Consider the following 121,277-nt stretch of genomic DNA (forward strand, 5'->3'; position numbering starts at 1 on the left):
CAAGGTGACTTTCCAGGAAACCATATTTCTGGGCATTGTTTAATTTCTAAACTGTAAATTAATTGCTCCTCTACTCTGTTGATGACAGGGGGCAAGTTAAGCATTTGGACTGTCACATCTGTTTCTGGATTTCCTGTCACTGTGTGACAGTCAGGAGTTACCTGGCCGCTTACAATTTCCATTCCAGATGTTCCTGAAATGCCTCCACACCATCTGAACCCTTCTCAGCCACTGCTGCCACAAAGCATTCTTGACACTCACCCACATTTCTTTTCAAACTCAAAATATTTAACTGTTTACTTTTTATCTTCCTCCATGACACAGCAAGATGCTGTTTGAAATGCAGCAAGGAGAAATTTAGTCCCTCCTGGAAAATCAGTGTGTGAGGAGAGGTGGGAACAGTCTCCCCTTTCTGAATTCAGTTGCTTACCCACTGCTCTTCAGCAGCCCTCAGCCTTTCCCAACCAACCTCTGTGGACCAGGTCATGCAGGATTCACAAGGCAGCAGGAGCAGAACCCATCACCTCCCACTGAAGCCTCAAAGTCCTCACCTCTTGCTCTTCACCCACTGTGGGTCATGGACACCCAGGTTTCTGCTTTTCCAGAAACACTGCATTTCCCTGCAAAATTCCATAGGCTTAATGCAGACAACTCTCAGCTTTCCCACCAGATGGAGTCCAGGGAAAAACAGAAACCCCAGTGGTACTGCACAGGGAAAGGAAGAGAAATTCCCATCTCCTGGAATAGATGTAGGGCTGCAAGCATGGGGCATTGTACTTTGAGCATGGCCCCTCCTGAATGCAAGTAACAGGGACATCCCTCTGCACCTCGCGTGCTATGTTGTGGTCTTCATGGAAAAGCAGGGCTGGCAGAGCTCTCAGAAGGTGACCAATCCTCTTGCCCACCACCTTGTGGAGATGTTTTGTTTGGGACCACGTTACTGAGCTGCCTAGCTGGCAGGGACTCTGCCTGGTGGATGCTAGCAGATCTGTGTCAGGGGTTAGCACAGGGAGATCAAAAGAAGCAAGAAAGCAACTGGACTGCTTACTGCTGTGCCTTTTGCATCTCAGAAGCTTTTATGCCTCAGCTGCAGGCTCCCCAAGACGTCAGATTGGAGCCAGGCTCACACAGAGGGGTGCATGCTGCAGGGTCAGGCTCTGCATGGCACTGGGGCCTCCTCTCACACTCCAGTTTGCCAAGCTGCCTTCTGCAAATGTCTCTGCTCTGGTCTGTGGGCCCAACACCAGCAGGCAGCTGCTGCCAAACCCATGTCCTGTCATCACACATGTAGGAACTCATGACCTCTTTCCCACAGAGACAGTCCCTGTCTGTGTGTCCATGTGTCCAAGCCATGCAGCTGCTGCCACAGAAATGCTGCCCATCCTCACCACAACCAGGCACAACATACCCCACCAGCCTCACCAGGAAAGCACAGCACCCTACAACCGCTGTGGGCCTGGCCACGAACACATAACCTTTGAGCTCAGACATTTATTTGCTCTCTGATGGAAGCCACACGCCACGCAGGGCTGTATCCTCCTGCCCTGCTGGCATCCACCAGGGCACCGCTTGCCACTCAGCAGCATCCTCAGGGACCACAGGTGCCACCAGGACAGCAGGCAGGACCAGGGGCTGCAAGCTGCTCCAGTAGCTTGAAGGGATTGCAGATCTTCTCCTGGAGAACAGAGAACAACCCAGGGCAGGATCAGGCCAGAGGGAAACAAGAGGCACCCTGGGAAAGTGGCATTTTCCCATAACTGTGCTCTTTGCCAGCAGGACAGCCCAAGCAGATTCTCCACAGCTAGCACTGGAGTAGCCCCGGTCACTCCAGCAGTTTTTTGTGATGTGAGCAGGAAGCCAAGAACTTCTCTGGGGCTTCGGCCCTGCTTTTATCTGAGAAATGCCTCCTGCTTGGATAGGGACCCAAGAACATGTCCCCCTCCCCAAGTACAAGGCTGTGTTTCAGGGACACACAGCTGCAGGGTGTTATCTTCCTTGCCTCTTCTGGCCCATGTACAGCCTAAAGGGCCCACCAAAGAGAGGAAGAGACAGGCTTCCAGCAGATAGAGGCACTTTGTGCTGCAGGATCAGGGCTGGCAGCTGGTAGCTAGGGTCAAGCTCCTATCAGTAGGTGGGAGGGCAATGAGCAGAAATGAGTCATAGGGATGGGCCTTCACCTCCCTGGAGAAGCCTGTCCCCAAATGTTTCACCAGGGAAAGGATGTTTCCCCCTGGTAGATATTGGGCAGGTCTAGCTGTCAGCCTCAGCAGCCCCCACAGACATATTGTGGAAGCAAGGGGCTCTCGTACCTGGTGGTTCAAGCAGACCCCTGCTTTGGAAGGCTCCAATCCCTGCTGTGGAGCAGTTGCCCAAACTCAGGCACCAGGTACCACCTCTGGTGCCCCATGAGTTCCTGCCTAGCCCAGAAGGACTCAGGTCTCTTGGTCCTATGACACAGCCCCACTGATGCCCCAGTGTAACTCTGATGCCACAGGACAGCCATGTTCCCATCCCCAAACCCAGCTGCGAGGCTGCCTGCTACCAACCTTCACTCCCTTGCAACAGCAGCCTTGCAGTGCAGTAGTGTTGGCTTGGACCAGGAACTCCTTTGCAAACCTGGAGCTCTGCAGGATCATGGCCATCTCAGCATCCACATCCACCGCTTCTCCTTTCTGGGAGCAAAGGGACTGTGGTTCAGGGTGCATGTGGCCCAGGAGACACTAGCCACCCAGACAGATGGGAGTGATAGCAAGGACACAGCCTGGCCCAAAAGCTCGAGAAACACTCACAATGGCCTAACATCTGCCTTTTAACCCTCCTGTGAAACCACCGTGGATATCCTGGTCATGCCTTCAACCCAATGCAATGCATGGGTCTGGATCCTTTTCTCACCCCTTTTGCACCTTTCCCTGGTGTATACAGCCCTTTTGCTCTCACCCACCATGCCCTCTACCAAAGCTTAGCCCCAAAATCATAGAGCTTCAGCAGCTTTACCCCACCCCCACAGACCAGGACTGCTTGGCATCTTGGGGGACGCCAGTGTGCCTCCCCACACCTTGAAGGTGAAGTTGGCGTCAAACACCAGCTCTCGTTCGTGCCCCACGATTCCACCACTGTAGGTGACCTGGCTCGGCCCAGCCTGGCTGCCATCTGGCACCTTAAACAGGCGGAAGGTTGCAGAGACAAAGCGGCAATCTCCTTTGGGAAAGAGGTTGGTGTCTTGGGTACCAAGTGCCTGGGCTGGGACCCTGCAGAGCCTGGGATCCCAGCACAGCTCCCCACAGCTGACCAGCGCCAAGAGTCCTTAATCAGACCCTCACCAACAATGTTCTCCAGCTCCTTGCAGCCAATGGTGACAGGGCTGGCAGAGACCAGGCATGGGGTTTTGAACCCCACCTCCTTGGCAATGCTGTACAGGTCTTCCCAGTATAAGGCTCCTGCTAGGCACTCCCCTAGCACAAGACCATGGGTAGAAGTGATGAAGACAAAAGTCTAGTCCCATCCATCCCACACCACCCCCTCCCTGGAGCACTACGCACCCCACAGCACCCTGTGCTTCCAGATGGTCTCACTCAGGTGCTGGCTGGCGTAGACATCACTGAAGTACATCTCTCCCCCAGGCTGGAATGCAGCAAGGAGTGAAAGGAAACCCCAAGAAGCAATGGGACAAAACAGGCAGGGAGAATTGGGTACCCCCCCCGATGCTACCCTGTTTGGGATCCTCTGCACAGGTGCCCTCCCCTGGCTCAATCCTGCATCCCTACCTTGCTGGATCCTATTTGCTGCATTCCAGTGGCACCTCAACAGCAGGTTCGCCCCAACTCTGCTCTGTTCCTGCCACAGGAACCAGGCTCAGCATTACCTTTAGCACACGGTAGGCTTCATGCAGCACAGTCCTCTTGTCAGGGGTGAGGTTGATCACGCAGTTGGAGCTGGGGAGGAGACCAAGACTCGTTTGCACCCTCTTGTGTGCTTAGCACCACTGGCTCTTACATGTCACATCACTTCATGCAGGATTTGGAGACACCAATTTGACCATGAAAAGGGCAGCTCCAGCCCAGACTCTGCCTTGAGATGCTCCCTTTCCTAACAGGTGCTCCCAGTGAGATGCAGACACAGACCCCATCCCAAGGCCCTGAGGAGCAGCAGCAGAGGGGGTAGCAGTGCCCTGTGCAGTACCTACATGATAATATCATAGCTCTCATCAGCCAGCCCAGCGTCACCCAGCTTCTCTATGTAGCCCTGGAGGAACTCCACATTTGGCTTTTGGTAGCCAAATTTGTCCATGTGGTAGGAAATGTGCTTCTTTGCAAGCTCAGCCTGGGAGCAGGAAGGCAGTGACAGTGGGTTGATGCTGGGGGGAAAGAGGGGAATCCCTGGCTACGTGTGTACCTGGTCCTTCGTCATGTCTATCCCTGTGACATGGCCTTGCTCCCCAACCAGCTGGCTCAGCAGGTAGCAGTCTCTGCCACTGCCACTGCCCAGGTCCAGGATCCGGCATGACTCCAGGGACTCAGGGATCACCAGACCACAGCCATAGTACCTGGAAGGATGCTGAGCTGGGCAGAAGTGTCCCTGCAGTATGGCGGTCCAGGGGGCTGCAGCCCATGGGGAGGCAGCAGCAGAGGGGAGACCTTAGGGTTTACCTGGCTACCACCTCCTCGTGGACATGCTCCAAAGCATCTCTCACCACTTTGGGAAGAGGCCTGGCCAAGGTGACACACGCATTGGTTTTCAGGTCCTCTGACTTCTGCAGCTCTTTGCCATAGTAATCCTGAGATAAGAAGGTCAAAGGTCACCAAACTACAGCAAGGTGTGGCCGAGGTGCTCCCTAGGCACCAAAACGTGGGGACTATGCATTCAGCTTGCACACACTCCAGGTGCCCTCTGCCACTGATGCTCTCATCTGCATCCAGCTGCTAATCAGGCTAACAAGAAGCATCGCATTGTCCCCAGTGCCACTTGCTGCATGCACAGATGTATTTGTGCTGTGGGAAAATTTTAATTGCCGCTTGCAAGAACCCTGTAGTCTACCGGCACCGTTTCTCCAGCGAGAGGTGCCCGGGGAACAAGGATAGGGAAACGCGAAGTTGCTCAGCTCCCCATGCCTGCGGGAAACGGCGGCAGATCAGCCGCCCACACCTGATAGTTTCATCTGCGCCCCGAAACAAAATGCTCTGTGACCGCAGCAGGCACCGCGGCACAGCCTGGGCTCGACCCTCCTGCCCAGCCGCCCCGCCGGCCCCTGCCCGTGCTCCTCACCTGCACCTCCCGATGGATCTGCTCTCGCAGGGGGCCGCCACTGCCACAGGAAAGCGGAGCTGGTGCCGGACACCACATCACCGGCACTGCGCCTGGCCCTCCCGAGAGCCCTGAAGCGTCCTCTATCCCCAAATATAGGAGCACCTTTTGGCCAATTCCCCCTGCTCCCCCCCCCCGGCAGTACCCAGCGAGACCCTCCAAACGTGCAGCGTAGTGGAACGCTGCTAGGGAGACCTGATAATCTTCCCCTCACACCCAGTCCCAGCTCCTCTGAAGAAACGAGCCCCCAGAAAATTCCCTGCAGGGCAAACACACACACCCGCACCCCGCCCCGCTTTGCAGAGAACCCTCCATCCCAAGGGACGCCGGGGAGGCCCCTGGACCCGCAGCAGTAGCCCCACGCCTCGGGGCGCTATGGCGGCCGGATTCTGCCCGGCCTTGGCCACGCTCCGCCCCTACACCCTGCACCGCCCCAATAACCTTGCACCGCCCCGATAACCCTCTACCGCCCCAAAGACCCTGCACCGCCCCGACACTGGTTGCTGCCTGGTCCGCACACCGGGCACAGTGGCCCACAGCTTCCCCACACCCAGAGAAGCTTGCCCTTCTCCGATGAGAGTAACGCTGCCATCACCCACGGTCCGTGCCCATGCCCACTGCCTCTTCGTACCTCCGCACCCCAAAAAACTACACCACTCCGCCTCCTGCCCCAATAGGTCTGCACCCCAGTGGCACAGCCCTCTTCCGGCTTGTCCCAAACGCAGGCAGACCCGAGTTTAATGCCGCGGGTCTGCTCTAGCCACCGCAGATGGGACCTTGGAGGGGACAACCACCTGCAGCACAGAACTGCATCTGCAAAGCCACCCCCCGAGCTGAAGCAGGCTAGCGGACACTTAGAGGACAAAGATCCACTGTCATTAAGTCTCCTCACTCCTCACAAGGACCACCAGCAATGGCATTCAACACCGATTCCACTGCATTTTGGTGGTGGTCAGGGCAGCTTTTATTCTCAGTTGCAGATTCTATAGCAGCTCAGGGGAAACACTCATCCCAAAGCATACCTGCAAAGCTGGGGAACAGGACCCCTCCAAGGCAGAAACACCCCCATGGTCCCTGGGCTAACAGTGGGGGAGCAGGAGTTGTGTTACACCAGATGAAACCCAGACAGGCAGTGGCACTGGAGCAGATGGTGAAATGCAGCAGATGAGAAGGCTCTATAGCACAGGAGCCAAACCCCAGCAGTGCTCTAGCAGGAATGTGACAGGCCAATGCCTGTTTCCAGCCTGCCTTCTCATATCAGCTGATGAAAAGCACACTCAAGCAAACAAGTGCTTCCCATGTGCTCCAAGTGCTCCAGATAAGCAATTTACCAAAAAAAACCTCAGTATTTATACTCTGGGCCGGATGTTGCTCCCCGAGACGTGAGCAGGAGCCTGGTCACTAGTAACCCAACACCAGAGAGTGCAGAACTACACACACCAGCTTGTGATGCTCTCCTGCCTGCTTCCTGGTCAGGCCTTTGGATACCTTCCCAACCAGATACAAGCATACACCACAGCCAAGGCTGCTTCACCAAGAGCTGGAGCAGCAGCCCAGAAAGAGGAATGCAGCTGAAGGCCAAGGGCCATGTAGATGGGTTGTCAAGGGGATGAAATTCCAAAGTCTGGCAGAGTGGAAAACAAGATAACCTCCAAGCAGGATGCTGGCCAAACCATGTCCAGCTGCACCAGTAACAGGGCTGTGTGCCCAGACTCATCTCTTCAGAAATCCTGGGCTGGGACTCACACCTCAGTCTATACTGAAGCACCTCTCTCACCCACCCAGGCACTTACAGCTCCCACTGATTAACATGCCCTAAATTGTACTATGTCTAAATACAGATCAGTGTCACACTGCAGGCACCTGCATTTAGAACCCATGGCTAGACTTTATTTCTTTCATGGGGTGCTGCTGTGGGCTGAGTACCTCACGCTACACGGGAGGGAAGTGGACACAGGAATTGTGGGATGGAGCAAAGTTTCAAGTAAATTTGTTAGGTGCTGGTGAGCAGACAAGCATTGTGGAACAGAGATGTGGATGGAGGCACAGAAGAGGGGGCCACATGTCCAGAAACACAAAATCTGTACATATCCCAGCTGACATTCAGCATCATCCAGACATAGGTCTGAACCTCAGGGTCTGGAAGAAAAAGGACACTTCACTGCCCTCAGTGCCAGTCGAGATGTCCTTGTGCCTTCTTCAGCTATGCTTCATTTCAGCAAGTGACTCAGCTGGTCCTGTAGGTTTGATGACTGCTCAACACTGGGGACCAAGCAAGAAAACATTCACAGTGATATCTGCTCCACATGGGATCCCATGGGATCGGAACAGCTCGGGTGCTGACACTACAGCACCCTGGGGTTCCACAACCCACCTCAGTGTCCCCACAAGGCAGAACTCATTTTGTGCATTCATAAGCAGACAGCTCTACCCTACACCACCCTCAGCTCCTGCCACAAAAACCTCACAAGTTCTATCACATTAATGAAACAAATGGAACCTCTGGTAAAAATCCTCCCTCCTCTCAAATTTCCAGCCCTTCACACTCCTGAAACACTCTCTTGATGGGCAAGATCTGCCAGCTACCAAAACCTTTCCACTCTATTTTCTCCCACCCTACTCCATCACTTTTCCCTTTGCATCAACCTCCACACAACCCCCAGGTCCTCCTGGCATTTCTTCAGCTGACTACTCACTTCTTCTGAATTGCTTCTTGCCTAGATGAGAAAAGGAGACAAAAAGAGCATTAGAAAAACAAAATCTCAGCAACTGGGTTCGTGTTATGTTAAGAAAAGGGACTTGATCAAAAGCTCAGGAAGCAAAACCTTCAGTGTGTTTCCAGATTAAGTTCTGAGAGGACAGCAGCAGCACTGGCTTCTCCCCCTTAGCCTTAGATGTGTCACACACTTTCAGAGGAGACACAGTACAGGAGGCAAAAATCTCAGCTGCCACCCCAAAACAGCCTGAGGTACACAGTGGGGCTGAAAAGGAGCTGGAAGATAACAGCTTTGAGAAGCCAGGCAAGAGGGATCAGTCTGAGTGGGCTTCATGCAAAGTCTTTAAATTGAATGGAAAGGGATTGAGGGATACATTCAGCTCCCTAAAAAGAATGTGGTGTCTCTACTTACTGGTACTGTAGATGAGTAGTTATTATGGCCATTTTCCTTAAACTCTGTGGAGAACAAGACAAAGGATGAATGTCTGATGGGAGCAGCTCATCAGAATGACAGGGCAAACTATGTCAGTGCCCCAGGGAGCTCCTCCAGCATAGCCATCATTGTACCACTGCACTTCCTCCGAAACACCCCCACCTGCATCTGCCAGCACTGGCACATTCCCCTCTTCCCAATGACAGGCACAAAGTGCTTCGTTACAACCTATGGCCCCCCTGAGATTTCTGGTAGAGACTGCACAGCTTAAGGGCTGTAGACTTGGGCTGGACACCAGAAGATCAGCCACACGATTTGGTTTAAGAAGCACTAAATTATTTTGGCCACCAGCCTTGCTGCCTGAACATGTTTCATTTCAGGGCTCCAGTACCATGTCTGAGTATCTGTTCTTAAACCCTCTTCTCTTTCCACTAGAAACACTACTGCTCTAACAGATAGGCAGAGCTTACATCTTCTGAGTGCAAGATGGCATCTTCTTGCATCACCATGTTTCTAGCAGCTTGACCCAGGAGCTAAAAGACAAACGAACAGAGCAGACTGAAAGGCAACAGCTCCGAGTTTGCTGAGACACTCGTGACAGCTACTCAGCAGACCTGCACGCAAAGCTGACGACTCGGGGGGCGGCGGGTGACACGGTGTGCGGCTGGAAGGGAGCACCGCGGTGCCGTGCCCACCCCTCAGAGCACTGGGGTTTGGGAGATCCAGAGGCACCGCTGCAGCCCGTCACTCTGGAGGGGGGAAACGACAGCCTCCCGCTTCCCACCACCTCCCCAGCGCTGCTACAAGCAGCCGGAGCGCGGGGACGCTGGCACCTGCGGCCCAACAGCAGTCCGGCCGTGCCCCGAAAGCCCTGCCACGCCCGCTGCCCGGGCCATGCCGTTGCCGTTCCCGTTCCCCGCCCGAGCTCAGGGCCGCCCCCTCCTCCGGACTACAGCTCCCAGCGTGCCCCGCACCGGCCGCCCGTTCCCGGCGGTCCTGCTCCGCAGCCGGCGGCGCTCGGCCGGGCCGCAGCTCCCCGGCTACGCCGCCCCGCCCAGACGATACCCCCAACAAGCGGGTGGTGACCGGGCCGGGCCAGGTCGCCCACTGTCCCCGGCTTCTTCTCGCCTCGCGGCCGCGCTGCATGCCGGGCCCTGTAGTCGGCCGTCCGGCAGCCCCCGCCGCTCACCTCTGCGCTACGGGAGCCCTTCAGCACCTGCTTGGTGAGGGCGATCACATCGGTGCCGCAGCTCGTCACCTTCTCGGTCAGAAGCCCCTTCACCGAGTGGCCGAAACGCGCCTGGGCGTCCGCTGCGCCCCCCGCCGCCATCTTACCCTGCCTGCGCCCCGCCTCGTCCCGCCGGGCGCCGCTACGGCGAGCGCCGGAGGCCGAAAGACTCGGGAAGGCGCAAGGCCCGTGGCGACTTGGGGCACAAACGTGGAGAGACAGTTTCTGCCTGGCGCCGGCCCCCTCGGGGCTCTTGCTCCCCTGTTACCTCCTCCAGGACACCTCAGGCTCAGATATCACCCCGGGCACAGACATGCCGCACAGACAGCATTGCCCGGGGCTTCCCAGTGCTCACCATCGCTGCCCATCACTACCCAGTGCTGACCAGAACTGATTAGTGCTGACAAAGGCTTTATGGCACTGACCAGTGCTTGCCCAGTTACCGTCCAGGGCTGACCAGTGCTGCCTATGGCTTTTCAGTGCTCACCAGTGCTGATCAGAGCTGCCCAGCACTGCCAAGTGCTGCCCATTGCTGCCCAGCACTAACCAAGGTTGATGATCAGGGCTGATGGGGGCGTCTCATCCTTCCCAGTGTTGTTCCAGGTGGAGAACAGACTTCAACAGCCCACCAGCAGCACTCATGGCACCCCGGGGAGAATGGATGCCCCCCGTACCCTTTCTCATCCTCTACAAGGTTCTGGGGATGGAGCCCTGCGGACAGATCCCATCCTGGGTATCCCCTGGCCCACAGCCCACTGGATGCAGCTCCCTCATGGCCACCCACTGCAGCCATGGCCCAGCTGCCCTCATTCCCTACTGGGTGTCCAGCTGCAGAGCTGGCCATGGGCCCAGTGCTCGGTTTCCCCCTTCCAGTCCCCCCCGATAAGAAGGCAAGCTTGCCTCAGAGTCAAGGTGACAACCCCACAGACAGTATAAAGGCCTCCTGCACTGCCACAGCCCCACAGCCAGCCCCATCATGTTGCTGCTGGGTGCCCTGCTGCTAGCCCTGGCCCTGCTCTGTGCCTGGGGACTGGCACACCAGCGAGCCACCTCAGCGATGGGGATGGGTTCAGGGCGCCCACGGAGCCTGCCAGCCCTGCCTCTGGTGGGGAGCCTGCTGCATCTGACAGGGCACCCCCAGCTCCACCTGCGGCTTTGGCGCCTGCAGGGCCGCTACGGCAGCCTCTACGCCCTCTGGATGGGCTCCCACTATGTGGTGGTGGTCAACAGCTACCAGCATGCCAGGGAGGTGCTGCTGAAGAAGGGGAAGGCTTTCGCTGGACGGCCCCGCACTGTGAGTCAGCAACAGGTTTTGGGGGATCCCCTTCCACTGTGGCATGGGGTGAGGTGGGGGCGCTCCCAAGAAAAGTACCAGCACCCAGCATGATCTGTCTCCTCTGCCCATCCTGTCTGCAGCAAGGCAACGGCAGGGGCAGCCCCTCTCTGCCCTGTTCCCAGGGCAAATCCTACACATCTTCTATCCCTAGGGTGACTGTTCTTCCCTGGGGGCTGGCTGTATCTCAGGGCATGGGGATGTGGGTTCAGGTACCACCAGGCTCCCTGCACCCCCTAAGTTTGCTGGGCACCCCAGGCCCTAACCTTGACATCTGTCCCCAGACTTTTTCTTCGGTTCCTGTGAGGGAGGGAAAGCAAAGCTCATGGCCCACCAGCATTAACCAACAGCCTCATATGCTGTCTCTGGAATGAGATGATCTCCTAGCATCACTGCTCCCCAGTACACAGTCCCTGTGTGGCTGCCCTGCAGGGGGGGGTGACCTCAGTGCTGCCTGTTGCACAGGTGACCACGGACCTACTGTCCCGGGGGGGCAAGGACATCGCCTTTGCCAGCTATGGGCCCCTCTGGAAGTTTCAGCGCAAGCTGGTGCATGCTGCCCTCTCCATGTTCGGGGAGGGCTCGCTTGCCCTGGAGAGAATCAGTAAGTGCCCTCCACCAGGCCACAGGCTCCCTCCCAGCTCTGTCTCCCTCACCTGCTTGACCCAGGCTGGACTATTCTCTTCTCCATTCCCTAATCTCCTGGGAAATGAGGAGAGACTCATTGGCACAGCCCAGCCTCCCCAGCATCCTCTCAGTTTTCCTAGCAGAAGCTCAGGCCCCCTCCTTCCATGCCCAGTACTTTACCACCACCTCTCCCCATGTGTTTTCCACCCCGAGCTTTGATTCCTGTCACTCACTGAGGCACAGAGCCAGCTCCCGGCCCTCCAGGCTCCTTGCTCCACCCAGGAGGAGCCTCAAGCTGCACACAGAGATTTCTCTACTTGTTTCCGCTCTCTCTGCCCCTCCCTAGCACCCAGCATAATTCTTTCTGCCTGTCCCAACTCCTCAGGGCTCAGCGCTGTCTGGGGCATGCTTGCTGCAGGCAGCACACCCTGAGTGAGTGGGGGACTCCTCTTTCCAGCCCTGAGCTGCCCCCTTCATCACCCCCTTGGCATCACCATCACACCCTCACCTGCCTCTCCCCTCCACCCCAGTCTGCCAGGAGGCTGCATCCCTGTGTGAGACACTCAGCGCTGTGCAGGATATGGCCCTGGACATGGCCCCTGAGCTCACACGGGCTGTCACCAACGTGGTCTGCTCCCTCTGCTTCAACTCCTCATACCGGCGTGGGGACCCTGAATTTGAGGCCATGCTGGAGTACAGCCAGGGTATTGTGGATACTGTGGCCAAGGAGAGTTTGGTGGACATCTTCCCTTGGCTCCAGGTGAGCAGGGGCACAGGGACTGCCTGTTCCTCTCACTTCAGATGAGAGGAAGGAGCTGGGATGTGTCCTGTAGGAGCAGGACTTGAGGACCCTGAGGTTAGGAGGGTCTCTGCCCCAGTGTTCCACGAGAGTAGGTACCCTGGTGGGCGTGGAGTGATAGCCTGGAGGTCTGCAGAGGCTGAGCTGGAGTTTCCTGTTGTAATGCAGCTTTTCTCCCCCAGATTTTCCCCAACAAGGACCTGGCCCTTCTGAAGAGATGCCTGAAGATCCGGGACCAGCTGCTCCAGCAAAAGTTCACTGAACACAAGGTGCCAACAGGGCCAGCACAGGGAGATATTCATGAGTGGTGGGGTGTTGGAGGTGGTGTGGAGGGGACTGTACCCAGAACAGCCCAGCTCACATGTGTCTCCTGGTAGGAAGCCTTCAGTGGGGACACTGTGAGGGACCTCATGGATGCCCTTCTGCAAGTAAGGCACAGTGCCAGGAACAGCAGCCCACCAGCACCAGGGCTGGAGCTGACTGACGACCACCTCCTCATGACAGTGGGGGACATCTTTGGTGCTGGTGTGGAGACCACCACGACTGTGCTCAAATGGGCTGTGCTCTACCTGCTCCACTACCCTGAGGTAGGGCTTTGAGGAAAGCAAATGCCAAGAGAGATGTCAGGTTTTGCAGATAAGTAGGATCAGGATGTGGGCATTTTACTTCCGCCTGCACACCCTGCCAGGACATGCTGCTGATGCTGGGTGTACCTCACTGCCATGGGGAGCCCCCATGCACAGGGCACCCCCCTCCTAAGGCTCCAACCCCAGCCCTTGTTCCTCTCCCAGGTCCAGAGGAAGATCCAGGAGGAGATTGACCAGAAGATCGGCCTGGCACGTCACCCCCACCTCAGCGACCGCCCACTGCTGCCCTACCTGGAGGCCACCATCAGTGAAGTGCTGCGTATCCGGCCTGTGTCCCCCCTGCTCATCCCACACGTGTCTTTGGCTGACACCAGGTGAGACCCCACTAGGGGACAGCCTGTACAAGGGCTGAGACTGCAGAAGCCATCTCATTCTGTGTTTGCCTTGCAGCATTGGGGAATACTCCATCCCCAAGGGCGCCAGGGTCATCATCAACCTCTGGTCTGTACACCACGATGAGAAGGAGTGGGACAAGCCTGAGGAGTTCAACCCTGGTGGGTTGGGTGCTCCCTGTCCTCTTTGGGGAACAGGGAACAGCATGGTGGGCACAGCAGGGCTGAGCCCGGGGGAGAGTTGGTGGTGGGAGGTAGAGCTGCTCCCCTACTGTCTGGGGCATTTGCACCATCTTTTTTGCATCTCACAAGGACAGACGTGATGAGCTTGGGCAGGTCTCAGGCAGAAGGAACAATCCCTGCTAATGCCAGCGGTGCCCTTTCCCTTGCAGGCCGCTTCCTGGATGAGCAGGGCCAGCACATCCATTCACCCTCGCCCAGCTACCTGCCCTTTGGAGCAGGGATCCGTGTCTGCCTGGGCGAAGTTCTGGCCAAGATGGAGCTCTTCCTCTTCCTGGCCTGGGTGCTGCAGAGGTTTACGCTTGAGTGCCCCCAAGACCAGCCCCTGCCCTCACTGGAGGGCAAGTTTGGTGTCGTGCTGCAGGTGCAGAAGTTTCAGGTGAAGGCCAGGCTGCGGGACGCCTGGCACTTGGCCTCATGACGGGGACAAGCCCTGGAGCCCAGGCAGTGGTGGAGTGGGAGGGAATGGAACGGGACCATGGAGGCTATGCCCTGCCTGTCCCACAAACGTGGGGCTGTCCAGATAAAGCTGTTCCCAACGCAGCATGGCTCTGGCTATTTTTTGGGCAGGCAACGGAGGGCAGGGAGTGGCAGAAAGGTGCTTGAGGCATATCATGGCCCCACAACTTCATGTGAGCACTGGGCTGAGCTGGGAGGCCACAGCCCCTTCCTCCTCCTGGGGATGGGGAGTGGGGAGCCCATCTGGAGATAACCATGAGCCATGGAGACCAGCCACCAGCATAGCTGCTGGGGGAAGGGCCCACTCCAGCTGAGTAAGAGAGAAAATAAGACCAGGGGGCAGTTTAGGGGCAAGGGATGACCCAGTTGTGCTCAGCAGCTGTGAGCCTGGGTAGGGGACCTGAGCTGGCCCCCGCCTCAGATTCTGCACTGGAACCAGGGAGAACAGGTTGCCCAGAGAACTCATGGATGCTCCCTCCATGGAGGTATTCAAGGCCAGGCTGGATGAGGCCTTGAGCTACCTGGTCTGGTGGAAGGTGTCCTTCCCATGGCAGGTGGGTTGGAAACAGGTGATTGTTAAGGTCCCTTCCAACTCAAACCATTCTATGAATCTATCAACAACTGCAATATGGACTGGGAGCTGAGCCCACCACAGGGTAGAGAGAGCTCCCACAGCCCTAAGGGCCTTCCTCTTCCCCATCTCAGAGCTGCATGTTCCCACTGCTGGGACTGCCTTACCTTGTTCCTCACAGGGAAAAAAGGAAACAGCTTTGAGTTTCGTGCAATTTTAGCTCCCTGTCATCTTCCTCTCCCCCGCTGCTGCCAGCACAGGCAGGCAGCACACATGAGTGCCTGCACGCACAGGTACTTGGCAGCCTGTGTGCGCAAAGCGCAGAGCTGTGTTCATGCTGCTGTTAGCTCCTTGTAGGACTACAGGGCTCTCCAGTTGCATCCCGTGTGCCAGCTGCTGTGCAAAGGCACAGGCAGCCCCAGCTCTGGCTGAAAGCAGGGCCCTCCACTGCCCAGGGACACAGAAGAATGGGACTTGGGGGTGCTGGTGGTTGAGAAGCTCAACATGAGCCACCAGTGTGCACTTGCAGCCCAGAAAGCAAATCACATCCTGGGCTGCACCAAGAGAAGCAGAGCCACCAGGTCGAGGGAGTTGATTCTCCCCCTCTACTCCACTCTGGTTGGACCCCACCTGGAGTCCAGTTCTGGAGCCCCTATTACAAGAAGAATGTGGATGTGCTGGAATGTGTCCACAGAAGGGTCATGAGGATGATCAGAGGGCTGGAGCTCTTCTCCTATGAGGACAGACAGAGAGTTGGTGCTTTTCAGTCTGGAGAAGAGAAGGCTCTGAGGAGACCTTACAGTGGCCTTCCAGTATCTTAAAGGGGCTTACAAGAAAGCTGATGAGGGACTTTTTAGGGTGTCAGGTAATGATAGGGCTAGGGGAAGGGAACAAAAAAAGAAATGGGTAGATTCAGATTGGATGTTAGGAAGAAATTCTTCCCCATGAGGGTGATGAGGCAATGGAACAGGTTGACCAGGGAGGTGGTAAAAGCTCCATCCCTGGAGGTTTTTAAGGCCAGGCTGGATGTGGCTCTAAGCAACCTGATCTAGCGTGAGGTATCCCTGCCCATGGTAGGGGGGTTGGAACTAGATGATCCTTGAGGTCCCTTCCAACCCTGACAATTCTATGATTTTAAGAGTACCCAGAGGCACCTTGTCCCTGTGGGCTGTGCTCAGCTGCAGCCTCCCTAGGCCCAATGTGTGGGCACCATGGAGCTGAGGGCTGCTGACATTCACTGTGCAGCAGGGTGGCATCTCCTGCCTGTATGGTGTCCCCAAGCACTGATGTTCACTGGTTGGATTTTGGCCGTCACTTCCAGCAACGTAACCTTCCCGTAACACGAGGGGCTGTTTGCTTTCGCTGAAAACTACTGTGCCACAGAGGACAGCATGAAATTAGGCTCCTGGTTCTCCATTACTTGACCTTTTAATATTTAACTAAATAGCAACACAGTTATGACTCAGGGCATCTAGAGGGAAAGCAGCCAGGGCAGAAGGGAAAGCCTTGCACAGCCCCAGCATAGTGCAACACCCCCAGCCCTGTATAACCCCACATTCTGCACCTTTTCTATTTCCCCCTGCCCTCTCTCTCATGCTAGCAGGCAGGCAAACTGACATAAAACTTCCCCACCACTAAACTTTCTACCTCTCTGTCACAATGTGTGTTTTCTTTCTAAGTGCCAGCACTTTGCTTACACTCATCCTTCTCATTGGTCAGCATCTTGTGCCAAATGGCTCTCATCAGCCTGCAGTATAGCACAGGAGGGATGAAGGCAGTGTGTTTTTGGCCTGGCACAGAGCCAGGAGCATCTTCCCTGCTCCCAGTCCATTCTTGTGTCAGCTCAGGGTGGAAGGGAGGAGCTGGAAGAACTGCTATGCACATGCCTGTCCCTGGGGCAATCCTTGGGGCACACAGCTGACCTACCAGAAACAGGGCAGAGGGGAGTGATGCCAGCAGAGTCTGAAACTGGGTGGGTGGAGGGGGATAGGGCTCAAAGTGGGTTTGGAGAAAAACAAATGCTCTGGGCTTTGATGGGAAGTGGCATTGCTGCTTTCCCTGCTCTAGATCCTGTCCCAGGCAGCATGTGCTGGCAGAGAGATTCTTTTCCAGTCTCCTGCAGTCACCAGTAGCCACAGCATCTTGCTGACTTCAGGAGCATCAGCCCAGGACCTCCAGCATCTCTGTACCTGGTGGCCAAGGCACTACATTTGTTCTCACAGGGCAGCACCTTGCACATGCACTGCCATCGCCAAGGCACTCCCAGCAAGGTTCGTGCATTCACAGCAAGCATTCAAAATGGGCAGAAATGGGGACTTTGGGACCAGGGATGTTTCTAAGCTGGAGGACACCTCTGGCCACTTGCACAAAGTGCACTCTCTGGCTGGGTTTCCCTATTCGCCAGGGCCAGCACGTGCTGTTCCCAGGCCTGGAGACTAGCCCCATTCTTCAGACCCCATCACACTGAGCCCAGCCCTACTGTGGGTGTCTTGCTTCCTGTCCCAGCCCACCTACTCCCAATCAGCTGACTGGGGGAAAATGCTGTTGCAGAGGGCTTCGGTACCCAGCAGCAGCTGCCTGGCTCCCTGGGAGCTGGTAAACAGCTGCCAGTATGACTGCTTCCCACTCTGGGAACGGGCAGAGGTGCTGATGAATCACCTGGGTGGTGCTTATGACCTGACAGTTGCTCTGGGGCCATGCTCCTGCACTCCAACCCCTGAGCCCAACTGACAGCTTGACGTGGGATACTGGCAGTGAGGTAGCACCACACCCAGCCTATGGCAGTTCCCTGCCTCCTCCCTGAGCCCCCTGCAGAAGTCAGGGTTGCTTGAGATGTAAGACTCTCAAATCAACCACCCTGGATGAGCCCTTTGGCTTCATTCAGACCTGGCACTGGGCAAACTGGAACTCCAAAAACTGGGGGAAGAAGGCAACCATGCCTACAGGAGAGACAGAGGAATTTCAGCCACCAGGTTTCAGGTGGCCAAGCATGGGCAGCAGCTGAAAACGCTGAGGCCTCTGCTGCTGAAATAGTACTGCTGTAATGGCTTGGGTCACATTGGGTCCTTGCCCTCACTCAGGGGCCATGCAAGGTATTTGCACAGGGGGAGCCCAGGACAGAAGTGAGCAATGGCAAAGGGCGTGGAAGGCAAGTTCAGGGGAGTTGGGAACCAGTGACAGTGGAAAGGATGAAGCTTCTTCATTCCTAGCTTTTCCCAGACTGTACTTCAGGTACCCCATGAAGCAGAGGTGCAGCACTAAGGACCCAAGTGCACCAAGAAGAGTAAGCCCAAACCTTCCCAGTGCACAAACTCATTTTTGGGGGGTACAAGTACCCCACAGTGCCCATCTGGCCCAGATGTTACAGCACTCAGCTCTGGAGTCCTTAAGTTTTGAGGGGCTTAGCTTTGCACCAGGCAGCTGACAGCCCGGAGCTCTGCCAGTCTGCTGCAGCTGGGGTGGGAGGAGTGAACAACACTCAAAATACCTTCGGGCTCTGAAGAGGGCATGGCATCAGGCGAGCTGAGTAAGCACAAACCTCAGGACACAGCTGGTCACAAGCCAAAAAGCAAATCAAGAAAAAAGTCAGCAGCCTGTGACCCCCCCCAACCCCGACACAGAGACTGCAGCGCTTGCACCACCCCTGGAATGCTCTGGTGTGGGCACCAGTCCCATCTGATAAAAAGATTATCTGTACTGCAAGGGACAGCACAGAGGAACCAGCTCTGATGAAAAAGGTGACTCATCCTGACCTTCCCACGCTGCCTGCTATGGGATGCTCTGGGCCCAGTCCAGGTTTTTCCTGTAGAAACAAAAGAAGAAAAAATAATAAGGAGGGGGAAACCTCCCCAGAATGTGTTGCTCAGAAAGGGTGACTGAGGGGCAGGAGGCAGCAGGCTGTGGGGAGAGGTGAGAGGAGTTTATTCACCAGAGTGAGACGATGCCTTGGGCTCCCTGCCAAGCTCCACCGGGAGTGGGTCACTGTGGGACGAGCCCAGCCAGGGCATGCAGAGCACAGGATATTTGGCTGTGGGAGCCCAAGCTGCATGGGGCAGGAAGTGAGCACGTCCCAGGCTCTCACTGCTGACGTACATCACAGAATGGTAGAGGTTTTCAAAGGACCTCTGGAGATCATCTAATCCACCCCCCCTGCTAACACAGAACTCCAAGCAGCAAGTGGCACCCAGGTAGCCCAGAGTTCCCATCACTAGGTGGCAGAGCTTTCAGAGAAGCCTTTTGAGTTCGTTTCTGTCCCAGAGGCTTGCTCAGGTTTCCTGCCCTCAGGAAGTTTTTGATGACTGCACCTAATGCGGAAGTTTAACTGCACCTCAGTTTTCTTTAGCCTCGGGTTAGGCAGGTACAAGCGCTGAAAGCCAGCAAGCACCAAGACACTCAATTGCCTCCTCCTCCATCTTCAGCCAACACCCATCCACTGGGTTGTACAAATGTGATGAATATGCTGCAGAAAAATCACATGGGTGCTCCCAGAGGGGAATTTGCATCATCAGAGCTGGAGTCCCTTGGGAACAATGAAGCAGTGCTGAAGTACCCACCAGTCCCAGGAGGCCCTGCTGTGCCTGGAGGGCTCTGTGCCAGAGCTACCACATGACAGAGCCTGTCCCAGGGGACACACCCCAAGCCTGGCAGGAGGTCCAATGGGTCCTTGCCCTCAGAGCCAACTTCAGTGGCTGAAAACATGCTGTGTAAGTGGCATTGCACCATCACGGACTCCAGCAAATTAAGATTTCAAGGACTGGCATCAACACTTAAAGCACATTGTAAAGAAAAACGAGCAGTGGATTGACACTAATTAATTCTCAATTGTGCTGCACTGTTTACAATGCAGTTTTGAACTGAAGTTTTCATGACTCCCATAAATCACTTGTCCCTTATACCTGGAAATGGGTGGGTTTAGTGCTCTGGTGTTAGAGATGCACACTTACCTGTGTCCTCACACCTTCCTTCTGCATTCTACACCCATAGTGTCTGGGAGAAGAGCTCTCTTCGGGCTCTGTTGGCTTTCTACAAAGGGAGAATCAAGGACCTTTTTAAAGCTCCAGAACTGGAGCTCTGGAACTCCTCTGCTTGTTCATGTTTTTCCCCCTGCAGAGGCACCAGCCAGGATGTCTCTAAAGAGCTCACCTGCCCAGTGTCCTGCCCTGCACCTTTCCTCCTCCCCACATCTGCTGCCCCAAGTCCAGGTCTAAAAGCATGAAGCATCAAGGGCCACAGTGATAGCCCTCTTCCTACTCATGCACAGACATTAGTTTTGCCCCATTTGCTCCTTATGGTCTTGAAAAGCCTAAAAAACCTCCAGGAGTCATGAAACGTGCACAACGCTGCTTCTTCTGGACTTTTAAGACTAGAAACATCAGCTCAGCTTACTGGTACTCACCTCTATGTACAGAGTAAAAGTAGGATGGTTCCCTGAGCCTGTAGTAGAATAGCAAGAAAGCAAACAAGGAGATTTTTCTCCTATGCCACCAGATATGTTGGCATAAGGTTTCCCACAGGCACACAGCCATCCCCAGGATTTACAGCAGTAAAACCCCACTCTAAGAACGGATGTGCTTTTTTAGCTTCCTCTGTGGTGCACAGAACAAAGCCAGGTGCTGATACATACAGAATTCCTAGGGGTGGCACTGGGGATCTTTAATTAATTTCTTAAAAGATGTGCATGGTCAGCAAATACAACTGGAAGCCACCAGTCCTCAGGTGGCCTTGGTGCACAGTGAGCCAGCCCAGCGCTGGGGCACACGCAGCCTCCACGTTACTGCTCATGTTCCAGGCATCCAGGAACGAGGCCTTCTGAATCCAAATCGGAGTCCTTGTAAAATGCTTAAGAGCACCATAAGATGCAAACTGAAGAGTCACCTTCATCAGCTGTTCTGATAGAAGAGAAAGGCTGTGATGGGCCAAGGAGTGAGATTCTCCTAAACCTTGTAAGGTAAAAGTGCCCTCCTCAAATACGTGGGTGCAACACTGAAACAAGCACCACTTGCCTTGCTCCACCATCTGTAGCCAGCACAATGCTACACAACCTCCAGCTCAGGAAAAAAAAAAACAAACTACAAACCAAATCCACCAACTAAATCATCTTAATTCATAACCCCACAAAATGATACACATACACATGGGCGAGTTACCAGAAAAGGCATTGTATTTTGGTTTCCACCTTATTTAAAACTGATTTTGGTTTTCAATCAATCAAATCTGAGCATGTCCAAGTTCAGTTTTAAATTATTAATTTCCCCCCTGACTGCATAACAGTAATGATCTGGACAACCATAATTATAAAATGGAGGGGGAGAAAACCCAAGAACAAGAGACATAGTCTGAACTGTGCTCTCCTCCACATGAGCACTCTAGGGAATGTTAGTTTCAGCTCTTTGTTGTTTTTTTTTTTCTTCTTTGTTTGTTTGTTTGTTTTTCCCTTCAGGTTGTTACTAACAAAATCTCTACCGTTTATTAAAGCAAAGCTACAGTAAAATTTTCTTGCAGTCTTACAGCAGGCTTTCCATATTATACCAGTAGGACTTGCATGCATGGATTGCAGTCACACACACACACACACACACACTCACAGACATTATACAGTAGCCAGTTGCCACCATAAAAAAGGAAAGAAAACAACAACAAAAAGAAACCAACCAACCAACCAAACAACAACCCACCCCACCAGACATTAATTTCTTTTAAGTGGTCAACATTAGAATCGCAACAAACTTATGAATAATAAAAAAAACCAAAACAAACAAAAACAAACCAAAACCCACCCGAAAAACCCAAAAGAAACCCAAACCAAAACACCTGCACAGGTCTTCCACATCTACACAGTAAAAGTCATCCCTTTGCAATGGACGGAGCTCTCGTCTCCATTTGTTCAACATGCACGGCTGAAGCTTGAAGGCACACTGGCCAAAGAGAGCCCTGTTCTTTTTTTTTTTATGTCATCTTAACTCAAGTGTGCTGCTCTCAGGGTGCAAAAAAAAAAAAAAAGGGGGGGGGGAGGGAAATAAAATAAAATGAAGGCAAGCCCTTTTGCAGCACACCGGGAAAAGGTCATTCAGAGACCACAGTACTTATAAGGCAGCCCAGCTGCCTGGATTCTACTTCTAACTGTGCTCTTCGAGGCATTGAAGGAATACACTTGTCTTTAAAAATGACAGAGAAAGGCAAATTTCTGCAAACCCTTTCTTTTCAAACTGCTTACAGTAGACTTAACTCCTTCTGGAAGAAACTGGTCCTTCAGTCAACAGCTTCAGGTGGGAAACACCTTACCTGCTGTCTTAAAACACTGAAGGACCAGAGATTATAGGACTGATGTGTTCCGGCATTCATCAGCTTCAGGAAAACTTGACACCAAAAAGGAAAAAAAAAAAAAAAGACCAAAAAAAAAAAAGGACCAAAAAACCCCAAACCAAACCAAAACCAAACAAAAAAAAACCCCCAAACAAACAAACAAACAAAAAAAAAAACACCCTGCAATGAAAAGAAATCCCCAATGCCTCAAGAGCATTATATCAAACCAGAACTCTTGGGCTACTGACTGCTGGCACTGTCAGAAGCTGCTTGCTTCTGGGAAGACACCTGGAGGTTGAAGCCTTACAGTGATTTTGAATCCTCACAGGGTGAGATTTGCTGAGCTTTACTGATTGTGAGATAAAGCAGTGTTTCAGAAAACTAAACCCAACAAACTCGTAATAACCATCACCAAAATCACCATTGGGAAAATTCCATTTGTTAGAAGGTCTTATTGAGAAACATCAGTCCCTGTCCTGCAGAGCAGGACTGACATGATTAACAAAACCCAGAGCGACCTGTCCCCCACAAGCCGAGCCTTTGAGAACTAGTCCCCGAATTACACTGGAGGGGGAGAAAGAAAAACAAACTAAAGAAAGAAGGCTGTATCACCTTTTCCTCCTGTTAAAGTTTTAATCCTCTTATTCCACTTTTATTTCTTTGTATTTTCCCCCAGTTCTCCTTTCCACTCTGCCGCTTTAGCTGGGGGAGTTACTAGTACAAGAGTTTGGAGAGTCCTGCTCGTTTATTGTGTTCAAGAGTACACACACCGGCTGCCGGGGCAGGTGGTGGTGGCTGTGTTCACGGTGCTCCTCTTCCGTGGCATTAAAAAGCCCTTCCTCCTCGTCCCCGTGGGGACGGCCACTGCAGCTGTCACAGAAGTCCAGGGGCCCGTCCAGAGCATCATCGATGAGCCCGTCAAACTCCTTCAGGTCGTCATCGTGATGGCCCCGGTTGCAAACACAGACCTCGATGCCCGAGTCGCCGGTGAAACGGCGCTGCCTTCCCGGCGTCTTGTCCTTCCCGTCGGGAATGGCGCTGCTCTGCTCTAAGCTCTCAGAGCTGTAACCTTTCAGCAGTCCCTCCTTGCACTCTGTATCCTTATCGGGGCCGGCCCTCTCCACGAGCTCGGCTCCTGTGCTGGTGCCGCCGGGCTCAACACTTTGCATTTTGGCAACCGCTCGCTCAGGCAGCGAGGCGGTGGAGGGCTCAGGGTCCCCGAGGCCGGGTGGCCCCCCGGCGTTGTCAGTACTGCTGTTATTGCTGCTGGCTGCTGCCGAGCTGCTCTGTGCTGGCTGCAGGTTTCTCGGTGCGTCTGGGATTGTGCTACTGCTGCCTGCTGGGATGCACTGCTGATGTAAGGCACTGTATGGTGGTGGTGGGGTCGGTGGTCGGTTCACCACTTCCTCATAGGGAGGTAGTAAATAATTTGGCAAAAACCCTAAAATTGGGAAGCAAGCAGAGGTTATTTCATGAACATCTGATCTTGGGAAACAAGTCATTAGTATCAGTATCTCACCTGTCACCTACCAGCTCAATGGGCTTCACAGGGGATGCTAAACCTTGGCCCAAATAAGACTTGGCATGTTTTAGAGAAGCAGCAGTTGTGGCACAGGAAGGCACCATTACAACAGGGGATGGATACAGTTGGGAACAGCAGCGTGGTCTCCTGGCTCTCAAGTCAATGCTGAAAGCTGCCAGAGAATGTGCCCCCCACTGCCTTGTACCCTAGTATAGCCCCCACAAATCACACCAAGGGTAGAGGGAACAGCTCAGGAGATAGCTCACCAGCCCTCTCCAACACTGGCTTTTCAGCTGAGTTGCCACTTTCAAGATCAATATTTTGTCTCAAAAAGCTTTGTGCAAATATGAAGAGACATGAGCAGTTACACAGAACTTAGGCTTTTGGTGGCTCTCGTAGTGCTGGATTCATTTTTTCTGCTGCAGCCAGAATAAACTGGCCACACAGGCAAAAGAGTTTGGTTTATTACTTACAGTCCCTCAAATCCACAGAAGATTTTGTTTATTTCTTAAGAGGCACAAAGTATAGGCAGAATGGAGTAGAAATATTTAAATAGATACTGGAAACATTTAAAGATAGAACTGCAGTTTTCCATGTGAAACTGCATATCCCTAGGGCTGGGGAGAAAAAGGCTGCTGGGGTTATTTCTGAGGTGGCTGCAAGAGTTTCAACAAGAAAAGCAAGTTCATACATGCAATTCAACAGTCCATTACAAGAAACCCAGTCATGGTACCTCCAGTCAAAAGGCTGAGACCTGCTATTCAAGCACAGCATAGCAGGTCACATTGGAGAGCACAAAGCAATTGTGCTTTCCCTGAGCTGTGGGCAACAGCTCCTTTGTGCCAAGCCCTAGGGCTGCTCACAAGCAGCGTGGTCTGGGAGTGGTAGCACAGGGTGGGAGCCTACATGGTCCCTGCTGAGGCAATACTTCCACCCAGACTGTGTGACTGAATTCTATGAAGCTAATTCCCATATCTCAGTCCCATCAACAGCAAGTAAAGGCTGGAAAGGAGGAGTATCTGTAAAGTCCTGAATAAGACCTTTTAGGAATGTTCTGAGAAAAACACCCAGGGAATCCATGCACTCAAGAGAGCTGAATCAAGGGGGAGTGTGAAGGCGCTGTAGCTGGTGTGGTTCAACTCCAGACTGAAGAAGGCTCATAGGCAGCCAGCAGCTGGAATACGCCACCTCCCCTCTACAAGCCAAGGTTAGGCAGCAGAGCTACCCACCACTTCCTATGGTGCCCATCCACTGGTCCCTGCAACACGAGGAACTTGCTGCTGCCCTGCTTCTCCTGACCTCAAGGAAGAACGGTGTGAGAGAGATACCTACGGAAATAAAACGGCAGGGCTGAATAGTTGTGAGCTTCCCGGTAAGCGATCAGGTTGATCTCGTGTTGCCGCTGCTGGGCCTGAAGGCGATGCTTGGTGCGTCGGTGATGGCAAACACAACAGCAGCTGAGGATGATGATGATGGTCCATACCAGCCAGAACCCTGCAGTGGGGTAGAGCAAGCGTTATCCGCAGTGTGAGACACGCATTCAAACCCAGGACGCCCCATGAGAATGACTGGGAAAATCATCAGAAAGCCTGGATCTGAAGCCCACGCTGCTCTACAGGCAGAAAAACACATTGTGCCAGGAGGCCTCGACACAGAATCACAGAAACATTCAGGTTGGAAAAGACCCTCAGGATCACCAAGCCCAACCGAGAACCCTACTCTGCAAGGTTCACCCCTAAACCATGTCCCCAAGCACCACATCCAAAAACATCCAGGGTTGGTGACTCAACCACCTCCCTGGTCAGCCCATTCCAATGCCTGACCACTCTTGCTGTGAAAAATTTTTTCCTAATGTCCAGTCTAAACCTACCAAGCTGTAGCTTGAGGTCATTCCCTGGACCTGTGTGGGTGACTGCTACACTGGCAGCCTTGACAGAATTGGGTAACTCTGTACACACTTGGGTACAACGTGGAGTACGTACAATATGTACAACTCTAGAGGAGAACAACATATGGAGACAGGGCTCAGTTCCCCTTCACCATCGCTCCCACCCCTTGGATATAATCCCTTCTAGCCAAAAATATGAACAGGGCTGTGAATAGCACTGAACTTGTCTCCCACAGCCACTTGGGTTTGAAAATAACAATTAAGACACAAAAGACACTCTGCAGATCGACCACAGAAGAAGAGAAAAACCCCAAGCATTATGTTTGGCTTTTGTTTGTGCTGCTCTTTAATTTCCAGCTCAAATCCTTCATTGTTATGTTTAACAAAACCATACTCTTTTTACATAAATGTCTAAAAATATTTTTTAAACTTTTTTTTTATTCAGTGTCCTAAATTATCCAAAAATTAAACCAGCCCCCACCCCACCACCACAATCAAGAAACCAAACTTTGTGCTCTGTTTGTGGTGACTGCTGGTTTCTGTGCACTGTCATACCATATGCACTCTGCTCCTTAAAAAGGCATTTTGGAGTGAGCACTTCCTGAGTTTTCTCCAAACCCTCCAGCACATGGAGCAATTCCCCTTTTGCACAGATCCCCCTTCACACTTGTAGACAACTAAAAAAAAACGTTTCTGAGCCACACTTCAAAAGAGCTCCACCATTCACTCCAGATTATGCTTTTGTCTTCTGCAGCTACAGCCCACAGCTCTACCTGCCTCAGAGGCACCTGTAATCTATCTTTGTTAAACTCAGTTTTTGCAGCTCGGGATACCAGGAGAGCTCCCCCTCTAGAAACACATAGGCCTGGAAACCACTCCTCAGCAGAGATCACAGCACCTTTTTTCTTCCAAAAGACCTCTGCCAATCTTCATTATTCCAAAACAGACATAATGAAGACTCCTAGTGCTACAGCCCATTTTTAGCCCTGTGAGATCAAACTGCCTTTTCTCCCCATTAAAAACCTCTAGTCCCTCCTTTACAATACCTTGGTGTTCTCAGCATCCTCTGCTGAGTTAGCGATGTCTCCTCTGCTAAGAGCTGGGTGAAGAAAGGTGAACAGTTTAGGAATGTGAAGAATGAGAGCAGTATTGCCCTGGCTTAGGACAAAGTGCAATCAACCCATGTTACCCATCTCAGTCTCACACTGGCCTGTTCGTAGGTGAACTGGATATGCTGCATCAGACCTCTGAGCATTTTGAGCAGGGACTTTCACCTCCCTGTGTCGTAACCCAAATTCTTCCTGTATTTTGGCACTGCAACCTGAAATCTCTCTCTTGAGTTCTGCAAGTGATTTCCCTAATGGACTGGACACTACCCTATATCCAAGCTTACCAAAACCTGCTATCAAATAAAAAAAGTGTTATGTGCTCCACTATCCTTGCTTGGCTGCAGATCAAGGTTCTTAGGTAGCCTGCTCAGCTCTGCCATGAAAGGCAGAGAGAAGACTGTGATCTTTGCTCCAGAGAAGCAAAAGACAAAGCACTCAAGATGCCCTCTGCACTTCCTTCAAAACAAACTGAGAAAGTTCTTCACCATGAGAGTGGTGAGACACTGGAACAGGTTGCCCAGGGAGGTGGTAGAAGCCCCATCCCTGGAGGTTTTTAAGGCCAAACTGGATGCAATTCTCAGCAACCTGATCTAGTGTGAGATGTCCCTGCCCATGACAGAGGAGTTGGAACTGGATGATCCTTGAGGTCCCTTCCAACCTTAACAATTCTATGATTCTATGATACTGAAGTGTCCAACTCAGCCCAAACACTCTCCTGCTTCTAAAAAAGCCTTTTTATGTAAACTAAAAAGCATTGGTCTAGTCCACCCTTTGCTCTGAAGCCAGGCTTTTGCAATCATCCCTGCAGCTCCTCCACTACCAGCACCTTGCCAAGCAAACCCAGTACACACTGGCTATCCCACTGTACAGTGTTTCTTGCTAAGAGAAGGTGCCTTGGCTCTTGCTTGCTGAGGAAGAATGAACACACTCATCGAAACCAGCTCATCAGCACAGTGTGCCCCCACACACTGGAGCAGTTCATCTTCTAAGGACTCCTTATTTTCCAAGAGCAATCCATGATTGTGTGTTCAAAAACAACGGAAAGTTACACCCAGCTATCCAGGGATTTTAGCTACAGTTATGAAAACAGATGCTTTTTAACACATCTGATCATGTCCTTTCCCAAGGACTATAAATGTAATGGTAACAAGCAGCACTTAGTTAGTTAAGAGGGCCTGGAGAACTGCCACTGTTAAGCAATCTCAGCTGCAGCAGCCGAGTTTTTCTGCAGGGGATAAGTGCTCCCACCCAAGCCTGTGTCCAGAGGATGAAAAAAGCATTGCTTTAGAAAACTTCTCTACTCATTCCAAAGAAATCCCTAAGTGCTTTGCAGACAAGCTGATGCACAAGCTCCGAGCAGGGGTCAAAGCCAGCTCAGCCATTCCTGGGAAGACGTGCAGCAGCTCTGTACACAACAGGCAGTAACAACACACAACAGTTTAGGATAATGAATTAATGCTGGATCCTACTGAAACCACAGGTGGCATTTTAAGTAAACAGACCACAGTTTACTGGACTGCAACCTGGCCATGGTGCCAGGAACAACACCTCCTTTCTCACGCAAAGGGTCTATGCAGGCTTGCGACCACAAGTGGATGAGATCTGTTGTTTTTCCTTGGAATTTCCAGAAAAATAACCCACTAATACCATGTTATTGCCTGGTTTCATTAACTGCTAACACTTCCTAGAACTTCTAGGAAATTACTCAACTCCTGACTCAGCATGAGCCCAAGGACTTGCCTGGGTGATCACAGGAGATCAGTAGCATGTGCCCACCACAGCCATTTGCTGACCTGATTTCCAGTGTCCTTTATAACAGCTTTGCCTCCACCTCGTCACACAACAGCACATCTCCACCGCAGGGTCAAAAACCCCTTTCCCCCCCCAGGACACAGAAAGCATAAGATGGGACACCTATAGGTGCTGAGGCACATGAGAGGCTTCTTGGTTGTTGCTTGAGCAGGGCTGCCAGCTCTGAGACAAGGATCTGGTGCAGTTCCAGTTGCAAGCCCAGCGTGGTGCTGGGAGTCCAGGGCCTCCATAAAAGGCCATACAGTATGCCCTAGCCAGAAGTTTGGGCACAGCTGCAATTTTGGCTGCAGCATAGAAAAACTGTAAAAGCCTAGCAAATAGAGTGCACGGTCACTTCTCTGGAACAAAGCTGCACGCAGCAGGCCAAGTGCAACTGCAAATATTATGTCTAAAAGTATGAAGCAAACACTGAAGATGTCCAGGGCTGAGCTGTGCATTTGTGCACCTAGTGATGGCTGGCTTGCAACCAGCAGCAGGGAAGTAAGCTGAGCAGACCACTGGCTCATTTAATGGGAGGGGAAGGAGGGGAATTTCAAATTCACCCAAAGCCAAGAGCGTGGAAGCGTGGAGGATGAGCACAGCAGCCGTACGCACCAACGCCTTGTTTGTGGCAAAGGCAGGTACTGGCTCTGCCTTGTGTTGAAAACAGGAGAGATGTGCAAAGGCAACGTAAGTTTAGCGTTAAAAGGCCTCTAAAAGCCAAGTAAAATTGGGCTTCTGGTTGCCTTTGCAGTCATTAAAAGTTTTCCCTGAATTCTTCAGCGTGTTCCTCCTTACCAAATCAACACAAGCTGGATCCAGCTGCATTGTGTCTAGCGATAGGACAAAGAGGAATGGTTTTAAGGTGAGGGAGAGTAGGTTTAGACTAGATTCTAAGAAATTTTTCACCGTGAAGGTTGTGAGACTCTGGAATGGGTTGCCCAGAAGGGTTGTGGATGCCCCCTCCCTGGAAGTGTTCAAGGCCAGGTTGGATGAGGTCCTGAGCAACCAAGTCTAGTTGAGAGGTGTCTCTGCTCATGGCAGGGAGGTTAGAACAGATCATCTCTAAGGCCCCTTCCAACCTAGGCCATTCTATGATCACTGCAAAAGGAGAAAAGCTTGGGACACACTGCGTATCCTGAGCCAAGAATGCCCTTAATGTCTGATTTGAGAGAAAATTGTTTGCTGCTGCCAACCCGTCAGTGACTGCTGGGAACAAAGGTTCACAGCAACCTGATGACAACATGTCAGGTAGAGAGCAAACAGGGTCCTTGGAAAAACAACCACTGATGGACAGCATCAACAGAAGCAGTGGACCATTTTGGAGCTAGAGGCACCAGGGGCCCATCAGACTTCAAGGCAATTTCAGGCTCACTCTTGGTTTATGGGAAGAGTGAGAAGCTGAAACACTTTTCAGTCCAAAAAAGGCAGAGTCCTGAGAACCACTGCTGTATTTTCTGTCAGATTCCCTGGAGATGCCAGTAGGTGGACAATGATGCCAAAGAGTGAATCAGACACAGCCAAGGACCAGAGTTTTGCTGAGGTTTCCCCAGCAGAGTATCAAAACCTTTCATAACAATACAAAAGGAGTACCAGCCTCTTAGTCAGCATCAGACAGGCTCAGAGCTGAAAGCCCTACATGAGTGCCAAGCTCAGAGGGTCAGAACAGGAGCCACAGAAAGACCCAGGCACACAATTAGCTCCCATGAAAGCCATCTCTCACAGGCAGAGGGAACACAGAAGAAAGAGAAGGCTGCTATCTTTACAGCATCCTTGGGAAAGGGAGCCTCATCACATGGTCATGCACCAGAGGTGTTTTTACCAGCTGTGAAAGCTCACTCCATGCTTAAAGCTCCAAGGAAAACCTCTCCAGAACACTGACCATAGTGTTTTGCTCAAACTTAATAATAAAATAATTTAAGAATAAAAACTCCAAAGTATTCCCTCCTCATGAAAAATGAGGGAGCAATGTTCAGTCTGATGCTGTACTGTTTCTGCTGCCTGGAACATTGCCATCAGCATTCCCTTTGAGAGAAGCTCCTTTTATCCTGTGCAAAATGGAAAACATTTTCTGGAGCGTTCCAAGGGTAGAAACAGAGAAATCTGCCCTCAAGTTCATGGTAAACTTGGACAAATGCCATCACTCTGTTGGCAGGAACCCCCCTAAAAGCAAGCCAAAACATACTGCAAAGTGGGTTTGTGTCTTCCTGACAAGCATCTGGGTAATAGTTTTGGCTCCATGAGAGCTGGTTCTGAACAGAAGGAGAAGTGGGACAATTTCATTGACTAAAAAGAGATGTCCCAAATGGCAGCCTCAGTCAGCTGTGGCTGGAAAAAAAAAAAAAAAAAAATTGTCTTTCACATGGCCAATGCCATCAAAGATACGAGAGAGATTAACTCATACCACAACGTGGATGCACTTGGGTTTAACAGTGTCCTTGGCACAGAGACTGCATTGTCTCCTTCACCTTCAGACATAAGCCTACATGAGCCAACACTGCTGCTCAAGAATGGATCCAGGCCATTGGCTTATGAACATTTTAAGAAAGAAAAACAAGCTGGTGAACGCCATGGTCCTCTTCTGCCTGTCTCTTCCATACCTCCTGCTGCCTCCTCCACCTCCTCTTGTGCCAGCACAAAGTTGTGTGCAACTGTGGTTTGAGGGAATGAGAGCAGGTTGAAACCCATCTGCCAAACACAACAGCAAGAAGGGAAAGACTGTGACTTCCAGTGACAGTTTTATGTCAGTTTAAACCAGTGGAATTGCAGCGCCAGCCTGATCGTGCTGCAGGAAAAAGTTACTGAATGTTGGTAGAGTACAATGGCAAAAGAAAAAAAAAAAAAGACATCTCCAAATCCTGCTCTCTTGCTCCAAGACTGGTAACTCAGACAAAACAAGATGGGCCTTAACTGCAGCTGGCTTCAGTTTTCAGTACAGTTGGAGATTAAATCTTGTGAAGAGTGACTGAGGGAGCTGGGGCTGTTTAGTTTGGAAAAGAGGAGGCTGAGGGGAAACCTCATTGCTCTCTACAACTACCTGAAAGGACATTGTGAGAGGCTGGTGCTGGTCTCTTCTCACAGGTAATTAGTGATAGAACAAGAGGGAATGGCCTCAAGCTGCAACTGGGTAGGTTTAGACTGGACATTAGGAAACATTTTTCCCAGCAAGAGAGGTCAGGCATTGGAATGTGCTGCCCAGGGAGGTGGCTGAGTCACCAACCCTGGATGTGTTTGAAGGTTGTTTGGATGTGGTGCTTGGGGATATGGTTTAGGGGTGAATCTTGCAGAATACAGTTGTTGGTTGGACTTGGTGATCCTGAGGGTCTTTTCCAACCTGAATGATTCTATGATTCTGTGATTCAGTATGCACAGAGAGAAGTTTCAGAAAAATCTTTTACTTATTTTGCAATGAGAGTCAACTTGAAGCACTAAATCTGTAGACAGTTTTTATGCCTCTCTTCTGGGGAAGAAGCCTTTGAAGAGAGATTGTTCCAGTACTCCGGAAGATACGTTTGAAAGTCCAGTCACCATTCCAGATGACTTCCCCTTACCCTTTTATGTGGGTAAAATATATGTCAAACAGTGGTCTAACAGATCAGAGGGGAACATCTCAAGCTGTGCAAGGGGAAGTTTAGGCTTGATCTTAGAAAGAAGTTCTTCACAGAAAGAGAGATTGCCCATTGGAATGGGCTGCCCAGGGAGGTGGTGGGGTTGATGTCCTTGGATGTGTTTAAGAAAAGACTGGATTGAGGTACTTAGTGCTATGATCTAGTTGATCAGTTAGGGTTGGGTGATTGGTTGGACTTGATGATCTTAGAGGTCTCTTCCAATCTGGTTGATTCTGTGATCTAGCTGAGACCACGTCCAGAACATCTGGGAACAAGATCTTGAGAACAGCCTACACTAACAGATCTGCATAACGGGTGGGGACCTGGGCTGGAGGTGCAGAAGGCAGGGAGTGAAACAGCACCAGTGAGCTCTCTTGCCTTTCCTTGCTGTTTTAACACAGAGCAGGTAGAAGCAGGCCACATGGGGCAAAAGTCAGCACCTGCACAGTCACACCATGCAAGACAGCTTGCCTTCTCCTTTGTATTTGTGAATTTTACTGAGCCACACCAAAACAAGCTTAAGATAATTTTGTTGTCTGGATTAGGCTATAAAAAGTACAAGGAAATCAGGAAATAACTTCCTTGGTGACCCTATATCTCGTAAGTTCCTGCATGGTTGTGACACCTCTTTTGTTTGTGCTATACTTTCAGCAAGGCTTTGACAGGGGAGGTGTATCACTGAAGCACCATCTGAGGAGAAACAGCAGCAGCCAAAGGTGAAGTTTGATACATGAGGAAAGAGAAAGCAAGTACAACAGTGGAGAAGGCTGGCTGAAAGGCAAGGAACAGGGCAAATCCCCCTCTGAAAAAAGACATGGTTATACTGAAGGATAACTTGGGGTGAGGAAGGAAGCACAGGACTGATGTAGTTTATGACTGAAGGCTTTGGAGACTGCAGCAGTCTTGGAAGTGAATTCCTATTATAAAGCTGACCTGGAACATGTACGTGGAACAGCAGTTGCTTTAGTTTTAGCAACTAACCAGATCTCTGCCAATTTTTTCTGGCAGCATGCTTTCTGGGGAAAATAGCTGTCTAGAGATTCCAAGGGCAAGCGTGCAGACATGAGCAAAATGTTCAAAATCAGCAAAAACATCAACTGTGCTCCCTGCAAACGGAACATTTTTTTCCTCTGCAACCCTTCTATTAGGGTCCAAGCAGTCAAGATCCTTTGTCTTGTTTTTTCCTTTCAGAAACAGAGGAGCTCAGTATCATTCTTAATGCAGCCAAAATGAAGCAAAATAGGCACATCCAACATCTGAATATCCACTCATTGCTGTTGCTGGTTTGTTGTACAGTACTTAAATGATCCAAGACCAGCTAAGCCCTCTAACTTTGAAATCCTTCTGCACACACTGATCAGCTGCCCATTTCCATGCTCCATGACTCCTGCCTAGAAGCACAGTGTATTCTTCTACCAGCCATACCATGCTAAATACTTTCTACAGCCTTGCTTGTTGCGTTCAGAGCCTCTGGAATCATCTAATTTTATGCTGGCACTCAACAGGCAGGGAGAGACACAGAGATGGATATTAGGAGATATGGATTTGTTTTTCAGTTCACATTATAGACTTAGGAAATCCAGAACATCAAGGTCTTAATTCTCAATCTGCAAAATGTGGGAACAGCATTCCTTGAATACCTCCACTCCTGTACTTGAAATGTGGGGTTTGGGTTTTTTTTTTTTTTTGGAACATATAAGCAAAAAGATATCTATCAGGCCTGGACAAAGTCCAATACTGGAAAACTCCAGCAAATCACAATCACATCATAACAGACCTGAATAAAAACTGCTAGCAATCAAAATCAGTGGCTGCTGCCATTCTCCGAAGATCTCAATCTCCTCCTTGGGGAACATGAGATCTCTGGGGAACCCAAAGAAATTTTTAGGCTAAAATGTTGAACCAGCTCAACCTCTATTCAAACACACACCTTTCCCGATGTGAGGAAATGCAACAGTAAAGTCCCTTCTTCCCTTCTACTCTTTAGGAATCTATTTCAAGCAAATTAAAAGACATACTGCACTTTCCCTGCACCCAAGTAATGTTATTGGCTACCAAGCTCAAGCTAAGAACTAAGACCTTTATATATCCATTAGACTTTTTATATATATAAAAATCTGGATATGGTTTTGTTATTTGGCAACAAGGCACCTTTTTTTAAAGTAAGAGTTGGGTGGGGAATCTGAACCAGGCTGTTATCTAATTTTAAACACAGGCTGTCCACCTGCTTGGCATATCATGTTCTCCATTCCTCCACTCCACCCCTTAACAAAATAATACCTTGATTTTGCATCCTATTCCACTGCCCTCAAGAACTGGTTTACAATTACTGTGACCTTACTTGCTGTCTAGAAATACAGAGATCAGCTGTTTTCAAAGACCAACTTCCCTCGAATTCTTAAATGGGAAAAAGATATTTCTTTTTAATGGGGAAAAGCTCCAAGTGGCCACAAGACAGGATCACGTTTCAGAAGGCAAGTCCAGCAAAGAGAACACAGTTTTCTTATCCATTTCAAACACTGCCTTCCTCAGCTTCTTCACCCCAAAAAGCTATGACAGTAAATAAACCCAGGATTTAATTCAACAGGACCAGCTAGAAAGTCTGTTTTCAGGTACACAAAAGCACTGGTGGCCTGAGAAGGTCTGAAACAGAACTTCTCAAAAGTTGCTTCAGTACATGCATACAATGGTTAAAATCAAAACACAGAACAACTATGAAGCCATACCTAAATGGTATTGCTAAGTTAACTGTTCATTAACCAGAAGTTATTATTAACTTTTAAAAAGCTAATCTATTCCCAAGCTGTTGCTTTCCACACCATCAATTCATGCCCATATTAAGACTATTTACACATACTATCACTGCTATGTACCTTGAAGGTCTTAAGAGTGCCCTACCACACATACCTAGCAAAGAAACTCAACAAGTCCTGAAGCAGCAGATAAATTCTGCAGCTGTGATTGCAAGCGCTTGAATACCACTTTGCATTTAAAGGACATGCTCCTCCTATGCCTCCTCCTCCCCATTCCAGAAACTTTTTTCTGACACTCATAATGGCAAAGCTAGCGTTGAACATATTAGCTAATCTTAAATCAGTGTTGGATGTTTGCCTCAATTTGCAGAAAGCATAGAAGATCTGGTCTCATGTTTGCATTATTCCCCTCATCTCAGTGTGGTACACGATGCTCTCTTCAATGTGGAAGGAACATGAATCTCAGCACACAAACTCATCCCTCCTAAAGAATTATCCACCAGAGTGCCATTAACCTGTTTATTCCATGATCTCAGCCCAACCTGCGTGCTTGCCTCAGAAAGAAGACTGAAATACTCTGCTTCTTTCTAACAAAAACCGGTTTTATCTTCCAAGAACTTCTATGACACAGCCAGGCACTGCCAAGTATCAAAGTCTGTACTACATTCAGACTGCAAAGACAGCTAAAGTAAAATTGTTCCATTAAAATGGCAGGGGGCTATTGTTTGGATTGCATTGTTTCTATGAAACTCAGTTAAGCCTCTCTTTCAAGATGTCCATGGGAGAAACATGGTGACTGCAACAAGCTCCAGTGTGCAGCTGTGCTCCCTCCTGTTGCTCAATTTAGATCCTGCTTGCCACCGAGTCAGTAAGCCCTTGCACACATGGATCTTCCTTTACATTCCCACCCACAGAAATCCAAAACTGGGTCTGACCTTCCCCACCCTGCTTTGTCCATGCATCCCCATATAATCTGAACAAATTCCAACCATCTGTCCTGCCTCTGCTGCCGACTGTTACGATCTGAACCAGGCAGTCCAAAACAGCCATGTAGTCAAGTCATGCCTGTGCCTCAGTCTGCTAGGGTCCTTAGAACTGCCTCCTAGTCCTGAATTCTTTCTTCAACTGTTTGGGGACTTCTGAAAATAAAGCTGGTAAAAAGGTCTGCTGCAATACACTGAAATCCTGCCATTAGTATTGACATAGCCAGGCCCTATAGTCTGATGCACATGTCTTGAAGAAGTCTATTAGAGCGTCCTGTTTACTTTATAGCCACATCCTCCATGCTTCACTGGTTAATTTGAGAAGTAAAAGCATGTTTCTAGATTAAAGGATGAAGTGTCCTGTCCTTGGATCTAAGTTAAATGACAGTCTTTGTCTGAAAATACATTTCCCCACACATGATCTTTGAGAAAATGAAACTGTGATCATAGCAGAGAGATTCAGTAGACAGCACAGTTTCATAAGAGCTGTAAGATACCATTGATACCTCCAACCTCTAATGTGGGGGTACAGTGATCAGAGTTCCACATTTCCAAACTCTGTGAGCACAGATGCCTTCCCAGCCTAGGCTTCTGGCAGTACAACAGCATCTCAACATCTATGTTCAACCCTTTGCGTTCCTCCTCAGGAAAGGAAGACACCATCAGAGCATCTAAAAGTTTGCCTCTAAAATTCAGCATTTCTTGCTTTCCTATCCTTTCAGCCTCTCATTTTTCCATATATCTTTATCAAAATTTTGCTGACCTGCTTTGACCTGCCTGCTGTCATCTAAAGGGGTTTAGCAGGTACAGCCATCCAGCCACTCGCTAGAGTAGCTTTAAATCCCAGATTTCAGGAATGAGGAGATAAGAGAGGTAGTAGTGGGCAATGCACATTCCTCACAGCCCACAGTATTCAGCCACTGTTGTCCCACCAAATCTGCCCAAGATCCTCTCCATCCAAAGAGCTCTGCTCCAAACACTACATGTCCTGAAGAGAATAAATGTCCTGACCCCTGCTCCTTGATAGGACAGCTTAAAAAAGATACATCAGAATTAAACTGCTGTTCTTGCAAAGAACTAAAACAGTAAGACGAAAGTTACTGATTTAATTCTCCACTGGAGTGTGTCAAACTCTAGTGTTGAGTGCATCAGCATTTCTCCCTCAAGCATGGTCTCCTCACTCATACAACGTTACTTTGAGTACGTTCAGCATTGCCCAAATCAGTGACAAAAATCATCAACAGATCTCCATTCATGAATGTGGCAAGATGACCTCGAAAAGCAGGCTGTGCCCTTTGGAACGACCTCATTTCCCTTGCATATCAGGTCCATTCCAGTGAAAGGCAATGGCAATGCATAACAAGGGCTGAATACAAAACTCCACAAGCCAAACCTGTAGTATGGTATGAGAGCCATGCAGATTAGGAAGGGAAGCCATACAAAATGGAAGGACTTACACCAGAGTTCATAGTAGTAGTTGCAACACTGGGATTGTCCACAACAGTGGCCCGTTTCACATATGTAACTTTGATTGTTGACACCCATGCAGGTTTCCTTGTCCTAAAATTAAACAGACACACTTTTAAGATGCTTTGTCAGTATCTTCTGTAAATGCAATCTTTTATTCAATGATCTGCAAGCATTTAAAAAGTCACAGGGGAAGTCTTGGGAAGCTCTAAAATACATAAAGAGGTTAAAACACAGCTAAAGATCACCAAAACCCACAAAGGATCGTTCAAAAGAAAACCCTGTATCTCCAAATCCATGAGTTACATTGCTTTAGCATCTAGTCAGCACACTGCTTTCTCATCATCCCTTTCCTTTTCCATTTACCATGTTTTGGGAGCCGAGCATTCCTTTAAAGACAAGATGTCATTTGCCCCACATTTTACACAATATTCCTGCATTATTTGGGCTGAATGCCAAGTGGAGGAAATGCATTCATAAACAATGTTATAACTTAAGAAAAGACTGCTTGGATTCATTTAGATCTAAATGATAATTACAGCATGTTCCTGTGAGATTCCAATCTAAAATGATTCCTGCATAATTAGCCATGTGCTTTATATAAGATCAGCATTCCTGTAAAACTTCTTCCTGGAATAGTGAAGTAGAACAGGAGCAGAGCCAAATCAGCTGTTCTGTATCACCTAGCAGGTCCTCAGGACACTTAAGACAGAAAAGGACTACAGTGGATGTGAGGTCTCAGTCCCCAACATGGTACACCACAGAAGTCCACGTTTTCCTGACAGTCTGAAAACATAGTGGGGAAAAGGGTTAGGAAGACAGAAGCATTTTACAGGTTGTGCTTTGTGCATCCCCTAACAAGCTTTGGAGCAACCTGGAAGTTAGTAGACACCACAGAATTTCTTAAGAAACAAACAGATCTTAATAAAAAAAATTGATGTTGTAAACAAATCTGTAAAGCCTGACTTTTTTTACTTTCTTTCACTTAAATGTACTATAAGGCAAAGAAAATGTGGGGAGATTTAGACTGAAATGTGTTAAAAGAACTCATAATTTTGTAAGTACCACCTTGCAAAAATCATCCAACCAACCAAAACCAAATAGAAAAGCCCAACAAAACCCAGCCAGCTAAAAAGAACAGCAAGTCCAATAAGCAGGCTACAGGAGGGTACACTGCTGGATCCCAACACTTGCTGAACTCCACTGTTCCTCTACTTTATGTGAGTGCACCACTGCCACACTTCTCTACTAAGTCCCCGCATGCAAAATACAAAGCTCATTTCAAACGATGGACCACCTCACTGGAAAAGTGAAGCAAGGCAGCAGTTTCAAGGCAGAAGCTGTACTAATCCTGTACTAATTTCTTAAGGAGACAGTTTATTTGGGCATCTGAGTGAGCACCAACACTTCCCCACCACACAGCATCCCAGTCAGAACCGCACCTCCCCAACGCTGGGCTTGTGGGACCCTCACCTGACCATCCAATATTACAGCAACAGCACAACTTCTAAAACCAGAACAATCTCCTAGCACCTAAGGTTCAACAGAAAAGAAAACCCCCTGCATTTCTCTCCTAAGTCACAACAACTTTTTATGATCATCTCGGGGCACGATTCAGCAAGCACAACTTAGCACGTGAAACACTGCTCCCCCTCCTTCCACAGGGACCATGATTTCCACACACACAAAAAAAAAGCACCAATGGGCCAACTCCTTGAAACTCAGAGGCAACAGGCTGGTTAGGGTACCTGCCTCCTTTTTCCAGGAAGAAAACAACATTTTGCTGGACAGACCAGTCCAACTGCTTTACTAAAGCAAACATTTTATATTCTTGTCTTGAAGCGCTGCACGCCAACAGCAGGCACATTTTCCTGTAAGGCAAGGAGGTCTTTCCATATCTAATTGCAGTAGCTTTGAGCAACTTTTAGGAGATACTAACAGCATTTTCTGCTTCAGACCTGCTCTTCATTCCAAAAATTGTAACTATAGTCAGTTACACAGGACACACACTCTCTTATCTGTTCTTATTGATTTACACGTTTCCTCATTTTTGCTGGCCTTACAGAGTTAATGTAACTGACCAACAGCATAGATTTTGGCTCTCCTATCAACAGAATTGAGAAATTAAGATGCCATTGCAAAATTGCAATCCTGTTGATGATAATGCACATGCCAGAACGCGACCAGCTGAGGTCTGCCTTTGTGACACATGAAGATCAATGTGACTTGTTGAACCAGCAAATGAATCATGTGGAGCTGGTGAAAGAATAGAGGCCCACAGTTACCATTTCAGGAACGCTTCTGCCCTGCAACACTAATCCACTCTTGACCATCTATGTTTATGCTCCCAATGTTTGTTTCATGCAGTGCTGTCTGCTTCAAAGAGTGGCAATAAGTAACACACTGCTGTCTTTTGGCAGCAGCAACGTAGAACAGCTTCAACATCACTGTATTTTTCCCCACTTAAGAACTTGCAGCAGTCCTGTTTACACAGACTTTTATCACATTATCCTTTTATTTGAACTTCCTGACTCCTTTCTTGCCAACCTCATTGTGTTTGAAATGACCTTTCCACAATGCCATGCTTACATGCAGGAAACAGGTGTATAATGGGATGGGTGTACATGTTAAATAGAAGATCCTCAGCAGCTAGGTTGGTATTCTGCAGGTCATTCCTGCCTGCTTATGGAGGCAAAGTCTCAAGCAACACTGCCTCCCCATTTAGAGTTCAAATCTCGCTTTTCAGAGCTTCTTTACACACTGACCAAAAGAAAGCAGCTTCCTTGCTAATGAGTGTTTGTACCTTTGAATAACCTCACAGTTGGCTTTCAGCTCCCTCAGTTCAGAAAGTCCAGGGTTTTAAAGTCCTTTCAGTGTTGGCCACCAGCCATGCTCCTCCAAGTCCAAGCAGCTCCTCTTGGAGCCTTTCTGCAGCCAGCTGCCAGCCTGGCCACCAATGGGTTTCCGGGACCATGAAGCCGTCAGACTCGGTGCCACGTGTCAGACCCAGAACTGTCACCCGTGTTTCCAAACAGTTTCAAAGAATCAAGGAATAATTTAGTTTGGAAAGGATCCCAGCAGGTCACATGGCCCAGCCCCTGCTCAGAGCATGGCTACCTCCAATGCTAGGTTACTCAACCTAGCACAGGGAAAGATAAAACGTAAAGGCAACAAATCTTTGGAAAAATTCAGATTCCAGCACAAGGAGAGCATTGTTTTGGGACACGTTACAGGTGTCTCCTTTGGATCGAGTGTTTCAGACTCCTTTCCTCTCTCCACGTAAGTCAAGACTCCTTTCTGTGAAAAGCTGAGCCACTGTACAGTTTCTTTCACTTTTCTGCAAGCCAAGGAAGAGGTAATACACTGCCATCAGTATAGGCTACAACAGAGACTGTGCCATTTTTTGTTAGGAAACTTCTGCCTGCCACCAAGCATTCTGATCAGTCTTAGATCTCTAACTAAATCCCAGCCTGTGCTTCTGATACCATCAGAGCTGCATTATTTCTACTTACTTCTCCCATTCATTCTTTATGTCACATGCTGCCAAAGTGTAACTATCAGCATATACCAGCAATGTAATTATCCATAGTCAAAACATCTCCTGGAACATCATCACAAGTATTTGTGCTACAAGAGCACACTATTTTAGTTTACACACCAACAAGCATGAACAAGGCACAAGCCTGAAAGAGTCATTTTATAGGTAAGAAATCTTGATATGGGGTGAAAAAAAAAAATCCCTCACGGAAGCAAAGTTGGAGGACTTGCATCTTATTGCCCTGCCTTTGTTTATAGTTTATGTTGCAATTAGTGTTTGTAATGGTATTTTTTAACGGTTCTTAGCAGCATGAATTTTTTACTGAACTACTACAGAGCCGTCTTACAAAACCAAAGAGGAGTGTTCCTTTCTGAAAGCACTTTCTCCCCCAATAGTCAGTGGCTATCACATTCCAGTGCAGGCTCCCCTGCTGAAGGACATTCTTGTTTTCTTGCTGTCTAGGCAGGCATATCGCTTCCCAACAGCTTTTGTTCAGCCAACTGCAGACACCAGACAGGATTACTCAGCAGCATCCACACTGCTCTGCTCTCAAAGAACATTCAACTCCAATATTCCTGTTTCACAACTAAGAAGCCTGAACATGCCATCCTTATCTCCCACCTGCAAAGCCTAGGAGATTTCCAGCTAATTTCAAGGGACTGGCTTTGTCCTGTAAAGCTGCATGTACTCTAGGCTGTGTGTACATCACTGTCTCCTTGGCATCAACCTAAGAGCTGACAGGGAGCTGAGAAACTCAAATCACTGGATTCCTGATGCACACTCCAAAGCTGGGAGCTTTCAGCAGAATGCTCTGCAGTCTTGGAGTCTGCATTCTCTCTCCATCCAGTTCAATAGAGGCCATTTGTTAAATATGGTGCAGGCTCTTTCTCCTGGAACTAGTTGAGTTGGGAAGAGCTCATCTTGGTGCATCTGAAGAATCTCTTCCTATTTCAGTTGTGGCATTTTGGATTAGTTTTCACTTGTTACAAACTTTACGAAGCAACTTTGTATAATTTTTTTTTTAAAACCAATTTTCTTGCTGATATTTGGCATTTGTGATAAGCCCACAACCATGCTGGAAACTTGACAGCAGCACACTTTTGTTGTTAAGGACGACTTTTACAGTCGGTATGAGAGAACTCAAGGCAGTGTCATAAGTTGTCGCATCTGAAGCTACAGCAAACACTACCTTCAGTGCTGGGGGAAAAAAAAGCCAATTATTTTCTCCACCTCCCAGTTTAGTATTGGACCCTTGCTGGAGGTTTACATGACAAAATAAAGGTCAGAATCTGGGGTATGATCAAGGCAGAGGCGTCTGTAGGTTGCCTGAGTCACTTCTCGCTGCAAAAAAAGGATGGAACCAGACCTCCCTGTCCTACTTTGTAAAGGTGTTCAGTACTAAATGGTGGGGCTTTAATACCTGTAAATCTGTAAGGATTTATTGCATCTGAAGCCAATGTAGGAAATGAAGGGCAATGAGAATGACTCACAGTGGAGCACCATTACAATAAAAGGATAAAAGCACTTCACAATTCTCTACTCTCAAAAATCAGCAGTTAAGCTGGGAACATTGTTGCTGTGTCGAAAAGAAGAAAGATGAAGATGAGGCAAATCCCAGACCAGTGGGGCTATTTTCCAAGCTGAAAATTAATATGTGCGACTGCAGCAACAAACAAACACCACAGCCCACGCTCAGGAGTGCAGAGTTAGCAATGAACTACCTACAAAAGATGATCCCTCAGCTGGCACTGGTCAGGTAGCCAAAACCAGCAATAGCTGATATCACAGATCTAATAAGCATTTTAGCTTTTTGCTGTCTCTTCTTCCCACAGAAATCTGGCCTCTACTACCCTAAATATGAGCACCTTGCATTTATATGGCCTCTGTGTGTCATTTGACCTGCCAGAGCACTTACTCATTCTAACCTTGGTAATTCCCAGGCATCCTGGGAAACACTTTGAAATGTGACTTGCTTTCACTGACAACAGGTTATACACTACTCCTGTCTCCTAGGGTGGCCAGTTTGTTAGACTTCTCTAATGCTGTATGTACCTTTGGTACAGCGTTTCAACTGGAAGAGATGGGGATTAGTAACAGAATGACAGGGGTGAGTAAGAAAGTGAGTAACAGGCTTACAAATAGCAGGACAGTGAAAAGCCCAGCAGCAGGATGAAGAGAGACTGCCAAACTGACATCTGCTGGAGGGCAAGATGCTACTGGTTTTAACAGGGCTGAGGCTCTATCTATGACTGCTCCAGGCATTCTGATTTCACAGCTCTTATAGGGGACTTTGTAATAAGCATCTGTCTAACAATTAAAAAATCCTGACCTAGTTATTTCACTGATCTCATTATTCACAGGCAACAGCCCCTTGCTTTCAGTACCCAGCCACACCCATAACAACAAAGCAGGACAGATAAAAGCAAGTTATACAATCTTACGGAATAAAGCATTAAAAATATGTATTTTGAGTAAGTTACAATCACTATTTGAACCATACATATTCTTTAAGTACCCAGAGTAATAGAATGGAAGTGATTGCCAGTATATTAAAAGTCAGAAACAATCAACAGGAAAAACTGTATTTGATACTCACTACTTATGAACTGCCACTTGGCATTTACTCAAACTCACATCTGCAACAGCTCATGAGAATGCAAACACAAAGCTACCAAAGATGAGCATCTCTGTCAGGAAAGAGACTCAGGTGGTAGCAAGTCAAAATTGCTACTGAAAATATCAGTCTGGAATGCCAAATATTGACACAGGATTTACTACAATTCCTAGTTTGCTGCTTTCCAGTTTCCAATCAAAATTCACCTTAAAAAAAAAATCACCAGATCCTTTCAGAAAAGGACAGTAGATGGGATAGCAGCAAGGACAGACAGAACCCCAGGGAAATCCTGTATTACCAGGACAGCTAAGCACTGATGTCCACCTGGCTGAACGTACACTGAAGTCTCCAGTCATCTCCTAGCCTCGTACATATTACACTTGTTAGTCCTTTGGAACATAAAAGTAAAAATCTACCATCTGAGCAAGTGCCGTGCCTTTGGTAGGTTCAATTTAACAAAAGCACATAAGACTGGTAAAGATAAACCAGCCTTGACTGCTGAGAGCTACTGGAACCTCAGGTGCCAGCCCCTGCCAGCACGACAGGAGACAAATTCCTGTAAGCCTGCCTTACAACAGACAGCTGAGGCCAGGAAATAAATCAAGTCTGGACAATTTTTTCTCATAAGACACCCACTATCAATTTTGGTTTGCTGAATGTGGGGGGGAAAGAAAAAAAAAGTGTTAAGTGCAAACACCCAAATACCTAAAGTATAATAAGTCAGGGCCTCGAAGCTGTCCCAGGCACAATGAAGAGCTTTAAAATGACAATTCTAATCCACAACATTTACTGCTTTGCTAATGCCAGTATCAGGAGATTTATATTTAAATCACCATGATTAATCAGCCACAGCAGATGCATCTTCACCCCCAGCGGATGCAGAATCTCCAAGGTTTTATTAACCTTTATCTCAGAAACAAATTTGTTTGTTGCATCCATTTATCATGGAGAAATACTCCAACAAGCTTTAAAGGAGCACTGTCCCTTCACAGATTGTGGACACTGACACATTTCAGTATGAGCTGGTTTCATTTTTGTTTATCACAGGTTTCACTTTCAGACTCCAAGAACTGCACATTCACATTTTAAGCACCATGTGAAAGCGTTTACCTCTTTCAAGCCTTCCTAGAAGCTTCCCAGCTTTAGTTCCAGCTCTTTCACATAAAAGATAGATGCTTTGAGGAAATTACAGCTTAGAGGAGGCTGTCTTACATTTTGTTGTTTTAAACCACCAGTTTACAACACTGAAAACCTTGAGTAGTTAAAATTAAAACTGAAAAGGTTAGGAACCCAACATTTTAAGCTTTTCATTTTCCCCACACACACACATTTATGCAGTGAACTACATGAATATATTCAAGCTTCCACCTGCAACTTTAAGAAGAAATGCTCATTTCAAACTGAAAGCTGAGATTCTCTGCAACCATGTTTCCTGGGACAGGAGCTTTAAACACCCACATTGCACTGATGTCAGATAGAGCTGATCTAGCTTTTTAGGCATTTAAACATCATCCCCACAGCAATTAAAAAAAAAATCCTAAACCAAACACCCTTTTTTTACCACATGTTCAGCAGTGCATCTGCCATGCTGCCATGACTTACTTCTTTGGGACCCAGTGGAAAGACAAAACCCAAGGGGGAACCAGTTGTTCTGTGCAGTGCAGTAGTGAGCAAAGAGTGCCTGTCTCAGGGAGCTCAGGCTCCCTCCAGAATCATTTTGTCCATGTCACACAGCCCACGAGGAGGGCACCCCATTCAGGATCCCTTTCTTGTGCCTGAGGTGAAGCCCAGGATCAGCACCCCGTGTACTGAATGGGAACAACAGCAGCTAAGGACATCCCAGACAACCAGACAATCAGAGTGCAAACACAAGAGACAATAGACATGGTCAGATGTTCCTGCATTCCTCACACACTTTTAATTAAATACCACCGTTCACTAATAACTCTTTTTTCCCCAGTTTTAGAAGTGGAAAAAGGCATCTCTGAATACTATCTGCATGCAGGACATAATCGCAAATATTTTCATTTTTTAAGTCTAAAATTGATTAAAACTGAGAAGAGCTCAAGCAGCTCCATAAGCAGCTTTTTCCCACTAGATACTTCATCAGTGGATAAAAATAGTCAAGAGCTTTGCTCTTGTGTTCTTGAGGCAACACCTTTCTTCTGCTTCCTGAAAATGCCTCTGTATCAACACCCAACAGTTACAGAGATAAAAAGTACCATCCATCCTACTGAAATGACCAGACATTTGCAGTTTGAACAAATGAAGCCAAACTACACCTAACTTCTGCTTTCAAACCTTATGCAGCACCTCAATTGTCCCCAGTAAATCTCTAAACCAAAAAAAGATTAATTTAGAACAGGAACTTTACGAGACAAGCACACGCATGACACTCCAGCGATCTCAACATCCAAGCCAGCTGTCTCACTGTCTCACCTAAAGCCATTCAGCCTTTGAGCCCAAATTTCCCTCCTTGGTTCAGTTTGAGGGTTTGGGGGAAAACCTCTTTGCCCTGAGTGCTAACAAGTGAACTATTATTATAGCTATTGCATTCAATTACAGAAGGTCATTGTGCTAGAGGTAGTTTCTTATGTAAAACTGTTTTCAGCTGGGGGGGGGGGAAGCTAATTTCACCAAAAACTGAACTGATAAGGAAAAAGAGACAGAACTGTTTACTCAGCAGCACACTCCAGCCCTTTTACCTTCATTTCTAAACAACTGAAAGTAGATAGTTTAAAACATGCTACGGTTAGGTCTTGAATATTGAGTTCCAAATGAGAAACTGAAAGAAGCACTCTGATACAATGCAGTATCTATTTACTGGGGATTACAGATCCCAGCAGTGCTGAGAAGAGTTTACAGCTAGATTCCCCTACAGACTTGCCTCCCAGACCAAAAAAAGGGTTTGCTCTCCCTTAGACTAGGAACACGTAGTTGGCACCTTCTCCAGTGGGGAGCAGCTGGGCAATTGCTACTGTTTCTCATTCCACCCAGCATTACCAGCTATTAAATTATCCTAAGTTTCTCATTCAAGCTCAAACTCTCCCAGAACACCTAAAAAGTCACCAGGCTGGGGGTCACAGCACATTGCCGTTTTCCTCTGACAAAGGTCACCCAGATGAAACATATAAATGCCTCTTAAAAAAACCAAAACAAAACCCAATTTTAACACTCAAAATACTGCCTGCACAAAGATGGTTCGAAGTTTTAAGCCAGTAAAAGCAATTTCATGCTAAGGACTGTGGAAAGTACGCTGAAACTCAACCAAACGAAAATTGCACAGGGGCAGGACACAAAGAGCCACCCTGCCGCAAAGCCTGGAACAACAGTTTCTTTCCTCAGCTTGCAGTTCTGCTCCTTCCTCGCTAATAACACAGGGCTTTCGCACTGCCCTGCGCCCCGATCAAACACCATGGGTGGAGAAAGGGCTGCTTGTACGGTTCCATTTTGGGAAAGTCAGAAATCATCTCCCTGGGAGGGGAGGGAGGAATAAAAGTAAAAGCAATCGGTCACATCCTCCACCTGAGCGAGCAGCTCCCACTGCACCGAAGCCGGTTACCTGTCTGAGACCCAGGAGGAAAGGCATTCTGCAGGCTCATCCTCCGCACCGGCGCATGGGAAGGCAGGAATTTAAAGCCTCACAGCGACCATTTCCTCATCTGCTGTGGGCAGCCTGCTCCTCCGATCCTATTTAAACCAGGGCTTCCTCGGCTGGGAATGCTAAGTAAACAGGGTCCTGGGACACTGCACGCACTCGCTGGCTCCCCCTCCTCCTCCTCCCACTCCCTGTGACATATCTCAGACACAGCCCAGCCGGGGCGTTTGCAAGAGGGAAATGACATCAGGTCGGGCAGTTCTGGGAAGGAAAAAAAAAAAAAAAAAAAAAGGCAGCCCTGAACCTTAAGACAGCTGCTTGGTAACACCAGGCAGCTGGCTGCAAATGGGACCTGCGTGCTGTTGGGCAGCGGTGCCTATGCGGGCCCCTGGCAGGGAGCGGCGGAGGAGCGGCAGCAGCAGTCGCCTCCCTGCGAACTGGCTGTGGCAAGTGGCAGGGAGTCTATTAAAAACGCTGGCAACAGCCGACAGCTCCTCGGCGATGATTAAATCTCACTAAGCAAAAATAGACATTTAGTCTATTTTTTGACGAGAAAGCTAAGTTTGATGCTGCTTGCCGAACAGCACTGCAGCCCTAAGAGCAACCACCACGGTTTCTCTGAGCACCTCCAGATCCTGGGAAACTGGGTAAAGCCTTCACAGATCCAAAGCAGTCCCACACCTCCTTCTGCCTACCACCACAGCTCCATTTTTAATGAGCAACTGTTACAGCACTGTTCGGCTCTCCGTCCCTCCAGATAACAGCCATCCCACTGAAGATATGGTAACAACTCTCCTGATTTCATTAGGAGCAGGGCTGGGCCTCTCCAGCATCAGGCAGGTGATGAGAAGACATTTTAATCCACCCCTCCACAAGGAAAAATACAGCTAGCCCTGACAGAAGGTTTCTTATTCTGCTTGAGCTCATTTCACATTTCCATGCCATAGGGCAATTAAGCCTTATAAACAAATTTATCATCCGGTGTCCAGGATGGCATGACTTGTTTGTCCTCTCCCAAGCAAGGAGTACAGCAAGTTCCACAGCAGTGTAGGAGATGACACTGCAGAAGGTAATCTAAATTTAACTTTCTTTTCTACCTCCACTTTGAAAGTTCAGCAACTTTTTTTTTTCCCCCCTTGCTTCCCTTTAATCAGCAGCTGTCCTCGTCTGTCGGGAAGCGGGGAACACTGGTCAGGAGGAGGGACAACTAGGACACCACTGCCACTCCCACATGCCCCAGTAGCAGCTCCTCGGATATATGACAGAGACCACTCCCCTTGGTTTTGGCATTTTTGGCTTTTGGAGCTCAACACATCAAAATATTTGATGAGGGAGGGAATATAGTTTTCTTTTCCACAGGAAGCTCACTGAATCCCTTTTTTAGTAGCAGTTTTAGCAATAATTCCAGGACTTTAGAAGAGGCAGAAAAAGAAACCACATGTAATTCTTACAAATGATAATTTGCAACAGCAGAGGAGAAAGAAATAGAAAAAGAAAAAAAAAAGGGGGAAAGGAAAAAAAAAAAAAAACAACCCACACCATCAAACTGAACAGAGCCCCCCAACAGCCAGATAGCTTGCAGCAGTGTCAGAAAGAAACCCATTTCCCACATGCCAAAACCTCTCAGTGACCACGGCTGCTGCCTCCTTCCATCCCAACCCAGCCTGGGGCTGTTTCCCAAACGAGAACCCCACTGTGGGTATCCTCTACACCATCACTCTGTGAGACTATACACAAGTATTACTTATTTTTACATCAGCTCCCAGTCACCATATGAACTTGCTGTTTAAGGTAAGCACATCTCTGTTTTTCCTAGGAGAAAAGAAGCACACAAGTAACTTCCTGAAGAATACAAAACATCAGCATTAACCAGCATCAGTCAAGCAGTGGGGTTTTCCAGCCTTTATGCTCTTGGATCAAAGAAAATCTCAACCTTTTCTTTTCCAATTCTACAAAGAAACACCAGTGATACAAAAGGGCAGCTTTCTGTTTTAGTGATCTGTTCTGTGGCCTCATGCTGTCCTTTGAAATATCCGATTTTGGTTGTTGCTATCCAGAGCCCTGGACTAGGCAGATCCCAGGGCTGAGCCAATGTAGCAATTTCTAAATCCCTACTGTCAGAAGGAATCTAACTTTAACCACCTGCCTCTCCCTCAGCAGATACTCAAAAGGCAAAGCATCATTCCAGATCTAAGACAAGTTGTGAAGGACTATCAAAGGCAGTAACTTAGTGGAAAAGCAAAAGCATCCTAATTTACGTGTGAATTTAGCAATCCTAGAAAGATTGACACACACACAAAAAAAGATGGTTTGCAAGCAGGCATTACCACATTTGCTGCAGCAGCCACTCTCTCCTTCAGTCTCTGAGTGACAGTGGCCAGTAACACACTCCACAAACTCTGCTGTAGGTGACTTTTGAATCAAAACGCCCTGAAGGGCACCAAAAAAAAAAAAAAAAGATTAATTAGTTCATACCCTTATAATACTCTAATCAATAGAGCCTTTTCAAAACACCTGAAGTTCTTCTTGTTGCAATTGCTTTGGAGAAGATATTCTAACTGATATAATTTCATCCCCTCTTTTTTTTTTTTAATTCATAAGTTCCTGCCCCAATGCTATGTCTTGTGGCAATGAGTTTTGAAGGCAGTGGTTGTGAACAAATAGTTCCTTTCATCAGGAGTGAATTCACCACCTTCTAATCTGACTTTCATATTATTAGCAGGTGGGAACAGAAGTCCACATCCATCTTTTCACCCATTCATTATTCTGTACCTGTTAGCTACCCTTTTATAAAAAGATATCAATCTTCTCTGTCCTCTTAATGTAAAATCTTTTCCCAAAGCCTTCAACTGCTCATTGTCCATTTCCAAAACTTTCTAATTTTCTGCTGCTCTCTGCTTGGAGGAAACCAGAGCTGAAATGACAATTACTTTAATGAAAGCAAGGCAGTCTCAGCATGGGTCTCACTTTGTATGATTGTGGAGTTTAACATCTACGACAATCTATGACACAAGAGCGTGTCCGTCTGAGATCTAATGAATGGAGCAAACACAAGTTTTTACAGTTTCTCTGCAGATGAGTCTCTTGAGGACTCTGAAAAGTCAGAGGTAATGTCAGGACAGATTATGGGATCTATGTTATTTTGAAAATGTGCTTGTTTAGGCAGCCACCAACCATCCACCATCCTCTTTTGGCATGTCAGTGTGGATCCCAGTATAGTAAGCAAGTTTCTTTTGAAAAAGAGAATAAATACCTCTATGCTTTATTGGTCTGTAGCACTGCACTCCTGAACATGCCATCTGCCCCAAACATTATGTCAAGCAAAGGATGCTGCCTGACATCTTCACAAGCCCAACACACTGTGCCTTGTGACTTCAGATACTAGCATGCAACTGAAGTAGAGGTGGAAGTTCTTTGGGTTATTTTACAAGTGGTTTTCCATGTTAGATGGGAAATGCTTGCTTGGGAGATTTAGTAATCCCAGCAAGATACGATATTCATTTTGATACCCCATCCAGGAGACAGCTTGACCTTCAGAAGATCCACTTACAACAATACAACTTGAGCAAAACTTGAAGCTGAAGCACAAGGCTACTCTCAGTTGCTCCTTTATTAGAGTCCTAGGCAAGGAGAGGTTTTGAGTAGTATATACGGGTGGTGTGCAATACTCCCTCAATTAAAACTTTAATACCATGGTTCTGCAGCTACATATACACACACACACATATATATACACACACACAGACTGACTATAAAGTTGGAACAATTTTATCTAATGACTCTTCCATTTGCCCCAGTACACTCTGTTATTTCCATGTTGGTAACAGGAGCCTTGGCTATCTGTTTTCACTAGTCAGCCCACAGACTCGAGTACTAGAACTTAGACTATGCAAGTCTGTCAGGCACACAAACTGTAAAAGTAGCAACCTGAATGAGGATTACTTCAGCTTTCCTCACCTTGGAGATGGCTCTGGAAATAAAGAGTAAAAAGGGAAAGAAATGTATAGAAAAACATAAAAGCAGATCTCTGTTTATTTAAAATAAGACAACAACTGGGAACAACCAAGTTCTATCCAGCCTGACAGCAACTTGTTTATCATCAAACCCAGCGTAAGGCATTTGGAGATCACTAAATGCTGGAACAATGATACAACACTAAATCTGCCTGGAAACCATTTCTGGCTGGCTACCTTCCCACAAAATCTGCCTGTTTGTCAGTTCCTAAAGAGTGAAGGTCCACTTCCCCACCCTAACATCACCATTACAAGAACACAATATGAGGACCAGGTGTCCTGGATTCATGTAACATGTTGCATTGGTGCCACTTACAAAGGTGGTCTTCAACAGATTCCAGAGAACAAACAGGAACAAGTCAGTCTGTTAATTTCCCAGTACCTACAGGACCTAGAGTATCTACTCTGTCGCTTAGGGAACACGGGATCTAAAACATTTCAGATCCTTTGTGTTTAGAACTGTTGTACTATTTAGGACTGGGGTAAAGTGGGTCCCCCTGTCTGCATACAGTTCAGCTACAAAACAAGGAAACTGAAGTCACTTGCATCTACTGTTTGTTAAAGAGATGCAGGAAGACACCATGCATGGTGGAACTGGCTTGTAAACCAGTCTGCTGGATCAATACATTCTAATGTGCAACGAAGCACAAGGGCTCGCAGTGCTCAGAATCTGTCCTTGGGCAGGTCCCTCTTCCCTGCAGCCTTTCACTTCTGTCAGCTCAGTGGTTTAGAAGTGTAAGAAACTTCTGCAGCTTACTAAGTGAAGATAAGCAAATATAGACAGTGCATTTCAACCTCACTGCTGTCATCTGTCTTTGTCTCCAAGTAACTGGTTAACCAGGTAGGAAGAGACTGCACACTTCAAAACATGCCTGTGTTGCAAGAGAGGCCCAGTAACAATAGCTCATGCTTGGTTCCAGCTGAATCTTGATTGCAATTGAATCCTGGACAGCAATTGTCAGCCAAGTGGACAAGTGCAAATATATGCCACATCCTCCACCTAAAAGCCATGTGTGAGCTCTGAAGCAAAGGCGGGGTCATTGCAGAGGAAGCCACTACCCACTCTGTCACCTGGTATTTCAATGTGAGCCTGTCACCCTCTTCACTTTTCATACATGGGTGAAGAAATACCAAGGGCAAAGCACATTCCTTTGCACTTCTGTACAGCAAGCAATCTCCCTCTCCAAAGCTGCTTTCTGTATTAAGCTATCATAAGGACGGCACTCAAGAAAGGGCAGGGAGCAGACAAAGTGTGGATACAGAAGAGATACCCAAGGGGAGTTCTCTGAAATACCCATTTGAAAGAAGAGACAAGAGAAACCTCATCCAGGCTGTTCCAGGCAGTCCTACCCACTCTGCTGTTTAGCTGATGGGAGAGTGGTGGCAATGAAAAGTCCTACCTTCTTCTCCAAGATCAAAATAGTTTTTGCTAGGTGTAGCTTGAAATTTCCACCCCTCAGTGACGTTATTTCCCACTGCTTTTTAACCCGAGGAGGAAAACGACAGCCACAGTCCCAGCACATTTTTCTTCACAGCAGCAGAGTTGTGGCCAAGCCAATGTAACTATAATGCCAAAGACTATTTGCATCATCTATTTTGTGTGACCACTGTTTCAATACCCAGGCCTGCTATTCAAGCCCAGAGATTCTGCCTTGTTGAGAAGTGATGTTAAATGCTTCAGTGGCGATAGTTTTGGTTTTGCCCCTTCAGCATTCCCAGGTGTTAGACACCAATGTCAGGCCTCAATTTTAGTCTGGAGTGGGCAATGAAGTCACAGGAAAGCCTGCTCATCTTTCTCTGAGCCTGCTGGCAGGGGGGAGAAGGAGGAGGGAGGGGGAAGTACAGCTGTAAAACATTTGACAAAACTGTCTCCATGAGGGCTATGGTGTGTTTGGGGCAGCACAGGGACATTAGCCTGGCTACTTGCTTTCTGGCACTCTTGTTTTCCTTAGGCCCATGTATGCAGACAGGACCTCTGGTAACAGCTCAAGAGCAGATGATCTGCTCCAGACAGGGAAGAAGGCAGAGCCTGCAGACAGTAACAGAATCCCCCAAATGTGGAGTCAAGGCGGTAAGCGTCTGTTCTAGTTTTAGAGTCTTGCACCATGTGGGTACCAAAAATACAGCCTGTGTGTGTCCTTTGGTCACATCATCACAGGAGACAGTATTGTCCCTAAGCTGCTTACCAGCACAACCTTGATGAAGATCTCAGATGCCCTACTCTTAGCAGTGCTATTTGTTTTCTCTCCAAATGACAGCAGCTCACTATTTTTAGTGCTCATCTCATGTCTGCTTGGCATTTCCCTTGGGCCTTACCCTTGTTTCACAGTGTTGGTGCCAGCTCCCACGAAGCGTTTTTTTTTGTGCCAGAGGAGCTGATGCCAAGTCTGTCTGTCTTGATGCCAAAATGGCAGCTGGCTTTACTGCCAATACAGGATTTGCCCAAGCTAACAGCACTAGAGCTGGGGTGACTAGCATGGATTTTAAGATCTTCTTCAGTCTTCTGTTGCCTCTAAATTTTATGGGATAATGCTTTTTGGGGTTCTAGGAGATGAATTTTTCATCAGGGTCTAAGGCAACAGGCAATTATAGAGCAGACAATCTTAACTTAGAGGTCCTTGAAAAGAAGGACACTTACATACATGGAGCAATTATCTGGGATGCTGCACTGACACTGCTAGGTCTAACTATGCAGGACCAAATCTCACTGAAGGTCAGGCAGTGCTTGATCTTTCAACCTGCAAATGTGTTTAAAAAAAAAAAAAAAACACCACCACAAAACCAGAGAACCCACTGAAGATAAGGGTCATTACATGGCATTTCACCACCAAGATATACCTAAAAGAAGTCTGGAGCAGGAGAAGAGGGTCTGGGATAAGCCACATTGCATCACATCACCACAAGCAAGATGACAAAACCCAGGAAAGGTCATGCCCCTTTTGCACTCTCACAAGTACCACTCCATGAAATGCTACTGTGAGATAAAATCCAGTCTCTCAGAGGCAGCACAGGCATGTTGGCTGTGGGGAACACCCACAGAGATGTGAAGTAGATAGCACATGTGCTAGGTAATCACACCTGCAGATGTATGCAATTTGAAGTGGAGGTATCCTTGCAAGTATTGTAGTGTCAAACTCTGCTGCTTTCCTTTATAAACCCAAACCCCACAATTTGTTCACACACAGTGGTGTCCAACGAGCATCCGACTGTGCAAAGATGCTTGGCTCTTTCTTCAGGAATGGTGCAGTTAATGTGACAAGAGGTAGACAATTGGTTAAAATACTTCTCTCATCATAGAAGACTTTGCTGGGGGATCTGTTATGCATATGGCCTTGTCAGATCTTTCTGAAGTTCCTGGTCTTTCCCTAAGCTTAAGTTTACACGTCAAACAAATTCAGAAAAGCCCCCAAACCCCAGCAGTCTTGTTTCTTCAGCACATTTCACATGAAAGAGGTTCTTTTACTGAGTTCCAAGAATGAAGTTTCTGTTTTCAGCAGAGCACCACTTCTATATGGCACATACTCCTTGAGACTAACAGATTTCATGGGAAATCCCTTAGGGGGAAAAATAAAAAAAAAGACATCAGCAGCTGCCTCTTTCTGAGCATCCTGCTGCAGATTATGGTTCAATTATGTTACACAGCAAAGCAATATTACATATGTTATGCTGAGGCAAAGGAATGTCCTTAAACTGTCCTATACATATGGAGCCCCATACACTTTCCTACTATAACCCCTGGAACGGGCCCAGAGGAGGGCCACAAAAATGATCAGGGGGTTGGAGCACCTCTGCTAAGAGGACAGGCTGAAGGAGCTGGGGTTGTTCAGCCTGGAGAAGATGAGGTTCTGGGGAGACCTAATAGCAGTCTTCCAGTACCTGAAGGGGGTCTACAAGAAGGATGGAGTGAGGCTGTTTACAAAGGCCTGCAGTGATAGGACAAGGGCAATGGCTTCAAACTAGAGAAGAGCAGATTTAGATTGGATGTTAGGAACAGGTTCTGTACTATGAGGGTGGTGGAACACTGCAACAGGTTGCCTGGGGAGGTGGTTGGGGCCCCATCCCTGAAGATATTGAAAGTGGGGCTCAAGAGGGCTCTGGGCAGCCTGATCTAGTTGAGGATGCCCCTGCTTACTGCAGAGGGGGTTGGACTAGATGGCCTTCGGAGGTCCCTTCCAACCCAGACTGTTCTATGATTTTGACTTTACACTCCAGGCCCTGCTGTGGCACCTCCATCCCACCGATAGCTGGGTTCTGAACACAAAACACAAACAAATGGTTTAACCCAGTCTTCTTCCTCTCAGAAAATACATGTGGATCATAACACGGTACTCCCAAAATTAAAAGTCTGAATTAACACAATGGGTTGTGTAGTACCTAGAGGTTTACAGAATTTGTGTTATCTAGCAGAAAAATAATGTCCTCTGAACTGCTATAGGTAGGCTGCAGCTCAGAGTTTGTGGCTAAAACTTGGCACAAACATGAGGAAAGGCCTCTCACATGGCATGGTCTAGGTGGCAGAAAGATAGGAAAACTTCTTTTTCAAAATGAAGAGCCCTGAAGATCACATACATACATACATTTTCATGCAGCCAAAGCAACGAAATAAAGGAAGACACAACTACTAAAAAAAGCTCAATACCACAAGCATTTAAGAGATCAGAGCACAACAGTGTTAAAGACTTCACTTTTAAATTACTAGACAAAGCTCCAAGGGAGCTATCAGATCTTAATGTCTATGGTTATAGACTTCTTCAAATAGCAACTTGAGTTTTCTGAAGTGGTTTTTCCTTCATCTTAAACACAAGCTTGCCTTCTCTAACTTGGATTACTATGTTACTTAGGATCTAGACGTACTTGGAAAAAAAACATGAACTCATCTCTATTTTGAAATGAGTAAACAAAAATAAGAAATAAACCAGTATAGGGTATGGTTAAGTGCAGTTTCAAGCTCAGGTTACCCAGCCTGTGAAACACACAGACATATCAAGACCTCAAAGCTGAATCTCTCCTCTGTTGTAGTACTGGTTCTGCTTTGGCCCACAACTTTACCAGGAAGACAAGAAACACTCCCCAAAAGACCACACACTTTGTTGCTCTGCCAGCTGGAGGGGAGAGCTTTTGGGGATTGCCTCAAACAGCACAGCCCTCGGAAAGCACAACCTATATAAAGCAGAGAGCTCACAGATATGTTTCCAGGTACAAATAAAGCTGGTCAATCCAAGCTTACAGGGCAAAAACTTCTCTGCATCCTGCTGCATTTTCCCCCTCTGCAGCTATCTTCCCTAACCGTACTATGGGGAGAGGGCCAGAAAGTTGTTTGAGACATTACAACTGTTGGACTCTAAATACAACTAATTGTTATTCTTTCTACGTCTGGTAGAACTGCCACCGGTTACCCAAATATTTCCTGCTGGGCTGAACTCATCTGGAGGCCACCCTGGGACAGCCAGCAGTTATGTAAAGGAACAGGCAGCTGAGAGGAAGCGATGTCCCGGTGTCATGTTTCACCATCAGCGATGGCATTACGCACTTCGCACTTTGCTTAAGCATTAAAAGCACTGCCGGCACCTGGAATCACAGCCAGCTTCTGTATTTCAGCACTGTACCTGCAGACCAGGTGGCTTTGCCATTCCAAGGGCAGACACCTTCCACACCCCACTGCCTCACTTCACCACCTTTGTGGTATCTGTAGGATTACCCCCTTGGGAATACGGGTAACGTGTGCTCCCCTTGTGTACATAAGCATGCTTTATTTCATACGCTTCAATGAGCAACAATTAAAACTTCATGCCAGCTTTATCTTGGGAAGAAATGTTGATCACCATAACCTGCCTTTATGGGCATTATCTTATCCTAACTGCTGTAATTTCTATTAGTGCTTGTTTTTCTACCGGTAGATAAAGCAAGCACTCCCCTGGCTGTATCATGCTGAAGGAGGACAGGGTGACCCACTCCTTTACCTCTTCCACACATTTCTCTGCAGCAAGTTTGCAGGCTATGGAAAAGAGAGAAGCTCTTCTTTCTCCTTGCTAACACCTGGCTTCCAGACATGCATTAGCTCTAGATCACAGTACCGGGGCCTGGTACCTCCTGCAACCATTGTTTTCTTTCAAGTTCTCCCCCAGCATAAACGGGGGTGTCTGTGTGAAAACAAAATTAATGCATTTCTGTAAGGAAATAAAAACAAATCAAAACCCGGTTGACATCCTACCTTTTTACAGAGTGTAACTGGTGCTAATTAGCAAAACTTTATAAAAAAAAAATTACACCAAACGCCACAACTGTCAGAAACCAGTTATTTTCTTCAAAAGGTGAACAACATAGATGTCATCCTCAGCGCTAAGACAGCTCAAAGTCATGTGTGAATGAAGAAAAACTAAGGCAAGGTAATATATTCAGTTTTTAGACATACTCACTTCTGACACATTATAGGCTCCTACAGTAATACCCCCGAAGCAGGTGGTTTGCAGAGCAGGAATTCTGAACGTTTCCTCTAGAAAACCAGGACCAACCCTCTTGTCTTAGGAAACAAGTGAGAAAATTGCACACCAATTTCATTGCAGAGACCCAGCCTGCACCTTGTAAAATCACCAGGCCATTGAGACATCTTCCAGGTAAAAATACATAAAGAACTTAGGGATGGACAGCAACATTTGTGAGCAGGATTTAATTACAGAGTGGCTATCGGATTGTCCTCCTTTCAGCACTCCTTAACACAGGCTTCAAATGTCAGGGCTGTTCAAAAATACAAGATGCAAACCCAGAGGCACCAGGCTGAGAGGCTTCTCAAGAAACCACCCTGTCAAAGTGCTCTGTGAAACAAATTTGCTGCACCTAAAGCATCAACATTTCTCTAACCTATTCTTAAGGCAACTGTAATCACTGGTGTTCCCACTGAGCATCAATGTTTCTCTAACCTATTCTTAAGGCAACTGCAATCACTTGTGTTCCCGCTGCCTGAACAGGCAGTGTGCTCCTGTGCTCAATGTTCCTAAAAATTAAGATGTCCGTTCTCATTAACATCAATTCAAGCCTTAGCACAAGACAAGGCAGTCATTTCTTCTCCACTGAAAATGAGACAACTGATCACAGTCATCCTCTTAACTTAGCTCACTTGGAAAACTGTCCCATTCCTCTATAAGCTGCTTTCAGAAGCCAAAAGAAGTCTTTTTCATACACTGGAAGGATTAAATCAGTTTCACTGCTCTTCTCGGTCTGCAATTTGAACTCAAAACACGGAATCCAAAAAGATGTGCATCACTTACTAGCATGGAGTATTACAAAATACCTGTAGAGGTCAATTCGATTACTAAATTGTTGAAGATTCAGTGGGGGGGTTTTGCAACAACTGCACTCAGTTGCTGATACATCCCAAAATCCCTGATTTCTTCTATTTAGCTTTCTCCATACAGTAAGTACTCTGCACTTTTCTTTCAGTAAAAGTGAAATAGGTTTCAGACTCTTTCTTCAAGTTGTTCTCTTGTCTTAAAACACACAACTCACCATCTGCATCTCAAGTGCTTTCTCTTTGTCTCTCAAACTGCTGGCACAGAGGCAGAACAAAGCCCTCCATGACTCCAGTCACCACCACAGACTACCCCTTAGCATATATTCCAGTCGCTTAATGAACCCACTTGTATTACTATTTAATCCTGAACACAGATCCCTACTCAGGTTGGGCTATAAAACATCCATTGAATAAACCAAATTAAAATGTTTTTCACCCATGAGGTTGTTACTGATAAGCCCACACTGCTCATTTCCTGTTGCCGTAGAGATGCTTAATAAAGCCTTCAAGGATTTATTCTAGTGCTTTACTAGAGACTGAAACACTTAATTTTCTAACTTTTTCTTACTTATTCTTTTCCTTTAATTCATCCCTTTAACATTTAGTATTCACTCTAATGTGTGTAGAATTACAACCAGGAGTTTGTGTGGTTTATGTTTTTTTCCCCTTCAGAACCATGAGTAGCAAAGCCTTTCAGTCTATCAATTAGTGTTTACTCACTTTCCTCATTAAATTTTAGATCAGTGGTTTTGGGGTTTTGATATCTAACAATGTATTTGCAGAATCTTTTCTTAAGGCTCTGTGTTCCTTGCTAGCTGCAATACAACTCTCAAATCAAAGGTGAACTACACAAATACTAAAATCTTTACTGCCCCTTCAGTTTTAGATGACTGGATTTAGCAGATCGTTTTAACATCAACAAAAAACCCCCAAAATTATACTACATCTCAGGATCCCTTTAAAATGCAAGTCAGACATGAGAAAGAAGAATGTTAATGCTTTTAAAAACATACATCCTGTTTGTGGAAAGAATTCAGCATAAACTGATGGCATGACTTTATCTTTTAGAGAGTCAGCACAGAGCAGACTATTTATTGAAAAATGAGTGACCTTCGAAAGTGTACCCAGACTTTTAGGAAATTCAAGGTGAAGTTTCCATCAAAAAAAGCTAATGCAATCTTCTGTAAATGTAGAAAAGTATGACTCAAATGGAGCTTGTATCTGCCAAAGTGAGCCAGCAGAACCAGTGGTATTCAGTGTGTCCACTATTCAAAGAGACACTTAGGAATGCTTGAAGGACTCCGTTTGGAAACCAGATCAAGGACAGATGTGAATCAAGTAGCTTTGCTGTCAGATCAAGCATGCTGCACAAGGTTTAGTTTTATAATATGCAGTTTTAGCATGCTTGAGTTTTGCAGTTAAAGTCTTTGAGCTATTAGTATGCCTTAAGTTCTGTAGCTCTGAACATCTGAGCCTCTACACTTCTCCTTTCAAAGCAGGCCAGAGGAAATGCAACCCTGTTGCTTCCGCATTAGCATAAAGTACTGCTGTGGAACCATCTTCAACCAGCTTCAGAATTATCCTGAGGGATAACCACACCTAAAAAAAAAGCAAACAAAACAACAAACAAACCCCTCAGCAAATATGGAAAATGCTCCTTCCTAAACTCCCTATTTTTCTCCCCTATCAGAAAGATGCACCAACAGCTCCTAAAGTCTACAAAATGCAACTACCTTGTGTCTGCTACTTACAGTAGCTCTCACCAGATTCTCATTCAGGTCCTCCACTTTCAGCCTCTCATCTGAACAAGCTGGAAGAGAATTGGATGCATAGAAAACCAAAGGATGTCGCTTGTGAGTTGTATCCTCAGGTATGAGAAACACCACTTAAGCCAGGGGTTTGAGAGAGCACCCAGATCTTGCTGTAATGTGATAACTCTGCCACAGCCATCCTGCCAGGTCTGTATTTCACATGTAATAGTGGAATCTGAAATAAGATTTGTTTCTGAAGGACAAGCTGGTGGTTTAGAGGTTTGGTTTTATTTCAGAGTATTGCCCTAGGCTGGCTGACCACACAAGCAAGAAGCACAAGCACACACACTGCTGAGGTACCACTGTGGATGTCAAGCATTCAGGAAAGGCAGCAAATGCTAATGCCAGAACAAAAGACAAGGCCATTTTCACAAGTATAGCAGAATTCCCCCCACAGACCCAGTTTTACATGGATTGTGTCTAGCACAAAACAGCCATTTTTTTCACAGCAGAGACCAATTTACTCTTGGCAAAAAAATTAATTGGTGGGTCAGATCTCCCAGAGACAAGCTGGCATCTTCAAGAAAGGTCAAGAACTTACTGAGAAACAGAAATAAAAGGACTCCTCTCTCTATTAAATATCACAGATTCAGACATTCTGTCATGATCTCAACACTTTTGCCATGTCTTTTCCCAGCACAGTCCAGGACTCAAAAGCATTCCTGAACAGGAATGTTCATATAAATTCTCCAAATAAGAGTCAGACAGATTTTCCAATCTCAATCTATGTCTCAGCAAGCCAGCAAAAATACAAAAATCTGACAACTAAAAGAAAGGGCATTTCTCACTATATTGCCCCCACATATAAACACTCTGACAGCTGCATCAAAATTTGTTTCGTAATAATTTCTTCATGAGACAGTTGATCTTTAGTGATCTAGGAAGTTGTGGATAAACCTCAAGAACTAAGAATGTTTTTAGTGCATATTCTCCTTTCTCCCCAGGGAATACTGCTCTTCAGAGGAATATTAACTTGAACTATGTAAATTATTTTGTGCACTGCTTATAACCTAATGACTCTAAACATAACCTTAAATGCCATTCTGCAAAAAGCTAGCCATGGTCAGCAATTTGAGCAAAAGGAGAATGCTAGAGCCTCTCAGGCTTTCTTCAGCTTTGTTCAAGCAATTTCACATAATATAGTTACCTTATACTGATATCAGCAAAACACTGCTCAGAATCAAGCTGCCATAAAACTCATGGCTGCATTATTAACTAGTAAGATGATTCCAGGGACTTGTGTCAGGAAATGTCTGTTCCCACATACAGCCAAATCTCAAAATCCAACTTCAGCCCTTGATTTGACATTACTTAATGGTTAAAACTAGCATTCTTCTGGAAAAGAGATTTTGAAAGAAATACTCTAATCCTTCACTAAAAGCCAGCCATGAAAAGCATATAGCTCCCACTGGGTACACTTCTTGTAAATCAAGTTACAGTTTTGGAAACTCAGTATGTATTTGCTAATAGGGCCATGAGGATGATCAGAGGGCTGGAACACCTCTCCTATGAGGAGAGACTGAAAGAGTTGGGGCTGTACGGTCTGGAGAGAAGGCTCCGAGGTGACCTTCTTGTGGCCTTCCAGGATCTGAAAGGGGCCTATTAGAAAGCTGCGGAGGGACTTTCCAGGATAACAGGTAGTGATAGGACTAGGGGGAATGGAATAAAGCTGGAAGTGGGGAGATTCAGACTGCATGTAAGGAAGAAGTTCTTCACCATGAGGGTGGTGAGAGCCTGGAATGGGTTGCCCAGGGAAGTGGTTGAGGCCCCATCCCTGGAGGTGTTTAAGGCCAGGCTGGATGTGGCTCTAAGCAACCTGATCTAGCATGAGGTGTGCCTGCCCATGGCAGGGGGGTTGGAACTAGATGATCCTTGAGGTCCCTTCCAACCCTGACTGATTCTATGATTCTAAATGAAAACAAAACATCTGTTATAGTTTCACAATTAGAACCTACAAAGCCAGATGCTGCAGGAGTTAAAAGTTTTCTTTGCAATGTTAAGTTTACCCAGACAGACATCCTGAAGGCTACAAAAAAAAGAATCATTTAAGGAAGAAAGAGTGTTACAATCTGTAAAGTTAATACTGATGTCCAAAATACTCGTGGAAAAATCTAGCTGTCTGCCTGCTTTCCAGAAGCCATTACTTGGTCTCTTCTACCTTTCAGATGAGAAGAGGCCTTTGCAGAATATAAATACAACACTGAAAGCTCCACGTGACTTTCCCATATGTATCTGTTCAAGAGCCAAGTGAGTTCCCCTATCCTGTCTCCACTGTTTGCATATCAAGGCAGCATTTGCCGAGTTTCAAGTAGAGAATTTTGAAGCCAAATTTGTAAAACCAAGAAGATAAATATCCTTTGACCTAGGAGATACACCTCATAAGAAGAATTAAAGTGCAGGGGAGGCAAGACCAAAAACCAGAAAACCCACATTTTGCCACAAATTTACAAGGAACATCACTGTGTCAGGATAGATGATGTGGGAAATGGTGAGAATGCCAACGTGAGGTTCTCTAAGATTTTGAGAGCAGTACATGTAGCCATCCCACTTCTGCACATGTTCTGAGGCAGAAAACACTCACTGAACAAACCAGTAGGACAAGGGAGGTGATTCTCACCCTCTACTATGCTCTCATGAGACACACCTGGGGTACTGCATCCAGTCCTGGTGAATCCAGAATAAGAAAGACATCATAAATCATAGAATGGTCTGGGTTGAAAGGGACCTCCGAAGGTCATCTAGTCCAACCCCCTCTGCAGTAAGCAGGGACATCCTCAACTAGATCAAGCTGCCCAGAGCCTCACTTTGAATATCTCCAGGGATGGGGTCCCAACCACCTCCCAGGTCAACCTGTTCCAGTGTTCCAGCATCTTCATAGTAAAGAGCCTGTTCCTAACATCCAATCTAAATATGCTTTTTTCTAGTTTGAAGTCATTGCCCCTCATCCTATCACTATAGGCCTTTATAAACAGTTTTTCTCCATCCTTCTTGTAGACCCCCTTCAGGTACTGGAAGGCTGTTAGGTCTCCTTGGAGCCTCCTCTTTTCCACTGGTCTTGAACATGGCAGCCCAAGGTAGAGAAGAAAGTCACCTGCCATATAACATTAAGACTGCCATGTTAGACTGAACGCCCCAAAACAGAACTCAGAGATATATTCTTCCCAGAGCATCAAAGTATCTCTTAATCTGAGCTGCACAACATTCATTCCTACTGACCTCACTTTTCCTCTTAGATGAGGAACACACCCATAGTACTGTCTTGATCAATGCAATCACAAAAGGTCCTTCACTGTATGCAACAGTTCAGTGAGGCACATCTGGCAGCATGCAAAGGGACATCTTGAACTGCTCATGTTTGATTTGACTTGTATCAAATCTTCCTAATATCTAAATATTCCTGTGACACCAGGAGTAGAAGAGCCACGGCTGTGGGCTGGTGATATTCTGCAGCATTTTTCCACCTGGCTCAGTCTGTGCCATGAAAATCTAGCACTAAGACTTGTATTAAGACACTGCAAACATACCAGAAGTTTGAAAAGACTGCTCAACTCTCATGAAAGAAGGTGCTCTCTGGTCTTACTTACAGCCCAAAAAGTGAGGGGAAAGAAGTTCTGTCTTTATTCTTTGCAGTCTTGTTCAGCTGTGCTCGACACCAGCATGCCTTCTAACTTTATGGTTACTTCCTGTTGACAAATAGTTCTTCTGCAATCTATGGTCTATTTTCAAAAAGACAGATAACATTTTTTTAGAATTAGCCAAGTTTTTTGAAAGACAGATGATGGCCTATTTATATAACACAGAACTGAGACTCCAAATAACTTCTGGTCCATTCTTAAACTGTACCTGACTTCATGTTTGGCAAAGTCACTGTTTGCTGTTCTTTTATTTTCCATCAGCAGAATAAGGAAGATTTTACCATATCAGAAGTGGAGACAGAGTCATTAATGCTCACAGATAACATCTATTACTTTTCACTATGCATGATATTTGACATGTTTTTTCATGCTAGTGCAGTGTATTAATGTTTTTATATCGTGTATTGAAAACAAGCAGAATTCACAGCTAAGTTCACTAAAAGATCATGTTGCAGAAACTGACATCCCATGATTTAGTTATCTGCTAATAATACAAAGTCATCCCATTTGTGAAAACTAGCAATTGTTGATGCTGACTATATTTTTAGGGCCAGTCTTTAGAGAATTATCAGTAAAAAAAGTGGTACTTTCCTTTTATTATCCCCGTCCTAGATCAAATATATAATTAATAAATATCTTTTTAGCAGTCAAGAGAATTTTCTTTTACTTTTCTACAATACCAATTGAAAGCATAATTCACTCAGTTTTCTGTAAAGGAGGATTTCATTGTTAACCATAGTAAGTAAACACTAGATTTAAATTTTTCCCTTGCAACTTGCCAATGTTGACATGACTCAGCTTCAAAAAAAAAAAAAGGTTTCCTTTGCACTTCAGTAACTTTCCTATTTTAGTCTCCAGAAAAAAAGATGGATGATAATTTAGAAAGATTCCTAGCCACACACTATTTCTGGATGAAATCACACTTACAAGCCAAAAAGCAATCAGAGATTTAAAAATACAGGCAGAAACTGTTCAGTGGTCAGTATTCCTTTGCTAAGCCAGAACTTCACTATTGCCTCTGTAAAGCAAATCAACATTAAAAGAGAGGCAAAAACATGGACTCGGTGCTTCTGACATCCCTGATTGTACCAGAAGAACACTCTAAATAGGAAGTGATGAATAGATTGCCAACAATCTCCGAGATAACCAGCAAAATGGTAGCAGTAAGCAGCATCAGGAAGGAAAATTAATGGTCTCATAATTTCTCCCAAAGTGTCAAGAACTCAGATCTCCACATGACTGAAGACTCTTTACAGAGTATACACATGATACTGAATTTTTTAAACCCACAGGACTGGAATTCTTGACACAAAGTGGTACAGTGATAACTCAGGTTCTACACACAGTTCGTTTTGGTGGGGTTTTTTTCCCTTCATGTCATTAAATACCTTTTTTTCCTGTCTCCACAACTCACAATCCACATTTTGTACCTTCAAATACTGATAAAAGTCACCAGCAATCTCCCACACCACTAGATGTGTGGGAAGCTATGCAACAGCCTTGGGAGTGGGGAAGCCAACTCAAATCCTAATTTCTCAATTCAGGAGCACAAAGAAAGAGAACACTTGTACCAGCTTTCACATCTCTCTTCTTCACATCTCGATGTCTTTGCTAAAAGACTCTAACAATCAGGACACCAGAATTCATACTTCAGCATCTTCAACTTCTTTCCTGAAGGACTCCAGCTATTGATTCCTGATACGCTGCCACGCTGGTCCCTGAAACAAGCCAGAGAGTGCTCAGGAAACATTCAGGAAAATGTTGGAAGTCAAAGGCTGCTTCAGGCAGATCCCAGCACTCAAGAGGTTATCCGCTGATGGCAGGGATTTGCAAAGCTTTCCACTGCCCAACATATCTCAGTGAGATTGCAGGAATCTCCCAAATTTAGAATAACAAATTGACAAGGAAGAACCATGAAGCAGCAAAAGCCCACATGCAGCTGAACCAAAGCATTTCAAGCTTTCAACAGACTGGGGAATGCACAGTTACCGCAAATACAAGATTCTACTCTAAGCTGAAGTTCACACTTATTGACCAGGAACCTGAGATTGGAGCTCAGACTTAGAAGTGAAGCTTTATACAGAGATCCTGATGTGAATGCCAGAAGGAAAAAGAAGAAAAGACCCAACCAGCCAACCAATCATCATTCTTTAGAAGAGCAGCTGCCTGGAAGAATTTGAAAAGTACTTTGTCTAAGTGTTGCCGTTGCCATTCAAAACACTCTCACATTACATTTCCAGTTTCAAAATATCTTGCCCTTCAAAGTCCGTGTCCCCCAATACTTTCTTCAAAGGCTCTTACATCTTAAAAGTCATAGGAAAGCACACCAAAAAATACAACATTTGACTAATGCATAGACTTCTCTGCTAGGTGCATTACATCTTATGGAGCAAACCACACACTCCTCTGGGAAGATGCTACCTTTACTCTTTCTAAAGCATCATGTATGCTGATAAGCATATTCAGATACGAACACAAGTCAAACAGGAATCTTTGTTGTAGAAAAACCTTCTTCTAGTCTTTATTCTCCACTTGAATCCATAATTCTGAATAGCAAATGCTCTGTTTTCACTTGACGCAACTAAACATAAATCCTGATGGAGCACCTTACAAATATAAAAATGCCCATCACAACATTGGACTAGATTTGAACTGGCAACCTAATGATATGACACTTGACAGTTATTTAACTATCTGTGGTCACAAAGATCCCAGGACACTTTGTAAGAAGAAAAAAAAAATAGATAAAATGAAATATTCAGAAATAAACTCTAGATTGGTGCTATTTTAACAGGCAAGAAAATATAAGAAACAGTCTCTCTGAATTCCTACAAGCTTCTGGAAGATCCTTATAATATAAGTACCTTACACACAACTTTGTACCAGAAGTCAGTAGTTTCAGAGAATAGCATTTACTACTAGACTGGGGTAAACACAGCAAGTCCAAAACTAATTTCACTTAGAGTGGATGTATTAAAAACTAAGATTGTCACAATCTGTTCAATTGCATCACACCAAATTGCAGAGCCTGGCATGGTATCATCTACCCTACCAGAACTATTCAGGTTCTTTGGAATCTGTAAACCTTGCATCAATATCCTGGTGCTATGACTGCAGAGGTAGGTGCCAGTCCCAACGAGGCAAGCATGTGTCTCTCACTTGGTTTCAAAGAGCCAATCACCTGAAAGCAGCCATCAAGGTTCCTCCTGAAGTAAAACATCCCCTGATATTTTATTAGGTTGTAAAAATTTCACAGTGGTACATCTACTGGTGAGGCAGAGGGAGCCAAAATCCCAATTAACAATTCCCATCAGAGGGCAGATCCTGTTTAACACTTTTAGAGAAGTATTGCATGTGTGCAGGTGCTCTATTTCATTGGAGAAATCACAGCAATACCATTACTCTCCCTGACAAAAAATACGACTCCCTTGAATAGCCATCAGCCCCTCCCTGCACGTGTAAGGACACTCAACCACAACTATGACCATTGCTACAAAAAGGCTCTAGAGTAAAAGCATCTAGAGTAAAAGCCTGCCTGCCTCCCTGCCTGTGGGATATCACAATATCACAGTGTATCAGAGGCTGGAAGGGACCACAAGAGATCATCAGGTCCAACCCCCCTGCCAGAGCAGGATCACTTAGGGTAGTCTGCACAGGAATGCATCCAGGTGGGTTTTGGAAGTCTCCAGAGAAGGAGACTCCACAACCTCCCCGGGCAGGCTGTTCCAGTGCTCTGTCACCCTCATTGTAAAGAAGTTTCTCCTCATGTTGAGGTGAAATCTTCTATGTTCAAGCTTGAACCTGTTGTTCCTTGTCTTATTATTGTGAACCACCCAAAACAGCCTGTCCCCATCCACTTGACACCCACCCCTCAGATATTTATACACATTGATCAGATCTCCTCTCAGTCTTCTCTTCTCAAGACTAAACAGCCCCAGGGATCTCAGTCTCTCTTCACAGGGGAGATGCTCAAGTCCCCTAACCGTCCTCATGGATCTCTGCTAGATTCTCTCCAGCAGTTCTGTCTTTCTTGAACTGGGGAACCCAAAACTGGATGCAGGGATATGAGTTCTTTTGTTGGATTTGTTTTGAAGCTACAGATATACTTCAGATGCCCTACACTCATCCAGTCACCCCCGAACACACAAGACAAAAAAAAAAATCTTACGCCATCCACATGAAGCCAGTCACGTTCTCCACTTTGCATCCAAGAAGTCTGCAATTTAGGGCTTGCAAAGAAAAGTTGCTTATCCTAGTTAACAATGTGATTACAAAGCATTAAAATAGCTTCAAGAAAAGAAAGAAAAATGTAATAAAAATTACAAAGGCAGGTGAGAAATATTCCAAAAGAAACATCCAAAAGGATCACAGTAAAAGCTCGTAAGGGTAAACAACCTGGTTTCACAATCATGCTTCTGATTAACCCTTTTGCAGGTTCAAAAAGATACGATCTCTGTTGTTGCCAAGCGTGTCTGCCAGAGCTTGCCAAGGAAAGCATGAGCAAGCAGCTTCAAAGGCACAGTGACGTACCTATAGCAGTAAGACCTAACCCTCCCTGTGGAAACTACACAACTGAACTTAGTCATAGAAAATGGGATTAGAGATTCTAAACCAAAACAAGGGGTTGAAGGAATTAGCAGTCATCTCAAGATTGTGTTAAAAATGAGCAACATTGAAATAACAGCTGCTGTCAGGGTTGATAAAGAGGAGAGCAAAACTAATACCTTTCAGAGGAAACCTATCACAGAATCGGTATATCAGGTTGGAAAAGACCCTCAGGATCACCAAGTCCAACCTATAACCCTACTCTACAAGGTTCACCCCTAAACCCTATCCCCAAGCACCACATCCAAACCACCTTAAACACATCCAGGGTTGGTGACTCAACCCTTTACTGCCCTTTAGTGCACAAGGATAGAAGGAGGGTATCTGGGTCAGATTAAAACCTTACATACTGACCCTGTATGGTGGCTTGGCAAAGAGTGGAGGTGCTACAGGGCACCCCAATCATCATCCCTAGAAACTAAAGGGCATAGACCCCTAGCAAAAGGTTTCTTTGATTTGACCAAAGGAAACATGGCAGAGATTGAAGCAGATGGTGCTTAACGATCAGTGTGATGGCTCCCGTGCAGGCGCAGAGAGAGAGAGTCTCTGGGAAGCAGTTTGGGAAGCACAGGATTATTCTTTGGACAGTTCAAAATGTCATGCAAACACATGTACACAAGAACGTCACAACTGCTCAAGTGACTGCCTTTGCTAGCGTCATACAACAGCACATGGCAGAAATGCAGAGGTCAGGATTTCGGAGACAATTCTCCAAGGAGACATTTAATGTGACTTTCTGAAGTTCCCTACATTTCTCGCACTGTAACTTCCTGGACAACAGCATCACATATTTTCCAATGACCAGCCCGAACTCAGATGTTTACACAACCCACTTGAAACTCAGGTTTTGACAAATGTGTGTTTTCATTGAAAAGAACAAGAGCTCGATTTCTAACTCAAAACAATCTCTCATAAATAAATCATGTCTGCATGTAGGGTCAGGATGCCTAGAGACATCCTAAAACAACAATTAGTTTAAGTGAGCTTCCCTTGCTGCCTCACTGCCAAAGAAGCTTCATTAGCAAGTACCAAGTATGCAACTCACTGATCAACAAATAAAGAGATCAGGAAAAGGAAGGTGGTGGCAGAACAAAGGAGAGGAAAGAATACTTTGAGAATAAGATGCAGATCTAAGTACTGATGAAATGTGCTCCCGATCAATATGGAGCATGACCATAAGGCACAAGCCCGTAACCCAATGACAGAAAGCATTATTCTCCCTTTGATCATTGTCCAGCGTCAATGGAAACCCACTGGAGCTTGGAGAGATATCAAATCTTTCAGAGATTAATATCTAAACTAGCACACAGACCATGAATGAAAGTACAAGTGAGTTTCCACCCCTTCACACCAGGCCCTGGTCTATCACTCTATTTAATGAGGTCTGAGTGGTCAGATTTCAGTGATCTCCCTCCGCTTTCTCTCAGCCCAGGCATGAGGCTCTTCCTTCTTCCCTCTCACTACAATGAAAAGGAAACAGGATAGATACTAGGCACTTACACATAGCTCTTCATGCCAAGCAGTACAGCACAGGGCTGCCCAAATTCATGGCAAGAACAGAATGACTCTGTTATCTTTCACTTCCCATTGACACTGCCACATGAGTCTTTTCTCCCTTGCAGTCTCACGGATTCCAGCAGAAGAGTTACCTTGCAGTAATAGTGAACCATACAATATCACCAGGCAGCTCCCAAACCAAAGGTAGCAGCAGTTTTGAGTGGAGAAGTCTGGAAATAGCTTATCGAGAGTCTCTGCAGGAAAACAGAGATAGTCAAGGATCATCCTGTGCCTCTGAAACCATAAAAGTAACCAGACTTGCTCAAACTACACAAAGATTCTGCTTGCACCAGCAGCAGTATCCTGATCAACTTACAGAGCCTCTATGCTATGCTTGGACAAAAAAAAATGAAAGGGAAGTTAAGGCATTTCATATTTTGCTCAGTTTCCTGAAAAAATGCAAGCAAAGAGGGGATTTTTTTTTGTTTAAGCACTTGCTTAGAAGTTCAGAGAGGGGCAAAAGAAAAATATTTTAGCTTCCCTTCTGTATTTACACAGACTTTTCATATTTCCAGTATTGCAAAACCTAGAAGAAAACAAATTTACTTCAACTACACAGAAGTGCCAACCAGAGAAACAGCCACAAAAACTTTTACAAATACATGCACATCCCTAAAAACAGATGCACCTATCAAAGCACTGTTTACAGTTGAAGTTAAGAGTCTAGCTGAACTCTTCATACTTGTTAAGAACAACCTTACTCAAAGTACTAACAAGGATTCAAACCCAATAAGAAATAATGAACTCGGGTTTAATTGGTTTGCAAGAAACCCAATTTGCAAATGCTACCCGTAGCCAGCTATTGAATCCACAAGTTGATAGAGCCCAGAAGGCACTGTGATGAGTGACTTAAGTGGAGGCACCCTACACCCACCAGCATTCCTGCTGAATGAATGTGAAATCTGCAAGAATTGCTTTTATTTATCTTAGTAAAAGCATTTCTTGGAAGGGCTGGGAAAATTTATTTCAGATGGATTTTTCAGCTGAGAACAAAGTTGCATTTATTATAATTCTTCACTCTCCAGTGTGGCCTGCCTTGCTGAGAAAGAACATTAAATTCAGCTGTGCACGAACTCACGGAAGTGACCTTTTGAATGAAAATGCTGCAGCAAGAGCCTTGCGGAGCGTTCTCACTACATAATGACCTACTGTCTGCAACTTGCAGATTAGTGCTCAAACCACTGATTTCAGCTGCTACTTACAAAGGCAGAAGTCACACACATGAGGTCAATCAGCTGAGAATAAATCATGTTTGCTGCAGACTACAATATGGAGAACTGTACTTGGGAACCTATTCATAGTCTACAGTCCAATACGGTTTTATGAACTTTCATTAATCAGCATAACCTTGCAAGTCACTTTAAGGAGTTTTTTTCTGCAGGACAACCACTATCTCATTTAAGTAAGAGAATCAAAATTGTTACTGACACAACTTGAACAAGCTCTCACTTCGACGAGAGCAACGAAGGCAAGGCAGAACACCCACTGCCCACACAGAAGTGCCCTGCTCCCTTTGCAGAAGGCACAGGATTATCTGAAAGATTTCTGCCATATGGAAGACCCAAGTACTTGGGAACAGATGCAGGTTAGCACTAAAGAACTAGTAAGTCAAAGTAGAGGATTCATTTCCTCTCTTAAATAAAAAGTGGAACGTGAAATAGCAAGACATACGAGATGTGCTTCTTTGGGAATGGGCAAGCATAAAATGGGCAAGCTTCTCTTAGCGGGCAAGCATAAGATGTCCTCAGACTCAGGAGATCACCTTACCCTTTGCAGAAAGGTCAGGTATTGTAAAAAGTATCCCATCCTGTAAAGACCTTAAAACAGATGTCTGAGCCTTCCCAACAGCTGGGTTGCTGGGTAGTAAAATTCCCTGCTGCCAAAGAAAGCAAGGCAAGCTTGAGTGCTGACGTCCACATCTCAGGGGTACTTGGAAGCCACTTACTCTGCCTGCCCAGCCCAACACCATCCCACAATGGACAGGACCTGCTGCCAACTTGCTCTGGGCTCCCTCTCTCCTTCATTTCCCACAGTATGCACAGCAGTCTCTCCTGGTCCATGGCCATCCAAAGATTTTGGTATGCAATTCAAAGGTCTAGAAAAGAGACCACACTCTAAGTATCTGAGAATTTATCAAGCCAAAAATGAAGCTATCAAACCAGTTTGCACTGCCAGTTTGAGTTCTGTACTCACTTTTCAGATTCTGTTTGCATTTCAGCAAGCTGGCTCTCATCTCTCAGCTCTGTGCACTGAACCTGCTGGTTTAGTCCCAAGTCTATGTACCTACATCCTGTTGTCTCCAAGAGGAAATATGACACAAGAAATTAAAGTTTTCCATTTCACTACAAAATCAGTTAACTGAGAATCATGAAGAAGGAAAAGCTTCTGCTTGGGCTATTCATTTTCTATGCAATAAACACAGTACATGCAATTTGTGAGGTGCATAAAACCTTGATCTTCATGAGTCTTCACATGTTGATTATTTACAGTAATGCTTTCCAGAGGAATAGAAGAATAGTTCCCACTCACATATAGAAGAAGCCAAGAACAATAAAACTCTATTACAACAATTGGGTAAAGTTTGACCATAGTACTTAAGGGCATTGAAAACCTTTGGACCGAAACCTTGCAGAAGAAAATCAGGAGTTTCTTGGTTAACAATTAATAATTTAGACCTGAAGACTCTCATCCAGACCTCCAGCTGAAGAGTGAAGTTACACAGTATTTATACATTTGGCATCACACAATCTTCCAGTATTTTGATACAACCTACCACCCACAGTTCTTAGCACAATCACCATTTTAATATACCCATTTTAGATGGGAAATGTGAAATTACTTTCTTAATATCATGTGTTAAGCCAGGATCAGAAGAGAAGAGTTCTTGCAAAAAGTACTCATGTCAAAAGAATGACTCAGGAACACACTGCAGCTTTTTTTTTTTAAAAAATATTTTTTATAATATTTATACATTCACCCTCAAAAACCACCCCACCCACATCTAAACCCAAGAAATTTCTTTGAGAAACATTTTTTCTGTTGTTTATCCTTGCACTAATTCTTTGGATTAGGTAAACTATCAAGACACTTCACCTTCAAGAGCCCTCACCTGTTGTAGAATATGCAAAATGCCTGCTGTCAGGAAAAGCTGACAAACATAGAAGCAATATAAGACCTGTGAATGAGTAAGTTAATTGGGCTGAACCAGATAGGAACAGTATTTTTAAAGCCTGTTTCTTTAATTAAGGACATTAGTTAAAGGCATAACCAGGTTTTACCTTGCACCTTGTCCTGAAGGAAAGTGCCTTCAGAGTAACTGTGGGCAGGCAGTGCCTGTGCAGGAGAAAAGCTAGCTGATAAAAAAGTGCTCTCATAGCAAAGATACAAATAAACAAAAGCTGGGGTCATTCATTCCAGGGTTTGTCCCAACTTGTAAAATGCCAACAGCATGCTGAAAATAAAGGGTCTGCTGCTTCAGCTAGTCCATATAGCAAAAACAAGCTACAGGTTTCAGAGTGAAAAACAACACTGAAGAGCAAAATCACTCCAGACTTCCTCAGTTTATCTTTTAATGCCAGGATGATCCTCACATTTTGCAGTCAAGGGATGTGCCTAAATGAGTCTGAGAGGAAAACTCCTGACTCTTGCTTCCACAGCCTAACTGTGCTCTGGTGGTTTAGTATGCTCACATAGTCTGGGAAGTACAGAGATGCACGGTCAGAGCAGAAAAGTAAGCAATTCAGTAAAACAGTGAGTGATTATGTGGAAAAGCTGAGGGAGCTGGGTGTCTTTAGCTTGGAGGAGACTGACAGGTGACCTCATTCACATTTCTAAATATGTGAAGGGCGAGTGTCAGGAGGACAAAGCCAGGCTCCTCTCAGAGATGCCCAATGATAGCACCAGGGGCAATGGGTGCAAGCTGGAGCATAGGAGGTTCCATGTGAACATAAGGAAAAACTTCTTTGCTGTGAGGGTGACAAAACACTGGAACAGGCTGACCAAAGAGGTTGTGGAGTTTCCTTCTCTGGAGACACTCAAAACCTGCCTGGATGTGTTCTTGTGTGACCTACTCTAGGTGATCCTGCTCTGGCAGGGGGTGGGACTTGATGATCTTTTGAGGTTCCTTCTGACCCCCAACATTCTGTGATAACAATCAAGTATGGTGTGACCCAAAAATATCCTAATAAGATGGCCAGGAAAAAAGAAAGCAAAACAGTAAGACAAAGAGAAAACAATATAGCTAGGCAAAAGGAGAGAAAAATAAATTAAGAGCTCTTATTTTTGACACTACAATTTAAAACAACCTTTGTCAGAGTCCAAGTGCTAAGTGTCAGTCAGTGGAGACAATCAATGATGACAGATGTCTGCAAGCCCATTTTAGCTAAGCTTAAAAATTACAAAAGATTGGAAAGCCAAATGCAAGCTGTTTGTAAGTTTTGCTGCTTCTAAAGAGACAGAAGTCAAAATGACAAGGTAGTTTGAAGACAACACAGTACACAAGCAACTCTTGCCCTCTTCTTCAGCACTCTGTTTGATCAGCAGTCTGCAAATGCACAAATTGCACAGCCAGTAAGGGAAGGAGGAGTTCATCACAGAAAAGACTCCACCATGACCTTCACATGCATTCAGGTAGCTGCATTAACTGCTCTCCAAGTACAGAGTAAAGGCCTCTCAGGTCGTATCTGAAGAAATGCCTCTCCTCCCTGTAAGAGGATGTAGGGGAAGCATTTTTGGTAGTTTTCCCACTAAAATTACAATTGATACACAGGATGAGACTAAGTCAGCCCAGTATCACAGCCTTGACGATATCCTGTCTTCTTGAAAGGTTTTGTCCAGTCTTTACAATACCCACCACCTCTTAGAGACCTTCCCCCCTACCTCCTGGCTCAGACCAACCCAGCTACTGTTTAACCCTTTCATTCCACACCAATTACTTCCAGTTCTTGTTAGTTCAGTCAGAGAGCTCTAAAAGGTGCTTTTGCAGCAGGTCGCTAGCTCTGTGGGACCTATTTTCTGCCCACAACCAGTGGGATGGCTGTCATGGAGGATACTTTGTGCAACAGAATAGCCTGATCTTCTCCAGGACACAGAAGACATGCAGCTCCCACAGCTTCCTGTTGGCCATCATCCACCACCTGGGATTTAAAGAGGATTTCACATAAAGAAAAAGGCTTTAAAAAAAACATGCAACTGACTTAAATAAAAAGCTTATTAGAGTAAGGAATAGAGAGCTTGGCAAGGGCAAGTATTTCTGCATGTTTTACACTCTTTCTGTATCAGGCTTCTGGTGTAGCTGTCACAATTACACCAATGTTTGACTGACAGCATTATTTCAGGCTGTCTTGATTCTGAGCTCCAGTAAGTTAAATAAAAAGTGTCTTGTAGATAGCAGTACTTGAGCTGCTGGTCCTGTCTGTGTGCTAGGAGACAAGAGAAAAGAGTGAATCAGTTCTGCTCACCAAAAGCCTTTACACTGTTTTTCTGGCATGCCATTAATGCTTGAGTTTCCTCCCCACTTCCAACAGGCAATGCTCAACACCTTCTACACAGGGGAAAGCTCAAGATGGTTGGAGAGATTCCTGGCAAAACACACTTTTCATAAGTGTTTCTATAGCTTATCAGCCTTTAATTTGCTGTTCAGCTAGTGAGAGAAAAATTTTTAAAAGGGAAAATAAAACTAGGTCTGTAACCACTGGAGCTCCTTAAAGCTGACCTTCCATCAGTTTGTTTCACAGGGCTATTGACTTTTCAGGCTAGCAAACTGTGAGCTCCAACTAAAGTTTTCCCAGAAGCTAGGACATATATCAAGTCAATCACAGACTCACAAATTTTCCAGTGCTTAATAAGCTCACAACTGTAGCTTCTCACTCAGTGATACTTCCCTGTTTCTCTTTAGTTTGGTTCTTCTTGTTTGTTTTTAAGGTCTACCTGTGCCTATCTGTCTTCAGGAATTCTGTTGAAATCTCATGTATCCTGAGGTGTCTTCCTATCAATTGTGGTTCAAGCTGGTTAGTGGCTTAATTAATGGGGAAACAGACACTGATAACCACATAAAGCTCACCTCCTTTTGTGAACTATATTCTGTGTACTAACAAAATCTATTTTCCTGCTAAAGTCACTGTCCCACTGCAGGACTTCTGGCAAATTAGCGTCTCAACAATCTCTTTTGGCTTCAAGTAGAGACAAGATATGGTTAGTTTTTGTGTAGATCATGATCCCTCACAGATCTCAAAAACAAACCAACCCCAAATAAAACACAAACCCTGTGGACCTCTGCTCTTGAGATGCCTCTGAAACGTCTCTCACTGTCTTGCACACACCAGAACTAGAGATGAAATAAAATTGCTGCTCCAAGAGAACTTTTTCTTCTGCCAGCCCTAAGGACCACACTTACTGAGGTCTTGAACTGCCATGAGTAAAAGTCCCTGTTCTCATTTCTTCCCCAAACTCAGCACTCTACAACTTGTCAGCTGCTTGCCATACCCATGTACAGCTCTGCAACTCATGATCAGCAAGAGGCTAGAAGCCGTTCAAATGGCAAAAGCATGTCCCAGATGCACTAGGGATTCCTTCCATGCTTAGGCTGCCACTTGCTAGCAAGTATACTGTCCATGGCTGGATTTGTTTTACAGTATGCTGGTGTAATAGTGCTTGGGAAGAAGGAAGTCAGGAAAACTGCACATATATCTCCTACACAACCCAGCTCTCACATCCTTTTTTTGCTTGCTGTCTTGGACTGACCTTGGGTGATACCAGGTGGAAGAATACCAGCTCAGTGAAGGAAGGTGAAAACCAGCAGCATCACAAGCTGGCTACACATAAAGTCAAGTCTTTCCTTTCTGTTAGCAGGTGTTTTTCAGGGCACAGCATGCTAGGGAGCACTGGCCACACTGGCATTAAATTGTTCAGGCTGCTGCTTCAGTCTGCCAGCATCACCTCACATCGCACCCAGCAGAGCACTCCCCTTGCAAAAGACTCCATTACAGTTTCACAAGCCACTGCAGAAACTACAGCAGTCATCTAAAAATCATACTGGGTGCAGTGATACCACTGATAATCACACCATTAGAGCAAAATCAAGTTCCTCCTTGTCCAAGCAGATAAACAGCAGGTCTCTGCAGCACCTTGAACCTTCCTTGGCAGTCAAACTGCTAAATCACAGAAAAGCATCACTTGTGACTGCCACAGCAATATGCTTTCTGTCACAGGCAAGGTACAGGCATGCAATTCCTGCTTGGCAAGCCTGTTCTCTCTAGCCAGCTGTTATTTCAGGTGTGTTTGTTATGTGCACTGTTCACAGGCTCAGCCACACAGGCAACCAACTGTCAGAGCTCCACTGTCACGGCCCCCAGTATTGGTATCTCACAACCTGACTCTTCTAATCACACAAGACAGCAAAGGGAATGAGGAACCTGGCTTCCCCATCAGCATCTCTCCATGAAGTCATCCAGCAGTACCATCCCACTCTCCATGCTTGTTTTTCTTCCAACTGAGAGGAACAGACCAAAACCTGGCGCAATCAGGTTGTCTTGCAATATGCAATAAGCATCTCTGCCCTGCCATGACTAATCACCCTCCCCCAGAGAAGGCTTTCAAGATGTCTCTGACATGCTGAGTCCTTACCTTCATGTCACAAAAACAGCAGTGCAACCCCAGGAGGATCAGCTTGCCCAGTCACCTTGGATTCATGAAGCTACTGAAACAAATGCAGGACAGGAGGCTATACAGCCATTGGTTAAATGCTTTAATAAGCAGAGAAGATTCCTATGCAGTTAACAGGAAAGGGCAGCTCAGGATAGAGGAACACCCCCAAACCCAGTACCAAATGTGCACATTATCAGGAGACAGAACAAAAGGCCACGTGCAGCTCAGTGTTACTAAAACTGCTGGACATGCCTCAAGGAGACATTTGCCTAGGCACAGCCAAGACCAAAGGGCACAGAACAGACAATACTGGGTCGAGAAGTTGGCCAGAAGATAATTAGCCCATCACTAGCTTTTTGCCACTAGCTGATGTATGCTCAATCCTGACAGTCCTCCCCATATGACTTAAAGGGGGAAAAAAGGCAAAAAGAAAAGGTGGACCATTTGCATTCACTGCATGTACTGCCCATTAGCTCAGAGGATGTCCTGGTGTTTTCAGATTTCAAAGAAACACAGACTGTTTCCTACATTAATGCCTTTCTGATACCACACAAAGAAAAAGAACCTCAGCATAATACTGGTTGAACAGGCTGACAAGAGTTATACGAAAGAGCACAGTTCTCACTTTTGTCAGTACAAAAGTGACCACTGAGGATGCTTAGGAGAGCAGCACTTCTAGAAATCAAAGTGAGGGGTCCACAGGTGTTTTAGACAGGGTTGAGTAATTGCCATTGGAAAGTGGCCAAACGCTGAGCACATGCATCCCTCCATCTCACTGGAAGGGCCGACAGCAGTACCACCACTTTGAGCAGGATGTCTGCTGCCCGGCAGCATGGCACCTGGGCAGAGCTGCCAGCCAGGGGACACTCAGCACTGGATGCTGCTGCTAACCAGACAAGGCTGACCTGGTCCAACCCTGACTGTCTCACAAGGCTGGGAGGATGTAAACCTCTCAATATCGAAACAACTCCAGCAGATGCCACCTTCCAAGTTCACCTACAGCATAGCAAGGCTCCACAAAAGCTGCCCGAGTTTCTTATGGCAGCATTCTATTTTTCTTAACTAATATTTGGAGGATGGCAGGGAAATTCTCAGAAAGGCAATAACAGGTCCCAGTCATGGAGGTGTTTTGACTATCCTGAAGGAAACTGCCAGAGTCCTCTCCGGGATGCATCCCACACTTTCAGATCAGGCTTTCCATCTGCTGCACAGCTGCAGAGATGCAAGAAGAAATTCTTACAGCAATGTGTGTAATTGTGAGGGCAACTCACAAACAAAAATCCCTTCTCAGTGGGAAAGTGTGCTATACAGATGAGACACCAGAGTTCACAGTAGTATATTGTCACGGTATGAGCAGTCCTTAATCCAATCTGCACAGTTATTTAGAGGTTCCTGTTCTGAGCAAGTACAGGACGCACTTTGATCTCTGCTGCCTCCTGCTAAACTGTGGAAATTAGCAAGCAAAAAACCCAGAGCCACAAAGATATCATAGCAGATGAAATACATGCACAAAACAGCTCTCCTCCTGAATGACCTGATGCCTTTCAGGAGACACAGAAGCGAGGCTGCAACTATCTACCTTTACCTCATCAAGAAAATTGTCTTAAACTCTCACATGCAGAGATGAGCCTCTCTTACACAACAATCACTGAAACTTTGCTGTTCGATTCACAAACTACTTGAAGTGATGCTCCAAAACGGCCCAAAGACAGCCAAACTCTTGGATAAAGCATGTTAACACCATATTTGTGCAATCAGAGCTGTGGTCACAGCCTTAGACAGAAACTCTGTTATAGGGGGTGTTAGCCACAACGACAGTCATGCTGAGTGCTTCCTCAGAGCAAGGATGTGTCCTCAAGCAAACTCTTTAATTTAGGATTAAATCAGTCTTTGAGAAGTGCAAGTTTCTGTCAGAATTTGGCTCAAACCCACCTTATTAGAGAAAGATGGATTCTGCAACCTTGTCACATAGTTAACATTCACTAAAATCTCTTGTTTTTAAAGAAAACAGCAGTTGAGAAAGCCATGTGATAATTAAGCTGCAGGCATGGGAAGCAGACAGATAGTTAAGGCAGTCAAATAATCTTCATTCTGCCCTGTAGAGATAAACTACAACAGAATATGTAAAAATGTTCTAATTGTTTCATTATAAATTTGATCAAGCTAATTTTAAAATATATTCATTTCTTATTTTCTCACTTCCTTCTCCCTCAAACCAAGAGGAGAGCAAGCATCCAGCTAAGATGCGCAGTTAAGGCTACACACCTACAGTCACAACAGAATATGGTTAGATTTCTTCTTCCTGTGCCATTTATCCTGATTTTATTACATAATTGCAGCATCTCTGACCATAATCTACTGATAAATGCTTCAAATCCAGTTAATAGAGTGTTGTGATCTGATTACAAGGGAAACTGCAATGAATAGCCATGGAGTCACTTAAAACAACTTGGACTCAGGATGGAGATGAGCTAATTATCTTCAATTCTCCTCCATCCACCAGCCCGAACAACTCTTAGTTAAGAGAAAGGTCTTTGAAGATCTTAAGCAGCCTGGACTTATTTTAACCTGAAAAAATCAGACCCTCCTGCTGAGTACAGCATGTTCTCAGGAATGTTTGTTCAGTGCAGCTAGGCAGTACAGCTCCACCTCCTGAATTATTTAGAGGACACATTTCCTGCAGCACCTCCCAGCCTTAGACCATCAGGTCTGCGGGACAGTTTTTAGAGGCGAGGAGGTATGGACCCTGAACGAGCAGCTCTCCCAAGCAGCAGAAGCAAGCAGGGAATGACAAACCTCTGCAGGGTAGATGGAGACAGGCAGCAGTCACAAGAGGCAGCAAGGGTAGCAACAATCTGGAGAGGACAAGAGGGAAATGCTGTCAGGGCTTCAGCTAGCAACACAGGAACCCTTGGTGCAGGAATCTTGCAAGTCCAGAACTGCTCCATTGGAGCCCTTCTCTAAAATCAAGTCAGCTCTGAGAAAAACAAGCTCTAAGGCAACACCAAAGCAGACAAAGTTTTCTTACATTCTCATTTTCAAGATCCTACATTTCCACTGTCATTTTTGAGTGGGTAGCTGTCAATCTCTACTATGCAGGGAGAGATGATACCAGGCTTTAGACAGACAGAGTCTACACTTAAGATCTAAAATAAACCACGAGAGTTTTATATAGACAGACTATGAAAAGAAAATGAGTAAAAGATGCATGTGTATCTAAGTGCTCTAAAGAAAACAGAGGCCAACAAAGCTCTTCTCCTCTACTCTCATATATTGTACTACTCAAAAGATATTATTTTAGGATTATTTCTGGTGCACTGAAAGGAGAGGATACCCAAAAGTCATGTACACAACTATTCCACAAGCAACCTGGTTATATGATTGCTTCCATGCCCTTCTTTTTTCCTTTCCTCATTTTCCACTTTATTCTACCATCTCCTTGACTAATGTATAAGCTGTAAAAGGCAGGAACCATCTTTCACAGTGTTCAAAGGAGGTATGGTATTTTTATTAGTATGTATGGAGTTGAAGAATTTCATGACTTCAATACAGATAATCAGAGTCATTTGGGCTGGAAAAGACTTTTAGGATCATCAAGTCCAACTATTATGTAACTACCAAGTCTGATAATACCTGACCGTTGCTAGCAGCTGGAATACTGCAACAGCCAGAGGGCAAAAAGGACCAGATATGTGCTTATATACACTTAGTTTATGTACCTCAGCTCACAGATGAAGCAGAGCAAGCATTAGGACTTCCATCTGTTAAAGGCAGTTGAGACAACATTCAAAATACACATAATCCAGCATCTGGTTCCCAAAGGCAGCAACGGTCAAACCCTAGCTTCAGTATGGCTGAAGGAGATTTAGGATGGCACTACTAACAGAGAGTTACAGTTCTTAAAGTACCTCCAGTGTTCTGAGTACCCTAAAAAGAAGGAAAAGAAGTAGTAATTGACAAGCTTCTCACCTCCTCCTCCTGAAGTATTGGGAAGCATTACAATGGACAAGACACCCTCCATCTGCACCCCTGTGACATTAACTACTGTGCAGCTCCCAGTATCTGTGACCTACAGTCACAGCATCCCACTGGTTTAGACCTTCAAAAAAACAAACTACAATTTGCACCTTATAGTAATACACCACATCAAACCAGAAGTCATCACACTCGATCTGGGTTCTACATAGGGTGAAAAAGACATTTTGACTTCATCAACAATAAGATCCAGGTCAGGCATGGGTTGTGTGGCCACTTTCCAAGTGACACTGAGCATACAGATGAAGGTGGGAGAGGTTTACAGGCATCTACACTGGGTAACCCAAGAACTTCATTGGAGAGCTGAACAGTACACATTGTGATATAACAGGAAACAGAATGAAGAGTCAGAAAATAAGCAGAAAAGAATCAAATTCATTAAACCCTTTTACAGACACGAAAAAGGGAGTAACAGGTGGTCAGAGCCTACAAAGACACGGCCTATTTCCCCTCATCCCAGTCGAGACACGTTCCCTCCTCCTTCCCTCTATGCAGAGGCTTGCACCACCTCCTCACCACAGTTCCTGCCATGGGAAGACCAGCTCACTTGGCCTGTGCAGCCCTGTGCAAGTCCCATTTCTCTGCTGACCCAGGTCCTCTGACAAGCTTGCTTCATGGCACATCCCAAACCTCCTTCAGCACTGCCCTCTCACAGGCCACCTTCTTCCCTGTTGCCACCCCTGAAAGACACATGCACCTCCATCCAAAGGCCCCTGTGCACCTGCCAGCTCAAGCCGTCTGCTATCACTATAGCCATCTTTCCCATACTCCTGTCAACCATCATCACCTTTCTTCTGTGTCCTGCAATCACTCTGCCATACAAAGGACCTTCAAGAAGCACTGCCACCCGTACCTAGACCCCTACAAGACCTATCCATCCCCACCACATATAAGCACCCCCAAACTCAAGTCTCTATATCTCCTCCAGCTTTACTTAAGCCAAGGGGGATCCCCAAACTTGAGCCAGGCCCCCCAAAGCCTCTTCCTCCTGCCTCATGAGCCCTAGGTACTCCGTGCAGGCTCCTGCTCCTGGCCCTGCCAGCCCAGCTTGACCCCCTGCCCCAACGGCCACCTCCCTCACCCAGGACGGCACAGCCCGCCGCGCTCACACTGCTGGCCCCCCGAGTTCTGCGCGCCCCCGCCTCCACTGCCGGTCCCGGGGACACGGCCACCGGCACGGTGCGACCCCACACGCCCCCCCGGGCGGCACCTCCAGGGCAGTCCCTACCTGGGCAGGCTCCACGCTGGCGGGCAGCCCCTCGGGTAAGGCCTGGAACAGTAACAAGGCCATGGCGGCACGGAGCCTCCTCGCCATCCCCCCCACCCCCCGCTCCCCGCCTCCCCAACCCGACTGCGGCCCGGGACGGGAGCCGAAGGAACACCCCGCGCGCCGGCCCGACCCAGAAGGCCACTTATTGGGCAGTGGGCACTCCATTGACTTCGCCATTGGCTCAGATCGCTGTCATTTAGGGTAGGACCGGGAGGGGCGGGGTCTGCCTGCGGGTGCTGCCATCTTGAGTGTGGAGCACCGGGAAGGGAGCCTGGAGTAGGGCGAGGACCGCCATATTGTGAGTGGCGGAACTGGTTGGAGAGGGGCGTGGGGAGCTGCCTCTTGGTCCTGCACGGTCCGTGCAATGCACCCCCGGAGACATAAGTGAGTAATACAAAAAGAGGGGTGCACAAGCACCCTTTGGCTTGTTATGGCCTCCCTCACACCCCAATGGCAGCCAAGCACTCATCCACCATTCACTTGGTCACACACGGTTACTGTCATCCCTGCTCAGCCTCCTTCCCAATGTACTCACAGAGCCTTAAACCCAAGCGGTTTACTCGGCCTGGGTACACCAGAGAGCTTGACATGGAGAAGGTGTTACAATGACAGCAGTGGCATAGGAGTGAACGCGAGGTGCCCCAGTGGGAAGCCACATGCTGGTGCCAACCCAATAGAAGACAGGAGCAGCACAGAGAAGAGGATCTCCCATCACAGCCAGATCCCAGCACGTATCCACACAGTGGTCCTTCACCCAGCCTTGCATCCCTGGGAGAAGTAGGGGCACCAGAACTTGGAATTAAGTCCTATCTTGAGAGAGATGGCTCATGTTCCTGGGGTATTAGCAGAGGTCGTGGCACACGGGGCAGCCACCATGCTAGATTGGCATGACAGGGGTTACCAGCTGCTCAGATAACATGTTAAGAAAAGCCATGAAAAAAATGATCAATGTGTCAGCTTATCTGCTATGCTGGCATTTTTCAGTTAGGGCAATACTTGGGCACACCTAACCCTGCTGGATCAGCTCGCCTACCTGCTGCTGGCGTGGGCTGGCAGGTGTTAACCCATTGCACATGCACCCTGCTTGCTTTTCTCTCAGTAGGCAGCTGGTTCACCAGCCTCTGCCAGCCTTTGGGTGAGGAGCAGTGAGCCAAGCCTGCCTGCTGGGGCTGCTGATACTTCAGAAGAGACCCTCAGCCTCTCCTCAGGCGCTGCAGCAATCCAACATCACATCTTTAGTCTGGTTATCATTTGAAGGAAAGCTGCAAGCCTGCTGGAACACTGACTTTTCAGTCACATGCATTAAAGGTTTATTCCTGTTCCCAGCTAGCCTTGAAATTAGAGGCGTAGCTGGGAGAAGGAGGGAGAATGCATAGAGCACTGGACAAGCCCAGATCAGGTGTGACTCATGGCTCGAGTGCAATTAACACCTGCAGCTCTTCCCAAAAGAGATGAGTCCAGCTCTAACTCCTAGCAATGAGGTTTCCTTCCTGTTACAGCAATGAGAAATGAAGGCAGGGCTAGACAGAGCTACCAATGACAGCATGGGGACTTGCTGGCCACAGCCTGGCTGCAACCCCTCTGCTGCCCAGCAAGACTGAGGCAGGCTGAGGAGTTGGTATGGTTTTAGGGAGTGCATCAACCATTTCCCAACACAGGAGCAACATGAGCTGTTGAGATGACTTGAATCCTCTGGGGGAGATTACAGCTATAACCTAGAAACCTAGAAACCTCACTGAGCTAACCTGTCAGCTGGCATAAATCCATGTTGATCTGAAGAGGGAATCCACTACTATAAGCTCAAGGGGGAGGTCTGTTTTGAGGATGGCTTGCCAATCCTCCCAACTCAGTGCAGCCCTCTTTCTCCGGCTAAGAGAAACAAACTGCACAATGTACCACTGCCCAGGGCAGGAGGACAGTTGGTGCAAGATGGCAATAGCTCTTCAGAGGGTCTTGCTGCACCATTGCTACTCTCATGTGGAAGGGGACAGGAAAAAAAGGAACGACAAAAATGCTAAGGCTTTCCCACCATGGTCCCAAACCTGGCTTTAGGTGGCTGTAACCTTGGCATCAGTGATTCAGAGCCCCTTGCCCTGGCAGGACTCCCCTGCACTGCAAACTCAGAAACAGTCAACGGCAAGAGCATAGCTGCAGTGCGCAGGGGAAGGGCAGCTTTAGGGTGCTGCAGCACATCCTTTTACAACCATCACTGTGCTTCTGACCATGCCACAGCCACCTTTAACCCAAATACACCTCAGGCTGCTACGGGTACCTTTCTGAAAGTGCTCAAAGCAATTTTGAGTGCAGGGCAAGAGCAGCTTGAGTTAAGGAGCTTAAGAAAAGCAGAGACCAGAGATGTCTCCTTGTGGCTTCTTCCCACTCCCAACAGGACTGACATCTGTTTAATTTCATATGCTTATCTATTATTTTAATTGCACATTAGCAGGAGATCTAATAATGCCCAGGGATCAGATACCTAAGTTTGAACATGTTTTCTTACTTTTCACTGACCTATTAATTATTTCAGAGCTCAAGTGCTTGCAGTTGGAGACTTTATCCTCTGCAGCATAGGCAGAAGCAAACTTGCTGGGGATATAGCTTGGCCCTTCAAGAAGTACATTTTAGGTTTGGCTGCTTTCTCTGTAGAAGTGGAGTGGTTAATGCCAGGAAGCCCTTTGTCTGCAGATTTTGTGTCTCCACTTGGGCATACAGCTGATGCAGGGACGCTGCTGCCCTTGGGGATGTGACACACATCCCAAGCTGGAGGGTCAAGGGTGGACACAGTTGTTTGAGGGCCAAGACTTGGGAAAAACTCTGGGGCTCCTTACTCCTCTGAAAATAGGCTGCTGCAAACTCAAGCCACTCTTCTTTGGGATGGGAGAAACCTCATGGCAGGTCTAGGTTAGCATCTTGCAAACAGTGCCTGGCCAAGAAGCAAAACAGCAGTCATGGGGGTAGGAAGGGTCACCCTGTGTCATACCACTAGTACCCCCAACAGGACATCAGTCACCATGAACAGAGCACTGCCACCTCCTTTTGTCCCTTACCCCAGGATTGTTTGCAGCCCCAAGAACCTCTCAGGGAAGGCTGCATGCATGGGATGCCCAAGGGTTTCAGGGCTCATGCCAGCCCTCTTCCTTCTTCTCCTGGCCCCTGTGCTGCCCCTCACCCTGGTGCCTGCTCAGGCCTTTGAAGGCAGGCCTAAGACCGATGTACCAGCCCTGTCCAAGGATTCACACACCCAGTGACCGGCCAAAAGCAGAACCCACAGCTGTGTCTTTTAAAAAATAAAAACAAATCACACTTTATTTTTCGACCCTCCTCTCTGTGATTTGCAGTGCTGCTATTCAGAGCATGAGTTAATGTCTCAACAGCTTTGTGACTTTTGTGGCTACTGCATCTCCTTACCCTCTGTTCAAAAAGGTCCAGAGTTGACTGTCCCCCCAAAGCTGCAGGTCCTTGGTCCTACCATGGGGACAGTGAGGTACAGGATAAGGGCAACTGCTGGCTGTTGTGCTCAGAGGAATGGCAAAAATTAGAGCTTAAAAACAATTAACTATTTTTCTTCCAGATAGTGGCAATCAGAAAATAAAACATGAAGGAATGCATGTTTCAAGCCTTGGTCCTTGGACTTTGGGGTGCTCCCTGTACAGAAAGAACAAGTCCCTTCCCATGTGCCAAAACATAATCCAGCTCTTGGCAAGAGGCCACTATGGTGGTTTAAGGCAGCAGTGTGGTTTGGCTCTTAGCACAATGGCAGGACAGCTGCTTTCAGAGGTAGGACTGTGCTCTCACCCCTGAGGGGAGAGCCTGAGGTCTTGCATGGCCAAGCCCAGTGCTCACATGAGCTTGGACAAGTTGGCAGATTGTCCTGCACAGGGCAGGAGAAAGGCACAGGATGCACAGCCACCACCCAGGGCATGAGGGACATGGGAAGGCAAGGACTCAGACAGCTGCATATGGAAGGAGGCTCAGGGCAAGCCAAAATGCTGCAAGCTGGGCATGCAGAGTGAGATCCTGCCTCTCTGGGGCATGGAGGCAGCAGAGAAGGTGCTGGGCTTGGGGGCAGATGTGGCTGGACTGTGCCTCTAAGCCCTGCTCAGGGGACACAGAGCTGGTGGGCACAGGGGACTAGAGGGATGTGATGGCTCATGAGGTAGTCTTCATTCACAGTCCCTTGTTAAAATAGACATACAGCACTTTGTCCCCATGCTTGGCCGTGATACTGTCATGCAGCTCCTGCTCAAGGTCAGTCACTGCAAGAGAGCTGTAGGGAGAGGGGATAGACACTGAGAACTGCAATCCTTCTCCCTGACCACCAGTCAAGCCACCCTCTTTCCCCACTGCCATTCCAGGTCCCCTGGGATCTTTTAAGCTCATGTCAAGACCAACCACCCATTTCTAGCATCCAGTGCTCCCAGTGCTAGGGGAGAGGGCTACCAATGGGACTGGGGGTTCTGTTGCTCCCAGCACAGAGCTTGCAAACCAGAGGAGCCACATGCTCTCCTGCTGCCAGGGGCACCAGCATGCACAGGCAGGTGCTGCCTTGGGTTGAAGGACGGATGTTCATTATCCTTCTCCTGGGATGGACAGAAAAGAGCTAAGGAAGAAAGAAGGCTCCAAGGTCCCACACAGGATGGGTAAGCAGTGGGACAGTTACCATCTCTGTGGGAACAGGGCGCAGGCTGCCGGCACCATGAACAGGAGGCTGTGGGACAGAGAAGAGCTGAGCATTAGCACTGCGGATCACAACCTATTTGCCCCCCAGCCACAGCAATCTCAGCCCTCAAGGGGCTGCTCATGCCACATGACTCCCAATAACTGGGGAAAGCCCAGGCTGAAAGGCAAGCAGCTTTGCAAACCCCTGCTGGGAAAGAGGTCTTTTTTCAAGCATCCTTTGGAACCACTCTCCAGGCACCCACAGGCGTTCAAGCAGCAGGACACTTACAAGGCTCCACAGAGCAGCACCTGCAGAGGCGCATGGAGAACCCGGATCCGCTGCAAAGGAAGAGCCAGGAGTGAGTCCCCAGCCTCACCACAAACCTCACTCACAGACTGGGGAGATTTCTTCCCTCAATAGGGCTGAATGCCTAACCCCTCTGGGGTACCACTGGCCCCTGCCACACTCCACAGCCTCTCTACGTCACCTGAAAAATCTTTGGTATACTGGGGACTTGAATAGCAGACAATCAAGCCAGGCTCTGCAACTCCTTCATTGTATTCCCACCATCTCCGTGGCTGGAGAGCAGGTCTGGTGCAGCACAAGACTCACTGGAACACCACAGAAGAAATGTGCACTCACCTGCATGAAGGGGATTTTCTCCAGCCGTTCCATGATGATGGGCAAAATAACTAGGTAGAGAGACAAAAGGTCAGGCTCCTGATACAAGCCAGCCTGCAAGGCTGCCCCAGCAGGACCATCCTCCCATGGTAGTAGTTAATGGTGCTGCAGGCCACTAGGTACTTGCTCATGGCAAGAACCAGACATGGGACAGCCACCCATCCATCACGTGAGCAGCATGGTCCATGTTCTTGTCCCTCTTGCTGGGCTTGCATCATGGCAGGGGTCTTGTAAGGGCAAGGAAATACTGGGCTGTGGGTCATGGGCGAGAGTGTAAGATGCATCCTAGCAGGGCCCAACTGCCACAGGAGCACTCCACATCTCCCACAGGCTTTAAGCTGGGATAAGGAGGGCTGGGGAACTCTGATGGGAATGGCAGGATGTGGAGACCAGCTCTATCAATGACATGAGACCAAATGTCACTCAGGATGCCAGGCCACCCTCCCTCTTCTTCCTGGGGGAAATTGAAGCAGGGGAGAGAGAGATGGTGGATCCCAGTCTGCCTTTCCCACCTTCCTGCCCTGCACTCACTCATGCCTGGTGCCGCCATGGTGATCCTGGAGACCACAACCTGTGCAATGCCCTTCACTGCTGCCCTCTGCAAACACAAGCAGTAGGTAAGCCCCTACCTGCGTCATTCCCCTACCTGGACCCCCATCCCCAGACTCACCCTGGACTGGCCAAGCTCGTTGTTGTCCCTGTCTGTCACTGTGATCCCGTTAATGATTTCTCTGGAGAGGACAGGCAGTTGTCAGTAGGGGCCAGGATGGTCAAAGATGAATGAGGCCAAGACAATGGGGTAGAGGGGTGTCAAGAGGGTCCCCTGTGCTGTGCTGGTACAGCTGCCCCAGCTGTCCCCAGTCCTGGCCCCAGGGCTCCACAGTCCCCAGCCCAGCCGATGCTGCCATCTTCAGGGCATGGCTGCAAACAGGGGCTGGCCTTTGAGGGGGCAGACACCCGACACCCGCAGCTGGGGACTGTCCCCACACAGCACCCCCGCTCCCAGTGTGGGACCCTGAACAGCTGACACAGGTCCGACACAGGCCCCATTTAAGGGGTCCCAGGCCCTAGGGGGTCTGAGGGACCTTCCAGCCCAGACCCCAGAATGGCTATCCTCAGCCCAAAATCCCACTCCTGCTCTGGGTGAAGGATGAGCATCCCACCCAGCACCCTCTGCCACAGTCCCAGCACCAGGAATGCACAGATCCTGGCTCACCTCCCTCCCATCCTCATCCCCCACTCCAGCCTGGAGATGGGAAACCAGCAGGGTGACCACAGTGACCAGGCAGCCCAGGAGCCCAGGTGCCCCTGGCTCACCTTTGGAGGGAACCACATCCCTTGAGCACCCCAGCTGTGTGTGGCACTTACTGTTGGCGCATCAGGGGGATATTGACACAGTTCGCAGCAGCCACGGCTGCAAAGGGGACCCAGCGGGCCAGCAATGGGGGGGCTCGCTGCAGGAGACAGGCTGGTGTCAGAGCAGGGCGGCAGAGTGCAGCCAGCTGCCCCACACAGACCCATCCTGCTGTACCTTGGTGTAAAGGTTGAGTCCTACTGCAGTGGCCAGGGCTGTACCAGTGGCTGTGACATAAGCCACCCCGAGTTGCCTGCATCGTGATTTCCAAAAAAGGGAGAGAACAGAAACAACTCTGACTCAGTCTTTTTCCTTTAGTGCCCAAGAGAGTGCACAAGGTGGGTCTTTATGGGACATCTAGGGGGGTCCCAACACAGAAGGTCCCTATCCTGTGTTGGGGCATGTTCACCTCAGTGAGATGGTGGAGGCGGCATTGCGGTTGGTGTAGTTGACAATGGCATTGAAGGACTGGTTCACCCACTGCCAGAAAACCACAGCAGGCACTGTCCTGTGGAAGGAAGGGACCAGAAGAGAACCCAAGGGCTGTTAGGGACACCTGGCCTGCCCCCATGGGCAGGCTTGGTGGCAGGACAGCCAAGACGCCCTTGTGTCCCCCAAAGGAAACTGAAGCACTGTGGCAAAGCCACAAGTCAGTGGAGTTCTGTCTGCCTTTGTGGAGCACAGGAAAGGGAAGGGGGCCCAGACTTGCAGGGTGCTCAGCCAAGGGTGAGAGACCCAGCTTTCAGCTGGGTGGCAGCCATCCTGCTGGGCTGAGATAAGCCTTTGTCAACAGGACCAGCATGGCAGGGACCGCAGGGACAGAGGTGGCTCTAAGGGTGACCAGGATGCCTGGGTTCCTACTGGTGTCTCAGGGACATTAAGGTGGCGTGAGAGGGAACATGGGGACATGTGGGTCTGAGCAAACTTTGGGATGCAAGAGGGTGGAGATGGGCTGGGAAGAGGGTGACCAGAAGCACTGGGAGATCCTCCACCAGCAACTAATTAGCAAACTAATCATGGGTGGGATGGAACAAAGATCCACTGGGAAAAGGCAGTGTCTGCCTCATACTGCCTCTGTGCTGGGAACAGCATCACTCCTGCCCCCCAGCAGCTAGAAGGGAAGGGAAATACAGAGAGCTGTCAGCATGGGCTGAGGATGACGGAGCAGCCTGGAGGCACATTTCATCCTTGGTTTTAGAGGCCGTTATGGTCCACAGAGAAAGAGCAGTGGCAATACAGGACTTGGACACATTAATCATTACAGTGGATCTTGGAGGAGCTGAGCTGAAAGCAAAGAAAGACCGTAGCCAGTCATGCCAAGGTATGGGTGGATCTGTTACGGTTCCACCACAGGCTGGGCACTAGGTACAGGGTACTGGGACATGGAGTTTGGCCACAGGCAGACTGGTTATGCCCTTGCCAACAGGGACTCCCCAAGGGTCTGGGAACTGTGAGGGCTACATCCCCATTCTGGCATCCCCAGAGGCTCACCGGTAGAACTGGAGCATGCATCCAGTGAGTGCCATGCCCCCTGGCACCTGGAAGGACATCCTCCCGATGAGGTTCATCTTCTCACCACTGTCAGGGTGGAAGGCTGAGTCGTAAAGCTTCTTGGCATAAAGCAGCTGCTCCTGGCTGCTTCCTGGCGGTACCAGCCCGGCCCTGCAAGCCCAGAGCCCATAAAGGGGGAGCCAAACAGACTGCTGGCACCTGGCACCACTGAGGTGCAGAGCCCTGGGCACCAAACTTGAAAGACAGAGGAAACATCTCACACGAGGGAAACTTGTCTCAGCTTGAGTCTCCTAGAATAAGCCTAGGAAAGTTCCCCCAAACCAGCTCCAACAGATATTTTATCCCAGCACGCCCACTGGGAATGACTGCCTCCATATCCCCTGTGGCTGTGCAGGGCAGTCTGGTACAGCTGCAGGCACAAGGACAGCACCTGCCCTGGCTGCACCCTTGCCCCTCACCTGCAGCTTTCCACCATGGCCTTGGCCTGGTCCAGCTCCTTCTCTGGCACCAGCACTGTGCGTGGGTCAGTGATGTTGAAGAAATGCTTCAGGCGCCCCATGAAGGTGCTCTGGTCCCAGCGTGGGATGTCGATGTTGAAGCCAAGGGGGACAGCGGCCATTTCAGCGCAGGTCTGCACAGGGGCAAAAGGCAGCTTGGGAGGATCCTGTGTTGAGTGTGGGCCTGCCACAGCCACAGGAGAGGTTAACTGGGTGAGAGCTGTGGCAGGTTTATATTTAACAGGTAAACTGGACTTTCAGCAGCCCTGAGCCTGGAAGCTCCCCTGCACCCCTGCTGCCAGCTGAATGCTGCAGTGAGGCTGCTCCTTCACAAACCATCCTGCCCGCATGTGGCCCTCCAGCTTGCACTACCCACCTCTCCTAGCACCACCACCTCCTTGTGGTGGGACCTTGCTGCACAACACTATGGGGCTCAGCTCGCCCCCTCCACAGGGCTACACAGCACTGCCCTGAGAGCACTACCCACCTGGGCATTACACTGCATCCCCCACTCAAGTGCATACAGCCTGGCACCGTGTCCTTTGCACTATGCTCTGTCCTCCAACGGCACCGCGTGCCCCCATGGCACTCCACTCCACCCTCCCATACCTGCATTGCATGTGCCCACGAATAACGCCTGCAACTGCTGTGGCACTGCACCCTCCTGTAACTGCACCGCACAGCTCCTTCCATAACTGCATCCTCCTATAGTATTGGCACTGCACGTCCTCGGTAACAGAGGGCCACCTCTGCAACACTGTTATGCTCTCCCCACGCTACCACACTGCATTCCCCATGGCACTGCATGCTCCCCACAGCGCTCCATGGCCTTGTGCGCTCCGCACCATACTGCTCCACAACCCTCCGGCATGGCACGCTCCCCGTGGGGTGGGGTGGGGTGGGGTGGGGCGGTACGGCACCGCCCTGCACACTGCCCGTGGCGCTGCACAGTGCTCACAGAATTAAGACGCCTGGCACGGCACGGCACGGCACGGCTCGGCTCATCCCCGCCCCGCCCCGCGCCCCACGTGGCCCTACCTGCAGTCCCCAGACCCCTTGCTTGCCGACTCCCACACACGTGGCCCCCAACAAACTCCGACGCGTGGCCACTCTCAGCCAATCACAGAGAACCGAACAACCACACCTATCTTCCCCGCCACACCCCTCGGGTCGCCTCTCGTACGCATGCGCCGGATGCGGGGGCGGACCTAGCCGTGAGAGGTGGTGCTGAGCTCCGCCCCTGCCGCCGGCCATCTGCACGCTCCGTACGCACGGCGGGAAGCGCTGACGCTTTACGTAGCGCCGGCGTGTGTGTGACGCAGTTGCCCATGGTAACCCTGCAGCCGCGAAGAGGATGGTGAGTGGGGTAGGGGGTGGCGTTCCTGTGGCGGGCAGCAAGGGCAAGGCGGCTGCCACGGGGGACCTGCTGGGCTGGGGCTGGACTGCGGCTGAGGTCTGGGGGCGCTTGGGCCCGGTGGGCAGCGAAGTGCCGACGGCGCCCACCTGAATGAGTAGCCTAGCAGGCCTGAGGCGTCCACTTCGGTGGAGGGTGGGGTAATGGGGGTCGGAAACACACTCTCAGGGGCCTTGCTTGCGGGCTTTGAGCTGTGGGACCAGCGTGCCCGGCCAGGGTTCAGGGCAGGCGTTCTGGCAGGTCTGGGACCATGAGGGCTGGCAACGCCTACCCGCGGATTCTGACAGACCTGGCATCACCAGGACCGGGGGTGCCTACCTGGGGGATCTGGCAGGCCTGGGGATCACCGGGGATCTGGTAGGGCATTTGCACATGACGGCTGGGGGCACCCAGTCAAAGGAATGTTGCTAGGGTTGGGGCCAATGTACAGCTGGGGCCTCCAGCCATGGAAGACCCTGTGTGGGACTGGGCTTCTGGTTGAAGTTGGAGACTATGTGGGACCTGGAGAATAGGGGTGTTGAGTTGGGTCCTGGCAGGGACTGGGAGGCTTGAGGATGCTATGGTGAGACCTTTGTTGGGATGGGATCAGTCTGCCTGGAGTTGCTTCTGTCACAGTGTGGAAGGCATGATGGACGGTTGGGTGCTTCAGAGGGCTGGGGAGCAGGATGACAGTCATCCACTTGGCATGAGGAGAGAAGGAGCAGTCAAAGAACCTTGAAAGCATGGAGGAAAGTGTTTAGGGATTGACCACAGAAAGTTTGGGAGCATCTGCAATTGTGAAGAGACACTGGACAATCCAGCCAAGGTGGGAGAGGGCCATCCATGGCTTGGATCCTGGCTACAGGAGTTGATGGAGCTGTAAGAGAGTTTGTCAAGGTGGAAAGGCCAGTTGTTGATAAACAGCCTCAGAAGGCAAAATGTGAGTTCAGTCATGCCAAGAAAACCTCAGTGAGAGAGGTTGGATGAAAGAAGTTGTTTTTTCAGAAATGGATAGGACTGTGGTGCAGTGCTTAGGGTCTGCAAGAAAGCTACCAACTGAGTGGAATGAACAGTCTGCAAGAAAGCTACCAACTGAGTGGAATGAACAGTCTGAAGAGTCACTTGGAAAACCCAGTCAGTGTTGACTGGTTAGAGTAGTCTGCTGGGGTTTCTGCCAGGGGCTGGAGAGGTCAGGGATGATCTACACTGAAAAGACAAGAATACACTTGGGAAGGGCTGGAAGTGGAGTTTTGATGCTGATGAGAGAAAGAGAGGACCCAAGGAGGAAAGAAATGTTCAAGGGGAGAAATTAATTTTGTGAGAGGGTGCAGTGTGGACTGAAAGGAGGAATTGAGAACTTTGGTGCAGTGAAGGACCTGGTTAGGTTGGAGGGCAATGCTGGGAGGTAGATGGGGTGGTGAGGGTGTAGTGTGGTCTGAATCAAGGTTGGAGTAAGGTTGGATGGTGGACTAGGCTGTTGGAAACAGCTTGGGTTTGGATGCTAGAGTAGGTGAGATGGGACAGGTGGGATACTGGCAACATCCATCGAGGACTGGAAGGAAGGTTTAGAGCTGCTGGGTGAGGGTGAGCAAGGTAAGTGGTAAGAGAAAGCTGCAGTAGATGGGGAACCACTGCTGAGGAAGCAGCATGTTCAGAAAACACAGGCAGAAAGAAATAGCAATGGGAAAAGAGCTTTCACAAGAGTGAAGCTGTGTTTTGTCCAGGAGACCTCTGGACACAAGCTGGATTCATGTAAGTGGACAGCATGGGAGGAGGTGTAAGCAAGAATAGCAAAGGCAGCTCCTTGTCTTCATTTCTGTTTGTGTCCCCCCAACCTGGTGGGCCACAGAGAGCACATCACACCAAACACTGAAGCCATCACAGGATGGACATCTGCTGTAAAGATGAGGGCAGCTGCCTCCAGCATTGCAGTGCTTTGTGGGACACATTTGGCCTGCAGCATCTGCTGGCCAAATCTACTCTTCTGCCTTGTGATGTCCCAATAAGCTGGTGTAGTCTGGAATCTGGCTGCTATCTGAGCACTTTTTGCGTGGAGAGGGTGAACTGGCTGTTTTCCAGTGTTCATTTTATTTGATACAACATTTTACTGCCTCTTTGTCTGTTTTTCGTTTCTGGGAGTAGTTGGGTTTTTTTCCTTGCAACCTCTCAGGCAGAATGGGTGGCACTTCGGGGTGCCTGTTAGGCTGACTATGGAGCTCTGTATGGATTCACAATTTGTGCTACAATGGAATAATCCTGTAGAAATAGCAACTCAGTAGAGTTTCTGTAATCATGTGGAGAAACTATGTAATCCTGTGGAGCAGAAACTCTGAAACACCAGCAAATATATCCAAAGCAGCTCTGGCAGCCTAGGGGTGTGGGTCAGCAGTGAGAAATAATCCTATGGTAGCTGCATGTGAGGATGTGGCATGTCATGATTGCACTGGGAGGTGCTTAAACTCCCTTCAATGACTGCTTGCTCCAACTGCAATGATAAGAGGGTTAATGCTGAGGTTTAAATTATTTCAGTGCTCATCCAAGTGAGTAAGTACAGAGGGGAAGTGTCTCCTCTTGTAGAGCATACTAGAATTTCTCACAGCTGTAGGGCAGAGGTGGTAGAAGGTCATAGGTGAAGCACAAAGAGAAAGATGAGCCATAAAACTGCATAGCATGAGGAATGTGGAGCACTGAACTCTTTGGTGTCATTAAGCAGCATCTGTGCTAGGTGCACAGCAAGGACGAAGGGAGGCTGTGACGTGTAAGGATGCACTGCTTTCCAAAGTTTAGGCAATGCTGTGAAGCAGAGCTTGTGGTTCCTTGTCACTGTAACAACATCCTTTACCAAGTGAGATGGAATGTTATTGGAGGATGGCCAGTGTTTTTCTAAAACTGTTTATTGAAGATGACATTATCTTGTCAAAAACAGGGTTGTCAAAGTGTGGCCCCATTTTACAGTTGAGGAAACTGAGTCATGAAGTGTCTAGTTGATACTAGGCAGATCTGATGGAGTGGATGAAATACCAGCATAGCTAAATGCATAGTCAGACATCTTTCTCTTAGTCTTGAGCTCTTGCTTCAAGCAAAACCATCATCTATCTGTTGTCTGCTGTAGGTATACTTAGTACCCAGGATTTCTTTCCTTTGTCCCATGTTGTTTGGCAATAAAGCTGTATTTAAAATGGCCCCATTAAACAAAATGCTTTCAAGAGCTTTAATAGTGCCTTGCTGCTTTAGTTTCTCATCACAGTTCTGTGTTATGTGTTTGGTTTATTTTACTGACTGTTGAGACATTAGTATGAAAAACTACCTGCAAAGGGAACAGTATACCACAGCTGGCCATGGCTTTCAAGTTCTGAAACCAAAGACTGCTGACATTATCCAGTGCAAGTTCATCTCTGTGCAGGGCAAACTGCTTCCTTCAATCTTGTTGAAAAAGAGATGTTTGATTTTTACTATGAAAGGAATGTTCATGTTGTTGCTGGTTAATATTCCAAACCAGAAAGTGCTGTGTGACCTCTTTCACAGAAAACTATGTTAGCAGGTTTGAGCTGGAAAAACTCTGTAGGTGACTCAACTCCATTAAATTTTGGATTTCAATGAAGGAAAGAAAGTCTGCATTGAATGACACCATATGGTGGAGACATGCAGCAAGCAAATGATTTTTTGGGAGTTTTGCCAGAGTAAGAAGTATTGAATAAACTGCACTCAATAGATTAATTTACTTTGGTTGTATTTTGAAAAAGACTGGGTGATTTTATGACCATTAGTGACATTTGCAGTTCTGCAGCCGAAGATAAAGGTAATCAAACGTCATTCTTCGGGGCACCAGCTAATCAGTGCAGTTGTCAGGAAGGACTCCCCTCCTCCAGCTCTGCTTGCACAGTATCACACCCTAGACAACAAATGTAGCTTCAAATATACGTTGCTGAAAGCAGAATGTTTGGCCCAGCTAAGCCTCTTGTGTTTCTCCATGTCACCTTCTCCCGCATTACTTTTTGAAACCATCACGTGCACCCTCTATCTTTAACTTGCTCTTTGAGAATAGCAAAGTGCTATCATATTGCTTAATTAAAACTAAATCCTGGGCCAGAGCTGCATTAGGTGCTGTGCAGGCTGAGCATGGAGACATTCTTCATGCCATATAGTCTGTCTGAGGTGAGAGATAACCAAGTGATATGAGTAAGGAGAGTCCAAGACAGGTTTGAACTTGGCATGTTTGCTGCTTCAACCTCTTTAAGGATTGCGGGTGTGGCAGAGAAGGAATTAACAGGAGAATTGTGGGGTAGTTTTCTGGATGTGTCTCCAGTTGTAGGAAAGGCACAAAGGTTTGAGAAGAGAGCTCAGCAATGCTGGGGCTGGTAAAACAAGCCATGGGGAGGCAGAAGCCATCAATTCCACAGCAAGTGTACTTGGCTAGGAAGGGCCTGGAGGGTGAAGAAAATTGACTTGTGGCTGCAACATCAGGGAAGAGGGTGTCTGTGCAGGGGTGTAGAGATAGGGGAGATGTGGTCACAGTGGCAGGCTGAGGTGCTGAGCTTTGTGCTGTGTTTTGTCTTGGTGAACTGTTTTGATTCTAGCTAAATATCCACATCTAGTAGATAAGCAATTGCTGGTAACCAAGGGTGGTTATATTTTAAATTCATTATCTGAGTTTTGTGGCTAATAAAGTTAAACAGAATACATTTACTTTTGTTTCCTAATAGGAATCGACTATGCTCCGCAGCAGCTTGTGGGCCATGCTTTATCCATGCCCTGTGTATCCAGCCCTCAGTACAAGGGGAAATTGTTCTTTCCATTATGGGTTTATAGTGCCAATCTGATACAATATTTAAACAGATTATCTCAATGGTCTGTTTGTCCCAAACCAATTTTTGCTTTGGCCTATAAAGTGAATCTTTCTTTCAGCGGCTTCTGTGGTACAGGATGTAGTTACATGCATCAGCTAGTTCAAAAGACCCATATACAGCATGGATTTAAAACTGAATAAATCCACAAAACCCTTAGATAGAACTATAAATGTCACTGTATTTTTATATCTGTCTGTTGGTTGTTTTTTTTTTTAAGAGAATAGGATTACTGCGTGTAGCTATAACTGAAATCCTTTGATAATTCAGTGGGTATTTTAGACCTAGCAATGATACACTTTCATAAAACCACACATCTCTGTTTTCTGAAGGATGTTAATAAGATGGTTAGCTTTGCTTTTATGCTCAACATGTTTATGAGTGCTCTTGCCCATTTAGTTGCATCCCTGAATTTAATGCCACACTCTGATTTTATAGTAATTGTCAGGAGTCTTTTTTTTTTTTCTTTTGTATGTTCCTACTCATTGTCTGGAAAATGCAGTCCCCTCATTGCTGACCCCATCAGTCTGTCTCCTCATGGTGCTTGTAAAGAAAATCCTCTCCACCAAGGACAAAGATGTTTTTAAACAAGCCAATCTGATATGGAACATAGTTTGCTTAACCCAGAGGTGAATAAGAAGCAGATGCTGGCTGACTGTGCCCAGCCTTGAGTTGCTCTGTATGGCTGCCCTTCTCCAAAGGCTGCCCGCACTGCCACGCTGTGCTGTTCATTATCTGAACCGCATCTGCAGTTCCCTTCTCTGTTACAGATGCCGCAGTCTGCTTAGTTTTGTGGAAATTATGTGCTGCCCTTATAATTCCTGTGAGTTTTCTCTGCAGCTCCTCAGCCAGCTGACATCCCCACTGTCTGGTTGAGACTTGTTCTGCTGCTCACCCTGGACACCCCAGTGAGTGAGTGCTGCTGGCCTGGCTGCCATGCAGGCATCCTGGGCATCTCCTCATTGCAGGTTAGGTCTCAGCATTGAGCCATTTTTTTTTACTGCCCTGCTTCAAGGGCTCATTCCTCTTATGTTGCTTCTGAGCATCTTCTTTGCACCAAATTTTTCCACTTCATAGATTTATACCTAACATCTCCCATCAATGACATGGCATTGCTTTCTGACTCCCATCAGCCCAAGTTTGTTTCAGTGTCATGTTTGCAAGCAGGGAAGTGCTCATCCACCAGTGTGTGTGCAGTAAGGGCTGCTTGTTCCACATAGCAGTGGCATGCAGCTGGGAACTCAGCTGAGTTATTTTTTCCAGTCTGCTAAGCTGTCAGGAAATTCTTTCTGTCTTCCTAACCAATGTGCTCATAAGACCAATTAAAAAATTTTTACAAAAAATGTTAGAAACCTATCTGAGCATGGCTTTCTTTAATCTTAAATCTTCACTAAGTAGAGGGAGAGTACTGAGTGCAAGTTTTAAATAATATTTACAAAATAATAACAGTGACAGTAACCAATACTATTATCTGGCTCTTGATTTAAGTTGTGTGTACAAACCATGTAACCTACTCTGGCAGCTACTAAAATAAAGTCCAGTTCTCTATGTTGGCTTGCTTGTCTTCCAGCCTTTTAAATCAGCTTACTTTATACCTTAGAGAATACTTTTATTTCTATATATATCCTCTCTTCTATTGGCTACCCCAGATAATCCTGTGATCAGCCATGCAGCAGTGTCACTTGAGCAGAATATGGAACGATGCTGATCGTTTTCTCATAGGCTGTCATACTAGCCCAGAAATAGCATTCATCTACAATGGGAGAAGCTCTATTAACATTTACAACTGTTCCTCTTCCTGACCCCTGAGAATTGCTCTATGGTAGATAAGCAATACTTTGTAATACACTTCTTTGCACTCAGTATTTTGGAGTTGAATTCTGAAACATAAAGTCTCCTAATCCTGATCTACTCCGGGATACGCAGTCCTGCTCTTAGCAAGTGGTGCTGTGAATAGGATTAGCATTTCAACAGCTTCTTTTTTTAACTGTGAGCAATAAAGTAAAATAATAGAGCCTGATTCAGAGCTCTCTGAAGTAGGCAGTGGTACTTTGGCTGGTGTGTGTTGGCTTTGGGTCAGACCCATAAGAATGGGAAATTCAGTGTTTCCCTGGAAAGGAGAGAGAATGTGTGAATTTTAGAGTTCCTGCTCCTGTGGGGTCTGTCTACACCAAGCTGAAACCCATGAATTTACAAGCCAACAAACACAACTGTAAAGTCGACTGCAGGTGAAAAGAAAATGTGTTGCTAGTCATGCAGTTAAAACTTGTGGGGTTTAATTATACCAAGGGCACTTAGGACACGCATGAAAACAAGTAAACATTAGAGGTATTTTTGTTGCTGTTCCTTTTCCCTCAGACATGTGGAAGTACACACTGTCATCAGAGCAGAACAGGGGCTGGGCACTGTGGCCAGGGAGATGAGCTGTTGGGTTGGAAGGGCTCGCAGCTGCACTTAACACAGCCCTTCAAATTCATTAGCTGTGGCCCATGGGTGAGAGCCAGCTGTGAGCATCTGGGCCTCAGGGCCTGTATGTTTTCACTGAAAGCAGTCTGGAGATTTACTATGCCTGTGCTGTGCAGGCATGGCACCTTCTACCAAGCAGAGCCCTTCCCTGATTAACTACTCTGGAACAGGGCCTGAATTCCATTTTTTTACCAGCCTGTTTATGAAATAGGTAATAACCTGAGCCTGCTTATTGGGCTCTAAGTCTGCAGTTTTGCTGTTTCTTGCATGAGCTCTAGATTTTTCAACCTCAGCTTTCCACAGTGCTTTTTAAAAGCACAAGCAACAGTAGCAATCCAACAACTTTCTACAAATATCCTTCAAACCCAATTTTGCTAAATTCCTTGTGCACTGTGCATGTATTTTGAGCTGTGCCTGGTAATTAAATGGAAAACTGATAAATTACTTGCAAACTGAAAATGTTTAGAAGGGTGGATTGACTCTCCCATGTGTTTGGATCTGTGTTTTCATCCTGCATTATTGAAAGTATTGGCATCATGACCTGTAGTGCTGTGTCCTTTCCAAAATGCTCCCCACTTTGGAGCACTGTGATGAGCAGTCAAAAGTGGTGGTTACCAAAGGGCTGGGGTGGGGCTCAGTGCCAGGAGGGCACTGTTACAGGGTGGGGAGGTGGTGTTGCAGTGAGGGCAGTTGTCCTGTGTCCTGCAGCTCTTTATCTTGAGGACAGGTTTCTGATTGCTGTGATCTGGAGGGGATCGGAAGCAACCTTGACGGCTCAAATAGTCCTTGGCTCCCAACAGGAATATTTAGAGGGTGTAGTTTCTCATAGCAACAAAGTACTTCATGACATTTCACTGATTTACCCTTGTAGGTCAACAAGAAGCATTGTCTCCATTTTGCAAGTGGGAGAATGGAAAAGATTGAGAGGTGGGCCCCAAGGGCCAAGGTTTGAGATGATGTTTGAACTTAGTTCCTGGCACTGGGTGTTACTGGGCTTCAACATGGGAATTGCCTGGGAGAGAGAGAGCAGGAGGCCCAAGGGCTCCAGATAGGGCTGTAGGTGCATTCCTCTCCCAGATTTGCTCAAGCAAGTTAGTTGCGAGAGCATCCATGTCCCCAGGCTGGGGCTCAGTGTGGTGTGCACTGCTCAGTGCTGCTCAGGCTTCAAGGAGTGGTCCCTGCCAAGCAGGGGGATGCAGAACATTGTGGCAATGTGTCCAAGGACACCCAGGCAGTTATGGAGTCATAGTTTGCTCCTGTGCCCTTGGCTTCTATGGGGCCAGGCTGGCAGTGAGAGGCAGGTGGAAGTGGGGTAATTTGCATCTTTTGGTTATGTGCCAGGATCCAGAATATTTTTTTCAACCATTTTAGAGAGGAGCAGGTCTCTGAGCGGTGGCACTGACAGAAGCTCGGGTGTGCTGCTGTAACATGTGCATTTGTAAGTGAGCTGACCTGCATATTCTGTTTCCTAATCCTGAGTGATACTGTCAGCTCAGAGGGCTGAGCCTGGCTAATGACTGAAATCCACTGTGCTTTTCTTAGCGAGCATGTGTGGTGATCTGAGATAGTTAAGTGCTGCATCCTGAGAATCAGAACTGCACGTGCCCCATGGGTCCAGCATGTTTTAGACAGATAAGCAGGGTTTGAGATGATCAGGGAGTTACTATGAAAAAAACTGATGTCAGGTACATCATAGTAACCTGTGGTTAACTAGGAAAGAGATTAAATTAATGGGGTTTTCCCTCTGATAAAGATAATGAAGAGCTCACAAGGACTTGGTTTGCAGCTCCTACACATGATATGCGTAGGCAGTGTCTTCTTGGCGCCGGGAATGCCAAACAGCTGTGTGACAAGAGCATTGCAGCCCGTGGTGCACCACACTGACTGCTGCCTGAGACCTTGTCAATACTCTCTGAGATGAAGGAAAAATAGGGGCAAGGCAAAAGAATAAAAGAGAAAATGGGAATAGGGACTGCAGAAAGGGGTTTCAGGGTGTCTTGAGATTCACTGCCATACAGAACCTATTTCAAGGGTGGAGGGCCTGACATGGTGAGGGGCAGGGAGAAGTAACAGCTATAATCTCTCTTGTGGACTTAGGGTTTACTATCAATACTGCGTAAACTGAAAAGCACCCCAGACCAGGAGGTGAGAATCCTCCTCTTGGGACTGGATAATGCAGGCAAGACCACACTCCTGAAACAGCTGGCATCTGAGGATATCAGCCACATCACACCAACACAGGTAAGGCTTTCACCTGCACAAAGCAGTTCTTGTGATCCCATCTGCCTTACTATACAAAGCACTAACGATTCAGCAGAGTATTTCAGTAAAAGAGCAACTGGAGCCTGGTGCACCATTAAGTTTGTGTTTCTGCAAAAGAGGAAGTTCTCTGAAGGAGCGAAAGAGCATTAGGCCAGATCTGTCAGGTAGTGCAAAAGTGGGTGAGTGCCATGGAGTTCTGCAGGAGGCTTTTGGGTCATGTTAGGGTTGCATGGATGAGACTTTCTTCCTATTGTCCTTGCCAAACAGGGTATATGTACAGGGGATGCTGCAGCACTGGCCAAACAACTGTCTCGTATCTTTCACCCATCCAGCTCCAAGAATTCTGCATATTCCTACATCCCTCTGATGCCTCTGGTCCCCTTGCTTTGAGCCTCAGGATTGGGTAGAGGGATATCTCCCATCAGAAGCACTGCAGCATCACCACTGTGTTGACCAGAGGAGGTTGCTAGAGAGCTATGGGAGATGCTTCCCCCCACCCCGTAGCTGCCTGCTAAAGCTCTCATCCCTGACACCCCAATTCCAAGCCCTAGTCCCCAGGATGGTGTTGCCAGCCCACACCACATCCTGTTTTTCTACTTGAATGCCCTTTCAATTGGTGCTCTAATTGATGAAATGGACCCTTCAGACATGCAGCTGTTGCTCTTTTAAGCCCGGCATTAGCTGTGTCGTGTCGAATTGAGCCGAGACCTCTGGCTTTGTGTTAGCTGGGACTCTACTCAGCTTTCACAAGCTCACTCCTGCTTCTCACAGCGCCCTTGTTTTCTCCTTATCTGCAGCTCTCCCACCTCTTCCTGCACCCACCCTGCTGAGCTCTCCCAGGGCACTAACTGCATCATACGTCTCCATAGCCATGACAATGTCAACCCTTGACCTAAGAGCACCAGGAAACTGATGGTTTAGTGGCTGTGTTTACTTTCACCAGTGCCTCTCCTGCAGCCAATCCATCTTTGTGACTGCCCAGTCCATCTTGCTGCATGTTGCAAGCATGGGATATATAAGGTGTTAATGTCTGCTTATGTACGTGATGCAGCCATTCAGGTTTATGCTCTGTGTGGCTTTGTTTCTGCTCTTTCCAGGGCTTTAACATCAAAAGTGTCCAGTCTCAAGGCTTCAAGCTGAATGTATGGGACATAGGCGGACAGAGGAAGATCAGGCCGTACTGGAGGAACTATTTTGAAAACACTGATATCCTTGTGAGTATTGGCTGCAGTTGAATGCTGTGTTCATGCAATGACTTTCCAAGGACTCAGCCAGAAATTCAGGAACAAGTAATGTAATGTCCCAGTCCTCAGGAACACCATTGCCATTGTAACAAGAGTTATTCTGAGTGAAATGGCAAGACTGGTTGAGTGCAGTAAGAAAAATACAGTGATGTTTGGAGAAGTCATTCAGTTGTATGTTTTCACTTTCACAGGATGGTGCTGGTTATAGCCAGTTCCTTTCCTCTGATCTCAGTCTCCTTCAAATGAAAGAACATTAATAACTTGTAGTTTTCCCATCTATAGCTCCTTTCACTGGGGGCTCTGGAGGCCTATCCATGGGTATTAGTGACTTAAGCCTCACGGGTAGAGGTAAGTCGGTATGGTGCCTTTGTTTTCTCACTGAGGAAACTGAGGCACACCAGAATTAAATGCTATGTCCAGCATCAGATAGGAAAGCTTCTGGCTGAGGGACATAGACCCCCTTGTCCTTTCCTTTGTTTCTTTCATCATAAGACTGTCCTTTAATGTTTTTGACGTCCTAACTGCAATTACCTTACAATTAGATACAGATTACTACAATTATATTAATAATTCAGGACCTTTTTGTTTCCATGCCAGAGCACATTATTCTGGGATCCTCCAAATGCTGTCCTGACTAGTTTCAAAAGAGCACCTCTAGTGTGCTGCTGTGTGTGCCCGGATGAAGGCAGGCTGGGGACTCCAGGCCTGTTCTCATCCTAAGCGGTGTTGCTTGTGAAAGCAAAGAGGCAAGGTCTGCAGGGCTCCCATTGGAAAGGAGGAAGCTCTCTTGGAAAGGTGCCCTTCTTCCCTCCTGTCACTCACGTATACTCAGTAATGTGCTTCAGTGCACTTCCACAGAAGAATCAGAGCAACTAGGAGTAGGACGCTCTGCTCCAAGGCTCATGTCATGGCCCTGAAGGGCCTGGCTGTGCCTGTGGGTTTAGAAAGCGTTGTCCAACTGAAACTTATTTAAATGGGACTAATAAAATCCTCGGTAATCTCTTGTGCAGATCCCCCGTTTCAGTCTTAGCTTGGAATCTGGTTTATGAGGACACCCACCACAGCACAAACCGGGTTGGTTGCTCTTCCAACAAGTAGTGGTGAGGCCTCCCTAGGCAAAAGATCTGAGTTCGAGAATGTAGCAGGACATACTCTGCACGCTCTTCCATGTCCATCAAGAAGGGGTATATGGCATGGCTGTGAGGTGATTTGATTGTGCCCATTGAGTCCAAGCTCTGCAGCTGTCTGTAGTGGGGAAGTAGTAGGTTTGAAGGTCAAAGTCAACACTGTGAAGCAGCAGCTAGGAGATCTGTGCCTGCTATGGCAAGTGCTCAGGCTGCAGAGACTGTGCAACTACAACACAGTAGCTGGAAGGCTCTACTGGCAAAGGGAATGACCAGCATCAGCCCGTGGGCTTCCACCCTTCCCAGTTTGTGCTGCATGGGAGATGCAGAAATAAAGGTGAATTTGAGGACCGAAGGAGATGAAAGCAGTTGTTTACTTTGTCCTTTGCCCACCCCAATTAAAGCAATATACAGAGAAAACCCTTCTTTTCATGAGAGTAAGAAAAAGGTAGATAGAAACAGAATCAGTTTGGGGGAGGCAGCATTGTGAATTCAGAGGGAATTGCTAGTGCATGCTATGGACCTGAGCTACCCTATCTGCACTCCATGCTGGCAGTCAGTCCCAGACTGGGACCTGTTGGCATCTCAGATCAGTGCTTTGCTGTGTCCATACACACCAAAACCGGCATCAAGTCTTTCTACCAGCCCTCACCTTTGTTTTAGCCATTAATTTTATTCCCTGACAAACCTGGGGCAGATTGTGCATCTGTAAATTGAGCCAACTTATCTCTCATGCTATTTCTTCATCCAGTCCCACCACTTGCAATTTCTGCCAAACCCACTTACTCCAGATTTTGTTTTGGCATGTTGCGTGAAGTAGGCACCCAACTTTACGGGAATTTCTTTCTCAAGCTCCATTTTTCCAACATAGAATCATAGAACTATTCCTTTTGGGAAAGATCTCCAAGATCATCAAGTCCAACTGTTGACCTAACACCACCATGGCCATTAAACTGTGTCCTGAAATGCCATGTCTATATGTTTTTTGAACCACCTCTAGGGCCAGTGACTCCACCACCTCCCTGGGCAGCCTGTTCCAATGCCTTGCTACTCTTTCAGTAAAGAGATTTCTCCTAATATCTAATCTAAACCTTCCCTGGCACAATTTCAGGCTGTTTCTTCTCATTCTGTCACTTCACACTAGGGAGAAGAGGCCAGCACCCACTACATTACTCACACTCACTCACACTCTTGTTGAGAGGAGAGAGCAATGAGGTCTCCCTTTAGCCTCCTCCAGATTAAACAACCCCAGTTCCCTCAGCTGCTCTCATATGACTTGTTCTCCAGACCCTTCACCAGCTTCTTTGCCCTTCTTGGACATGCTCCAAGGGCTGTTCAATCTGGTGAACTGTGCTGCTGAGCACCAGAGCCAGAAACAAGCTCTTGTGTGGCCCTGGCAGTAGAAGGATGGTGGAGATGAGATACACTACAGTTCCCAGGAGCCCCTGCTTCTGTTTTCTCCTAAACATTATTGCACAAAGCAGAAAGGACCCTCTAAAGAGTATTAAAAAGCAGGAAGTGATTGCAAATTCAAATCTATGCGGGTGCCTTTGAATGAGAGCTTGGTCTTGTATCACACACCTGTGATATTTGGAAGCTTAACCCAGGCAAATAAGGTGTGGATATCTGGCTGATTGCATATTCAGACAGGCACCTGCAGCTATTTGGCACAGTGCTTTCTGGTTTGGAAGTAGGCACTCTGCACATACTCTACCTTCTCTGTGCTGTGCTTTTGTGGCTTTTGCCCCAAGCACTGTTGTCTCTGATTCTCATCTTGCAAAATAGCTCCCTAGCAAGGAATGGAGCGGTGCAGGAGGAAGCTTGGCTGGCGCTCAGAACTCCTCCTTGCCAGCTAGAGAAGTACAGTAACATGGGAGGTGCCACCTTGCAGCTGAGGAGTAGCACTTGAGTATTGCAGGCATGTGCTGCTAAGCCTCCCCTGAGCTGTCCTGAAGGAGGACATCTGGTGGTCTGCTCTCACCCCAGAGCACAACTGCCAGCCCTGCAGCTTTTCCTTCCTTTTGCTCTTTGTTTCCTACCCCAAGTGCGACGCAGAGGGGTGAATGCTTGGGAGGGGCAGAGAGGATGGGCACAGCTGGTGCAGTATTGGTGCATGTGCTTGGGAACACATTGCAGGGAGAGGCTGCGTGGCACACTGTGCCCACAGGCCTTCCCCCATCACGTGGCATCAAGTGCATGTGCTGCTGACGTATCCCCACGCAGCTGCGTCCAGCCCTACTGCATGTCCCCCAGCTTCTGTCATTGTGCATCAGCCTTGCTGTGGCACGACTTCAGACCCCAAGTGATCAGCAGAGAGGGCTGCAAGGTTTGCCTGGTTACCTCCTGAGGCCTGGCACACAGATTCTCCTGCTGCGTGTTTGGTCCCATTTCAAGCAACTCTTAACACTGCATATTGAGGGAGTGCCTACAGTTTAACAGCTATTGCTGCTAGAGATCTTCCCTCCCCCTACACCTTGGTTGAAATTATCCTGGAAGCATGGAGTCTTATGCCGAGACTGCCTGCAAGGATGCCATTTATACTGATGGCAGGGTGCTGTGCTCATCTATTCCCTGAAAACCAGGCTGGCACTTGCTCCCTGTAAGCCACCAAAGAGCATGCAGATGACATGCTAGCAGCTTCAATCACCACTGATGGGGAATGGCAGGGACTTGAAGCAAAATGCTCAGTGCTTGTCACCAGTCTTATCGCTGTCTGCTGTCCTAGCGCCCTTCTCCTTCAAAAACCTTCTTGTACTGAGTAGTGAAAAAGGGAAGCCAGGCTATTCTTGCCTGAGTGTTAGATCTGTCTACAGGAAAGGACAATGGTTGAACTTACTAATTATATGTTTAGGATGACCTTTGAGGAGCCTTTTAGCCTGTGCAGACCTAGAGCTGCCTTTGCTGAGAAGGCTTATTTGCTTTTACAGAAGGAAGTCAGCATGTGCTGTGCTGCTTGAAGAGGGTGGAGAATTCTTCCCAAGGCAGGGATCCTGTGGGCTAGGGCATCCATCCTTCTCCATACTAGAGCAGAGGTGTCTGGCTGGGACCTCCTCCTGGGCCATCAGATGTGGTGCCTAGCCCTGAGTGGGTGGCAGGATTCTGCTGTCAGTCCTTGTGAACCACCTGCTCACTGTCTTCTCCATCGTCCTGGTGGACAAGCTGGAACCTGAAGATGGAGCCTCGCAGGCTGGATCCGGCCCTCCTCCCCAGCCACTTGCTCCAGAAGGTTGCAGTAGGATGATGTGATGGAGAGGAATTCAATGTCCCAATACATTCATCTGTCCCCTAAGTGCCATTGTGTACCTTGGTGGTTTATTGAGGAGGTGATTTGTCTTGCTGGAGGACAGCATGGCATAGTCACACCAGTACCGTGCTTGTACACTGTTCACTAGGGTGAAACACCACCTCTGCCTCCCCAGGTTTTGGTTTCCTGTGCTCAGCTTCCATTTGTTTGATAAGATACCAGGCAGTCTCCTGTTCTCTTCAGACAATAAATGCTGTGGAAGTGGTGAGAGCATCCCCAGTACTGCCTCCAGCTCTTTCCTGATCCTACCAATGTGATTGCCTCAGCTTTAAATAAGGCAGTTCCTTTCAGAACGTCACGAAGTTTTGTCAACATTTGCTGTCCATAATACCATGAATCTTTGTGGCCAGAGGCGTAATTCCTAGGCTCAGCTTACTTAAGCACGTGACACTGTGGAAGAGTGTCTTCTGGGAGAGTAACTTTTCCTCTCATTTCTTTTTCAGATCTATGTCATTGACAGTGCAGATAGGAAGAGGTTTGAAGAAACAGGTCAGGTAAGTTACATATGCCCAACTTCCTTTGAAGTAACTCAGTGCTTCTGAGTGCCCTTTGCACACAAAAGTTAGGAAGATGATTTTGTTGTTTATGAGGGAAATTTGCATTTCAAGAGAGACTTGCCTTTCAACATCAATGCAAGATTATTTTGGTAGATATGAAACAAGGAAAATAGGTAGCCTAATTCCGTTTAAATAGAACGGTTTTCATTAAACTTATACAATAACAGCAAATGGAGCCCAATACTGAAAGCAAAAACTTCTCTGAGTCCTTTAAACTTTGCCAAACCAAGACCCTGAGGAATCCTGTTTTCTTATTTGCAAAGCTGAAATGGAAATCATATTGACTTGATTGTCTTTTGGATGTAATTGAAAAAAAAAAAAAATACTTAAGAACTTTGTAACTAGGACTGGCCAGGAAAGAAGATTTCCATTTTGCAAAGTTTGGATGTTTTGTAACATTTTGTGATTTAGGATGGGACAAAAATAGGTCTTTTGAACTTTATTTTTTAAAATTCAGAAAGTGACAGTGTCCCAAAATAGCTAGCAACAGATTTACCCCCCAGAAGTTAGAAGTTCAGTTTAAAGCCCTCTGTTCGGCTTGATTTGAAGGAGGCACTTGATCTTTCTCCCCTCAAGTATCAGAGACACACCCTAAGAGCAGAAGGGTTGGTTCTAGGGGTGGGGGAAATCTTACCCCTGGTAGAGCTGTTTCATTTTCTATCAGTAGTTAAATGTTCATTGAGCAAAAGAGAAGGAGAGGAAGCAGAAGCCTAAAGCACTTGCCTGAGTCAGGCAGCGTCAGGCTGGACCCCTCATATTTCCACAAACACTTTTGGTTTCAATAAATCATCCATGTCAGATGAAAGACCTATTTTGTGGAAACATTCCTGGCCAACTCTGTTTATAACTCCATTCTCTCATCCTGGTTTCCAAACCAAACATTGCTTTTGGGGGGATGGAGTCAGATTTCCGCTGCAGTTCAGCATCTCCCCGACTGCACTCATTTTATCCAAACGTTTCTAGCCACTGGATGAAAGATGTCAGGACAGTATCTGAGAGGGTGAGACCTTTCTAGCTAAAAAAGGAGTCCACAGAGATCTCATCCATCTGCACACCGTCCCTACAGGTTCAAGTTCTGCTGGGTTTGTCGTATGTTCACCTAGGGAAATGGCTTGAGGCTGTGTACTTGTTTCACATGAAGCCATTGCATAATCCTCGACATGAAGTATTTCAGCCATTGTTGGTCCACTGCAGATCCAGATTTGAATTAGTAAAAGCATCTCCCTGAGTTACCCAATTTTGAATGAACCATTTCTCAAGATGCCACCCAATGTGTGCTGTGCATATGGAGACAAAATCCAGATAGTAAAGCTAATCTATCTTGTCTTCAGCTAGCCAATGCCTTCAAAAGCATCAGTATTTTCTTGTGGGAGGGAGATTTCCATTTCTGGGGAAAGCAGCAGTCCTCTCCCACTCAAATTGAGTGTATAAAACTTGGAACAAAGCCCTGAAACTCATTATTAGCAAAGATACTAGGGCTGGTGTCAACAGCTGCTCAGGTGCAAATGCCAGTCAAGCAATAACTTCAGACAGATTCCTCATACTGACAATTTACATGGATTTTGCTGTTTCATCAATTTTGATCTCCTAGCAGCAGGGACTGGTAAAACACAGAGTTGTAGCCTCTAAGGCAACTGCTAATTTCAGACCACGATGAAGATTTTTGTAACCTGTAATTGGAAGAAATAGCTTTTGAACCTTGGGCAGAGATGATTGTATACATTTTTGCTCTCATAATATAAGATCTAGGTTTCACTGGAACACATTCTTCCAACATTTGTCCTAAATATATTTCTAATTAGAGACAGCCACTGGTGGTTGAAGGCTTTCTCCCCCTTCCCTCTCTCCATCTTCCCCTCACCCCACTCCCTTGTAAATGATACAGGAGCTGGCAGAGCTTTTGGATGAGGAAAAGCTCAGTGGAGTCCCCGTGCTCATATTCGCTAACAAGCAGGATCTGCTGACGGCTGCCCCTGCTTCGGAGATTGCTGAGGGACTGAACCTGCACACAATCCGGGACAGAGTCTGGCAGATCCAGTCTTGTTCAGCTCTCTCAGGAGAGGGAGTACAGGTGAGGCTCTGGAGAAAGCTTGCTGTGCCAGCAGGCCATCTGTAAGAGATTGTTGTCTGTTGATCTGCAGGGTGGAGCTGGACCGGCTGCCTCATGAGGGAGGGTCAGCACAGCCAAACCCTCACAGCACAGAACACAGGGGCCATGTGTCTCATTGCCTCTGCAAAGGGAAGGGGGAGCTGTGGGGCCTTGTGATCTCTCCCTCCCCTGGCAAAGGGGAGAGTGATTGCCTCCCTACCCAGGACCCCTTAGCTGGGCCAAATGAAGACATTGATTTATTTTAAAGAGACTGCTGTCAGGTTAATCATTTTCACAAAACAAATTGTCTTTTACTATTAACCCCTTTGACTGTTACAAGTGTGCACTTTAGAAATCTGATTTACCTTCACTACTAATGTTGTTTGGCATTTTGCTCAAGCCAGGCGCCAGAGAGAAACCGATCAATTTTTCTGATCAGGAGAAATGCAGGAGTTGCACGTAGGGCAAGGACCACTTCTAATGCCAGCATGTGGGGCAGCAAAACCCCACCAAAGAGTTGAAATGTGTTCCTGTGCTGAGCTGTAGTGGTTGTGTCTTGGGCTCTTGTGCAGTAGCTGGTTCCTGCAGTACAGTAGCTCTTTGTAATGTAAATGGAACCTAGGTTTGTTTATTTCAGTCTTAGGCTTTCCTGAATTAATGAAATATTTGCAGTGCTTGCAATCTGAGCAGTCAGGAGTCCTCCCTTCACTGATATTTAAAGAAGCAGAATAGTGAAGATATTTATCTTCACTGCAATTTCAGTAAAACCTTATTTGCAGATGCTACAGAGCTGTTCATGATAGTCAGATCTCAAGCTGAATTTGAAGAGTTGCAGAAGAAACCTGCAGTATGGAGTGGGCAGTAAAATGGCAGATGAAATTCAGTGTTGACAAGTGCAAAGTAATGCACATGAGGAACAACAATCCTAGCTATACACATGTGTTGATTGGCTTAAAATTAGCTGCCATTACTCAGAAGCAGATCACTGGGAGCCACAGCTTAGTGCTCATCAAAGGCCAGAATTAAAAGTCAAACACTAGAGAATTACCATAAAGCAAACAAGAAACATCCCAGAAAACATTTCTTTTGCAGCAGAATAAAGGCATGGTGGGCCCATATGTTGAATGTGACATTTATCTTGGCCTCTGCCCCATCTAAAAAGATGTAAGCAGTAGTAGAATCATAGATTCCAATAAAAAGTTAGGTTCAAGGGTCTTCAGGAGATCTTTAGATCAACCTCATGTTTAAAGCAGGGGTAACTGTGAGACTAGAGGAGGTTGCTGAGGACCTTGTCCAATCAAGTTATAAATATCTCCAGACATGAAGAATCTACAGGCTCTCTAGGTTAAGTTCTTCTAGCACTTAACTACCCTCATCATAAAAGATATCGCCCTTATACCTGCTGAGAATTAGTAGGGATTTGAGAATCCTCTGTTGAGAGTGATCAGTAGCACAGAGCAGCATCTGTACACAATCATAATAAAGAAGTTAGGACTTGCAGGTTGGAAGAGAGAGGACAGAGAGTGGGAACATCTTCAGGATTTATTAAATAAGGTCTAAAAGTGTCAGGCTATATGCTGGTTTTCATGTTGCTATAGGAAAGGCATTCCTAATGGAACAATTGGACAACAGCTTAAAAGAAATGAAGTGCTTCTTTGCAAGTTGTGTAATTCAATTGCAGATCTCATTGGCATAGGATGTTGTGGAGAGCAAAGATATCAGTTGGTTCAGAAAAATACTAAGTGAATTTCTGAAGAAATGATATGCAGGCAATCACTGACCACTAAGATTTGGAGGCAGCTTTTGAATGAGGAACAGCTTCGGTCATGGACTGTGAGGGAAGAATAGAACAAGGGAGATCCTCTTCTTTCAAGTGTTTGTTCCCTTGTCATACAGAAAGAGGATGCTGGCCTGGATGGACCACTGGTCTGACCCAGTAGAGCAATTCTTCTGATTTAAAATTATTAACCTGGTGTTCAGACCTAAACATAGTAGATGATGTCTGCCAAAGGGCCTTTATTTAGGTAGCTAAGATAGAAATTAGCTCAGCTATATTGTAGCCAATCTTGTGGAAGGCTTCATCTCTAATCTTTTATTCTGAAGTAGTGGTGTTAGAGGGAAATGCATTCCACAATGGCAGTGTATACTCAAGTCCAAAGAAACAAGATGAGGAAACTGAGGCTGCACCTCACAGGGTTGCAGGCAGGCATAGGTCACCTTCTTCCCTCTTCCAGGCCCTCCTCTACTTCATGGAAGTCCATGTGAGCTCTCTAGATGAAATTCAGGGACACATGTTGGATGCGGAAGAGCTAAATGATGGAAACTGTCACTTTCTGTTCACGAGGTTTGAAAAGTGTCTCCTCAAGCTGACCTGTGGGCACGCTTTGTTGATATCTCCTTACTGTGCCTTCTCCTTGAACTACAGTGCATTCTTGTACATTCAATAGAGTAAAGTATGCACCCACACACCAGGGAATTGAAAGCTGCTGCTTCATCCATGTCCAGAAAACAGTAGACAAGACCTAAATAAAAGTGTTTGCAGGCCTATACATTTCTATCATCATGCTTATCTAGACAAATTAATTTAGATGCAGGCCAGATAAGATCCCACTTTATTGTCTGCAGTCTCATTGCCCTGAATACTGCAGCTGATTCCACAAATTATTATTGCAGAAAGGTCAAGGAAGTCACAAACTCTACAGCTTGTAGGAAAAAGAGCCCCTACATTTCTGTCTGCCATAACTCCAGCCCTGTCAAATCAGACAGCAGGAATGCCAAGCTATCCTTTTTCTTGGAAATTCATTGAGCAAAATGAATTTGGCAAGTGGCTTTTAAAGTAAACTTGGATCAGCCCAGGAATAAATGGTGTCTGCAGTCCTGGGACTCTAAGGGGGAGGTCCAGATACTCAAAATTTAGGGGAATCAAGGAAGGACTTGTTTAAAGAGTGAGATTAAGAAAGATGTTTTTGAGGATTGTGGTACACAATATCTCTACCAGTGGCTCAAAATGGGAGCTCTCTCTGTGTAGTTAAATCTCAGGTCACTGCTTTAAGGACTTTGAGAAATGACAATGAGTGACATCAAAATAAATGTAGACATGGAAGCATCAGGTACTCAGAACGAAAGCCAAGGAGCAAGCACACTAACCATCACTGCTGCTGGAATATATTAGCTAGAGTAAAACTGGAGACATTGCTGATGGATTTTGCAAGGAAAAGTAGTGGCATATCTAGTTCATAGAGGAAGATTTTTGTGATAACCTGAAGGAAGAGCAATGAGCAAAGATAAATAATGTCAATATATGAAGGACAAATAGTTTGAAGGTCATTTAATTAGTTTAGCTGCTCGCACCATGGTGTATAGAATTGGGTAGTTAAGACTGGGGATTTCAAGGTTAATGAGATTAGATTATGGTTAATAGAATGATATAAATTTAGAGAATTTAACTATTATTTGAAATGGGTTATTTAATAAAACTGTTAATTAAGGAAGGAATCCATATTGCCATCTTTTCTTTTAAAATTAACTGTTGGGGACTCTGGAAAAGAGTCCCAGCAATGTCGTGGGTAGGCTCAGAAGAGAGGTGACAGGGTTAACTGGAAACTCCTCTGTAGTGTCCTCTGGATGCCAGCTGGTAGCCCCTGTTTGCCAGCTGAAGACTTCATACCTCCTGACTGTAACCATGGGCAGGATTTCTCCTGTTCTCAGAGTTCATGGTGCAGTAAAGGGAGGAGTGGCTCTTTCAAGCAAAATGTCTGCTTGGGTCTGATATTATCCTTCAGGCTTGGTTAAGAAAGCAGGAAAGCCTTTCTGCCCACCACTGCCATTTGCATTCTGCCTCTGGAGCAGAGTCTTGCACCAGCTGACACTGAGACCCTAGCACAGGGTATAGCAAGTGAAGAAGGTGATCATTAACAACAGCAGAGAAACATAAAGGAGCAGTTTGCCTGACAGTGGCTCTCTGCTGCAACGCAGGCTCATTTAGGATTGTATTTTGTGACCAGAGCTCCAGTTGTAGTTCTTGGTTTGCAAAAGCTCCAGCCAGGGTAGGGTGAGAGCAGGTAGGACTCCTCTGCTTTGCAGCCTGCCCTCTTGCTGGAGGTTTTATTTAGGGGCAAGGCTTTGGACTGGTTCTGCAGCTTGTTTTTTGTCAAAAGCAAGAGTCTCCAATCAAGGCATCAGGAGCTCAGCCTGCTCCAAGGAATCATCCTCCAGAACGATTCTGCAGTGTATTGTGTCTGGAGTCTCCCAAGTATAATGGTCCCCTGGAGACCACTAAAAGCCTGTGGAACCGAGAGTAGCCACTAAACTTCTCTAATTTATGCCAGAGCTGGTCTGGCCCAAAGGACTATGGGAAGCCTTTTCCCTGCCCAGTTGAGAATGAAGCCCAAGACCTAAGTTACACTGATGCTGGAATCCAGCTCTTCCATGAGGGAAAGAGTCGGAACGGGACTGCCCTTAGGGATGTCTTAGCCAGTGCAAGCTGGTTGAGGATATTCCACATCTTAAGGGTTTGGGGCTATTTGTAAATGTGATTTAAACCGATTGCAAGGAGTGCAGGGCTGCTGGGGCAAGCAGAGCCAGTGCTTGCAGAGGAGAATCAGCCATGTTTGCAGATTCCAAGGCGAAGTGGTGTGATTTTTAAGCGGGATAAAGGAGGACTCTACCGCACTGTGTCAGGGTTGCAAGGTCTCGGAGCACAAAAGAAAAACTTGCACCCAGGCAAAAACAACGGATAATGTACTTGCAGGAGCCTGTAAGAGCCAGTCTGTATGGTAACTGGAGGTGCAAAGAAATGGCAGGTAATGAAGGTACAGCCCTAGCTGTGCAGAGGGAGAAGAAAGCGACAGTTAAAATAACACATATAAAAAATGCTAGAGATGGGGAATTTTGCACTTGCCTGACCCAATTTGTTATGGCAGACAGAGGATTACATGAAAGGATTAAGCTTCGCTGTCCTTAAGGTCACATTGGGGGGTCACAAGTTTGTGGCCTTGCCTGATCCCTGGCTTGCAGGGAAGCAGAAATCGGGCAGCTTTTTATGGATGGAAGGGACTTGTTCGCTGTGTTTGAAGTAAGATTACTTCACTCCCATAAATGCAAAGCTGATGATGCAGAGAATAAGCAAGCAGTGAGCTAATCTCAAGCAGGACATTTTATTTTTCCCAGGGAAGGCCCTACCAGTCCTTTCCCAAAGGGTGTTCAAATACAACTCCCTTGGCACAAAACCAGATGTGACTGCAGCAAGGCGGAGTTGTGCTGAGCATCATTTCTCTGCGAGAGGCATTATCCTCTTCCCTGGAGTTCTCTCGCTTTGCTTTGGTAAAGTTTACTAGTGGCTTGTTAAGGAGCTAAGAGAGACAAAGCTGAAAGATCTGAAATCTTTCCCTTGCAAAGTTTTCCCAGGGTTGACTTGAGGCTGGAATACTAATGATTGTATCCATCTCCATCCTCAGAGCACCTGCCGATGTCTCTGTGTCTCAACAAAGCAGCCCAAGGACATCTATCAAGATCTAAATGTTACTGTAGGGATTGTACTTCCTGCATGGAGCCATCTCTTAAGCATGCAGATATAGGGACAGAATGTGTAGGGACAAAGGATTACAACGGTGGACTCCTTGTGGACTTGACTCTTTCAAGCAACATTTCCTCCTTCCTGTGTGCCTTCCCCATAGCAGCTCTTTGTGTTTGTAGCAGCCTACCTGGCTTTCTCTTACCTTGCCAACCCTCCATCCTTGCTTTAAACTTGAAGTAGAAAAACTGCAAACATCCCTTTTCATTTCTCTTGCTTTCCTTTGCATGTGCTATTCTCCAAAGCATTTGGGGACACTTTAGAACATCACCACCCCTCCCCCACCACCCTGAGAACGTTAGTGCAGAAGCTACGGATGTAGCTGCAGTGTGACTGAAGATGAGGAAGGTGCCTTACACATACCAATTCAATACAACACGTGTAGAGCCAGATACACTCATTGTTTTCTTTATCATTGTCAGGCAAGGAGATATTTACACTTAAGTGTAATTTTCCCTGTCAATTAACTCATGTCAGAAGAGAGTTTTTAAATCCATTCCTGCCTTAAAAGTTGGGTGACCTACTTAACATATTTCAAGCCTGTTTGGAGTTCACCTTTCCTCTTGCATTTTGCTATGTCATTCTTTTGCCCTCATTATATGCTTGATGCAGCCAGGCTCCCAGCCATGGTAAATCCCATCATAAACTCTGCTTTATGACACTGGCCGTGCTGGTGCTGAAAGGCTCCGTTTTTCCCCTTCCCCAGCTCCCACATGGCAGCAGGCAGTTTTAATCACTGGGAATTCAGGTTGTGGTCAGATTAGGTAGAAGATAGGATGCGTGTTTGTTGTTTTGCAGTGATGTATTGTTTCTGGGATTACTGTGCTGAATAGCAGAGGGTGTCAGCTGATATTTATTACTTTAAGCTGTCTCAGCTGTTCTGGTTCAGCAAATAAACCTACATTCAAAATGAATGAGGAGCTCTGCTTGCCTTGTATGCCATGATGTGTGCAAATGTGATTATTGCTTCCGAGGCACGGGAAGCTGAAATCGTTGTGGGAGCATTTTTTAGTTATTTATTTATTTTTACTCTTTGCAGGCAATCATGCAGATTTCTAAAGCACACAATCAAGCCAAAGGCTTGACACCTCTCCTCCTAGCCCCATTGTTAAGACCTGGCATTCCTCATGCTGGGAATTGCTGGCTCCCTCTCTCTCTAAAGTGATAAGCTTTAAACCACGCTATTGATTGCTTAAGGCATTACATGTTTTACACCTAGGTTATCAGTGTTATTGAAAGGGGAAGACACAAAGCTACTGGGCCTTAAAATGAATCTACCTCTCCTCTTTTCCCATTTGCTCTGAGGATTTCAGACAATTTGTTTTACACTGATCTCTGCTGTGGAGATAAATAAATGAAACTGGAGACATCAACCCTCCCCAAGGTTAGAGTTAGAAGTGTTATTAGTGCAGGGCCTCATGTGCACCCCAGCACAAGCTGGGCTCCCTTATTCTTTATTTAACACAGCAACATGGGCTGATTTCAGAAGTTGCTGCTCCCCTTCAGATAAGAAGTGTCACATAGCGTAGCTATCAAGGTGAATTGGTATTTTCAAGTGAGAACCTCTCTGCTTCTGATTAAGCCCTGAGGACTCCCTCTCTTCTCTCTTAACTCTTTAGCTCCCCTCCGACTTGGCCATCTTTGTGGCTGAGGGGCAACACAGAGGCATGGCAGTGCAGCACTGTGCCTTTGGCTGCATGGCCTTGGGGCAGCTGAGGTCCTTGGCAGCCTTTTGGAAGTTTGGGGACAGGGACATAGGAAGACAGTGACAATGCTACCATAGGGCTAGCAGTGGTGCTGGCCCAAAAGCTCTGGTCTTTCTTAGGGGCTCACTGACGTTTTCATGATCTGAAAACGACCATTGAGTACAGTGAAATCCCACCCCCAACGCCAAGGTGATGTTTGACCGATTTCCAAGCACAAAGATTTGCCACTCTCCCTTCATGCCCAAAACCCCACCTGCCTTCTTTCTGTCCTCAGCTTCCCTGTTGGCAGAGGTGCCTCATAGGCAGGGTAGAGGTAATGGATTTGATGGGACACGGGTATGAGGAGACTGTGCATCTTGCACTCTGTCATGCACATCTCACAACAGATAAATGATAGAAGCAGATAAAATATCACTTTGCCCTTCAATAGCATATCCCATTCTAGGATCTCAGCAATAAACTCATGACTTGGGTACTCACAGCACAAGAACTACCGTCCTGCTTGCAGTGACCAGAGATGATGTGCATACCTTTTTATGGAAATCTTCAAGAGTGTGTCAGCCTCTTAAAACATGGCCACTGCCATGCCTACACACTGAACTTGTGTAGGACTCCTGTGGGCCCATTTTCTTTGTGGTCCCTGAGGAACAGGGTCCGGATTCACTTATTGCAGTGGCTTTCGTGGCTCTGGGTTGCAAGGCTTGCTGCTGAGCAGAGAATTATAGCTGTATTCTTAACAGGAAGCTGACTGTATAACATGCAGCCCCCTGAAATCCAGGGGCTCAAGGATAAGGTGACTGGCCTGAGGTTATGCAAATCAGCTGTAGCTGAACCTGGAACTGAGCCTTCATCTGCCACTGCTGTACCTTGACTGCAGAGCCATCTTTCTGAAAGGACGTAGACATAGTGACATGATGAGACAATGATGCTGCTTATGGTCAGATGAAAGATTTAATAACCTCTGGATGACAACATCTGCTGAGCAAGGAAGCTCTCACGGTTTTAACCGGCGGCAGTCCCGGGCGCAGAGGGCAGGCGGGGGGTAGATGAGGAGGCAGAACGCGGTGCTTGCCGAGCGGTGGGCGAGTGGGGCTGAGGGATTCCTTTTCCCTTTGCTTGACTAACGTTGCCTTTCTCTGTCTGAAGGACGGCATGAATTGGGTGTGCAAAAATGTCAGTGCTAAGAAGAAATAAAGCATTCCGAGCTGCGTGGAAATGGAGGAGCTGTGGGAGCAGAATTCTAGCCTGAAAACACTAATTTGCTGCTTTCTGACCAAATGTTTTTCCATCTGTGCACAGCTACAGCTGTTAAAAGGGAAAAAAAAAAGAAAAAAAAAAGGAAAAAAATAAGGAAGAAAATGGGAACAACATCGGTTAAAACCTACTGCTGGATTTGGAACTTGACCTGCTCTTTATTGGTACCAGTTTTTATCCCAATAAAGGAATGATGTATTTCCTCCCTACGCATAATAGTATTAAATGCTGATTAGCAAGCAAGTTTGTAAGCAGGGGCAAGACTGTAATTCAGTCTGGAGCAGGAGTGGAGAGTTACTGCAGTTGCTTAGATGCATAGGACCTGCCCTATACATGCAGGTTTGTGGTTGCTGAGGACACGCTCAGGTGTCAGTCGCAGCTCCCCCTCAGTGACAGATAAAATGCAGTTGTGTTAACCAGTCGTGGGTAGTTTCTTAAAATAAAGCTGCTAAGGAGTCATTTTTGTAACGAGGGTAGACGATTTCCACATACTCCTATAGCCATAAAAGAGGAGTTTGATCATAATGAGGCACTGTTGCATCGCAGCACCATTGTAGAAGGGAGAGAAGGGTTATATGTGTGTAACTTAAGCTCTTTACAATTGGAATAATGCAGGATGAGTGTGCCTCGGGCTTTTCCTCACAGCTGAAGGAGAATTTAGCCCAGCATTTCACCTTGAGCCAGCAAAAACATGGTTCCTGTGTTCAGTAAGTTCCATATGTGAGATTGGTCTTGATGTTGAGCAATCCCTGTTGATTTTCCCCTGATGTTAAGGCAACTCTGCAGCAAAATGCAATTAAGTCCATGATTACTTTCTAGAATGAGATACCAGGTCCCAGGTTTCCTTTTTGAAGCGTGCAAAATATATTCTTCTACTCCCCGCACCTTCCTTGGCAGGCCTTGCCCAGCCCTTTGAGGGACTCAGGGGACCGCCCCATAGCAGGCTGGCTGTCCAAGGCCTGAGGTTCCCCCCAGCCTGCTGCTGGCTGTGGATTGCCCTAGTGCAGAGTCAGTAGCTTGATGAACAGCAGATGGGAAACACTCTTTGGAATGAGAATTCATCCTTCCCCAGACTGGCTTTCCTCTAAAAGGGTGTAGTTGCTGAAAGAGGAAAAGAGAACACGTTTTCCGCCTCCTCATCCCTGATTCAAATCCAGCCCCAGCTGACTGTGAGCAGGAATCATTAGCACAGCAAAGCAGCCATGTCCTGCATGAAGCGAGCTTGGTGACTCCTGGGCCAGTGTTTAATGCACAGATGGTAAAATAATCCCACTGCCCTGCTTGCCAGCTTTGTTTGCTGCCTGCCTGTGAAAGGCCAGAGAATGACTAGGGACTGCATTACCCCTTCCACCTCTTGGAGCTGGACCGAGGGGCAGCACAGGGAAAGCTGTGCGTACTACAGCATGTGGCTTTACCACGCCTCAGCGAGTTGACTCATGGACCCAGGCAGGAGGCTGACACCCCTGGAGCTCCCAGCTCTTTGCTCCTCCCTTCCTCTGGACGTCTCCACCTTAGGGCAGAAACATCTGCACTGTACATGAAGCAGCCCTTGGCTGCGTATGTGCTACAGCCCTGCAGATTAAAATAATCTGAGGTTTATTCCACACACACGCACCCCCTGCCCACCCCCCATACATGGGGAGGTACAGGAGTGGTTCAGAGGTTGATCGGCATGTAGTTCAGCTGTCTTTGCTGTGGCTGGGGGCAGGAGGACAGCTGGGAGAGCAACTGCTTTAGCAGGCCAACTGCTTTAATCTGCCTGCGTCTGTGAGTCAGCACCCTCTGAGTGCATCTGTCTCCAGCACCGAGGCAGGACATGCATGCTGGAGTAGCACAGCCTTGCTTTAAAAACCAGACGACTGGAGGGGGGAGAGACAGCAGGCTCAAGTGAGCTGTTAAGCAATCGCTAATGACACAAAGTGACACAGCTCCAACTTTGCATGAATTGAGTAAGGAGTCATAAGATGACTGGAGATGTTCATTTAAACCTAGCTCGTTCAGTGACTCCTCATCTGCAGCAGCTTATCGGGAACCCCAGGAA

General features: G+C 47.1%; 6 protein-coding genes across 7 annotated transcripts; 2 read left to right on the top strand and 4 right to left on the bottom strand.

The window, feature by feature from the left end:
• Nucleotides 1–1,577: 1,577 nt before the first annotated feature.
• Nucleotides 1,578–5,340, bottom strand: AS3MT (arsenite methyltransferase). The gene is made up of 10 exons (XM_054382346.1): nt 5,263–5,340; nt 4,647–4,774; nt 4,393–4,543; nt 4,184–4,320; nt 3,863–3,932; nt 3,540–3,621; nt 3,321–3,452; nt 3,056–3,198; nt 2,547–2,672; nt 1,578–1,675 (listed from the first exon to the last, which is right to left on the bottom strand). The coding sequence occupies exons 1-10, from the start codon at nt 5,338–5,340 to the stop codon at nt 1,589–1,591; spliced, it is 1,134 nt and encodes a 377-aa protein (XP_054238321.1). The 3' UTR covers nt 1,578–1,588.
• Nucleotides 5,341–7,189: 1,849 nt separating this feature from the next.
• BORCS7 (BLOC-1 related complex subunit 7) lies at nt 7,190–9,780 on the bottom strand. Its single transcript, XM_054382438.1, has 5 exons — nt 9,640–9,780; nt 8,921–8,983; nt 8,430–8,473; nt 7,998–8,018; nt 7,190–7,563 (listed from the first exon to the last, which is right to left on the bottom strand). The coding sequence occupies exons 1-5, from the start codon at nt 9,778–9,780 to the stop codon at nt 7,512–7,514; spliced, it is 321 nt and encodes a 106-aa protein (XP_054238413.1). The 3' UTR covers nt 7,190–7,511.
• An 874-nt stretch (nt 9,781–10,654) lies between these two features.
• LOC128968107 (steroid 17-alpha-hydroxylase/17,20 lyase) lies at nt 10,655–14,077 on the top strand. The gene is made up of 8 exons (XM_054382434.1): nt 10,655–10,972; nt 11,477–11,615; nt 12,169–12,398; nt 12,620–12,706; nt 12,815–13,024; nt 13,229–13,398; nt 13,475–13,578; nt 13,809–14,077. Exons 1-8 carry the CDS (start codon nt 10,655–10,657, stop codon nt 14,075–14,077), a joined length of 1,527 nt encoding a protein of 508 aa, XP_054238409.1.
• An 8,406-nt stretch (nt 14,078–22,483) lies between these two features.
• Nucleotides 22,484–82,762, bottom strand: WBP1L (WW domain binding protein 1 like). Of its 2 annotated transcripts, none has more exons than XM_054382461.1 (4): nt 82,676–82,762; nt 37,100–37,202; nt 24,843–25,004; nt 22,484–23,429 (listed from the first exon to the last, which is right to left on the bottom strand). In XM_054382461.1, exons 1-4 carry the CDS (start codon nt 82,760–82,762, stop codon nt 22,687–22,689), a joined length of 1,095 nt encoding a protein of 364 aa, XP_054238436.1. In that variant the 3' UTR covers nt 22,484–22,686. The 2 variants fall into 2 exon arrangements, with proteins under 2 accessions (XP_054238436.1, XP_054238437.1); XM_054382462.1 differs by lacking the exon at nt 82,676–82,762 and adding an exon at nt 46,824–46,850.
• A 4,122-nt stretch (nt 82,763–86,884) lies between these two features.
• Nucleotides 86,885–91,543, bottom strand: SFXN2 (sideroflexin 2). Its single transcript, XM_054382761.1, has 11 exons — nt 91,383–91,543; nt 90,904–91,074; nt 89,822–89,920; nt 89,590–89,665; nt 89,427–89,512; nt 88,729–88,789; nt 88,590–88,656; nt 88,020–88,069; nt 87,666–87,715; nt 87,378–87,425; nt 86,885–86,984 (listed from the first exon to the last, which is right to left on the bottom strand). Exons 1-11 carry the CDS (start codon nt 91,541–91,543, stop codon nt 86,885–86,887), a joined length of 969 nt encoding a protein of 322 aa, XP_054238736.1.
• A 10,376-nt stretch (nt 91,544–101,919) lies between these two features.
• On the top strand, nt 101,920–119,241 carry ARL3 (ADP ribosylation factor like GTPase 3). Its single transcript, XM_054382349.1, has 6 exons — nt 101,920–101,928; nt 102,222–102,365; nt 103,484–103,600; nt 108,502–108,552; nt 110,501–110,686; nt 119,129–119,241. The coding sequence occupies exons 1-6, from the start codon at nt 101,920–101,922 to the stop codon at nt 119,174–119,176; spliced, it is 555 nt and encodes a 184-aa protein (XP_054238324.1). The 3' UTR covers nt 119,177–119,241.
• The last annotated feature ends 2,036 nt before the right edge of the window (nt 119,242–121,277 follow it).

Source organism: Indicator indicator, chromosome 7 (assembly GCF_027791375.1).
Source record: "Indicator indicator isolate 239-I01 chromosome 7, UM_Iind_1.1, whole genome shotgun sequence".
Lineage (NCBI taxonomy): Eukaryota > Metazoa > Chordata > Aves > Piciformes > Indicatoridae > Indicator > Indicator indicator.

Bases quoted from the DNA above. Each gene is read 5' to 3' on its own strand.
- AS3MT (XM_054382346.1), bottom strand. From the start codon at position 5,340: ATGTGGTGTCCGGCACCAGCTCCGCTTTCCTGTGGCAGTGGCGGCCCC. The intron at 3,453-3,539 runs GTGCGTAGTGCT...GTCTTGTGCTAG, and splicing joins GAAGCACAGGGTGCTGTGGG to GGGAGTGCCTAGCAGGAGCC. The intron at 2,673-3,055 runs GTGTGGGGAGGC...CTTTGCTCCCAG, and splicing joins ACGCCAACTTCACCTTCAAG to AAAGGAGAAGCGGTGGATGT.
- BORCS7 (XM_054382438.1), bottom strand. From the start codon at position 9,780: ATGGCGGCGGGGGGCGCAGCGGACGCCCAGGCGCGTTTCGGCCACTCG. The intron at 8,474-8,920 runs GTAAGCTCTGCC...TGTTCTCCACAG, and splicing joins CCATCTTGCACTCAGAAGAT to AGTTTAAGGAAAATGGCCAT. The intron at 7,564-7,997 runs GTGAGTAGTCAG...CTTGGTCCCCAG, and splicing joins CAAGAAGCAATTCAGAAGAA to TGTTGAGCAGTCATCAAACC.
- LOC128968107 (XM_054382434.1), top strand. From the start codon at position 10,655: ATGTTGCTGCTGGGTGCCCTGCTGCTAGCCCTGGCCCTGCTCTGTGCC. The intron at 11,616-12,168 runs GTAAGTGCCCTC...CCTCCACCCCAG, and splicing joins GCTTGCCCTGGAGAGAATCA to TCTGCCAGGAGGCTGCATCC. The intron at 13,399-13,474 runs GTGAGACCCCAC...TTTGCCTTGCAG, and splicing joins GTGTCTTTGGCTGACACCAG to CATTGGGGAATACTCCATCC.
- WBP1L (XM_054382461.1), bottom strand. From the start codon at position 82,762: ATGGCGAGGAGGCTCCGTGCCGCCATGGCCTTGTTACTGTTCCAGGCC. The intron at 25,005-37,099 runs GTAAGTCCTTCC...ACCCCACTGCAG, and splicing joins CTACTACTATGAACTCTGGT to GGTTCTGGCTGGTATGGACC. The intron at 23,430-24,842 runs GTAGGTATCTCT...TCCCAATTTTAG, and splicing joins AGCCCTGCCGTTTTATTTCC to GGTTTTTGCCAAATTATTTA.
- SFXN2 (XM_054382761.1), bottom strand. From the start codon at position 91,543: ATGGCCGCTGTCCCCCTTGGCTTCAACATCGACATCCCACGCTGGGAC. The intron at 89,921-90,903 runs GTGAGCCTCTGG...TTCCTTCCACAG, and splicing joins TGCATGCTCCAGTTCTACCG to GACAGTGCCTGCTGTGGTTT. The intron at 88,070-88,589 runs GTGAGTGCAGGG...CTCTCTACCTAG, and splicing joins CATGGCGGCACCAGGCATGA to TTATTTTGCCCATCATCATG.
- ARL3 (XM_054382349.1), top strand. The intron at 102,366-103,483 runs GTAAGGCTTTCA...TGCTCTTTCCAG, and splicing joins GCCACATCACACCAACACAG to GGCTTTAACATCAAAAGTGT. The intron at 108,553-110,500 runs GTAAGTTACATA...TAAATGATACAG, and splicing joins GGTTTGAAGAAACAGGTCAG to GAGCTGGCAGAGCTTTTGGA.